Source organism: Catharus ustulatus, chromosome 11 (assembly GCF_009819885.2).
Source record: "Catharus ustulatus isolate bCatUst1 chromosome 11, bCatUst1.pri.v2, whole genome shotgun sequence".
Classification (NCBI taxonomy): Eukaryota; Metazoa; Chordata; class Aves; order Passeriformes; family Turdidae; genus Catharus; species Catharus ustulatus.
Window position 1 is genome coordinate 8288372 of NC_046231.1, and position 144179 is coordinate 8432550.

The 144179-nt window shown below is 40.0% G+C and overlaps 3 protein-coding genes across 5 annotated transcripts; 1 reads left to right on the forward strand and 2 right to left on the reverse strand.

The window, feature by feature from the left end:
- Positions 1-10222: 10222 nt before the first annotated feature.
- Positions 10223-47676, forward strand: LONP2 (lon peptidase 2, peroxisomal). Its single transcript, XM_033069693.1, has 15 exons — positions 10223-10515; positions 11311-11545; positions 12218-12349; positions 13656-13778; positions 14600-14760; positions 14963-15057; positions 16354-16612; positions 21455-21596; positions 27307-27457; positions 27998-28124; positions 29159-29292; positions 37998-38140; positions 42975-43182; positions 44343-44533; positions 46200-47676. The coding sequence occupies exons 1-15, from the start codon at positions 10283-10285 to the stop codon at positions 46419-46421; spliced, it is 2556 nt and encodes an 851-aa protein (XP_032925584.1). The 5' UTR covers positions 10223-10282; the 3' UTR covers positions 46422-47676.
- A 919-nt stretch (positions 47677-48595) lies between these two features.
- SIAH1 (siah E3 ubiquitin protein ligase 1) lies at positions 48596-69286 on the reverse strand. 3 transcript variants are annotated; one of them, XM_033069900.2, is made up of 2 exons: positions 69160-69286; positions 48596-52249 (listed from the first exon to the last, which is right to left on the reverse strand). In XM_033069900.2, exon 2 carries the CDS (start codon positions 52245-52247, stop codon positions 51399-51401), a length of 849 nt encoding a protein of 282 aa, XP_032925791.1. In that variant the 5' UTR covers positions 52248-52249; positions 69160-69286; the 3' UTR covers positions 48596-51398. The 3 variants fall into 3 exon arrangements, with proteins under 3 accessions (XP_032925791.1, XP_032925790.1, XP_032925792.1); XM_033069899.2 differs by lacking the exon at positions 69160-69286 and adding an exon at positions 55215-55381; XM_033069901.2 differs by lacking the exon at positions 69160-69286 and adding an exon at positions 52746-52839.
- Positions 69287-116369: 47083 nt separating this feature from the next.
- On the reverse strand, positions 116370-133548 carry N4BP1 (NEDD4 binding protein 1). Its single transcript, XM_033069779.2, has 7 exons — positions 133227-133548; positions 129148-130895; positions 125500-125630; positions 125048-125144; positions 123672-123779; positions 122110-122217; positions 116370-120066 (listed from the first exon to the last, which is right to left on the reverse strand). The coding sequence occupies exons 1-7, from the start codon at positions 133467-133469 to the stop codon at positions 119736-119738; spliced, it is 2766 nt and encodes a 921-aa protein (XP_032925670.1). The 5' UTR covers positions 133470-133548; the 3' UTR covers positions 116370-119735.
- Positions 133549-144179: the final 10631 nt, after the last annotated feature.

Here is a 144179-nt window from a genome sequence, read left to right on the forward strand (position 1 = left end):
CTGCAGGATAAATCTGGTTTCCCTGGACATCTTTCCTGCCTACTGTGTCTTTTGTGCAGATTTTACTGCTTGCGATGTTTTCCTCTACACTATTTGTGCAGTTGTACCATAAATCTCTGTATGCCCATTTTGCAGTACATGTATACCTATATAGATACATATAGCTGTGTTACATAAATGGTTGCTTGCTTGGTATTGTTATTCCTATTATTATTGTGTTACAAGATCTTTATTCACTCCCCGTGGTTAGGTTGTTTTAGTTTTCTGAGGTCTAAGTTGAAGACAAACTAGTATTATTTATACTTTAGTCTGGTTTTGTTCTAGGGACTCTTCAAGCCTCTGCCTGAAGTGTGAAACTTCTGAAAAGTCTGCTTTTTGTTTCTTCCAGTTAATATTTTGTTACTTGATACTTACTGTATTAAAAAAAAAAAAAAAGTTACACCCTTTTTTTGTCTTGTTGCTCAGTTAGGATGTCCTTATTTCCTGTCTCTCTTACCTATCTGTGTTTTTTGCTCTACCCTCACTATGCCTAAAAACATCCCTTCAGTGTTCTGGATTGTGTAGATTCTAACTGGAATCAGTGAGATTTTTTTTCCCAGTAGTGATTTGGAATTAAGCCCCAGTCTTTTTATTTCACTTATATTACCTCATTTGTTTAGGCAACCTGTAATTAGGGTCAGCTTGTGCCAAAGCTGTATTTAACAGTTAAACTGTGCATGCACACGGTATGTAGGTGTGTCTATATGTATAAAAACAGGGAGTTCATGATCTAGATGTACACACACCTATATTTACAAACACTGCAGAAATCCCACTGGTTCCTAGTGCTTCCTTGTCACTATAATTCAGTTGCATCAAGTGCCATATCCTTTTCCTTCACAGTTTTAGATCACCTGCATATTTGATCAAGGCACAATACAGATCTTTCCAGTCTTCATAAATATTAATTATATTAATTAAATATTAAATCAAATAGTAAATCATAATTAAAATTAAAATATTAAATATTTATTGAGTGATATCTAGTGCTGGTGTCTGAGAGCACATATCCAGACATTTCATCCTAGTTAATGTTGTGCCATATATAATTCTTATGGTAATGGTCCAGAAGCCAATTATGTTTTTCACACTGCTATATTCATGTTCAAGTCACATCATTCTTTCTCCTTGAAAGAGATTTGTTGAGCTATATTGAAACCACTGATAACATTTCTGCAGCAAATTTCTGGTTTGGAGTATGAAAATTATAGCACAAGACCTGAGAATTATTCTGCTCAAAGCTCCCCAATTCAAAGGATGCCAGCCCTGGAACTTGGGTCATTGAGTAGTTTAGAACATAGTTAAGGAATGTTATACTTTAAACCTAATCATCACTGGGAAGGGAAAAAAACCCCACATGATTATACTTATTACTCTTGGAATTTTATTGCAAAATTGACATTCATTTACATTAGAACATGTAAATTATGGTAGGATCGGAAAAAGTCAGGTTATTAATGCCTGTACTGTTTGCTTTTTCTCTATTTATGCTGTTTATTTTGAAGTGTTATAATTTTCACATATTTGACTGTTTTTCAAATATTCCACCAACCTGTCAGATTATTTTCACTAAATTGCCATTCTGAAGTACAGTAATTTCACGACTATAACGCGCACCCTTTTGACTAAAATTTTCCCCCGAACCCAGAAGTGTGCCTTATAGTCCAGTGCGCCTTATATGATGGACAAAGTTGCGACATTTGCCAACCCAGAAGTGTGAGCCGCAATGGGGGAGTGGTGCCGCGGGAGCGCCGAGTCGCGAGGGGAGGCATCACTGGCCAGCCCCCCGCCGCGTGGGCTGGGTGTCACTGGCCGGCCCCTGGCCAGCAGGAGCCGCACAGGGAGAGAGGGAGCAGGCAGCACTGCACCGCCCTGAGCCGCGGACGGTCCCAAGCCGTGGCGGCCCCGAGCCGCCCTGATCCGCAGCAACCCTGAGCTGTGAGCTGTGACTGCCCCGAACCGCGGCCGCCCCGAGCCCTCCCTCACCAGCCGAGGGCGGACGGGAGTGCTGGGCCCCGCACACAGGAAGGGTGCTTGTGGCTGCGTTTAAAGGCTACACCAATCTGTGAAAAATGTTAGCAAATTGAGCACCTGCCAGTAAACTCCACAATCACGGGATTCCGTAACTAATTCGTTACTTTGTTGCGCGCGGCATGGATCTTCGTGGTAAAAAAAAAGTGCGCCTTATAGTCCGGTACGCCTTATGGTCGTGAAATTACTGTATTGAGAACTCACCCAGTTCTAGCATTAGAATCCTAGTGTTTGACAATAAATCCTGCCTCTTTTTCTTCCAAGTTTTAAGTGATAAAGTGCTCCTGAAACCTAGAAATGCAGCATGTCTGAAAGCATTTCTTTATCATGGAATAGATCAGACATCAAAGGCACATTTGAACAAAGCTCTGGGTGCAACAGGTAGAATAGTGAGTATGCAATAAATAAATATGAGGGTTTCTTTGGTGAAGAAGGTCTGAGACTTTCTAATATCAAAAGATATTTGTATTATTCTATCCTGGGCCCTCAATTTCCCAAATAAAATATTTCCTAGAAGAAATAAAAAAAGTCTACCTTTTTTTCCCCTTTTTTTTTCTTTTTCTTTTTTCTTTTTTTTTTTTTTTTTTCCTACTGGTGTTCATAGGAACCTGGTTTCATTAGTTTTTATTTCTGGTCTCATTTTTATTCCCATGTGAAGATTCTATTCCATTTGAAATTGTGGAGGCTGAGATTATAATCATCAGCCTAGTACAGCTACTTATTTGAAATAGCTGATCAAACAAAAAATGAGGTAAGGAAGAATCAAAACATACAAATTCTGTTAATTTTAAAATTACACATTTCTAATGTATCTGCTTTCACCACATTTTGTCAGATAATTTTATATAGCCTAATATTTCCTGAAAAGGTTGCTGACTGTTTCTTCTGTTCTTCCTAAATGTAGCAATTTAGAATTAAAAATAATTATCCCCTTAAATTATGTCAAGTATTTGCTTTTCAATGATTGTGCTGTAAATGGTTTTGAACCCTTGTGGGATTAAATGAGAAAGAAAGATGGTGAAATACACTGCACATAATACATGTGCCACCTACTGTTGGACATTTTGATTCTTATTACAACTGTATTTATTAATCTAGTATAGGTATTATTTATAAATATTTATGCTGAAACAGATGAGGCTAAAGAGAATACTCCCTGCATTTGCAGTAAAACTGTCAAGCTTTTCATCCATTTCTATGTGGAAACTACTTTTTAAAAAATTCAAATATAAATTCTAAACAATTTGTAAAAAAACAAAACCCAACCAACAAACAAGAGGCTGGTAGCAAAAAAAGATTTAAATCTGTGTGTAAATTTAAAAAAGCTAACCAGAAGTCCATTATTAGACATTTTTATTTAGCGACAGAGCCTTGATTATCAGTGGCAGCTGCAGAGCAGTGCTGGGTGAGAGTTCTCAGTGCTCTGCCTCTTGCAGCAGTGGCACAGATTCCTGTGGAATGTGCATGGCACAGCCATTGCATCTGCCCTGGACTGAATGAACGGGTGAGAACAAAGCCACTGCTGCCATTAACATCTGCATGCCAGAATCGAACCTACTGGGCTTTCTTGAGTGCAATTGGCAGAAAATGTCCATTTTTCTCCTCTCTTCCTAAACAGCTTATAAAGAACCACGAGAATGCCAGCATTTCTATTTCTCCTCTTCTGCATTTCCATAATTCAGGGAAAAATTCCTTATGTGGAAGGGAACCTGCTTGACATGTTCTCACTCCATCAATATTAATGTTTTCAGAGGTGACTAGATAAATCAACAGAGATTGTTTGTCTCTCTGGCAAAAGAGGCCATAAAAGTAAATGACTGTGAGGAGAACAAAGTAGAGTAAAATGTCAAGATTTATTCAGAGGTGTGGGGAGGTTGTTTTTTCATCTCCTAATTTGTAGTCCATTTTGACATGCACTCAGGATTGTGTTTTCTTCTTCCTGTCCTGGAGAAATAATCCCAAAATGAGTGATTGAATTAGAGCCAAGTAATTTTGGTAAAGTCTTGCTGTCTCGGATGGCACCAGAGAAACTGCTAATTAAATGGAAGAGTCTTTACTGTGGCCAACTCTGAAGTGTGCTGTACCCTTCATGCTTCATCATGAACCTACAATATCTGTCCAGCTTAAGAAAATTATGCACATCACAGTGATTTAGTAAATCTCGTATTTGTAAATCACAAAACATTCTCAGCTATTATATATGTTTAAATGTCTTAGAATCCTGTCTTTCTTTTCTCTGTATTTTTATTTACGGCAGTTTTGGCAAGACTCCCAGGATTTTGTGGAACTGCTGAGGTTTTTTAGTTTTTATAATACGTACTGAAAATAAGTTTGTACATATGAAAGTTTTATGAAGAACATGAGAGAGGCAATAGGTAAAACCAAATGTACCTATATCTGCCCTGTTTTGTATTTTCTCTATCATCATCTACAAGAGGGCCAACAGGGGAAAAGTGTAGAACTGTTGCACTTAGCTAATAGAATAATTTCTATGAAAAATAAAGTGGGTTTAACTTAATTTATGTACATTAGAGGAATCAGCATGAAGTAGCAGTGTTGTTGCCAGGTACACAATATGTTTGTGCTGTGGAGATTTCAGAATTTCAGACAATGAGGTCAGTGGCTACCTGACCTGAATTTCCACAACTATATTAGAGAGGAAATTGGTTCTAGTATATAATTTCCTGGAACATCCTCAGGGAGTACATAGTTATGATTACTCAGTGGCTTTAAATCAATGCAGTGGCTGGAACAATATTTATAATATTTGACAGCTTAAAAATATTTTCAAAGATGAAATGATGGGTAGCATTTTGGCTAATGACTCCTTTCAGTTTGTATCATGGCCAAAACTGGCACTGAAGGGTTGGGTGTCTGTGTAGCACAACCCCTGCCAAATGGCAGAGTGCAGGTACAACTCCAAAGAATGAGAAGGATTATTTTGCTAATTCAGAGATACGTAATTGCTTCTATTAACTTTAATTTTTAAGGGTTTCACCTCTGAACAACTGAATAATGTTGATAAAATTCGGTTGAATAACTGAAAGCAGAGTAGGTCATGGTTCATGTACAGAATCATTTAAAAGGGATCAGGTAGGAAAACATTCTTGAATTGATTGACCTACAGTGTGCAGTTAATATCCTCTCAAACTGTTGGAAACACAGAATAGTAACTAAATTCAGACCAGGCAGTCTATCCAGTTGCTAAGGAGAAAAAGCAAAACTGTTCATTCCTAAACTTTACTGTGCTTATGTCTATGGAATAATTCTAGGCCCTGTCCCACAGTCTGTGCAGACTTCCTGTGAGGTCAAGCCCTAAAATTACTTCAGAATATTTGCATGCATTTTTTAGGTGGCAGTCAGCAAATTTCATTTGAACAATGGGAAAGAAAATGCTCCCTTGGGTAAGAGGGACATAAAAATGTGATTCTGCAGCTCCTTCAAACTGCTGCTTCACTAAAATATTGACTACAAATATGACTGAGTTTGACTTGGGAGAGTATTTATTTCAATAAGGCAAAAACCTCCACTGTTTCCACATTTCTCTTCTTTCGTGGAAAATTTTTTCCTCCTTTAAAAAAAAGGAGGGTTAGGCTTACAAAAGCCTACCAAATATATCTGATCCTCAAATGCAGCCTTTTCAGCTCTTTCATTCAGTTGCATTATAATAAGGAAAAACACTTTTATCTCTTACTTGCAGCTCTCTAAAAAGGCTGATTTGGCAGTATGCAGATTAAAGAAAAAAAATATTTTCCAGGTAGTATGGTATTGTGTGCAGCAAAACCAAGTGTGAGTGAAATTCAATTTCTTCAGCTGCATCCTCATCAGCACAGCTCTACTGATGGCAGTTCTTTAATTTCCCATGGATATTTTCTGTCCTTTAAAAGCTCCTCTGAATCCTTATTTTTTGTGGTATGGGTATATCCGGCATGAAAATCATGCCTAGTTAGGTAAGGCAGGCAAGAACTCTCTCTGCCCTATGCTATTCTAGCTCAAATTTCAAATTTTGAATTTCTTTTCCTGTGTACCTCCCCCTGTCCCCTTTCTTGGAGTTCACTCATACTTTTGAATAAAAGATTAAGCCTTTAAGTTCAGCTGCTCTGGTGAGGTCTGTTAGCACTTACTCCTAAAACACATTTTACAGTTGCCATAAAGAATCCTACACAGAGCTTCAGAAATGTCTGAAAGGTCTCTCACTCTGTTAGTCAGTAATGTGCTGCCAGCAACTCCTGGTGTGTATTCCATGTGCTGTTCTTACATAACCAACTGGGAGCTTTTAAATCAATCAGGATCTGAAAAAACCAAATTCTTTTGTGTGAAGGAAGAATGATTGAGGATACCAATGACAGCAAAGACTACATTAAAAAAACAGATTTTTAAATTTCCACTTCAACCTTACACTGAGTAGAAAGATTGGACATTAAAATATATGCACTTTAAAGTGCAGTTCAGTTATATTATTACATCCTTTCAATAGCGTTACATAAAACTCCTTCCTAAATTATGGTATTTTAAAGATTTTTGAAGTATTTGTGATGCAGGCCAAGATGGTAGGAAGCATCTGGGTTGGAGGAAATATTATTGAGGAAAATAATCTAATGAACAGACAAGTTATTAAGTCCATCTGTGCACAGACTATACATCCATATAATTTCTCACCTCAGAAGACACAAAATGTATGTTTTGTCATAACATGCACTGCATAATCCTGACAGTTAATTCTTCATATAGTACCAGGTTTGTATATTCCTTATTGGATGTGTCGTATTACCTGATGTATAGAAACAGACCTCGAGTCAATTCAAAGCATCTTTTCACAGCATCTTTAAGAAAAAGTGTCCTGTTGGATTTGCAGTCAGATTATGTAATGGTTAAGAGAGGTTCTTAAGGTTACAAACAGTAGAGAGGGAATTTGAAAAGAAAATGGGAAAACTTTTTTCTCTTTGATCTATAGACATAGCGGTGGAGATTGGAGAGAAATAGTTCCTAAAGAACTATCACTGCATCAAACAATCTAAGTACAAAACAAAGCAGTATGAGAAAGGGAAAGTCTGATGACAGACTGAGAATGTTGTTTTATAAAATAGCTGCAGAAGGCTTAAGAGCTTTAAAGAGTGCCAATGAGGGGGCAGAAGAGAAGCATGTGCACATCTTAGGAGAAAATTACTGAGCTTTAATCTCAAACATAATAATCTCCAGTCTTCATTGTGAGGTAGCTTGGTCTTGGTTTTTGGAAATACTGAGCTCTGTCATGTTTGTGTAAACAGAAGAAATAGTGCAGAGGTGGGGGTAAAGGAAAAAGTTATATGAATTTTACAGGCATCAAATATAGATACCTGTGAATTGCAGTCCTTTAGATCGTGAGAAGATCATTATTGCAAAATATCTCCCAAGGAGCTCAGGAAGAGCATGACTATCCTGTCAGACTCTGAATCACTTGAAATTAATACCACTACTATTTACATGCTTAGCTGGGACCTAAAACAGTGACCAGCTGTTCTATCAATGAAAATTCTGTGGGGTCCGGTTGTTGTGTCAGTCCAGCTTCAGAGAGAGGAAGCAGGGGCTCTGCAGGTCACAGATTTATGAACTGGGGAGCATAGGGGCACTACACCATCTGGTAGAGTGGTGCCTGTCTTTACCCCCTTGCACTCCCATCTCCTTCAGCCAGGCTTGTGCTGCACCCAGACCAAAGCAGGACCACCTGAGCTCTGTGAAGTGGGGCTGTAGCCAAACAAATGTCACACTCGATTTCACAGGAAGGGAATATTGAATGGAAACACAAAGAGGGTATTGCCCCCTTTATATGACACTTGCAAAACAAGTACTGGAGTTATAGGCTACCCACATTTTAAGGAAAATGAGACTTGATTTAAAAAACGAGAAAGAGAAGCTCAAAGTTAAACCATGACTCAATCATGGACCACTGGTCATGGTCATTGAGGAATGATTTTTATTGTAGTAGGTAACTCTTCAATCTGTTGGACACAACAGAAGCCAGTCTCTGGAAGCTGAGAGTGCAAGTAAAATTTGCAAGGTGCAAATTTTAACCAGGTAATCAACTACTGAACAGCACACCCATAGAGGTGGTAGATGCTCTCTTGCAGTCACTTATAACCAAGGCTGAATGCCTTTGAGGTACAGTGTAAGTCAAAAACTATAGACTTGATGTGGAAGTTGCTGGTGAGAGTTAGAGGAGGTCAGACCATGTGGCAATTGCCCCTTTTAATCTTAAATTTCCCAAGCTGGAGGCACATCTTAATACTTACTGCTACACTACTTCTCCAGGTGTCAAGAAATGTTCAGCTAATCCAGAAAAAACATTCTGAAAGGCTGTTGCTCTAATGTGGTCTGTTTGTATTTAAGCAAAATACAATTTGGGGGATCCAGTACTATCTAGACATCATAATCAGGATGTGACCCTGTAGTGTTGCTTAGTACACAGTAAAACACAGCCCTGGGTATTAAGGAGAAACGGAAAGGAATTTTAAAGGAATTATAATAACTGAGATTTTTTTATGCAGCTCTAGGATTAAGAAACTATTGTTAGCGACCACAGACATCAGTCATCTCTGAAGGAAGTAAAAAATGGTAGTCCACAGAATAAGCATGGTGCTATTTCTAGATTCTTTTTAATCAAAATACTCAAACTGAAAAAATTACTCAATAAATGTGATGAGCAAATATTTAACCTTTCGGTTTAGTTTGTGTTCACATTCCAAACATTTGTAAGTGTTGAACATATGTTTACAGAGTAATTATATTTAACATCGGGAAAGTCACAAAACACTTTCCACATGTGTTATGTGCCCTTTTATATTAATGTTTTCTAAATGTCATGTTGAATAGTATATTAAATTCCAGTTTCTTTCTAAGGCACCTGAAGTGGTAGCTTTAAGAAGATATTTTTCTCAGCTGTAATAACTTGCATTCAAATATATTGTTGGTGTTTCCATATATCCTATTACCTTGCATTTTCCAGCAAATCAACTGATGATTAATCAAGGCTTTTATTGCAGGTATCCCTTTGCATTTCAAAATTGTCAGTTTGTTGCTGCTGGGATTTCCCCTCTGTACAGGATTACCTTTGTTCAACAGGATCATGCAAGTCAGTGATTAACAAGAGATTGGCTAACGTAGTTCACTGCATTATGCAATTTTGATATTGCACCTCATTTCACCAATGGGGAAAAAAATTAAAAAGGAAAATTTCTAAGCCCCACTTTTTCGTCTGAACTCTCCATGGGGCCTCAGTGCTTGGAGCACTTTCACCTGGGCAGGCTGTCTTGGCTCGCCATCCTAGTGAGCTGTGCCCTGGCTGGTGCCTCCAGGGCTAGGGAAGTGGAATTCCCAGGCAGCCAGGCTGGGAGCGGGGAGCACCAGCTGGGCTTGGCTCGTCGCTGCCGCAGGGAGATGTCGGCTCCTGCACCTCCTCCCTCCGCTTCGGGGCTCCCAGGAGCACGTGGAAGGACACCTGCCCTCCCCTGCTCCCTCAGGAGGAACAACTGCTTCCCATGGAGGGAGGCAGAGCCCTGGAATCCCTCCAAAGGGTGCGGGGTGTCCCTCTCTGGACACCTTTCAGACGCAGCTGGGCGCGTTCCCGTGCCCCCTGCGCCAGGTGACCGTGCCTTGGCCCGGGCTGGGGCTGGGACTGGCTGCTGAGAGCTCCTTCCAGCCCCAGCCACTCTGGGACTCTGGAACAGGATGCCGAGCCTTTCCTGCACGGATGCAAGAGAGCAGAGTTGTGAAAAAACCAATAAAAAAAAGGGATTTCACCTCGTAACCGTCCCATTTAACAGAGCATTTGTTACACGCTCCCTGGGCAATGTCGGAGCCCTCAGCGCTGGTTCACAGCGCACGGCCCGCACTCATTGCCAGTGCCAGCCTGACACCTGCCGGCGGCCAGCGGCCTCGGGGGGACTGGCGGGGAGCCGGCTCGGCTCGCTGTTTGCAAGGAGACCGGGCCCGAGAGGCCCCGGGAGCCACAGTGGGAGCGACGGGAGCGGCGGGGCAGATTCGGGGGCGATCGGGGCCGGGGCCGGGCCGGGGGCAGCGCGCCCGCCGCCGCCAGGGGGCGCCGCCGGGGGGGCGCGCGCGCTCGGTCCCTCCCGGCGCCCGTAGGGGGCGGGGCCGCCGCGCGTGAGGGGCCGGGCTGGCATGGCGGCGGGGCCGGCCTGAGGGGCGCGGGGCAGGGCGAGGGTCACGGGCAGCCATGGCGGCGGGCAGCGCTATCCAGATCCCCACCCGGCTGCCGCTGCTGCTCACACACGAGAGCGTGCTGCTGCCCGGCTCCACCATGCGCACCAGCGTGGACTCGCCGCGCAACATGCAGCTCGTGCGCAGCCGGCTGCTGAAGGGCACCTCGCTGCGGAGCACCATCATCGGTGTCATCCCCAACACCAGCGACCCCACCTCCGACTGCGATGACCTGCCCAACCTGCACAGGTGCGGCTCGGCCCGGCTCTCCCTGCCACCCTCGCGGCCTGCGGGCCCCCCGGAGCCCGGCCGGCTCCCGGTCCGGGCTGGCCGCGGGCTCACCCCGAGAAGCGTGGGCACACCGCCGGCACGGAGAGGTGCCGGGGACAGGCTGGCCCCAGGGGAAGTTGGAAAAAAGGCTGAGGTGGACGAGCGAAATAAGACGAAAGAACGCAGCTCTAGGGCTGTCGCAGCTGTTAACCATAGCATTTTTCACCTAATAGGTAACACGGATATTGACTTAGTTCACGTAAAATGAAAACAAATTGTTTTTCTGTCTGATGAAACTAACAGGATGTAACCCTTACTCTCCGAACTTTATCATATCAGTGGATGTTGCAAGAAAATAACTTCTGTTGTACATCTGCTTAAATAGGTATGGTCATCTAAAACATTGATTGAGTAAAAGGCCGGCAGTTTCAGTGAAGAACTGTCATTTTTGAACATTCCCATTTCCCAGTGCACATTGCTTAGGAAATGTCAGTGTGCCTGTCCACAGCCAGATCCATTATTATGAAGAAATTACATATGTTTCTAAATTGCATGACTGTATTACAGTACCTTACTTAGTTAACTCATTTGTGTTCAGGTTTTAGGGTTTGGTTTTGTAGTCTGTATTACAAAGAGAATTGGATAGTTTGGTTTAAATTCATGATAGGAACTATGACCCAGCAGGGTCTTGCAACCTATAACTCCTCTGATAAGGAGCACACAAAATGTTCTGTGGAAGGTGACAGGTAATACAAGGATTTGATCTGTTTTTAGGATTGGCACTGCTGCCTTGGCAGTTCAGGTGGTTGGTAGCAACTGGCCCAAGCCCCATTACACGTTGCTGGTGACAGGCCTCTGCCGATTCCAGATCCTGCAGCTGCTGAAGGAGAAGCCCTATCCTGTTGCTGAAGTACAGCAGTTAGATCGACTTGAGCAGTTCACCAATGGCCATAAATCTGAGGAGGAGCTTGGAGAACTGTCAGAACAATTCTACAAGTATGCAGTACAGGTAATTTGTTTTATTCTTGTGTGTCACATAACCTGTAGGTACATTTAGGCTCTTTATTTTTTTCTGTGTGCCTTTCTGTTTCTTCAGATCCTGTATTTTTTAGCTACTAATAGAGTTTTAGTATTTCTGCTGCTAAATAAATGTTACTGTTACAGCTTGAGATTTTTATGCCAGGTATCGGGGTATCTACACAACTCACTGCAGTTGAGTCTCATGCAACTACTTGTGTTGGTGCCATGATAAGTTGGTGTTTCATATATAGCAATGCTATAAGTAAATTCTAGTAAAAGATTTGTTTAATTTTTCTAGAATTTTACAGCTATATAAGAAAATATAAACAATAGAAGTATAATGAATTGGAATTTAAAGGATGTATTGAAAAAGAGTCATGGGGAAGTTTTTAATCTGGGTATGTGGGGGAAATAGGAGATGTGTGTATTGAAAAAATGGTGCAAACATTGATGATACTTTTGAACTTCTCAAACAAGCAGAAAGCTCAAAGTCTTGGTGCTCTATGCTGATGAGTGCCTCATCTGTGAACTTCAGTAGCTTATTTCAGTAACTTTTTGTCAAACTGCCAAGAAATGCTTCACACTGTTTAGGTCAGAGAGCCACTGAGATAATTCCAAAAGAAACCCAGTGGCCATTAATGTTGTTGCTTGTATGTTGTAGCTGGTTGAGATGCTGGATATGTCAGTGCCTGCAGTGGCAAAGCTTCGGCGTCTCCTGGACAATCTGCCCAGAGAAGCTCTGCCAGATATCCTGACCTCTATCATCCGAACAACCAACCAAGAGAAGCTGCAGGTACTGTGTTCTTCAGCAGTTTTAGTGGTATTTGCTATTGCTGTCTTTTTAAAGTCAGTCACTTTTAGATAATTTTGGAATTGTTTGCACTGTGACTGTACAGTGGTAACATGGTGCCAACAGGGATTTGTGTTACGGCTGAGCATGAATGTTTGCAAAATGGTTTGATGGTGTTGTTTGAAGTGTTTATATATGCATATGGCAGAACTTGCCTAAGGTAAATAGGTGTAGTTGGGAAATCTTGGAAATGTTTTATTTTATAAAACAATAGGTAAAGCATGGACTTTCTGTAGTAAAGATGATAAATCTTTCTTCAGATTGTGTTGAGACTTTGCTTACTTATCCCAGCTGACTGATCATTATACATATATTAATGCTGATAACTTGAAACTAAAATATTAAAAATATTAGAATTAAATATGTTTTCAAACACCTTGAAGTCTGGGTTTCTTTAAACACTGAGACAGTGGTTAAATTTATATCATATGGCAAAGTAAATCTATGCAAAAATCATGGCTTGGTGCTTATTTGTCTGATTTCTATATTTGCTTGCTGTGTTTTGGAAGTTTTTACTTTTCTTCTCTAACTGCTTATGCTGCCTGTGGAATTGAAAGTGTGTTAGGTTCTTTCAAAGCAGCAGAAGTAGGAATTAATGCAGTAATTTGAAGGGAGGATGTGTGCTATAGCTGAATATCCTGCTGGAGGAAGGTATGTTAGTTATTAGTGTGTTATTTTATTATTTGAAGTTCTAAAAAAAAAAAAAGAGCAGCTAGTGGAAGCTGTGGGAGTACAGAGGAGCAGAATTCTACCCATTTCCACGTATTAATTTAATATGAAAATGGAATTGAGTGCAAAATATTAATAAGACAAAATAAAAAAATCTCTGAACAAAAACCCTAAGGCACAAGGTGACTTTTTTTCCCCCCCTAGGTTACCCAAGGAGATGATGGTGTAACTTTCTTAACAGGGGCATCTTTTTCCTGAGGCCCAGTAATTGAAAAATAGAACATGGATAGATGTTTGCCACGGAAAATGCAACTAAAATATTAAGATGCTTTAAAACTAGATAGGATAAGAGAATTTTTTCTAGTTCAAAGTGGTTTGTAGCTCAGGCATCAAGACCCTAGAGGCTAGATTTTGTGTACTGTACTGTGCTTGCTTTTCTTGCTCCCTGTTTTCCTGAATCCATCTATTCTATACCTCTGGTCAAAAAGCAATAGCAGAACCTCCATGTTCCCTTCCCCCAGAGTGAGGATTCATCGGTGAACTTGTTGCTTATAACTTGCTTACAACTTCTTGCTCTTAGATTTTAGATGCTGTTAGGCTGGAAGAACGGTTCAAGATGACCATACCACTGCTTGTTAGACAGATTGAAGGCCTGAAGCTTCTTCAGAAAACAAGAAAGTCCAAACAGGATGATGATAAAAGGGTATGGACCTTAAATTTGGAATACTTAAACATTCTCAATAAGTACTAAGATGCACTTCTTAAATAGGCTAATGAATGCATTATATTAATCTGTGCATTTTTAATGTATAACCATAGTGTGTGATCATAGTTTGGAGCTGCAGAGAGCACCCAGCTGGCAACTTTGGTTGTGTAGATGCTCAAAAGGCAAAATACTTGTCTAAAACTGCCTAGGCTTTATTTATTTTTTTTTTTAATTTAATTTTTATTTTAAACTGAGCACTTTCTAACATTAAGTGAATACTCAGATTCCCCTGAAGGGTCAGTTCATGTGCATGGTATGCACACAGTGAGCTCTGACCTGTACAGTGAAAGGTCTGTGTTTTACAGATGAGTGGCAGCTTTTGAACTGAAGAATGGGTGTTGTAAAATGGAACTTGTTCACTTTTGCTACATCTAACTGCACTTACATAGTTTAGTAACTGGGAAGTCATTGAGAAATTAAGCAAGATAAGAGAGATTTACTCATTTTGTAAAGATTACGTTTATTCTGCTTAATAAGATTGGCTGCAGTGCTTGAATGCCACAAATAGCTCTTTCCAGTTTTGTTCTTGTGTTGTTTGCTAGTTTAGAATATATTATGAACTCACTTAGGAAATACGTAAAGAGCTGTAACTTTTTGAAGTAGCACCAATAACAGTTTTTGAAGTTAATTTCTGGGGTTCTGAATTCTTCTGTGCACTTTACCTGTTTTTGCCATGATTTTAATTCAAAGTCAAAGTACACAGCCTAATTAAAAACCAAGATCTGGTGCAGTTCTGTGCCTCTGTTTCCATTGCACAGGTTGTAGCTATTCGTCCTAACAGAAGAATCAGTCATGGAAGCATTACAGAAGATGAGGAGGAGGAAGAAGATCATGATGATGTTGTTATGCTAGAAAAAAAGATTAGAACGTCTAGTATGTCAGAACAAGCTCTTAAAGTTTGTCTTAAAGAAATAAAAAGGTAAGAGGCTTTTAAATGGTGGCTGTTTTAAAATTTAAAGCAAATCTTGCAAATCTTTTCCTGTTTGATATATGTTAATGTTGGTTGTGTTTTTGAAATTATTTTATACCTCAGGCAGCAATCACTGCCTTCTGGTGCAGTAGAGGCTTCCTTTGCATTTAATTTCTGGTTGGCCTTTTGAATTCTGTACTTAAATTTCCAGATTAAAGAAGATGCCTCAGTCAATGCCAGAATATGCTTTGACAAGAAATTACTTGGAACTGATGGTAGAATTGCCATGGAACAAGAGTACAAAAGGTAAACCCTTCTCTTAATGGTGATTCTTTTGCACAAACATTTTAGGACAAGTAACTATCATGTAAACACTGAATTAGTTCTGTTTTGTAAAAACATTGTTGATAAGTTACTGTAAGCCAGGTAAACCATTAGACTTCAATGTGAGCTGTACACTGAATAGCCTGTGTAGCTCAGTTGTGTATCTAAGAATGTGGGCTTGAAAAGTATTAAGAATAGTTTCATTTAAGAAATGAAGGTGTTACTAATTGCAATTTGTGCCAGTATGTTTAAAAATAATAAAGAAATGAACATCTGATTGTTTTTTATATGTCAGACAAAAAAACTCTTTTGGAGATTTCTGTAATATTGGTCTTTCTGGAGAAGATTCTGGTTTGTCTTAAGCAAGTATGGTAAGAAACAAAAGGTTAAAAAAGCACAATTGTAATTCATTTTAATAATTACAACTTGGGGTGCAGTAGAAAATCTGAGTCTGTGTTTGCTTTGTACCACAGTTTTTGGAGTTGTGAGTAGAGGGGTGATACTGTTAATCTTGCACACAGTGTGCAAAATGGAGAGTGAGGGAAGAGTAGGAAACCAAACACGACCAACAGACATCTCTTACTGACCAGCACAAGTAGATTAAGTGGGCAAAATGACTTTGCACAAGGTGGACTTAGCACACCTGCATGTCCATCTCTACCCTTCTGCTGGTATTTGTAGTGATGAATTGTTGCTGGTTTGAAATAGAGCCTTGGCTGTTTACAGATCTTCTCATCAATATTTTCTTTAATCATTAAATTTTAAAAAGATCTGCCTAAATGTACTTTGCAGTATTATTCAAAGAATCTCCAAATGAGTAAAATGTTTGTTGACAATCATGTCCTAGCAGAATGTTTTTTTGGTGGAAGTTGCTCTTTGATCTTCTAAGATTATGCTGTGTCATGTGAAGTTTATGTTTTTACTTGAAGCAAAATTTGTGAGTGTGACCTGTGTGATTGCTGTTTTGAACTCTCTAGCTACAGTGAATAAAAACACACATGAATATAGAAATAGAAAATCATGATTATTATTTTAGCCTTGGATGTTATTATCAGTAGTGTGTCATTTTCAGTACTATAATCTATCTTAGCTCTGATTTCCTTATTAAAGAAGGAAATTAAAAAAGAACTTTAATACCTGTGTTTTAGAAAAGCATTGTCTGAAATACCTGTGTGAGTTGGGGGATTGCCCTGATGAAGGTATCTGTATGTACTGTAGGATGAATTGTTTCCATTCTTAAGGTAAATGTGCTGATCTCTGTGCTCTTGTCGATGCCAGATCGCCTGGAAATCCGTGCAGCTCGGATTGTTTTGGATAATGACCACTATGCCATGGAGAAGTTGAAGAAAAGAGTTTTGGAGTACTTGGCTGTGCGACAGCTTAAGAACAACCTCAAGGGACCCATTCTTTGTTTTGTGGGGCCCCCAGGAGTTGGTAAAACCAGTGTTGGAAGATCAATTGCAAAGACTTTGGGTCGAGAATTCCACAGAATTGCTTTAGGAGGAGTCTGTGATCAGTCTGATATTCGAGGCCACAGGTAATTACTTCTTCTTTTCCTAATTGTAGTTTTTTCACTGCAGAATGTATTGATTATTTTCACTGTACAGCAGTGAAAATTTTCACAGAGATTTTGCTTCTATGAAACAATGGTATGTATTTATTGATTTTCCTTGGTATTCAGTATCATCCTTGGGAAAGGATGTTTAGTGTTGTGGTACAACCTTTATTCTTTCCTTCTGCTGCTTCCCTTTATTGTCATAAGGAATTGATTTCATCTTCAGTTATTCTAGCACTTTGAAGTAAAATTCTTCAGAAAGTTCAATGCAAACTCTTGATTTTTCTACTTTTTAAGAGGGATGTAAAGGTTTAATTATCCAGTATAACCTATGGTAGCAATACATTCCTTCATAACCATGTTTGCTGCTAAAAGATGAGGAGAAACTTGGAGTGATGCATGAAAGTTGCTAGAGCATAGCAGTGGATTTGTTTGTGCACTGTTTTCCTGATTCAGAAGGAGATTTATGCAAGAACACCTAAGCTGGTAGGTTTCAAAGGAAATTTTTTTTTTATGACATTCCTTAGGATTGTTCTTGATGTTGGGCTCTTTATGTATCCACTACTTAGTCTTTTAAATTTCCAGTGGTCTATCCCTCAGTCCTTGCAACTGGAAGCATAATGAATGGGCAGTAGAGATGGGTAACTGCCAAGCATCACTGCAGCATTTTTGTTTCCATTACACATATTTTATGCTTATTGCGTGCAGTGTAGGAAATCTGGACTAATGAATTTTAGTCAGGTTTTCTTTTAAGTCACATTATTGAATAAAATTTCTCCTTACAACAGTAGGTGAATACTGTGAATTATTTTTTTTATGCCATCTAGCAGTTAATTTTGCCCAATGGCTATGCAGTTAGTCTCAGTGGAGTACACCTAAAATAGAATGTCCTAAAAGCAACTTAAAATGTGACTCAACAACGTGTGCTGTTCAAAGTGAAGCCACTAGAGGCTGTGGAATACTCGCATTATGGAAAGCAACTTTTCCAGAGCAGAGCAGGACAAAGTCCTTTGTAACAGGGAAACCACATCTTGAACTTGACTTTATAAACAAAAGTCAAAGTTCCTATCTTGAGCTTAGACCTATAGAGTAAAGGCAAGGAGAGTCATGTGTCAGAGCCTCTAAAAAGCTTTTTATTTCAGGTGTTTGTGGCTGTCACACATTTTTGAGAGCATTATTATTAATTCATGTTTGAGGCTAACCATTATAAATTTCATATTAAAAGTGTATGAAATTAGCCGATGGGAAATATTTGCGAAGAGATTTTATTTTTCACCAGCAAAGGAAAATGTTATCTAGAATTAGCAAGAATATTTTGTGGTTACTGTTCAGCAGGCATGTGTATAGTTTAAAAGTGAATCTTAGAGCAGTTGGTACCAGGAGTCCTTCGTAGCCAATTGCTTTTTCCAGTTTTTTGTAGCTAAAATCAAACCCACCTGTTACATACTGGATTTTAAATTCTGCTTTGTTTTCCTCCTTTTCAGAATAAGATTTAATCAGATTGGAACTACAGCTTTTCTGTAGAGCTCTGTAATGTCCTTTTGTGTGAATAAATCCTTCCAAGTTATTCCCAGCCCGGTGAATCCATGTTGTGCATCTGGTGGCAGTCAGAGGGTGGAGACCTAGAAGTGGAAGAGACACAGAGTGTTATTTTCTGAGTTTTGCTCTCGAGCAGGCTGATTTTCTGATAGTACACTTTAGAAGACATTGTTTTTCTCCTATAAGCTCCTTATTAGGCTTTGGGGCTTAAGTTAAGGATTCCATTAACATTGCAGGAGAACAGTACTGTATGTACCTACTGATGTACTGACCATATAAAAAAATGTACCAAGTGTACCAGAACATTCAAAAGGAACTGTTACAGCTTGGCTTGCAGGCAAACAATGCCTGAAATAGCATTCACTTGGGCCACTTTGTGAAAGGTGCAGCCTGGGAGATTGAGCAGAGCTCTTAGCAGCAGTGTGGGGCATGGTGTTTCAGTAACTGTGCTGTCCCACCTGATGTGTAAATGTGGCAATTGGAGCTGCCCAAGTTTGCCCATTTCACTGGGGATCATGTGCCTGCACCTGGAGCTTGGGAATCCTTCACTGTGAAGGATTCAAAGTGAAGAGTGAGGAGTAGTGAGTATTGTTCTGCATTCCCAAAACGAAATCGTCCTCTTGGTACAAAGCCAGAACTCCTTGATCAGACATCCTTCAGCTGTTGTCTGCATTTACCACTCATCTATACCATATGTTAAAGTATGCTTGTTTACATTTGCTGTTTACTTGTATTAAAAAAAAAGAAAAAAACCCCTCAAACCACTCTGAAGGATGGCTTAGAACTTTTTTCCAAGAAGCTCATTGCTTTTAAAATCTCCTCGGTATTGATATTTTGTATCACACATGAGATGTATGGTCTTCTCCATTTTGTGTTTTTCTATTTCTGAAAAGGAAAGATGTAGTTGTGCCATTTATTTATAGTGGTGCTGGTGAGGTAAGTGTGAAGCTCTTCTTTCTCACCTTCATGTGAAGCACTCCTTCCTGTATTACCACTGCTTAGCAGTTTGAAAAGCTGGGACAGTTCACTTCTGGCTTAGGCCTTTGCTGAAGGCTTGTTGGGGTGCACCATTTGAGGAGAGGTGGGATTCCTCACCAGGACAGCTGTGCTGGCAGAAATGTAGGATATGGTTTTACCTCCTTTCAACCCTAGCAAAAATAATGAAATCAACATCACATTCAGTGATAATGTTCCTAAACAGTAACATTTGTTTTCACATCTTACAAGGCAAAGGTTAGCAGCCAGACAGATAAATGGCCTTATCTGTTTTTAATTTTAATATATTCTGGCTGGTTTTATATGTAAATACCTGCAGGGCCTGTCTTACCAGGGATTCTTTTGTTGAGATGTGTTCTCTAATAACTTTGGAGATCTCAAGTATTTGATTATTAGTATAATAAAATAGGTATTGGTCCATCAATAATAAATGAAGAGGTACTACAGATTTAGACTCTTGCATCTATTTGCCTTAATTTGGTTTATAAACCAGTCTCTTTCTTAAAACTGAATGAAACATGGATAGCTCAAATCTTTATAGGATTCAAAAGAACCAAGTGAAACTGTGTATCTGGAAACACAAATATGCATTAAAAAAGTGTAATGTTTTTAAGTATGCACTTGAGAATAAAGTAGCAAGCAAGAACAAAGAATGTTTGATGTTTACCTAATTATGTTACCCAATTGCTAGCATAAACAAAATACTGAAACAGTTGGGCTGCGTTGTCTCTGAAGCATATAAAATTATTCTCTAGTGCTGTGAGCACCTTGCAGTAAAAGCAACCCAGAGAAGAGTAAAATCACCACCACCAAACAAAACACAAAACCACAAAAAGACCCAAACCCATAACTGAAAAAACCCAAATCCCCCCAAAAACAAAGAAATGCCCGATTACTTCACTGATAAATTTGTTTACACTGGTGATTCACTTCTGTGAACTCCAGCTCTGATTCAGTCTCCTCATTTTCTGATTGCATTTTATAGAATGCTTTCCCTGTCTTGGCAAGGCTGTGGGTGTGCAGATGGAGGAGGAGGAGGCAGGCTGGCTGTGTAATAGCTCCCCATGCAGAGTCCTGATCTGTAATGAATGTTCCACAGCACAGCCCTCCGTGAGAGCAAGCCGCTCCCTTGCTGCAGATTAACACTACACAAAAGCACTGAAGTGAGGAGCTGTTGCCTGCTGGCTGCCTCAGGAAGGTGGTAACAGGCAAACTGAATTTCTCTTGCATTGCTGGCTGTTTTGAAGATCTTAAAACCTTTTATTTTTCTCAGATCTACAATTAAACACCTTCACTGCAATTTGTTTCCTCAGTGGTTAAATGTTACATGAACTGATACCATTGCTGAGTGGTTTGGGTTCTGCTTTTGTTGTTTTTGAGGGTTTTTTTATATATTTAAAGTAATCTCTAGTACTATTTGAAATTAGTCCTGTGGTATTTTTGGTTTCATCTTTGTAAATGTCATCCTGTTTATTTTGGATGGCAGAGCAGGCCTGTTCTACTTGTCTACTTTGTGAGGGTCATGAGCTAGATACTGTAATTCAGCACTTAATGTATCTCTTTTTTCTTACAATTTCATGCTCTTAATTATATGGTGTCTTGAGTATTTATGGCACAAGCAGGAAAGAGTGTGATAAATGCAACGAACAAGGGTTATATACATCTGTAAAATGTAGTTGTGCTCTGTGTGTGTTGTGGAAAAAAGATTTTCCTGATTTGCTGAATAAATTCAAGCTCATCATTTTTTGTTTCATTGCAGTGTTCAGCTTTTCATTTTATATTGAAATGACAGTAAACAGTTATTTTTGGTTGGTGTTTGTTAAAGCATGCTGTCATGGGGCATTGACAGTTCAGCATAATTGGAATTTTGCTCTCTTTTGTAACATGCTGTGTGAACTATGTTGTGATGACAAAATCCCAGCATTGTAATTATGAAAATGTTTTTATTAATGAGGTTCCCAAATCTGCTTCTGCTTGTTCTTGCAATACAAGGGTGCTGGTACTGGAAGATGTCCACAAACTGTAGAGTTTGGATACGTGTTAATGTAAATTATTATCTTTGCAGACCAGCTAGATCACCATGGATATCAAATTTTCATCTGCTGCTATAATTGCATGTATTACCTCAGTTGTATATTCCATGTTTTTATCAAGTATTCCACAAATTTTATTTGTTGCAGTGGTCCTTGTTCTTCTATTTTGCCTGGAGTTTCATTTGTGACATTTTTGATGTTGCTGGTCCTGCTCATTGTGTCACCAGGCTGTTTCCCCATCCCCATTCCTTTCCAGGCGCACCTATGTGGGCAGCATGCCTGGCAGGATCATCAACGGGCTGAAGACTGTGGGGGTGAACAATCCTGTTTTCCTCTTGGATGAGGTGGATAAACTGGCAAAGAGCTTGCAGGGGGATCCTGCAGCAGCCTTGCTTGAGGTAAGAGGTGTTAAACTGCAGACATTGTTTCATTTGGATTTTAAAAGTATTAAACTTGACTTGGAAGATTCACTGGACAAAAGAAGGTCTGACAATGCCGGCTCTGTTATTCAAATATTGCTGAGCTCTGATATGGGTGGGTTTCTGTCAGTTCCTTGGGCACAGTAATGCAGATGCTGTTACATAGTGGCTGAGTACCATACAAACCTCAGTGAGCTGTACTTGAACACAAGGATAGATTTTGGAGTATTTTCTGTATTTAAATAGTGTTCAAGCCCTAAACATCACTTACTTGGGGGACTTCAAGACATTGATTTTTAATGATCAGATATTGTTAGCTAAGGAACAACTGTAGAGGATCTAGATAGTAACTACTTCTTCAAGTTTTCCTTTTCTTTCTTGGAACAACTTTAATATATTTTTGAAGCTCTTTATGGCACCAGCTTGTATTGGAGTTAAGTGCATAATATGGACTAGCTGCATGTTCTTTTAGGAGCATTTCTTTAATTAGTGCTGTAATTAACTTTCTGAACTTAGATTTTTCATGTAAGTCACAGATTCCCACTCCTTGACTGATTATGGTGTGATGAGTGTTAGCTTTCCGTGAGAGTCAGGTTTTCCATGAGTACATTTTTTCTGAACTTCTGGCACTCAGACTGATGTGAATTAATCTAATTTTGAGGCACATATTACAGTTACTTTATCACAAAGGTTTTAGAGTTGTCGAAGTTGATTTGCTTAAAGAACACAACATTCTGGAGATACAGTTGAGGACTTTGGTGAATGAGATACTATTGGAATATTTTGTAAATCCCATCAAGTGTTGAGATGTTAATTAGGTTAGTTGGGCTTTCAGGAGGCCAAAACTGGAGTGGTCATGAAGAAAATGAATTGAGACCTTGCAAGCTTTGTGTAGCAGACAGCAGTAAGGAGTTTTCAGAATCTTCTTCCTAATTTCAATTTTCTGGAGTGTGACATGATATCCTAGTCCTTCTTCCACTGATTTGTGCATATTCTGTGCATTTATTCTAGCAATTTGCTGGAGAGAGGAAGCAGCATGTCCTCAGGTGTGGGGAAGAGACAAAGCGTTGCCCTTCCCTGGGCAGAAGGCTGTGTCCATCTTCCTGTGCCAGCACGGATGGCAAAGGGGAGAATGAGGGAGGGGGTGGGAAAGGGGAGAATGAGGGAGGTGTTGGCATAGCAGGGCTGGGCCAGGCTGAAGTGTTGAGGCTACCAGGGCAGGTGCAGCACTAATGCACGTGGTGGTTTTTGTATTGTGCCTGCTTAGAGATTCCTTGTACTGCTGTAGCTTTACACTCTGCCTTCTCTTTTGTGTTCTCTCTGGCCCTAGGGACTGCCATGCTCCCACTGTTGCAGCTGTACTGCTTCTGGCATGGTTCTGTACCTGTTCCAGTCAAAAGGAGAGGCATTACTAAAAAATACCCTCATTTTTTGAGCTAGCCTGGCTCACTTTCACAGAAGTGACTTAAGGGCATCATACTAGAAGCATCTTAGTTGTCAGACCTGAAGTGTGGTAGCTTTGGTAGGTGGGGATGAGAGTGGTTCTGATAGTATTTGCCTACAGAGTCATTCTAATGACTCTCTTGACTGACAGTGCTTAATGCAGTGATTTAAATATGAAAAATGCTACTTAAATTAAGGTGTCATGAGCTCATCTGGATGCTGTATGACATTCTGCAAATGAAGTGTCAATTGACTTTCTACGGAAGAACATCATTATTTTCTTCCTGCTAGATAGTGGAAAATTACTGTTTTGACAAGGCCAACAAGTTCTTTGAAAATCAGTGTATGAACAGGCTGTGGTTTGAGAGCTGTGTTTTGATCTTTGCATGTTAACATGATCTTGTAGTGATTTAAATGTGCTAGAAAATAGCATGGCTTAACTTCTTTAGCTTTTAAAAATGACAGTTAGGGTCCTTTACCTCTGCATATCTCAAGTGTGCAGCACACTTTTCTGTGGTGCATGAAGGGCCTCAAAGTGCAAAGAGAACAAGCAGGGGGATGTAATAAATACATTATTCCTTGTACTATTCCTCTGGGGGATTTGCTGAAAATGTAATACTCTCTGTTTTTGAGTTTGCTGATACCTCTCCTGTCATTAGTATTTTAGATACTTGAGTTAAGCTGTCCTATTTCTAGTCAGTACATTGAAAAAATACCTGCAAATTTTTGTATTTAGCTGGCTGTTTGCTATGCAGACACAATGATTTGAGATTTTTTGGGAAGAGTGTTCCAATCAGGAATCTAAGTCTGTATATTAGTATTGGTAATTTTATTCAACCTTTCCTGGCTTTTATAATTTTTATTCATTCCCTGTCCTGCAGTAGAGAACAATTGTATTTTTCTATTGTGTCATTTATGAGGACAAATAAATTTAATTAATGCTATTTAATTAGTTATGTTTAAATTCTGGGTACTTCATTGCTGCTTTGAGATATTTCTGTTTTCTATCTTTTAAAACCACGTTCTTGGTGATACTCAGCTCTGCTCCTGCCATGAATTTTTCCAGCTGAGGCTCATAAGGTTCACTTCCCACTGCCTGCCTGGGCTGCAGGGTTTATGTAAGCCCTGCTAATTGCCCATTAGTTGCATCTGGAGAAGTAATTGCTCTATTAACCATGGCTGGGCTGCTCCCCTGCGAGATCTCTATATCCCTCTACTGCTGGCTAAACATCCTGAAGCAGGTGCTTTACCTCTTCTAATGGACAGCTCATGGCTGGACATAATTAGCTTCATTTTCATCTGCTGCTCGTGGTTTACATGGTTGGAGAGTCCATCTGGAGTGAGCAAAGGTGGCTTTTATGCTGGAGAGCAAACAATAGTCACTGGTCACCTGACTGCTACTTTTGCTGTTCACACTGCTGCTTGTCTGATAAGTGCCATCATTAAGTATGAAAGGCACATCCTTTATTCCTTAATGTGTAGGTGTGTTAAATTCTTGCTGTCCACAACAGGGCATATTCAGGAAGAAAATTGCCATCCCTGTAATCTTGGGAGCAAAGCTTGGTGCTTTCTAATTGCTGGATATGTGTTTAGATCTAATGCTTGTGCAGAGCTGTTGCTTCAGCAAGACAGAATGTCTTCCTATTTCCAGTTACTGTTCACTAACAAAGGAATATTTTAGTCTAAATTTAGATGACCTCTGTTAAAAACAGAAGAAAGCAGAAATGGATCCAAGTGCCTGATAGTGATTATTTGTATGCAGGGAAATTAGACCAGGAGCATAGCCAGGCAATTAACTGTTCATGGAATTTATTCTGGATTTTGTGGTAATAAAAAGCTGTTACAGAGAAGCCTTTGTATGCATGAGAACTATCTCTCATAAATTAGCCAAGTTACTTTGTGCACTGAATGTTCTTTTTGTACTTCATATTTCTGTATTAGTTGAATATCTTGGAAAACTTTTGAACTTGAACTTCAGTACAGATACCTAACTGAAAAACAGTTCTATTTGCTTTGGAAAATCTGTTTGAAATACATAGACAGGACATTGGTTTGTATCTTACTCTAAAAACAGTTACCATGACAAAGAATTATGAGTCCAGAGGATCTCCAGCCCTTGTAAAAAAATCTCAAATAATTCACATTTTCAGATATAATCCAAATTGGTTTGGATTACAGTTTCCCTTATCTTTATTGGATAGTATTTTTTGCATGTGAGTATAGCATCAATATTTTGTGTATCTTTGTAAATAACATTCTAATCACCAGCTTGGCACTTAGCAGGGTTCATAAGGATTTGTAGTTGCAGACTAGAAGGAGAAAGAAACATGCGTGTAAATAAATGTGTCCAAATGCCCCTTTGGTCTGTTAGAATACATTGTTTTTCAGCAGCTTTGAAACTATTTGCAAATACTTCAGCCAATAGACTGGAATTCTGTGGAAATACTGTTATCAGTATAAAAAAAAGAGGGTAAGTTGAATTAGGATTAGCTGTTTAAAACACTTGAGAAAAAAATTGCAAGAGTAAAACTTTGAGTGGGAGGCTAATATTTGGTATAGAGCTGCTTGTTTTGAAGAGAAGTTTGTAGCTGCTGTGCTTTCATTCCCTGCCTGGTGCCGTGTTTAGGGCTGCACTGTGGGGCTGGCTGAGGTGAGGCACATCTCTGAATTATGCATCAGTGGACTTGGCTTGTCAGGATACTTCAAGGCCTTTGCCTTCATTGGTAAAGAAGGGAGTAAATGCTAGCAGCTGCTTGCTGAAGAGGGTAAGAAAAGCTTTTGAATAGCTTAGAGCCAGTGCACAATGGCATTCATTGAGTTCCAGCCCTAGCTTCAGAATTGAAGCATATGCTTCAGTATGTTTTAAGATTTCACTAATAAGGGGAATGTGTAACTGCTCTGAAATCTGTGCAGCACTTCAAAATAAAATCTGAATTTTTTCTGTTTTTTAGGAAAGTCAGCTGTGTTTCTGGCATTCTGTAATAAAAGGATTTTTCTAGTTTGTTCTGATTGTAATTTTTTTTCAAAAGATATTTTTCACTTTTCAAAACCTGGGGAGAATTTAAGAGTAATGAAAATTCAGAATTGTTTCTTTTAGAACTATCGAAGAAGTCCTCAAATTCAGTTTTTGTTTTTTAATTATCAACACTGTTCTTGGCTATAATTCAGGTTGTGTGCATTCATTTGGGTGTAGGCAGATAAATTATTTTGACAGCAGTGTGCTGTTTCTCAGGAGATGCATGGGTCCCATTATTTGTGACATGAGAATTATTTGTGTTGGTGTAGCATTGATCATTCATCATTTGGGAAGGAAGAGTGAGGCTGTACTTCAAGGGGATGTGAAGCAAAGGTAGTTCACAGGTGATAGAGAAGCCAGGAGTTCATTGCTGTGTACAGTGAACTTCCCATTTGTGGCACTGTTAAAAAATCTACAGGACAGTATCTCAGTATCCTCGTGTCCCACGTATGTATTTAATATTTATCACCTAATCTTAGCCCTAGTTGTACTTGTTCAGTAAATCTTTGAGGTTGGTCAGACTGTGTAGTTTTTGTTCTGCAGTGCTTATTCAATTTTGTCTCTGTTGTTTTGGGACAAAAAAAATTATTGTGTTGGGCAGGCCAGGGCTTGCAAGAGTCAAACCTTACCTGGGATGTCATGGGCAATAAGAATTGTTATTTTAGTAATAAAGGCTGGACAAAGCAGAATGAGTGGGGCAGGTGGCAGATAAGGCTGGGATTGTGTTCTTCCCCTTGGTGTCTCACAAGAGAGCTCTCATGGGCTGGTGTGAGAGTAAGAAGTAAGCTTAGAGTACAAAGTAAGCTTAGAGTAAGAAGGGCTGCCAGCAACAGGTGAGGATTGGAGTCAGGGGTTACTTGGGAGAATTCTCCTTGTTCCATGGGACCACATGGGCTGCTGTTCCAAAGTTGCTCTGTGTCCTTGAAGGGCCACTCTACCTTGGGTGAAAGGTTATGGAGATGCAGCTTAGAGGAAGTGCTTGCTGGCTGGAGAGATGCTGCAGCACCTCTAGAAAAGGGCAGGAACAACTCACGGGGAAGCGACTTTTTGAACTGTGCATGTGGTGTGACAGAATAATCCAGGCAAGGCTGGGTTTTGGTGATATTCATAATGTATTTTACTACTGTAAAGTCAGATTTGACAGATCCAAATGGAATGTAATAAAAATGTGCCTATTTTATTTATTTCTGATTGAATAATTGTGTCGCTTTTGTGTTCACTCTTGTTAAGGTCTTGGATCCAGAACAAAATCACAGTTTCACCGATCACTATCTAAACGTAGCCTTTGACCTGTCCCAAGTGCTTTTCATAGCTACAGCCAACACTACAGCTACAATCCCACCTGCCCTGCTGGACAGAATGGAGGTTATCCAGGTGCCAGGTAACACTGCAGTGCCTTCATTACATGGCTATTGCAGGTCCCTAAACAAGTTTGGGGTGTTTTTGCAGAAATGAAAGGCAGCTCATTAAGGAAAGCCTGCCAGGAATCTGGAGTGCATAGCCAGAGTTCTTAGAAGGGACAAGGCAGGATGCCTCTGCTGTGGCCTCTGTCAGGAGAATAGCATTTAGCATTGCACTCAGGAAATTCAGTTCCAGGTCTGTGGTGATACATGGATTCATTCTGTAATGTTATTTTCCTTCACTGATTTGTTTGTATTCTAATGGTCAGTTGGGTGATGCATCTTTTTAAAATTCTGATGGAGAAAGGGGTCTTTGAAACACTAAAATTCTGGTTTTGTTCACATGAAGTTACGAATAGCCACAAAGGATCATAACTAAACAACCTTGTCAGTTATAGCTTGGGGAGGTTTTTTGTTAAATTCAATCAGGTAGAATTGTAAAAGATAAGAAACTTGATTATATTCTAGTGTCTAAGCAAGAAGATCGTTAATAAATGCATACTTTTTTTTTTTTTTGGAAGGATACACACAAGAAGAAAAAATTGAAATTGCACATAGACACTTGATTCCTAAACAGCTTGATCTACATGGTCTGACTCCACAGCAAATACAGATTCCCCAAGTAACCACTTTAGGCATAATTACCAGGTAAATTTGTTCACTGCTTTCAGTTTAAATACCTTATTTTATAAATCAGTTTATAAAGTGGTAATACAAATATATCTTAATGTGTATTGTCCTTAATAGCTTCAGCAGTTGGTAGTTTAAGGAATTGCTCTTTCCCTAGCTCTTGTCTTCTCTAGAGAACATGCTTTCTGTAGAGTTCCTTGCTCTTGATCTCCAGGTGTGGCTCACAATCAGTTGTGCTGAAACAATTGCCAAAGCCCTGTGGATGAACAGGAGCATCTGAGGTTGGTGTGGCTGCAGTGTGTGAAGCCATGGCCTTGGCAGCAGACAATATGTAGTGTAAAGAACCAAGTTATATTTCTATCATTTTCATACAAAAAATGAAAATTACCCTTCTTTTTTTTTTTGTGACTTGATGGGTACATTTGTCTAGATTTGGAATGTGGTTTTAAAAACTAAAATACGTAGTTTTAAATAGCTTCTAATCATTAGAACTTGGGTTTTTGTTAGACATGACAGCAAATGTATTGATCAGAACATCTGTTGAACTTGAAACTAGATAATTTCCTATGGAAAAAGTGTGTTTGGATTCAATGAATTGAGGTGTTTTCTGACCAGTGTTTTGGCTGTTTTGGGTAGTGTTACTGCCTGGTGCTTCTCTTTAGTTCATAGACTAAAACAAAATATTCCTTTACAACCAGTTCCTCAACTTCCAGTGAGCTATATATTTTAAGTTTTAAAATATTTTTTCCTTTTAATTTTTATACATCCAAAAAGATCTTGTTGCTCTTGGACATTGCTTTGCATTTCATGAAGGTTTGACACCAGGTGTTAGTCGTGTCTTCCCACTCAGTAATTTGTCTACAATTTTTTCAGCAACCACAATTATTTTGATCAAAACAAATTATTTTTTCCCTGTGTATTAGAGTAGTCCAAGGTTTTGGTACCTTTCCCATCCCATTTTGTGTGGCTGTGTGTTTAGTCAGGAGTGTGTTTCCACTGAACAGAACTCTGTGTTGCAAAGCACAGCCCAGCACAGCTGTTGTCTCTCACAGGTACACGAGGGAGGCAGGAGTGCGGGCCCTGGATCGGAAGCTGGGAGCCATTTGCAGAGCAGTGGCTGTGAAAGTGGCAGAAGGGCAGCACAAAGAAGCAAAGCCAGACCGTGCTGAGGTGGGGGAAGGAGAAGGTGTGTATCTTGGACATGTTTTGTTAAAAAGGGAACTTCTAGTGTGGTCACTAGGAAGCTAATTTAGCAAACTTTCCTGATATTTTATTGTTCTTTAAGGACTCTGTTTTCAAAGGCATGACAGATAATGTGACATTATTATGATGTACAGTTTTGGTGCTGAATTATGACTTAGGACATAAGTTGAGTAGTTTCAGCCTGCTGAGTTGGTAATTACAGAATCACTGGGTTGGAAGAAACCTCCAAGATCGTAGAGTCCAACCGATGCCCTAACAGCTCAACTAAACCATGGCACTGAGTGCCACATCCAGTCTTTTTCAAATCACGTCCAGGGATGTGTTTTAATCTACCACCTCCCTGGACAGCCAATTCCAGTACTTTATCACTCTTTCCATAAAAAAACTTTTTCCTAATATCCAACCTATATTTCCCTTGATGCAGCTTAAGACTGTGTCCCCTTGTTATGTCAGTGCTGCCTGGAGAAAGAGACCAACCCCACCTGGCTACAAAAACCTTTCAGGGAGCTGTAGAGTTGAGAAGGTCACCCTGAGTCTCCTTTTCTCCAGGCTGAACACTCCCAGCTCCCCCAGCTGTTCCTCCCAGGGTTTGTGTTCCAAGCCCCTCACCAACCAGGAGCTGAGAAGTTCAGTGCATCTGTTTCATCTCTTAGGGATGCAGTTATGATTTGTGTATGTCTTCCTAAGTTTTTTGATGCAAATCTTTCACTTCTTTTATTAAAACACTAAGCATGACTGTAGTTCCTACTAGCTGAGAACTCAATCTGGTTATTTTATTGTACACTAAAAAATCTGTCTTCCTGAAAGGCTCTGAAATTAGAATTGTTTTTATGTGCCATTTAAGACCATGCTTATTCGAAGTCTCTTGGAACTTTGGTAACTTCTCAGCCTTGGTTAGTCTGGTCTTGTGTCCATGTGTACAGTGTTTTGTCATTCCCAGTCATCAAACAGAGTGAAAGAAATCTAAACACAAAACTCTCAAACAGCAAAAACACCCGGGGTACTGCTTCACTGGTAAAGGTAGGTCTCTTTCTAAGTCTGGGAATAGGAGAGGGAAGGATGAAGTCAGGCCCATGATCCAGTTCATGTGCAGCACATAACAGGTGACTGCTCCATTTTTCATCCCCCCATGAGTGTTCTTTTTAACAAAAACGAACATCCGTACTGTGTTTGGTGAAAGATGTGATGGGGGTGTAGATGACTGTGCTTTTGTTCCAGCCAGATGCTGATGGAGGATGTTGCTGTACACAGCAATTTCCTGTTGGAGCTCTGCAGTGCACATTGCAGCACTAGATGTCTGCAGGAGCCCTCAGTGTCAGGTAATTGGGAATGTAAAAGGACAAACTCCAAACCTCAGGTTGAACTTCTAAAATGTGGATAGTCCTTAGTCTAATAAAATCTGTCCAGCACGTTGTGTGTTCCCTAAGTTTGTTTTTTGAAGACTGAAATGAGTTCAGGTTACAAGAAATTCTGCCAGTCTGGCAGAGAACAACTGGGTGTCAGAGGATCCTGGAAACTGAAAACTGCAGAATGGCTGCTTGCTTTTGCTCCAGGATACTCACAGACTTAAAACACCAAACAAGGCCTTGTTGGTTTGATGTTCTGAAATATTCCACAACATGGTTGTGGAAAAAACCTTTAGCTTCTAGCATCTGTACAGCTGGAATAGGTCTGGTCTGGGTTGGAGGGGGACAGATGAGGAGACTTGTTATCTGTCACTTTAAAACTAGGCAGCAAACAAGTCTGAGCAGTGTCTGCCCCTTTCAGAGAGTAAATCCCAGGGGAGGAAATATAAGGGATATTTTTACAAGCAGTGGTAATAATTAGAAGGGTGTTTGAAGAAGAGTTTTACCCAGTAAAAACTTACATAATCTGTCTCAGAGAATCTGTTTTTTGACAGTCTTGCAGCTTTACCTTGCCTTTTTTTCCTAGCTCAGTCTTTCCCCTCTGAAAATTAATCTTTTATCTTGTTGAGTTTTCTAAGATCATCTTAATGAAAACTGTAATATCAGAAGGTTGAATTAGGCAGTGTTTGCTTAAGCAGGGTCAGCATGGTTTTCTCTGAATGTTTGGTTTAAAGGCAGTGAGCTCTCACAGTAGCAGTGACTGAATGTATGAATGATCCTGCAATTTAAATGATCCCATCTTCATTAAAAGGCAGAGATTTAAAGACATATTTACCAGGGCTTTCCTTTTATATTATGTGTGTGTTTTTTACTTTCTGTGCTCTGATGGACTTTGTGAAGTCAAACCCTGATGTGTTGATGCTTCTGTGCTGTCTTCATGAACGTGATTGCTGAGCCTTTGGGCTGTGCTGGCCCAGCTCACCCACACTAGCAGTAGCAGGTGTCCTGGCTACTGCATTTTTTGGATGGTAATTTTGACAAGTCATGTTTTCAAAGTAGGTATCTGTGTCTAAAATGTGTTTCAGAGGTTGAATGCAATTGCTGAATAAAAAGATGTCATTCTGCTCTTCAAGCATTCTGGTAAAATAGATGAGAGAGGTAGGTTCAGAGCACAGCTCATGGTAGTCTAAGAAGAAGCACTTTATTATTAAGGCAGGTAACAAAAAGGAGCTGTGTTAGACATCTCAATCCAGTGAGAGAGTTATTTACCATGTTAAAATTAGAGCTGTGCTTGCAACTGAGGTATTTACACTGTTAAAATTATACACTGTTAAAATTAGTTCTGGACTTACAACTTACCAAAGCTAAGTGAAAATAGCAGCCCAAGTGCTTCAAAAGGGGTCAAAATGGTTTTTGGTTGGCCCAGTTTGGAGTTAAGAAAGAAATGAGCTGTGAAGAGTTACCTTTGTACTTCTGAAGTGAAAACTGTCCATAAGAAAAAGCTGTGTTAATAAAAGGGAGGGACAGGTATCTCTGCAGTGAAACTTTGCTGTTAGAGAAACTTGTGCAGAATGGTACTGTCTGCAAAGTGGGTTCTATTTTGTACTGACACTGTGCTTACACCCTGGTGTGTTTTTACAGTGTGTCATTTGCTGGGGGTGTATGAGAGTAGGAGCCTGTTAAAAAATATTTTTATTTTCGTTCTGTCTGTTGGAAACAACTAAGTGTTCAAAACAAAACTTGTAAATATCTCCAAATACTTGCAATTTGATGCAAATAATGGGATTTGTAGCCTAAATTGATTTTTGGCATTTTTTTCTTCTGTTGGTTTAGTGGACATTTGTACAGTTGTGCATCATGGTGGTGAATTCTTATTTCATATAATGAATGACTCTGGAAGATTAATTAATCGAGTTTTTATCCCTTAATAGTTTATTTAGAATTATTTATTGAATTTTTTTCATTATCGTTATAAAATATGTAGAAATCAGTTTTGCTTCCCACATTTATGTGTTGCTGATGTGAGACTGAGACTCTCTGCAGTTAGTGCTTTGTTATGCCTTGAGTTGTGACTGGGAGAGGGCAGAATGCAGGCTTGCCTTGCTTGCTAAAACATAATTTATACCTGATCCAGAACCCAGCCAAATCCTGCCCTGGTGCCAGTTGAGTTTATTCAGCTGAGTGCCTCTGGCTGGTGGTTGTAGTAAGAGTTAAGGACTAGGTGGTAGAATCACAGACTTTGCACCATTACATTGATTAAATCCGATTTTTAACTTTAGGGAGAGCACCTATTTTCAAGGCTTTGTGAAGATGAGGCTTTTGCCACTGTTTGGCAGTGGCTCTGGGAAGGGAGGCTACTGCCCTCGCAGAGCTGGAGGCTGTGTCTCAGGCTGGGCTCAGCACTTCCCAGAAATGCACCTCTGAAATGCACAGGCAGCTTTTAGTGCCTCCTTGCTCCTCTGACTCCTGGGCTTTCTGGAGAAGTTGGTGAGTGCAGGAGTGTTGATTTGTGGAACTTCAGCATTTTTCAGAGCTCTCTGGGGAGTCAGCCCTGTGTACAGCAGTGCTAGCTGATATTTCACTGAAACACTATCTAAGATTTATGAGACACTCCTCGAGTCTTTTGACACTACAAGAAATTCTAGAAGTCACAAAAGTCTGTGAAACTATCCTTCCTATTTTAGTGCAACTGCCTTGAGAATACAATGCAGCAACTGTGCACTAAAGCATCACACCATGATACAGCAGTTGAAACCCAGAACGAAAAACAATTTGTCTAATTCAGACCCCAAGGGAGATTTAGGACAGGTAATATTTCATAACTAAAAGTGATGAAATTGTATTTATGTTCAAACCAAGGCTTAGAACATACTTAAGTATTTCCATAACCCATCAATACAGAGCAGGTTGTTCTACTCCTTGTGGATGAAACACATGGTTTTAAATTAAATGCAAGTTTGACCAAAGTGGTCAGTGTGAACTGACACATGACATCTGCTGAGCATCAGTCCTAAGGTGGTGTGACTGCAGATACTGAGCTCAGCTCTGCTGACTTTAAAGAGCTTCCCAGCTCTGCAGGCTGCAGTGTGGGCCTTTTTCTGAAATTTCTGAAAATTGCTTGGAATGACTTTGTAGGAGAAGGCATCAATGTTTGGAGAAGTTTGGCTTGAATGCAAATTAATTTTTAAGGTGTTATTTTTTCCATGTTAATTTATCAAAATATTCCAGCATAAGCACTTCACATTTTCTGATGCTATGGGGAGACATGCACATAGCATTAAATTTAAGCACATAAGCAAGTGTAAACAGGATAGGGTCCCAGGAAATTGTTCCCTTCCTAAAGAAATGCTTCCTGAAAGTGTGGTGCATGAGATTTAAGTGGAATGTTGCTTTTAGGGTTTGCAGTTTCATGTTATGGCTGGCTTTGAATATGAACAGGAAAAGCATTCCCCTCCTTTTCTACCTAAATGCAGTTTTGGATTTGTTTTAGTTTGGAGGGGCTAAAAGAATTGTGTCTGTTGTGTACTGTAGCATCTGCTGCTAAGGCAGATGAGAAGGAAAGAAAGCAAGAATGTTACTTTGCCTTTAATTGCCCACAGACTTGAAACCTTGTCTGTCATGTGGATGCTCTTTTTTATCTCTCTTTGTAGCAGTTCAGCAAATCAGAATGTGTTATGTTAAAAACTGCTCTAAAATGTTAGGCTTCTATTTTTCTGTCTTGGTCAGTAAGTATGATTAGAAGTCTTTGGGTTTAAGACTTGTATTGCTAGTGCTTAATTTAAATCTGTTTTATGAGGAGGTAAGAAATTGCAACATGTTGAGGAAGTTTTAGACTTCTGTATTCTCTCATTTCCATTGCATTTGTAGCAGTCTTATTGTTTTAAATCTTTGTGCCATTAAATGTCCATTAAGATTAAAGCTTTAATTATATTTAATAATTCATTGTCAGTATGTTTTCTTAGGAGTCCATTTTCTTACAAATCCATTTTTACATGTGAGACTTTGTTTTATTTTGGGAACTTGCAAAGAGAGATTCCTGAAGAACATTGTGATCTTTGAATAGCTGCAGATTCTACTTGGAAAATTTTACAAACAGAATCCTTTTTTTCAGTTGGTTGTTTTTTGAACTTATTTTTGGTTACTTGGGGAGGGCTATGTGTTGTTGCTTATTTTTAGTATTACAATTTTTAAATGTTAAAACAACTCAATACCATGCTGCTTTTGTGTAAGCAGACATGTCATAGCAGAGCAGCAGGTGGTTCCTCTGGTGCAGTTTGGAACTCTGCTAAGGGAACTTTTTGACCTTGTAGTTTATTTTGCCAGTTTATCTCAAACTTTAAGATGATTAAGCTGCTGTCCAGAATGGGAAGTTCTGGTTCTGGAAACTTGAATTTAAGTGTCTTGTTTTTAGATAACTATGTCATTTAGCTTGTACTATGGTTTATGGCTGTTAGTCTGGGGTGGGTAGGGAACACACATTTGTCATTGTTAGTGGAAACCTTAATTACTTCTGTCTTTATAGATTCCTCATAGTCAGCACTTGTTTAAAGATGATAAACGAAGATGGCTTTTTCCTTCGAAGAAAAAGAGTTTTTAATTACATTTTGGGGTATCACTTTATGCTTTTATAGAAAATTAGATAATGCCAGAATTTAGGTTAACATTTTAAAAAAAGTCTGGGGTTTGTTGTTACAGATGATGAAATGGGATCTACTCATTAGATCAGATAAACTCAAAGAAAAAGCTTTCTGATTCTTTTAATGGGGCAGGTGGCCTCAGATTCCCTGATTTGTTTTTGAGGAGTTTTTCTCTTCAGCTGTATACAGAGCTAAGTGAAAGAAATACTTTTGTGTTTGTTAGGCAGTAAAATCTTGGTATAGAACAAAAGCAGCTGGTTTTAAATTCAATTTTGTTTTGAAATACGAATTACATCTCAGATTATCAAATAGTGTTGAAATTGCAGTCTGAATTGCAAGAATAGCGTTCAGGGTCAAGTTTCCTAGACTTGCCAGTGTTTATGTCTTTAAATTTATTATGTACAAAAATAGTATAACAAAAGCAGAGAGACATGCTGGAACAACAGGACGTATCTAAGGCAGTGTTTGCAGTGAAGGAATGGAATTTAGCCATGGAGCAGCAGGTTGTACAATGGGAAATTTAGTGGCTGTTGGATAAGAGCTGTTAGATTGGAGTCCTGAGTTGCTGTTGTGGTATTAATAGTGATGTAAAATGTTTTCCTTGATACTCTATTAAGGCTTTAGTGAGATGTCACAAAATTATCACAGTCACAAAATTATGTGTAAAGAGGCCTTTATGTATCAGGATTAATAACAGGATAGTTTGTATCTTGTTGAGGGAGACATCAACCTTATTTATCCATTCTGAGAATTGCTTTTGCACCACTGACCACCTCTTCACATTATAGTAAATAGATGAGATCAGTGGTTTGTGTTTCTCTGTACTTGTTTGAACTCTCGGATCTTCAGTTACTGTGCATGCATTGATCTGCAGAGGAAGAACCAGAATGCTCCTTTTCAAACTAAAATTAGGAAGAATTCAAAGAAAGTAAACAACCCATATTTGGGTCCAAAATATGGTGCAGGAGTCTTGAAGCTCACTGTGCATTGCTGTGTGACAAAGTTATGATGTGTTAGGCTGGGGTTTGGGGTGGAAAGAAAAGTCTTCGCTCTGTGTGTGCAGCAGGGCAGGGAGGCACTGCCCTGGGAGTGCCACAGAGCCTTAGGGACAGCTGGATTGTCCAAGCACTCTTCATTTCTGATAGATGTTTCACTAAAACACTGTATAGGCTGATAAGCCTCTTGCATCTGGATCAGATTCTGTGCGGAAATGATTCCTTGTTTGCATTGTCCCTCTGCTCCCAGTCCCTTGGTAACTGTGTCAGTCCCTTCCCCAGACCTGCGAGTTCATGCAGCAGCTCCTCTGCAGGCTGGGGGTGAGACTGACATTGGCGTGGTTCCCATTGCAGTTCACTTTGTGTAGAAAGAGAAAACAGAAATTTGAAGGCAGTTCTGCTAAGGAAGCCCTTGTGCAGGTAAGAAATCCACTCATGCTGTGAGTGAAGGAAGGGAAAAGCCCCTTTCTGAACCCATAACTATTACTTTAATTGTGTGGTCCCTCCTAGGTGACAATTGAGTATATTGCATTCAAAAGTGTCAGGCTGCTGGGAATTTATAGCCCTTCCTGAAGAGTATATGATGCCTGTAGGTGTTTCTGAAAATGTCTGGTAATTGGACCTTGGAGGAATTTTTTGCTGCTGCTGGTTATTGAGCATGACACCTTTGCAGTATCTCCTTCAACAAAGAAAAGAAGAACAGAGCTCTCTGTGTGTGTAGTATTTCAAGACAAAAGCCACAGGTTATTACACTGAAATTGTTTGAGGTTTTTCCACTGAACAAGACCTGTAGGTGTTTTTATCTGAGCTGGCTGTTGAACAGACAGGAGATGTCAGTTTTGTGGGTGAAGCAGCCTGAGCAGATGGAAGGTGTCCCTGTGTGTGCTGGGGAGTTGGGCTGATGATCTTTAGGGGTCCCTTCCAAACCAAATCCTTCTATGATTGAGCAAAGCCATGAAAGTCATAGGAGACAGAAATCAGCATGAAAAGTGTCACATCAGAGTTTGTGCTGCAAGGGCTGCACTGGAGGTGCTGTGTGCTGGAGCACAGTTGTAAACACACATGAGAAGAGCAGGAGTCCCTGCACTGTCAGATTGCCCTGATTGTTCAGCTGCACCTTCTCTGTTGTACCACACTGCACCTGATTCCTCCTGCAGGAATAAACCCCTCCCTGGGAGGGTGGGGGGGCCCTGGCCTTGGTTCCCAGAGAGGCTCTGGCTGCCCCATCCCTTGAAAGTGTCCAAGGCCAAGTTGGACAGGGCCTGGAGCACCCTGGGATAGTGGAAGGTGTCCCTGCAAGGCCTTAAAGCAAGATCAGCTTTAAGGTCCTTTACAGCCCAGAGCATTCTGATTCTGTGAGATACTGCTTTTCTGCACAAATCTAGTGAAAAGTGCAAAGTCTTAAATGAGCTAATGTGTTTTGCTGTTTGAATTAGTTTTAAATGCACTTAAACTGATGACTTGCATCTCTGTCAGTGCTCTAGATTTAATTTTATCTTTGAACAGTTAGAACATATTTAGGCTTAATAATTAAATTTCACACCATATTATCTTTAATTTGACAAGATTTTTGTGAATGATTTGAACACATTTTTCTGAACTTACTGAGCATTTTGTTGCATGTTTTATTTTTCTCTGTCATGATTTTTAAAAAATTCCTCTGTCTAGGAAAGACCATTACAAGTCCTAGATTAGATTCTCTTCCCTTAGATTGCAAAGAACACGTCGCAGAAGATGCCAAACCAGAATCCATCAGTGACACAGCTGACCTGGCTCTGCCACCTGAAATGCCGATTTTAATTGATTTCCATGCTCTGAAAGATATCCTGGGCCCCCCGCTGTATGACATGGAGGTAACATTCATTTGTTTCTGTTTGATACTGTTTCTGGCTGACATGGTTATTGCTATTGACTGAGTCTCTACAATGTTAACAACTTCAAAATATGTCAGTAACAGACTGTGTTTCTTTAGGTTCCACAAAGTGTGTTTGCACCTAAAGTTTTTCTTTTCATTCAGAGTATGTAAATAACACAATGCCCTGACTTTTCTGTTAGCAAAGGTTCCTGCAGCAGTGCTGAAGAACGTGGTGGTGTTTTTTCAGTGTGAAACAATTTTGCTTTTGTTTGGGGGATGTTTGGTGGTCGTGGGAAGGAAGCCAAAAGTAGAACCCAGGAATACTGTCTCTGCAGCAGCTGTGCTAGGGACTGTCCCTCATACCTCCTTAAAGCCAGGCAGCATTTTTGGGTATTAAAACTACTTCAGTTTGTACCAGAAGTTCTCAGACATTCTTTAGGTTAATGTGACTCTTAGCTATTAAAATGTTTTATGATCAGTCAGGCACCTCCAGCTCTGCTCCTCAGTGGGCATATTTCAGATTTTTTGCTTTCTCCCATTGGTATTTTGCTCTGGTCTATGGAAATGCCATCAGTTAAAGTAGTTTGTTAGTTTGGGATTCTCATTTCACCAGTGACAGTGCAGTTGTTCTCTGTTTCTGGGAACTTTCCTCTTACAATTCTTTTCTCCTAAATCAGAGGACCACACTTCCAGTGGGATTTGAAGAACAAAAAGGGGACAAAATGATTGGGATAGGAGGAAAAAATGAATGATTGTTAAGGAGTGAATCAGTTTTTACACCTGAGGCTTTTGGATGTGAAGATTTTATCATGGAAGAGATTCTTAAAGAAGAGACAGAAATGAGGAAACAAACTGAAAGGAGACAGTGCCATTGATTGTGACAGAGGATGATGATGGGAACAGTGGGAGAATGGGAGGCAAGGAAGATAAATGACCAACAGGCCTGGTGACTCTGGGCTGGGTGCATTCACATGGGCTCTTTGGTGATTTATTGTTTTACTTTCAGAAATTAGAAGAATTTGCTCTTTAGGCAAATGACTAAATTGTCAGCAACTTATATTGGTTCTTTTCAGCTCTCAGAAATCTCTTGTCCCAACAGGAAGATCACACAAATGTAAAACTTCAGTTCCAATATGGAACTTTTCTTAGCTGTTCTGCCTGGTGTAAATTTTGTTTCTGGAGTGGATTGTTCATTTAAATTTGGTAGTGTGGGTGTGTTGGAAAATAATTTCTGCTATTTTGTCTTTTTCCTGTAGGATTAAGTAATGCAAGTAAAATTTTTAAAGTGTGGTTTTTAATTTCAAGTGTTCAAATACAGGAATGCTAGATGGGGATTTTCTTTTGTGGGGTTTTTGTTTATTTGTTGTGGGGTTCACAATAGATGCCAGAAATTTGCAGATAAGCATTTCATGGATCTGCTGGCCTGTGTAAACTGAAATGAGACAGACTGAAGCTTGTGACTTCTTTATCAAAAAATTTCCTAACATTTCTGTATTTAGAAGGCAGATTTAGTGCATAAATAGAGGTAGACGTGAATCCACACAGATCAGTTCCCAAGCAGCCCAGGATTCTTTTCATGTACTATTTGCTGTAATTATCGAGTGAATATTTTTCAGTACACACTTTGGTTTTTTCCATGTAAATTGCTCAGATAACAACATAACTCCTATTTTAAGGAATTTTCCCAACTAGTGTATTATCCCTTAGAATTTTCTCAAGTGCCCCCAAGGTTCTTTCAGGGAGCAAAGTTTCTGCTCTGGCGAGTAGCTGAGCATGGCTGCTGTGGGTTCTGCTCTGTAGTCACAGGCTGGGTCTCCTCTCTGGGTCTGAGAGCTCCACCCTGGGCCTGCCTTCTGCCATTTATCAGCAGCTGAAACAAAGACACGATGGAGGCAGCACCTGCATGAGGCTGAGCAAATGGAACTGAAAACATGACATGGCTTAATTGATCTGTTGTCCTTCAGGGAATTCCTGACACAGGGATTCATCTCTCACCTTTCCAGGGCATTGCTTGGCTATTGTCTGCACAGCTCTCCCAGCAGGAAGAAGTGACAGAATATTCAGCTCCTACTTGCTGGATTAATTCATTTATCACAAATAAATAATCTTGTGTCTCCTACAGAACAAATGTTGGAATGAATCACATAGTGAGGCTTTGAAAGAATAATCTTGACAATTTAAAGTGAAGAAGATTTAATGAAATATTTCAGCACAGCACACTTCAGGGGGAAAGGGTTTGTAACATATCCAGTGGGTTTATAACTAGATATTTGTATTTTTGGCTTGGATTTTAGTTTGTGTTTTGGGGGATTTTTTAGCTTTTTTTTTCTTTCAACCCTTAATTCTGCTTGAGTAACAAAATATTATTGGTGCCACAGGAAGGCCCATCAGGACTGGTTTATATCCTCATAACTTGAGTGAAGTTGAAGGGACAGAAGCTGTAGGTCAGGGAAATGGCCTGGCCTAGCCTAGGAGGTGAAAATGAAGATGCCATAAAAGAATGGCTCTGTTTCATGGGACATGCACAATTCTAATGAGGGAAAAAATTAGGGTATCTTTCAGAAGCAAAACCTGTCCAAAGCACAGGTTTAGATTGGCATTTTTATCTTAGAACTATCAGTCTTGTGGTGATATTTCTGGGAAATCCTTCTGCCTCAGAGGGAAACCACTGTAATGTGCTTTGCCAGCAGTGATTTGCCAGGGAATGAATCAGAAGAGTAGAAAAAAGTTGGTACAGTCAGGCAGGGAAAACCTGTGGAAGGAAAACAACCATGCTAAAGGCCAGCAAGGGACTGAACTGGTTCTCATCTTCTCATTGTGAAGCAGGGACTTACCACCTTCTTGTCCATTACACTGACTTGGTGCAGCTCCAGAACTGCAGATGATAACCTGAAATACTCTGAAATAAATGACTGTGCTGAATGTTAAGACTTCAATTTTGCAGTGTCCAGGCAGCTAAAATGCATGTGACAGTAAGTTCATGTACTCAGGATACAGCTAAATCACAGCTGGGTTGGTCTCATCTGCAAACATTTTCAAGGCATCACATGTAGGTCAGTGACATCTTCATCATCTGACAGACATCACCAGCCATCAGCTGATTCAAATGGTCATTTTTAATTGAAGTTGTTTAGAAAGTGTGAAAAAGGATTTATTCTAATTGAAATTAATCTGACTTTTGATGAGAAGAAATTATTCAGAGGTTCTAGGAGTGATTCAGTCTCGTGGAGCTCCCTGTAACACTTTGTGGGTGTCTCACATAGTCCAGTGTGCTTTCCTCTGAGTGTTGGGGGTTCTGTGGCTCTGACTGTGTTTGGGAGTTTCCAGGGGGCTTTTCTGCAGCCAGATCTCCAAGCTGCCAGGGCATTTGCCACATGTGCCTGTCAGCAGGCTCAGTAAAGCTCAGCTGAGGAGGCTGCAGCAGGGGTGGTCCAGTGTCTCTCCAGGACAGCAGGAGAGGCTGCTTGGCTTTGGAGGCACCAGGTAACGCAAGGAACAGTGGTCCAAAGGTGATCAACACCGACTACACAGCCAGTTTCTCTTACCAGATCTCAACTGACTTGTGAAAGTAGGAGGAGGTACCTGCCTAGTCTGAGGATAGAGGAGGGAGCCTATGCTAAGGGATGAGTCTTTAGAACCGTTTGGGTTTTGATTTGCTGTCCCGTTTGCTGTATTCTGCCCCTGAATTCTCAAACAGTCTCTAAACTGTTTTCAATTGATCCGGAGTCCAGTCTGAAAAAACTGAAACAAAACTCCCAAATCAACAGCCCTTGCTAATGGCTGCTTTGGGCTGGGAGAGGGTGTGAACACTTAATTTTGTTCATTACACCTGTAATGTTTGAAACCGTGATGGTTTGCCAAAATAGCGTTGTCTCCAGTGCAAAGAGGAATGTTTGAGTGTTGTTGGATTTCAGTGTGACCAGGATGAACCGACTTTAACCTGAGTTACTAAAATAATCAGAGTAAATCACTGTAACTAATAACACACAGGGAGTGGATAGAGAGACTGATGTAAACAAAATTAAAATGCTTGGTGAGGTACTTTGATACCATAAAAGTGAAACACACTGTTCTGTACAATTTTCTTAAATGCTAGAAAAAGAAAGAGCCTTCTTAGCTAAATCCTGCTGATGACAGCAAATGGCAGGAGACTGATAAGGGAGAGCCCCAGGAGAACCAGAAGGGGCTCTGTGCCTGCCTTGGCTTTGGCTGCCAGTGTAGCTGCTGATTGCTTGGCTGCTTGTGACTCCTAAAGGGACTCTGTCAGGTGTTCCCTCTGCCTGGCCTGGGAACATATTCACATTTTTGCTGTTCCAGAGTGTTTGTAAATGTCTGCAGGGAACAACCCTGCAGGGGGGGCTTGGCTGGCCACAGCTCAGGCAGTGCCACCACCTTTAAAAAGGCTTTTAGGGAATACCAGGGAGCAAAACTGGCTTTGTCACAGGAGTAACAGTCAGGGCAAACACACTCCAGCAGATGGGTTGTCACATAAACATTCAGTCAAGATTGACTCAGTACTTGAGGTGCTTTGAGGAGAAAGATTTTTATGGTGTTTTAGGGGGCAGGGAAAGTTTCAAGAAGGACACGCCCAGATGTTTGCCGTGGCCTTAAACTAAGCTGCCATACACAGCTCATGTTGTATAACTAGTGTTTACACATATCCAGAACTACTGCTGTATTAAATAATAAATTAAAATATAAGAGATCAGACATTTGGCTTAACTTCTGTGTTTTGATGGGTACAGTTGTTTCAAAGCTAACTATTTAATTAGTTTTGCAAAATTTTTTTTTTAATGGCTGTTTCTTAAACCGCTTCCCGTGTTTCCCTTCAGGTGTCTGAGCGCCTGAACCAGCCCGGGGTGGCCATAGGGCTGGCCTGGACACCCCTGGGAGGGGAGATCATGTTTGTGGAAGCGAGCCAGATGGACGGGGAGGGCCAGCTCACACTGACGGGACAGCTGGGGGACGTCATGAAGGAGTCGGCTCACCTGGCCATCAGCTGGCTGCGCAGCAACGCCAAGAGATACCAGCTCACCAACGGTGCGCCTGCGGGGGCACTGCGGGGACACTGCGGGGACACTGCGGGGACACTGTGGGGGCAGCTGTGGGGACACTGCGGGGACACTGCTGAGACACTGCAGGGACACTGTGGGACACTGCGGGGCAGCTGCAGCCCCACAGCTGCTGCACTGCTGAGTAACCCTGGCAGTTACTCACTGTGGACATGTAACACACAAAGGTTTCAGCCGTCAGTGCTGCCCTGGAGATGAGGTCAGCACCAGAGTGCCTCTGTGCAGTTCTTTCCCAGCTGCTGCCAAGCCGAGGTGGCTGTGGCCTGGCAGAGCAGGAGCTGACTCCCTGCCCTAGCCTGGAAGGCTGTGGGCAGCCTCTGTGCCAAGGTACCTCTCCTTGGTTGTGGCAGACACTGCCTCTGACTCATTTTTACACTCAAGCTTTCCAGCAGTGTTTTCATGATGGAGACATAGAGAAGTCTGTAGTTTTTCTCTGTTAAAAGGTTTCTGTAGTCTAAGTATGTTGAGGACACTAGATTTGTATGGCAGTTGTGGAACTGCAGTGCAGTAGAGCTCTGGACAAGAACATTTTAACTATTTTTTTTCTCTGAACCTCCCATGACTTGTGGAAATGTGTTTTCTAGATTGGTCATCTGCTTATCAGGCGAATAATCAACCAGTATCTTTGCTAATAGTGGAAGTCTAGATAGGTTAAAAACAAAAATTGAATTCATGTATGAAATGCTGCAGGCATTACCTGTGCATGTTTGCTCTGGTTTACACTCCATTACAGGTGAAAGGCCATAAAAAGAGTTTCTGTTTACTATAATTGTGAATTTCTGTGGAGTGTTCTCTGAACATTGATGTTGTTGATGGTTTGGGGCATAAAAATTCTATGTAGAATTTCTTTGGTTTCCACATTAATCCCTACTTTCAGTTTCCCAATGCATGCAAATGCCAAGCTTATTGGTTATCATGTTACAGTTTTTTCTAGAAATTTGGATAGGAAAGCTCATTGGGATTTCTCTTTGTTGTTTTTTCCTAGGGCCTCTGCAATGTGTTGTTTTTTCAGCCTACTGTTAATAAATAGTGCCAAGGCTTTTAGTTCTTGGTGGGCTTTTAGAATAAAGACCAGGAAAAAAATGGGTTTAGATTTTTAACATTCAAACCATTCTTTTTTTCCTTAAGCTTCTGGAAGTTTTGATCTCCTTGACAACACTGACATCCATCTGCACTTCCCAGCTGGAGCTGTCACAAAAGATGGACCATCTGCTGGTGTTACCATAGTAACCTGCCTTGCTTCACTCTTCAGTGGGCGGCTGGTGTGCTCAGATGTAGCCATGACAGGAGAAATTACACTAAGAGGCCTTGTTCTTCCAGTAAGCATCATTGGAGAAAAGAGCTAAGTTGTATTAATTCTCCCTGTTCTGGATATAAAATCTGTTTATAGCCACTTAGAAAAGAGTGGATCCAGAGCCTTGCTGGATCATTCCTTAGCAGCAATGCAGTCTCTGCTGGTGCATTGGAAGAGGCCAATGAAGGCCAGGCTGCTGCAGGAATGCCCCACTCCTGTGCTTTGCCTTTCAACTAAAGCCAGCCTTGATGTGGCTTTTTGGGAAAATACCTTAAAATGTCTACTTGGAAAGGAAACCTCAAAGTCTTAAAATGCAAGATGGCTCTAAAGTCTGCACTGTGGTTTCTAAATGTGCTTCCTCAGACTGTTGATACAGAACTGCTTCTGGTGTCTGTAAAGTTGTGTCTTAAAACTCTCACAGTAACTGCACCCAGGTTACTCCTGAATCCATGGATCTACTTTTAGATTTCTCTTCAGTGTTGGTCCTTGTATGGAGCTCAGTCAAATGGGGTTTCCATAAAGCTTTGTCAAAACTTGAAGGCAAAGAAGGTGTTCAAACAACAGTTACCATCTCATACCAAATGATGGACAGGAGGATGAAGCTGGAAATAGGGACAGAATTTTGTTTCCTGCAGAGGAGACAGAACCAGAGCTGCCATGGTAGGCTCTGACAGGCCAGGCCATTGTCCAGGGTTCTGGAGCAGCCTGCAGTGACTGGTGGGAGCCAGCTTAGCCCTGCAGCCATCCTGTCCTGACTGCCAGGCAGTGACCAGGCTGTGCCTGCTGCTAAAGCTGTGTGCAGAGATAAGGTCCCTGTAAATATTAAACCACGTTTTCCTCCTTCCCCAGGGCATCCGGAATCTTGCTGTTCTCAGTGCCTGAATTCCCAGGGCTGTGCCAGGGGCTGCCCTGGCTGCTGAGTGTGCAGCACTGCCAGACCCCTGGATCACCATCAGGATCATGGGTCACTCCTGCCCTGTGTCACAGCAGCTCGGGCTTTGCCCTTTGTACTGTAATACAGGTCCTTTCTCTTCTCTAGAGCATTGTAAAATTACAAGTTTCTGCTCTAAGAAGGTCTTTAGGAATAGAAAGGAGTTTGGGGGAAGCTACAACTGTAAGAAAAATTAATTTAACCACCCCCTCCCCCCTTAACATCTCATTAGCAACTCAACCAGGAGGCTCAGTGGAGCAGTGCCTCTCCACTCCTGGAACGCAGCTTTGCTTAGCTGTGCATATTTTGTTGTACAGCTCAAGTTATTTTTCATGGGACATTGCTTCCTTAGGACCCTTTTCCCCCTAAATCTAATACTGCCTTTATCTGAGAAATCTTGTGGTCCAGGGCAGGTGCAGGATTTCAGTACATGATATTAAAAAAATGGAGTGAAGGCCACTTTTGTTAAAGAAATTCCTGAAAAGCAATGACATTTCTTCTGTTGATTCTCTTGTACCTGCACTCCTAAATCTGTTTTTCTCTCTGTAGCTGTTACAGAAAGAATACTGTAGCATATTAACATATTTCCCTCATTAAGCACATGATGAGCTACAACTCTGACTGCATTTTTAATTTCTTTCCTAAATGACTGAGGGAGGCAGAACCTTTCATCAAAATTTAACTCCTGATGTGATGTTACAATAATTACTTTATTAGATCAGTTCATTGTTTTTATACATGTTTTTCTTCTCCTTCTCAGGTTGGGGGAATCAAAGACAAAGTGCTGGCAGCACACCGAGCTGGACTGAAGAGAATTATCATTCCTCAAAGAAATGAGAAAGACCTGGAGGAGATTGCAGCGCACGTGCGGCAGGACCTGACCTTTGTGCTGGCCGGGTGCCTGGACGAGGTGCTGAACGCGGCCTTCGACGGCGGCTTTGCAGTCAAGGCCAGGCTCGAGCACCTGAATAGCAAACTTTAGGCAGACAGGCTGAGGCTACTCCTCTCTCCAGTTCCACAGTTCTTGATCTCTTTCAGCTACATTTAGGTATCAGGTACAACTATGAGCTAAAGGGGATTGTTTGAAGGGGTGTGTCAGTGCCATCAAAAGGAAGATGCTGCTGCCGCAGTTACCAGCCTGGAACTGCACTTTACAGGCATTTGCTGCTTTTTATCAGCAAAGAATCTTGAATCTCATTTCATGAGCTTGAGAAAGAATTCCTTAGCCTGTCTGGCACCTATGTATGTACATGGCAGCAGCTGGTTACATCTTTAAATAGGGAATAGTGTGCAGTAGGAGAGGCTCATAGCTGGGGTTGTTACAAAAAGCAAACTGATTTAGTGCAAGTTTACTTACTTACAAAATACATGTAATAATAATAAATAATAATGTGCTAAGGAGCAGCGGCATTGGGGGGAAAATAAGGTTTTTGAAATTAAAAAAAATATGCTTAAGGCATCTGAAGAGAAGCACTATGGCCTAATTAATTGCAGTTAGGAAGTTCTTTCAGCACTTGGTTCTAGTTTGTAGCAAGGCCACTGCAGACATCATTTTTCAAACACAGGAAGCAATGCCAGAAGTGAAACGTAGGAATTGTTGTGTAGGAAGGGAGAGAACACATCCGTTCCCATCTGCCCAGCTGTCCCTGCAGCAGCAGGGGGTGGAGTGTGTGAGGCCTTAATGAAAAAACCCAGTAATGGTTTGAGGGACAGAGTTCCTTCACACCCACCTGGTTCTGGGAATGCCTATGCTTGGAGGGTCACCTGAGGAAATTAAATTCATTTGAACAATGCCAAGGAAATTCTGAATCATTATTCATGTGAACAATGTAAGGGTTAAGAAGTCTGGCAGCTTCCCTGTCCTTTGTCTCTTATCTCCCCTTGAACCTCACTGAGAACTGCACTTCAGTGTGTGATCCTGGCCTTTGGCATTGTTTATTCCAGGGTCAGCCCCACAACCAAATCCTGGATGTTGTTACATCCTTCTCTTGTTCGCTGGTTCTGAAGCAAACCGCAAAGTGCTTATGAAACACAAACTGTACCAGTGACAACTGCCTGTTCTAGAAGCTGCCTAAAAATCAAAAGTAAGAGTTTGCTTTGCTTTCATTTTCATAGATAACAAAGCTGATTTACCTGGAACATAACAGCACTGGTAGTAATCAATTCAGTGGGAATTTCAACATCTATTTTACAAAAGATTTTACAACTTTGACAAAAGACTTAATCTAATAAAATGACTAAAAAATAAAACCTGCTTCGGTGTCAATGTTTCAAAAGCTCTACTCTTAGTCACTCACAAGCCAAGTTCTGAGACTACAGACAACAGCCCCAGTCTCAGAACGTGTTCTGCCTCAAGAGAAACGTGCAGGGAAGAAGTGCAAAGAAACTTCCCTCTGGGTAAAACCCCAGCCTGGTACCTGTGCTGCTGTTTTGCTTTTGATCAAACCAGGAGGTAAAAATCCTTTACCAAGGAGTCCTGCACTGCTCTGCATTGTGAGAGCATTGACATGCTCAGAATTCCAGCACAGTCTGTTTCCAGATGGACAAAACAAATCTGCTTTGTAAAAAAAAAAATAAGGACTAGTAAAATAAAGTTTCCAGCATGGCAAAACAGGGAGGTTCCCAGAAAAGTTTAAGGATGACTTTGTCTGACACATCATTTTACTTCCTAAGCCCCACAGACTGCACCTGAAGGTGAGGGGTTTAATGCCAGGCATGTAGTACCAGCTTTTCCTGTCCCTGCTGCCAGAGCTGAGGAGGTTCTGTTACTGTGCTGAGATTTTTTTAAACAAACATAAGCATTATCCAGTATAGCAGACACTACAACCACATTTTGGTGCCTTTTGTTTTGCTTTCACTGAGCACAATAATCCCGAGCAGCAGCGAGCCAGAGCAGGGCAGAACTTGTGAAGGGATGTCAATACCCTGGGGAACATCTGCTCAGGAGCAGTTAGATGGACCAGAGATTAAACTTGTGCCCCTCACAAAAATAACCCAAAACAGCTGAAGCTTATCAAAAGTAAAAGCAGTGGTAGCTCCTCTCATCTATCCACACTGTGAACTGCTACAGATAATAACTATCCCACTAGAACAATTCCTGCTTTAATCACAGCAGCTTGGAAAATATTCTGGATAAAACAACAGAACAGGCAGCAATACAAAACCATTCACCTGCTTTAATTTTAAAGCACTACTGCAAACAAGAACTAGCAGGAACTGTCACAACAGAATAAAAATATTTACATCCACATTTGTCAAACATTTTAAGGCTTTTTTTTAAAGGGCAATGAAAAACCACGGAGGTAGTGCTAGCAGACAAATGCAAGATCTACTGCGTTTCACCTTTTAGAGACCGATTCAAATAATCCTTCCCAGTACAGCAAAGTAAAACAGCACTTTCTAAAATAAATAGCTAGTGTTAAGACAATGCCAGGCTTTAATACACCATTTATTTTAGATAAGGTAAAAACTGTACAGATTTCTAGTATGGTTTCTTTTTTCATATATAACAGTGTAGTTGACTTAGCAGATCCTCACACTCTTTAGGCTTTTAATACTTTTGAGGATCTGGGCCTAAGGGTAATTTCGTAATTCCATCTGATGATGGACAGTAAAGGTTTTATACAATTATTTAACACCAAATGGAGCAATACTAATTTACATTACAGTAAGTCAGCATACAGTAGTTATGCTACAGCTCTTGTCCTCTGTGAAACATGAACCAACCTGTCTGAGCACAGCAGGCAGCTTCTAAAGCTCACTGCAAAGGCCATTCCTGAAGGCCCCTTCCAGAGCACAGCCCTGACCTCCAGCCCACTGTACCTAAATCAGATCACTGCAGCTCAGCACAAGGGTTCAGGGGTGACAGTGCTCCTGGGGACACAGCCCCAGCTGAACCCTCCCAGACACAGCAGCAGTGACCAGCCCTGCACAGCCCTGGCCTCTCAGGGCCGGGTCAGAGGAGCCACACAGGTTCCCTTAGCACAACCAGAGATGGAATGGCTCAGCCCAGCCAGGCAGGCACCAGGGAGCAAGGGATGTGTGTGCTCCTCTAAAAAGAGCATTTAGCAACTTTCTGTTAAAGACAAACTGGAGGTAAGTGTAGACAAGCTTAACTAGGTGAGAATAATTACTGAATTTGGAGAACTGCAAACGGTTGTATATTCAAAAGGAAAAAAATGCTAGATTGCAGGAGTTTTGGAAGCATTTATCTACGGTCACAAGGTACCAGTACATCTTTTAAATTACATCTGTGCACAGTTCAAACAGTCTTAAGTATTCAATTTTCAGAGTGAAACTTTTACTACATGAAGCCAACTATTTCTGTAGTATTTTATTAATCCAACCCAATGGATTTTATGTTCCTTACCTGCAGAACTACTTACCTCATCATGCATCAAAAATAGTAAGAACAAGAGTTGTCTTAAGAGATCAACTTCTGGTAAGAAAGTTAAGCCAGTGCACAGTAAATAAACGGTATTTTAATGTGTTACAAAAGTAGTCAATAGCCAGAGCAGCTCCCGACACGCCCGCTACCACTCGCATTGACAAAGATTTTCTCCTGCTCGAGGTGGAAGCGCTGCTCCCCTGCTCATGTCTGTGTCTGTTTTGTAACACAAATCCCGTTTACATTCGTGGTTCAGGTTAGCACATACAGGCAGTCTGCAATAAAGCCCAGTATCCTTCCAAAGCCTTTAGGGCTGGTCAGTCACACCTGGAAGAGATTTATCTGCACTGTCATGTGGATCATGTCACCAAAATGAGATACAAAATTCAGTTTCAGACAGTTGCTTTAGTAACAACCTAAAGACATGAAGACAAGAAACTGAGCAAGAGCATCAATGTGTCAAACTTTGAGCTAAAGCAAAAAGCAGAAGTTGGCTGTGTTTTTTCCATTTGCCAGGTAATCTTTTAATGACAAATATAAAAAGACTGAAAACATCTCACTCCGACTGCCTTTTTTTTTTTTAAACAAATGGTCTGCTTTTATAATTACAAATATTGTGTAATACAATACTTTCTTTGTACTGCAAACCAACAAATACAAGGATGCAATCAATTTTCTAAGCATCTCTAAATTTGAAATGTGAATTACTATTTTTTTTTTAATTTGGAAAGTTCTTAATAATTGTTCATTTTCGTTAGAAGGTAACTCAAAGTACAACAACATCTAGATCTGTTTTTAAAGGAGCTGTCTTTCCTGACACATCTTTGAACATAAGCACTCCTTTCGAGTTCAGTACATTCACAAATAGCTCAATTAAGAACAGCATCACCAATGAATTGACTACTGGAAAGAGACAAAATTTACCAAACATACAGAAATATAAGTTTTACCATCGCAATTATGCATATCAAAAGATGACACCTGTAATTAATTTTAAAAAGATACAAAAAAGAGAAAAACCTGAATTACAGAAAAGAAAGTCATATTTATTTAATGAAAAACTAGAAGTTAATAAAAATTAGCAAATACACAAAAAATATACACAAACAGCAGCAATACTATGTAGTGACTTACAAAGAGGGGTGGGGAGGAGGGGAAGCAGCGGCCAGAGACCAGACCGCTCAACATGGCTTGTCAGTCAAAGGGGGAGGAAAAAAACACAAACAAAAACACGAAACAGTATCCTTTTCAACAGTACAATCAATCTACAAACAAGTTTTTAGAATTATTTTACAACATTTCCTGTAGAATCAATTCTTAATACAAAAGATGCCCATTTTGGGTGTATATATATTTTCAGTGGTTTACTGTTGACTTATTTTAAATATATTAGTTACTACATGCAACTGCTTCCTGTAATTTAACAGCCTTTCCTTTTATTTACCTTCATTTATGTCTACCCTCCATCTACCAAATAATTTGTCTGACAGTCAAAGATGGTTACCCTATTTCTGCTAAATTAAATGCAATGGTTTTATTTAAACACTGGCCTGAAGAGGTTTGATTGCCGTTTCAACACATGGATATAGTTACGTTGATGCCTAAATTGCCATTTTCTGCGAAGAGCTGTGCAATGCTGGTGTCAAAGACTAGACAGTCACTATTCATAATGGCTGTTGCAATTCCCTCATGAATGGATCGAGGAGTTGCTTCCCAAGTCAATCGCCGCCTATGCCCGTTTAGCTCGAGTCGATAAGCAAAGTTTTCTGCTTGCTTGCGTGTTCCTATCAGCTGTACAATTGCAAAGAACTGCTGGTGACCATCATATTTTTCCTGTTTCTCCAACACTAGCATGAAATGAAAGCCAAAACAAGACTGCATCATAACCCAGTCAACAGCACCAGGAAGATTAATGTCCGTGGCCAGGAACACTATATCTTCTCCCTGCAGCGTTGTAATTGACTTATGCTGATGCATCAGGTGCGGCATTACAGCATCCAGAGAGCCTTGCCATTTACATGAAGCACCAGGACAGGGACAGGAGTAAGGCCTAAACTCACACAGCTCCTCATGGTCTGCTTTTTCTGTGTGTGGCAAAGTTATCTCGCAGCCGGAAGAGGCGTATTTACACGGGAATAGTACGGAATTGGCAACTTTCTCCATAGCCAGGTTACGGATGGAGCCCAGCGGGCCTCGGCAAGTGGGGCAGCACGTGAGTTTGGGGCGACAGTTGCTACAGACCAGATGGCCACTCTGACACTGCAGGATGGGTGGCAGCACATAGTCAAAGCACACGGGACACTCGAAGAGACTGGCCAAGTCATTGTTGGAAGCTGTGGTGCCCGTCAGCGCGGGCACCCTCTGCGATGGCGTGCACTTGGAGGTACCTGTGGGTAGTGCTGTGGCAGTCTGACGGCTCATTTCTGCAACACAACAGAGAACAGACAGTTCACATCTAACCACACTTCACTGCTCTGCATACAGCATTTCTTGACTCACAAAAAAGTTTCAAGAGACCCTCCCCATGTAACACAAACTGTATACATGCTATGTGTAGATCAGCTGTACACATACAGTACAGACTTGCATGACATGGAAACTGAACAAGTGAAGAAGTTCTGCTCACTGTTCTGAAGTGGCATTTAGCTACTGCAAACTGCAAGGCAGAGGAGGAATAAAGACATACTAAAAATAAGAAGTTTGTTATTGTTGGTTTGTTTTCTTAATATTGCTCTTGTTTTTTAATAGACCACTTGTGTGTATCAATTCTGTGTATGGAACAATTCTAAGCTGCGGTGTATGAGAAACAAAGCATTTTAATGAAAAAACTATCTTCTGGACATGACTTTCTCAGTAATCATATTTACAGTGCAATTTAAAAAAAAAAAAGTTGAAAACACAGCTCAGACAATTACTAGCCTGTTTTTTTCCCAGGATAGGACAGTGACTCTTCATTTTCATTACTCTGCTACTGAGGCCCATGGCTTGTAAAGTACTGCTTCAGCTTCCTTAACTAAACCATTTGTGAGGATACCAGACAAAAAAAAAAAAAAGCAAAGCGATTACTTTCTTTAGTTTCCCAAATAAGACCAAAAATTCAAACTTCACTTGTTAAATTTGAGAATTCATTTTACCATGTAAATACTCAGACATTTGCAGTCCCTTGGAAATGGGACTGCATTGATGAAGGCTCTATTCAGTGGAGCTCCCCCTGAAATTCTGTCCTCTCCAACGTCCTCAGACAAAGGTGACAGCTGTCCGGCCAAACAGCTTGCTCAACCATTCCACAGATGTGGAACGAGTACCAACCATATTTCTTAACATGTTATGCTTTCCTGTACTCCTAACTCTCCTCTCCTCCTTGTGGAAAAGGAATTACTACACTATCTGAAAAAATAAATACAGTTTTGAAGAAATAAACCATACCTTTGTAGGTAAAGGGCAGTTAAATAAAATGCTATCCAAAATTGGCTTCTGTTACACAGTACAATTCTCAGCCACCCTAAGTGCCTCTCTGCGAGTACAACCAGCTCTGGATCTGTCACGTACATATAAAGCTCTCAAAATAAACCTCATCTTTAATCTCCTTGCTATTTGACATGGGAATATTAGGCAATAGGCAAGCTTCCCATATTTAGCATCATTTCACCCACAAACTTACTCATACTTGGACCAGACAGCTCAGAGCAGCATACTGTGCATGCTTTTGCAAGACATGCACTGTTCAGGGCACAACGCAGAGGAACTGAGAGATTCCAACTTGCAAAATGACTTAGTCCTTGACATTCAAAAAGTAATGTGAGACAAACAAGTCCAAATTCCTCTACAGAAGGACTTCTCCCCAGAGCTAGAGCAGTATGAGTGTCTAAGATTTGATACTCAGTCACTGATTTTATGAGTCTCACAAACCCATTGGCAGCATCTTCTCAACCCACCAAACTCTTTTCCTCCATCTCAGGCTTGGTGGTCTAGAAATACCCAATTCCCATGCTTGAGAAAAACACCCATGCAGCAGTTTTCAGTGCTGGGCCTTAAGTGATACTACAGAGATATGACAAGAATGTTTGTGTCTTTTGGCTGTATCTTCCCACTGTGAGGCATTCCAGCTTAGATGAGAAGTTTAGGATGTCTGTGACAAATCAAGCATGTGTCCTGGGGAAGTGATGCTGCACCAGCGAGGGAACTGGAGCAGCAAGGCCTCTGCCAGCTGCACTGCTCTGTGTCCCCAGCAGCTGCAGGTGGGGGGCACCCTGCAGTTCTGTGCTCCAGAACAAACCGGGACACAGGAGAACCAACGCTGATCACACTGTTCACTCGGGAAGAGCTTGGAAATAACAAGCATATTCCTATGTATAATTCTGGAAGTGTTTCCCTTCAAACACTGCAAACACATGCATTTCAGAAAAGTCTATGTGTGCTTCCTTTTGCCTGACCCAGCACGTCCTGATCCAGGCATCCCCCGTAACCTGCAGATAACGCTGGTGAAAACCACTGCGTCAGACCAGTTCCCTGGGCAGCCTGACGAGCTGGGTGAGCTCTGTTGCCTTTAATTACACCTCGCTGAGCCATGCAACAGTTAAATGAAGCAACCTACAAACTTTGTGAAAGACCTTGTGCACAGACGCACTTCCCACTTGAGCTTTCTAAGGTACAGAAGCACTGGAGAACAGAACTGCGTTACCAGTGCTCCTGTGTCAGCAGGGAATGGAAACGAGCAAGAATCTCTGAACCAGACCACTGAGATTAGCATGAAGGAAAGACACTGGATAAGGATATAAACTGCAATTTACCAAGCCTAAACGTGCCCAAAGCCTACATTTTCTTCACTCTTGTTAACACAAAGGTGAATAATACATCTTTTATGGCTACCTCAAAGTTACAAGTTAATCACAAACAGAAGTTTTAACAGCGGAAATCCAACTATGAAAAACATACAATTACAAACCAAGGAAAAACAACTACAGAACTAAAGTTTCATGTTTCAAACCTCTTACTAGAGGTAAAAACACCTATATAAAATATTTGCTATTTCATTATCTTTGTTTGCACACACTAGGAACAAGTTTCTAAGCAACAGCAACAAACTGAGGAACACTAAGTTGTCATTTTCAAGAGTATTAGGTCCTTTAACTCCAATTATCAAAAAGACTGAAAAGATCGAAAACATTTGCCCAACAGTAAGAGTGAAGAGGGGAAAACGCATCTTAAGATTTCCTAGTTCTAAATCAAGAAAAGCTGTTCCTGGTAACACCAGGACGCACCGACCTGTTGCTAAAAGCATTCTCGACACTGTTCTGCGAAAGGTGACGTGCCCAGGCTACCGACACCTCCCGCGGGACACAAGCCCAGTTTTAAATACTGCGCATAAGGCAATTTAAACGGCGCTACCTTTCCCCTTGCAGGTCTTACTCCCCGGCAAGCACGCAGACCAGACGCCCTTCCAGGAATACGGCCCGCTGGAGGCAGATCTGCCCGTCATGGGGCGCGGAGGAGCTCATGGCGTGTCCGCGCAGCACAGACGGGCTCGGGGCGCGGGTCGGGCAGTGACCGCGCCGAAAGCCCCCGGCGGGCCCCGCGCCGTGCCCGGATGTCACCGCCCCGGGCGGGGCCCACCGCCCCCATGTGCGGCCGCGCTCCGGCCCCGCGCCCCAAAATGGTTCCCCGAGCTTCCCCCGGCACTGCCGGCCCTTCCCGCGGAACCGGGATCCGGCCCCGCCCCACCACGGGACCGCGAGCCGGCCCCGCCCGCCCCGCGCGTCCCCGGGGCCGCTCCGCGCACGCAGCTCCCCCGCATGCCCGCGGGCCGCACGAGCAGCCGGCCGTGCCTCACACGTGCGCGCCGAGAAAGCCCTCCGCCTCCCCGAAAGAGCTGCTTTGAAAGCGCTATAGCCTCCATTCCAAACTCTTACAAGACAGGAAATCACTTCCTCCTACCTATTTCAAGGATATTCCTCAGATGAGCATTTTTCACTGTGGATCTGTATAGTCCTATTCAACAGGAATTTTCTCTATTTGTATAACTATTATTCGATTAAGCAAAAGCATAATCTCAAGGAAATGACAACAGAACTAGAACAATGTGGCATATTTGATTATCTACTCGGACTATTAAAAAACTAGGAAAGTTAAAAGGATAAAGCAGTTGGAAACCAAGTCAATAAGCTTGCATTATGTACACATTTTGCTCAGAAAAGCTCAGACATTACGCAACGCTGCTGTAATGATGGTAAGATCACGGTAGTACAAGTTTCAGGGCAGGCAAGAGAACGCACTGAGATAAACCGTTGTGCTCACATAAAAAGTGAAGGCTGCAATATCTGAGTAAAGGAAATTATCTTTAAAAATGCTTTCCTACTATTTGAAATCTACATCCTTTTCAAGAAGACGTGTATCAGCACTGTAGTAGCTGCAAATAATGCCCGATTGCTATAAAACACCCCTGCTCACTCGATGCAAGGCTTCCTTCAGTCTCACCCACAAACGTGCAACATACAGCATCCCACCAGGTAAGAGCCAAGAAAGTTTACAAGCAGAACAGAAAAGCAGCACAGAAAACTGCACAGAAAGCAGAAGAAAAACTGCACAGAAACAGCTTTTGAGATACTAAGAACGTGCTGTGAAGTGCGTGGAACATGCCCTAGGCTCCCCTCGTGTGACACCTCTAGGTGTCCCCAGGGCACACCCACGGCCCCCTGGCCAGGGTACAGCCGCCGCTGCCGTGCGCTCTGTTCGGTTCAGGAGGCTGCACAGCGCCTCGGGGACAAAGCCTTTGGGACCCGCACACAGAACCCAAACACTGTGGGAATGGAAGACACAACCACTGGTTCAAAAGCTCTGCTGAGGTGCAGGCACACAAGTTGAAGAAGTTGAAAAAGATGGTGTGCTTCATGTGCCAGGGAATTAACAACGGTAAACAGGACTGGACTGATGCTCATAAAGCTTCTCACCTTACCAAGGTGTTAGCTCCAGACACATTCTAGAAATCACATTTGTGCTTCACTGGAATACAGGGCATCTTTGACAAATTCAGTTTAGCATCATCCCCTACTCTCCAAACAGCACATCTGCTCTCATATCCTCACTCATATCAAACAGATTACACTTGAGTTTAGCATTTTAGTTTGCTTTGGAAAGGGTAACTGAATACTGGTTTGTGGGGAAAAAAGCCACACAAAAGTTCTGTATAGTCATCTTAATAGTTGGAAGGGAAAAAGTTTCATATAGGCATGATAAAAGGACAGAAAATAATTTATCACAATTGTCTGTACGTGATGCAATAAAGTATTTTTTTCTATAACATTTCAAAACTAACTGAGTTCAGGGACTTTGATTCAAAATGCATTCAATGCATTACACCCACCAACAAAGTAATAGAAAATCTTTTAACTTTTTCAACTGTACAATCATATTTGAGAATGAGATTCTTTTACACAGAATACTGTTAGAGAGCACTGGAAATGAGAACAGGATGAAGTTATGAAAAATACTGACAAGTTACTTTTTTCAATGTCAAACCCAAAAGTTAAATGAAAGAAAATACTCATTAAACAAAATATATCAGAGAAAAGCTTGCTAATATTTTTGAAGAAACTAGTATTTTTTATTTTATTTAAAAGACATTTTAGGGCCCAAGGTTTTTCCTTTTGCAGTCTATCAGTTTCTCTCTCCCAGCTCTTGGGAGATGGTTGGGATCAAATGCAGGCCTGGACAGATGTGCACTCCTGCTCAGACACAGCCTCTGGACCTGCTGGCCTATTTCAAACTTTTAGAAGACAGTTCATGACATAAATTATTAATCAACTATATAATACAATTTAGTCTCTATACACTCTGGTTTTGATTAATGAATTAGGATTTTTTTCAACCCTTCCAGACACTGTTTTCTTTGGTGCCCTTACCTATGCTATTTGTTATTTCAGACACCTCAGGGCTTCTCTTTTCCTGCCTAACAAGCAAAAGCCAGAACAATCCAATGTAACAGAATACTACAAAATGAGACCAATATAAACACACAAAACTGAGTCAAGACTCTTGATGATTTCCTTTGCCAAAATATCATCTATTCAGTTCATCTCTTTTTCACACACAGTTAGAGCATTTCCTGCTATCTTGCAGTGACCCACTCAGGTAGCTTTTTTCTTGCACCACACAAGACATTCCCTACCAACCCCATTTTCCCAGGAAGCCACCAGGAAGGGAAATCCCAATATATTTATATAATCATGGAATTATCTTTGTGGTCACCACTGCAGTGAGCCCCCCCAGCCCCCAGTGCTCCGTGTTTCTGATGTGTCCCACATGATCCCCATGGTCATCCCATCCAGACCTTCTCTGAGTTCAGCACAAGCTGTGTGGCAGATGCAGACACAAACAGCCACGGAAACACTGACAGCATTGTTACACCCACCAAATTAGAGTGATTTATTTCTAACTCAATGCAAAAACTTGATTTTGCTCAGTGCTGTTTGACTTCTGCCTCATCATTGTCACTTGCTATTTCTCCTGTGGAGATATGCTGGAAATACTCAGCATCAGCCCAGGAGAGGTTTTTCCCCAGCTGTTGAAGATTTTCTTTCCAACAGCTTTATAAGGTAAGATTAGGAAGGAACAGTATCCTGTAGAAGTCATACAATGACCACATCAAAATCACATTAGTAACCAACTACTATGACTGAAGTGTTCAATTTTAAATGCAACAGAGAACTTCATCAATTCCAACAAGAGAATAACCTGTTCTCCAGTCAAACACAGCTCCAATATTCACCTTTGCAAGAATACAGGAGCCATGCTGCTATGGTACTCCAGCACTGTGAAGGAAGACAAGCTGAAGAACCAAAGCTCTGAAAAAAAGAACCCTGATAAACCCCCAAACCTCATTCTGAAGGAAAACTAAAAATGTCTGATCAACAGCCAAAACCTGAATTTCGATCACTCACTCTGTACTCTATAGGTGGAGAACATGCCAGCTTTCACACCTTTTATGTAAAATTAATTTAAAATAGCAGGTTTCCTTGTAAATTCACAAATCATAAAGTAAAACAGGATGTTTATCTCTCCTGTTTTTTGAGTTTGGAAGGAAAGGAAGGAGGACAGAAAGCAAAAGCTGCAGGAATTATCAAAGAAATTCCTGAAAATTTAAGCTATATTAAAACCAACTAATCAAATGCCACTGTGAAAAAAGAAAATGAAGTGATACCTTAAATAAAGTGGTATGAGCAACAAAATAAAAATTATTGATATTTGGTAATCTAATGCAATAAAAGGGAGTTAAGCCACAAACTAGCTAGTGAAACTATATTCAGCTAAACAAAAATACAGGGAAAAACCATTCTTTAAATACAAATAAAAAACAAACACTTGCATTAAAAAGATCATGGACACTCCCACATTGGACTTGACCATATTTTTCCTTTTTAAAAACAAGCAAGCAATTTGTCTTGCTGAGACACTGCCAAATCCCACCTAGCAGAGAGGTGTGAGGATGGTGATAGAGAAGCACTGCTGCAGGCTGTACCTGTACACTCCTGCACTGCGCCTGGTGGTGCTGTCTGACAAGAGCCTTCTCTTCCCTCCTTCCCCAGCTCTGTTTTCCCCAGTGCCAGGATCAGCAGGCAGTCAATGGCCAGAGCCCTCCTTGCCACAGGACACCCAGAGCTGCCCCCATACAGACCCTACAGCAGCATAAGCCATGGGAGAGACCCAGCCTGGCACCTGTGCCCCAGGAGCCTTGAGGAACCCAAGGGAGCGTGCCTGTCTGCAGCCTGCTGGGCTCTGTGCACTGGTCTTAAAATTAAGATGGCAGAAACCACAGAATCTAAGAAAATAAAGAAAACCTCATATGAAAATACAGATAACTATGCAAACTAAGTAACAAATATTTTTATTTTATTTTTAGTAGTATCTAGTTTCTGTTCACCATGCACAGAGTGCACTGAATTGAGTTGCATCAGAATCATCCTTCCACAATTCAGCCCAGTAATATCTATAAACAACACAGGGAGACAGCTACATTTTTAAAAGTTTAGACATACAATGCTGCAATAAAAAGTAAGGCAGGCATACAGAAAGATCAGTTAGAGTGAACTAGCAAGAGTAGCACAAAAGAGAAAAGCAAAGTATTTTTCATGCTCTAATACATACTGCCATTAAGAAGTCTCTAAACAGGAAGCACTCAGTTGTTCTACAAGGCATCATAGATGGGCTCTGTACACAGTTACACTCTATTAGAATTTTTTAAAAAAGGGAAAAAGAGAAAAAATAACCAACCCCTCTGTAAACATTAACAGCAAATCCTACCACGTGTGACAATTTGGGGACTGTGTTTCTTTCCTCAGTCTGATTTTGCAAACCCTATACTCTTCAGTGCATGCTGTAATTGCCACTCAATATTGCATCACCATTCCTGTGTCTGTGGCAGACACAGGAAGGAGGGTGTGGCATGGAAGCACCTACCTTAATTCAGTAAGGCTCAGCTAAAAGAAGTACCTGTACTTTGATGTGTCTTCACTTACCAAGTGTTTCTGTGATAACTATTCCAATTCAAATTCAAGACCTATTTTATGCTCAGTATTTTCCCTGCATAACTTAACAGTAGAAGGGAGCACACCATCAAAATAACCAGAGCTAATCAAGGAGACCTACAAATACATACTGCCCTACGGGAGACTGACACAGAAAATCCCTCTGCAGGAAGTCAGTACAGGATGATGTCCATTGACTGCTTTTATAAAGATGTCTCCATCTTCTTCATTGCTTAGGTTTGTACATACTTCAATTTTAAATAATATTTTTTTCTTGGGATCCTTCACTTGTTCTGTATTCCTGTATGCAGTGCTGATGACAGTGGAGCCTGTGTAAATATGGCAATCTAAACTCAGGAGGGCAGATATGTAGGGGAGGGCTTGGAGAATCAAGATATTTATTCCAGAGTACAGACCTTGGTGTCACAAGGTATATCAGGTATGGATCCTACATAAATACATCCAGCATCACAGAACATACTCCAGTGGCACTGGAAGCCTAATACCTCAGAAATTATTAATTTTCCAGAACCTGTAGTACTGTGTAGTTTACACAGAATCTCTAATCAATCTGAGAGTTTTTACAAATCTGTTTTTTTTTAAATTAATTTAGTCTTCAAAAGCAAGAACTTTTACAAGAATGTCTGATAATGTATTTATCACAGACACACACCACAAAGAGAATAAAACACACAACATCTAAAAGTAAAGAATCGAGTCTGTATTCTTACAATGTACATTTTTGAATTTTGAAAATAAAATTTTCCTACTCTGAATACATACAATTCAAAAGGAAAACCGTGGCAATCTAAGGTGAGTCACAGCTTTTTGCATTCTGTTGATACACTGCAGGTAGAAAACAGAAATCACTGAACTTAGACTCTAAGCAATGCAAGACCTTAGTAAAAGAAGTACAACGTTACAGTGGGATTTTTGCATTTCTGATGGTTCTACACTTTTCAGTACTTCAATTCTTTAAACTCCCATTTTCTGCATGCCTTGTTTCTGGAACCTATTCTTTGAAACCCATGTACTTCCAGTAGAACCAATTCTGTTTTATTACAGTGACTTTTCCCCCCTTGTCACTCCTGAATCAACTGTTTCTTGTAATACTGTTGTATAAAAATTCAATTGCCACAATCATTAATATTTTTTAAATCATTATTAAATGCTAATCAAATTCTCAAACTCTGCTACTGACAACTCTGCAGCCAAGCCTGGTTACACTGCTGCAGAGAGCAACAGCTGTACAGTTTCTCAGTAAATGCTCAGGTTTAAAATGCAGCTTTCACTCACAAATAAGAGCAGTCTCCAGTGTCCAACCTGAGCACAGACCAGAGCTGGGTGGGGCTGCTGACGTCACAGCCCACCATGTTGCCTGAAAAGACTGAGCATTCCTCGAAACCTTCAAAAAAAACAACCAAAACCCAGCAACAGTGGTGCAGAGCACAAGTCTGTGGCAGGGGAGATCTAGTTCCTGTTTTGTCACGAGCTTCTGAGTCACCACAGGCAAATACTTCCCTGCCTTTTGCAGGTTTTAAACTACCACAAGTAGCTGTGAGTCTCACCATTAATGAAAAGGGAATGAAATGACTTGATAAGGATACCAAGTTAACCCTGTTCGACCCTATTCAAATTTACTTCAGGTTAGTAATAACTGAATATCATTACACACTAAAAGACACTGTTAAATTATTTAACATCTCCGTTTTTATAGTCTGCAATCATCAGACTTCAATCACTGTTTACTTTCGAACTCCTGCTCACATATGGATAACTGCCCTCTACTCATTCCAGTATTTTGTACATCAAAGAGACAAATTATGAAGACATTGGCAACACCCTTCTCACTGGTTCTGTTGTATCTAATCTGAAGGCCCTCCTGATTTTAGGATAAATAAAGTAACCTTTCTTTGGAGGGATCCTTGCATTATTGAAAAAAATTCTCTCAGTGTTTTTTGTGAAGCTCCAAGTGTCCAGATTTTCAAGTAAGTTATTTAAATTCAGCAGAAGAGATGCTCTTGAGCAAGAGAATTACATGTTCTTTTATTGCCATTAAATTCTAATCAGGTACATCTCAAATGCCAAGTAAAATTTACACACTATTTCACTTATTTGTATTGCTTGGGAATTGCTTCATGGCATACAAAATTAAAATTCTGTCATAATCACTCTGAAGTCAGGTCTGAGTCTGCATCAGAAATTAAAACACAAGATACTATAAATGGTTAGGAAATGACAGGAGTAGACATTTTTCTGCTACTTCATGTTCTCTTTATCTGCACTTCTAAATTCAAGACCTGTCACTGTCTTTCTCTGCAAAATATTGTCCTCTCTTATGTATTCAAAATCAAAACTTGAGTCTGTTGCAGTGCTGACTCTTGAACATCAGCTCTTAGCTGTGAATCACTGTCTAAAGCACAGCTGTAAAATTCAGTACTTTTTAGCCCTTTTCTTTTACAAAAGTATTACAAAAAGAGAATAGGCTGGAGGATCAAGCATTCAAAAAATGGGAAATAAAAAATTTAAAGTTTCATAGGCAACCTTAAGTCTACTTGCTCACATGCACGTTAAAGAACAGCTTTCAATGAAATCCTCTTTTTCCCTACACTCAACTCCATTAGTAGATGAGCCTCTGTACATCCAAGGAAGAATTATGACTGTACAAGGTACAACAACTTTTGCTTAAACAGAACACCTGATTTTAAAAAACTGTTTAGGTCAGCAGCTGGTTTTAATATGAACAAAAGTGCTCTTAAAATTACTGCTTTACAGGTGCTGTTTTGGAAGAATGTCCATCTCAGCTTCTATTATGGAATGCATATTTTTTATCTGTAAAATTAGACTTGACCCAGCAAAAAGCCACACTAAAATTTCATAGTACACCATCAACATCTGCCAGCCAAATGATTCCCCAGTCACACCTGTGCAACCAGTCTTCAAATTACATCCTTAGTGCACTTGTGCAATCACACAGATATCGGCCAGAAGAGATGAACCCCATACAAATTAACTCTCAACTGTGTTGATGCCGTCATGCACAAAAAGGGGCAAAATTCCTGTGAATGAAAGTAGTAGTGTGACTCTAAAGACTTTTATATACATGTGCATACATATTTCAAAATAAACAGTCATTCAGAAAACAAAATACTAGTCGAGCATTTTCACAAGTTTTACAAGATGACAATTGTACATGCACCATGTGAGACAGAAAGGAACAAGACTTAAGGTTCAAATATAGGCGCTTGGTCAGTTTTAAACAGAAGTTTCTCTTGTAGGCTTAAAGTGGGGCCATAGAAGTATCAGCACAAAAATACATATCAAAGCATGTTTACCACATGATTTCCAAAAGAACACTAGGTAATTTAAAAAGATTTATATATTAAACGTAGCAGACCCATGTTGGTTTAAAAAAATAATAAAGACAGAAGGTAATGAGGTTTCAAAAAAAAAAAAATCGAGCCATTTTTACAGAAACGAGTCACAGTCACTACCTTTCAAAGTAGCAACATGCCATGTTTTAAAGGTTCTTAAATATTTTAATAGCACTTCTAAGAAAACTGCACAGTTACAATATTTCCTAAGAGCTTTCACACAGCACTACAAGAAAATGATTTATCTATAGCACAAAGAATGACCCACCAGATACAGGCCCCATGACACCAGGCACACACACAGAGGATGCTGGAGTGTAATTCCAGCATTTCCACAACAAAAAAAACCAGGCTGCCACCAACCAGAGTGATTCTGCTGCCTGCTTTTTACCCACTGGTTTTCCTTCTCTCTTTAAGGTAATGTATTCAACAAGACCATTCTTACACAAGTACCTGAGCACTTCCCCTGGCACCCCAGGAAGCACCAAACCCAAGTGGCAATGGAGGCCCAGCCATCCTTTCCTAGCTGAGCCTGCCCTGGCAGGGGCCCGCAGTGACAGAGGGTGGCAGCTCCTGCAGCAGGGCTGAACTCCCGGAGCCATGGTGCTGCCTGCCCTGGGAAGGGCACCAGGGAACACCTACCCTTCCTCACAGGCAGGGAGTTTTCAGCTGAACTTGGGACTGAAACTGCTCCCTTTCACATTCCCATCAGTGGCAGCTACACTGCAAGTTAATGCTGCCAGCCCAGCAGAAACTGTACCTTGCATGTGCCACAGCTTGCGTGGTGCTACATTTTCTATTATTTCTCCTTTCTTAACACTGATGTGTTAACAACATTTAACCACATATTCTAGGAAAAACACTGACTTTTGAAAAAAATCATAAGAAAAAAAACTTTTAAAGCCCACTTCAAACTAATACCTACATTGCATTTCAGCATGAAGCAACTTGTACCGAGATTTACAAAACAGAAACCTTGTATTGCAGTTGTCATCCCCTTGTAAAATATATGAGACATATAACTTTCCCTCATGAAAGATCTGCAACATGGAGGAAACAAAAACAACAAAGATAAGCCTTTTAACACCTGTAAATTTCTAAGCTAGATGCCAATTCTAAAAATTTTTATGCAATTAATTTTCAAGCTTTCCTTCCTGCAGTTTAACACCAAATTGCTTTAAAATAGTCCTACTCCAGTTAAAACCTTTGCACAATCCATACATTAGCAAAGCTTAAAGAACAAGTTTCCTTCAACATACTTCATCTGAACATGTATTTGGAAGTAACTCTTGAAAGTGTGGCATTTTAAATGCTCCTCCTCGACAGTATTTAAAAAAAAAAACCCTGAAAAGTGACTGTAGTCTTTCTTCAAAGACTAAATTACTTTTTGCTCTGTTCAGTACTATGTGCAAGAATTCTACAAAAGAAGCTTAAAATATTTAAAGGTGTCACGCCACTGTGCTGATTTTGCTTTGGTAGAGTTGAGTTTCTTTGCAGTGGCTGGGACAGGGCTGTGTTTTGGGTTTGTGCTGGAAGCAGTGCTGATAAACACAGATGGTTTTGCTATTGCTGAGCAGCGCTTGCACAGTCAAGGCCTTTGCTGCTTCTCACACAGTCAGCAGTGGGAGGCTGGGGGTGCACAACACCCTGGGAGGGGACAGAGCCAGGACAGGTGACCCCAGCTGAGCAGAGGGATATTCCAGACCATCTGCCATCATGCTCAGCACATAAAGCTGGGGGGAAGAAGAGGAAGGGGGGACGTTTGGAGTGATGGCATTTGTGTCCCCAAGTAACCACCAAGCACAATGGAGCCCTGCTTTGCTGAACACCTGCCTTGCTCATGGGAAGTGGTGAAAAAATTCCTTGACTTGCTTTGCTTGTGTATGCAGCTCTTCCTTTACCTATTACACTGTCTTTACCTCAATCCAAGAGGGTTTTTTTGCTTTTACTCATGCAATTCTCTCCTTGATTCCACAGGTGAGGAAGTGAGAGAGTCTGTGTGGTACTGAGCTGCCAGCTGGGGTTAAACCACCCCAGCCACACAAACCACACTTCAAAGAACTTCTCTTTCACTTTAAGGAGTGGATGAGTAGTTTTTTAAGCAGCCACAGTTATCACTACACTCTCCTTGTTTTTCTTCATGTCCAGCAAGGTCATCAATTGCTACAAGAAGAGATAAAAATGTGTTTCTGGATAAGGCAGACCAAAAGGGAAAAGGTCAGCAACTGTCTATAGAGCAATTTACTGCTCTTCTTATATCAGCTGCCCTGGAATATATTAATGGTAATTTTATAATTAATTTTTCCAGGTGCAAGAGGACAAATACAGATTTTATCATTTAGGTAACATTTTACCTGCTCCCTGAAAACACAGCCAACCTCACTTTTCATATTCAGCTTCTATAAAGGAAAACAAGTTAAAATCAGAAGTGGACCATTTGGTTAGCTGTAATTATCTAGCACTTTATCTGATTAAAGTACAGTGGAATTAGTAACCAAATCTCTCATTATTCCTAGGATAACACAAAGAATCATCATTTTATACAGTCACTCAAACATGCATATATTTATGATAGCTGTCCTGGCCAATACAGAAGCATGGTATGCAATCTGGATCAGAATTTGAATCTCTCTCTCTAGTGGCACAAAACTTAAAGACTATTAAATGTGGCATTAATGCTGCCTTTTGTCTCCCTTTACTCCATTGTAAAGTTAACAGCTGAACATACCCTGGCATATCAAACAACCCCAGGTCACTGACTTAGGAAAGATTTTCCTTACAATGCATTTAAGTGCTAACAGCAAAATCTCAGGTAACCTGAAATAACAAGTCATGGTAACAACACAATTCTTATGTGTATCTCCCAATTTCTAGCCCACAATGTGATACTGTACACAGAAAACACACATCAAAATTACATTTTTATCATGACATTGAACATTTAGGAAAGGAACAGTGCATACACTTTGAAAAAGAGTAACCTGCTTACAACAAATTTTTCCTTACTAATGAAACATTCTTATTAATGAAAAAAATTTATTAAGGCAACAACTTGTCTCTGTTGTGTATTTTGTCAAAGTAAAAAAAAAAAACAAAACAAAAAAACCAACCAAAAATCTCCTACTATTTTTTCAATTACAACTAATTCTCGCTTTTAAAAATGCTGATTTCCCTTCAAAAACCAAAGTAACAGAAAAGCAAAAAATCCAGTAAAAATAATCTGCATCTACAATGTTCATGACATTTAAGACTGTAAACTCTGGAGCTGAGATCCTGAGCTTCAGCCACCACGTGATGGCTGAGATGAACTAGAGCCTGCCAGCATCCTCACTTCAGTGCTGCTGCTTTCTGCAGCAGGTAGCACCAACAGCACTGAGCAGGAATTCAGGTAACCACAGGCAGCAGCTGCAAGCACACTGCACTCTGCCTTTCTGCAGACTGGCTACATGCACTACAACTGCACAACTGAGTTCTTTATATGTGTCAATAATTTCAAATAATATTCATTTACCTTGACTATTCTGTTTCAGTTTAGCTCCTGAAAACAAGACAATCATGAAAGCAAAAAAGACAGTAATAATCCATTTGGCAAAAGTCAGTCCAGCTTTTAAAGCTGACAGTTACAAGACTAAAAGCATTACTACAGACGAAAAGTAAAGCAAAGCAATTTAAAATTAAGAACATCATGTTTCTAATAGTAGTTGTATGCACAGTCTCCCAGAATATTTCATCTGAAGACCACAGTTCATAAAACTGTCCTACTTGATTTCTTTGAATTTTCAGACCCAAGAGTTGCTTCTCACATGAACATGCTTATGCTCCCCTTTTCCACATTAGAAGCAGGTGTCTCACATTTGACCAGGATTTCTTTCTCAATTCACACTAAGCAAAGAGCAGCAACTCTACTCAAACCTAACTAGGAAAAGTACTCAGGTTATTTAAAGTATTTACCTTCCTTACTTCACACCTATTTAACTGAGCCACTGAATTTCTGAGCTAACTCCTCTACTATAGTCTAATTGGACTATGGCATTAAAACCTTATCAACAGAAATGGCACATTAACAGTTAAGCTACTTCACCTGGGCATGCACTTTCAGGTCAAAAAATGTCCATCATTTCATCAGTTTCAGAATTCTTGGGTGATGACAGATTTCTAAAATTGTATCACTGATGGATAAGTCTTATTCTTGTGCTTTTGTGAAAAGGACAAAGGCTATTTAAGAACATTAGTTTCCACTGAAATAAATATAATTTCTAGCACTCGATTTTTACTTTAGATATACTCCTCAAGGGTATTTTCTGCAACGAATTAATAGTCCAGAGATCCAAGCTTTACCCTAAAAACCTCTGTATTAGTGTATCTGTATTCCAATAACTCAATCTTCTTGCAGACCAGCTTGATTAAATCAGGATTGAGAAGAGTACCTTCCATTTTCCCTCCCCCTCTGGAATGCACCGTGCTAGTCTGAGTTGAGAAGGGAGTTAAACAGACAAGTGAAACTGTGGAATATCCCGTGTCCTTTATGACCTAGTACAATTAGTTATGAGCTTCCTAACAGACACTCATGTGCCACGTTAAACAAATTAAATCACGTTATCTATTTATTTAGACTATAGGTAGCCTGCTCATTACAGAGACAAGGCAATATTCACCCAGACTGGTTGAAAAGGAGGGCACAAGGAGAATACTGGAGAAATACTGCATTAATATAAGCACAAAACCAAAGTGCCACCAGCTCACCACCAGAAAAGAAACTTAGTTCTTCTCCTGAAGAAATACTTAAGATGCATTGCCTTTCACTACAAACGCTGTTGTCTCCTGTCCTTTTAAAACCGTGAAGAAGGGGAAGCACGAAGGTCCCCGGCCTTTTAATCTTTAAGGGGAAGCCGTAGGATAGGCAAAAATCTCCCTCCCTCTCTGCTCTCCCCGGATTAGGTACGAGCCAGCAGCCCACCCAGTAGTATCATCGAGGGGTCCTCAGCGGCCCATTTACCCCGGCAGCCCGTGCCTGCAGCGGCCGAGCCCGCCGGGAGCTCGCAGAGGCCAGGCCGCCTCCCCGGGCCGCGCCGAGCCCGCGGCGCTCCCCGAGCACAAAGCGCGGCGGGGCCGAGGCCGAGCCCACAAAGGGGCAGCCCCGGGCCGGGCGGCGCAGGCCCGGGCCGGGCCGCCGCCGCCTCCGCCTGCACACAATGGCCCGGCGGAAGGGCTCGGGGCCGCCGCTCCCGCAGGCCCCGCCGCGCCCCGCTCCCCCGAGCCGCGGCCGCCACACAACACCGCCCGCCCGGGCCGCGCTTAGGCCGCGCCGGGGCCTTGTCCCGAGGCCGCCCCGCGACCGCGCCGGGGCCTCCAGCGGGCGGCGGCGGGGCCCCGGCGGGGGCTGAGGGCCGCGCCGGGCGAGCCGCTCCCGCCGCCCCTCGCGCTCCCCACGGCGCTCACCTGTGGGCGCCGGGCAGGGCGGGACCCGCTGAGGCGGCCTTGGCTCCCCCGATGGCGGCTCCGTGTGGTCCGACTGCGCTGCGCCGCTCCGGCCGAGACGCTCCGTGCGCGGCCCGAGCCCACCGCGCGCTCCCCGCCTCCCTCCCTCAGCTCGCTCCCTCGCTCCCTGCGCCGCGGGCACGCGCCGGCTGCGCCCGAGCGATCCTGCTGCCGCCTCCGCGCGCGCGCGCTCCACGGGCGCGCTCCCGCCAGCGCCCCCCTTCCCGCGCACGCGCACCGCGCCGCCCCGCGCGCGGCCGGGAACAAAGGGCGCGCTGCGCTCCGCGCTGCCCCGCAGCGCTCCCGTGCGCGCCCGGCGCTGCCCCGGCTCTCACCTGGGTCCCCCGCGGGCCCCTCTCAGCCCGCGAGCCCCGCGCGCTGCCGCGGCCCCGCCGTGCCCGGGCGGCGGGAGCGCCCCTGCCCGGCAGCGAGGATCGGGCACCGCGGCATCCGCAGGCTCCGCGCCGCCGGCGCCACGCGGGGACTGTCACAAGGGCTCGGGATTGTGCTGTGAAAAATGAATGAGCCCGCAAAGGGGCCTCGCGCAGAGAGGCCGGGAACGTCCAGCACGGGGGCATTCTGGTGGTTTTAATGCGCTGCCAAAAAACCCCTCCTCCAGTCTCTGTTCAAAGACTTCGCATAATTCAGGTTAGGTCCCCATGCAGCAATGCCCTAAATACAAATCTAACTTTCAACACATAAACTGGATGAAATAAATGTAATTACCATTGTGCTTACATATGCTTTGTTGGATTAGGACCACGCTCATCTACTGAAGCTATTCAGAGGTTTGCCAGCGGAGAGACACTGTTTATTTTGTTTTCAGTAAAATATTTAAAAATATGTATTTGCTATCTTATTTCCATTTTTTGAATGACTGAAGCATTTTCTTGGCCAGTTTAATTGATTATCCAGATGGTTCTCAATATCGTCCTCATTCCTTTTGATGACCAGTAAAGCACTTCTTTTTGTATTACATTCCTATGTTGAATCTGCCAAGTCTCCCATTCAGAGAATTTTGTGAGTAATTTTAAGGCAGATTCTCTGTAGTGATGCAGTGCAATATGTACCAAATGCACTCTTTAAGAATCCTCCCAACTACAGATAATACCAATTATTTATTGTCAAATGGATGGCCAAGTATAGCAGTTTAACTTCTTTGCACATAATTTCTCCCTGCACACCTTGTAGCGATGCAGTGGTTATTAAGCCTTTTGCTTCAAGTATTCATGAGGGGTGATACACATGGCAATGACTGCCAACTCATAGTTGGGCTGACTTATTGAATACTTAAAGAGATATGATTAAGTAAAATATTATTTTTGTCCTGGATGGAAAGGACACAATCCTGAGGCAACATATTTTCAGTATTAAAGTTTTTTCCCACCTTCAATTTTAGCACAGAGTAGGGCTAATAATTTGATGTATTTTTAAACATATGGAGGTCTATTCACCAGTGGAAGCTTCAGAAAAAGGTACCATGGAGAACAAGGGAAAAAGCAGCTATAATAGCACAGTTCGTATTTTTAGAGATGGGAACCAGGATGCTTATCAGTTCCGGTAATCTGTGTGGTTTTGTACAAAGTATCTCTGTGGTTAACACTTTGATCTTTGAAATACACTTTTGCTAAAAAAAGACAAGTTGGCAGTCTCACAGTCCTGTATCAGATCGATGCATTGCTGGTTGACTACTATTAAACAGCATACAAACAGACACTTGCTTTTCCCTGAGTAAAACTAGTTTCTTGAGCAGTGAAGGTAATTAAATCCCTTTTCTAAAGGGATTTTCGTCTCTGACCTTGCCACAGGAACCTCCCAATTCATTCCCACATTCCTGCTGCCCCCTGCAATACCTCCAGCTCGCCCACCTGCCTCAGCCCCAGTGGCAGCACAGCTCACTCTGCCTGTGACTGCAGGTGCTCCAGAAGGAACACCCGATGCAGCTGCTGTGCTTATACCACTGCTCCCTCACCCAGCTCACAGCTTCCAGCTCTTCCAGCACACCAGTCATCAGCAGCACCACCACTTATCTCAGTTTTCCTCCACTATGCATCATCACGTTTTGCAAGGAAGTTCCAGGAACTTCAGAGTCTTTGAGACTCATTCCTCCCTCAAACTGGGGCATCGTTAGCCCACAGGGTCATGAGTTAGTAGTGAGGGATGGCTGGAACAGACCCCATGGCAAGGTGGCACAGGCTTCATCACTGTAGGAAATGAGGGCTAAAAGGCTCCAAGATGCATCATTGACTCCATGTTCCTGCTGCAAGGCAGCAGCTATGCCTTTGTTGTTCCTACCAGGTGTTTGTTAAGCTCATAAAAGTCCTCGCACAGCAGAAAAGTTTAAACTTCTGATGTTTGCCTGTCCTTACCATTACATTGGTTCTCCCATTATATATAGATATATAACCTAAATCTCCCATTATAATTTCAGCTCGTTCTTGAAACACTTCTGTGAACACTGAAACACTTTTTTAAACTTTCCTGTTTTTGAATACTTTCCTCTTCAGTCTATTACATCAATTAATTTCCATCTATAGATCACCACTGCAAGGCCTCTGATCATTCTTGGTTTTGGTCTCTGCATACTCTGTAACTGCTCCTTTCATTATTTTTGACCATAGTTCTGGCAACTGGGCACAGCACTCCATCTGAGGCCCTTCTAAATGCTCAGTAATAAAGGCTGATTATGGGGAAGCCATTAAATTAGCAGTATCTGTTAATATAATAATTTCAATCTGAAGTCAGTGGTTTTAACATCAAGTTTTACTAATTTATTGACATTACTTTTGTGTGCATTGTTTACTAGAAGTGTACCTACTGTCAGTGTGGAAGTAGATAATGCTACTGTCCTTGAAGTTATAGGGGTATGTGGTCCCATAGTGGAATGGCCTTACTGTGTCTCCTTATTTGACAATAATGTCTGTCTGTCTTAATTTCATTTTATGTAATGAAATACTATTTCTCTCCTTTAAATTTTAAACTGTATCCTCATTCTTAAAAGCCCTATTGTTTCACATCTGTTTAGTAAAAGGGATAAACTGGTTCACACTACTTATGTAAGCTACTGTAGCATTTTACTAACCTCATACATTATTATAGGATACAATAATTTTTATGTGAAAAGTCATTGGTGATTATTTTATGTTTCTGTAAACCCCATTTTTGTTTTCCAAATGAAGAAAGTATGAGCAACACATAGCAGCTTTCTCTTGAGATGAAACATGATTATCAGAGGATAAATTGGCTACTCAAATTTGGTAACTGGATTTGATTTTTTAGGCAGAAACACTGCTTGTGATCAGAGTAACACTCAGTCCTGGGAGCTAAAGGCCTACGCCCTAAGCAAAGCACCCAAACAAACTCATTTCTAAGCTTGTCTGTAACGATACTGAAGCGAGGAAAAATACACATGCTGAAGTGATTTTTGTACTTACAGCTTTTCAAAGTCTCTAAAAGTAATGAATTCATTTTTACCCAGTGTCCTATTCTAACTACTTTTATATTATATGTCAAAATAAGAACACTGGAGCCATTAAGAAAACTGAGTACAGAATGTCCAACAAAACACACTTATTTTGGAGACTTGCCTAATAGAAGTACCTGAAGGTAACAGTACACTAATTAAAAATTAGTGATTACACATATTTCAAAAGGACATCTAAGATCTCTACTGATCTCTTCATTCTGCAGTGGGATGAGTTTGGGAGTGTTCATTTATATTCTTCACTGCCCTGGCTGCTAAACATCAATATTCCCAAACAGTTTATTTAGGGACCTTCTGGCAGCAAGAAAGTGAAAGAACAAACTTGCATAAGAAAGCATGGCTACTTGAAACAGTTAATTTAAAAGATACTTATTTTTACAGAGAAACATCGATAGCTGTTTCATATGTGTGCTTGAACTGCACATTTTGCATTGTAATAAAATGCTGAGCTAACAACTCCACAAAAAAGCAGTTTGGGATACATTGAATACTGTCTCATATAAACTATTGAAGTAAACCTAGTTTGGAAGAAAGTAATGAACATCTCTGAAACATGTGTGATACCCCACTCTTGACCTGCACAGCCTTGGGCATGTACAGGATTGGTGTCACTATTATTTTTATTGATAGATACTTCACGTGACAAAAGTCTTGGGGATTTTTTTCCTGCAAGGCTGACTTTAACACCTGCAGTATTCAAGCAATTCCCTCAAATTTAGTTTCCCCTAAAATAAGGGGACAAACAAAACTTTGAGAAGTAAGACCTAAAGTTTCAGAAGGCAAATAGAATCACAATCTTGGTATTTTAAATAATAAATGTTTCATTTGGAAGCTCATATTATGTTAGACTTGTTGGATTTGATGGTCCTGATGTATCAGCTGAGGTCATTGAGCTCCACAGAAATATTTCTGACCAGCTTATTTCTAGGCAATTATTACCTTCCAGTTTTAGGAGGGAAGCAAGTGACTGTGTGCCAGTATGGGTGACACAATTAATCTAAATAATATTTTAAAATAAGCTCTGATTTTCAAGGCAGCAGGAAAGCCACTCTTAGCCACAGAAAGAGCCAGCCCTCCTGAGGATCAGTAAGGATCCAACGAGAGGCTGAGTACCATCAAGTTGTTTTGCAAAAATCTATAACTAGTCATTAGACAAAATAAAATTCCAATCAGCCCTGACCTATTTCAGATTCCAGATAACTAAATTTAAAAGCCTTTAAAACCAATTAAAATCTCCTGAATAATCCAGGTCTTACTATGTAAGTACATAGTCTTCATTTAAATTCTTCTGAGTGAAAAATGGGATGTGTAATTATATAGCACTAAATGGCATTGGAGAAATTCTATGGTCACGTGATACTGTGTAGAAATTACTTCATAACTACATGTCAATTCATTAGGCCAACTATAGAATAAAAAAATCTATTTTAAAATAGTGAGAAACATGTGTAATAACTTTTCCACTTTTGAAATTTCCATGTCTGTAAGACTGAACAAGGGTTTTTTGAGGATTTTCTTTTGGTAAGCTTCTTAGGAGGTTATGTCTGGATGGAAGAAATTAGTCTTGCACCATGCCATGAAGAACAACAATACTAGCCAGTCATATGTAATTAGAAACAATAGAAAGTAATAAGTCATCCATTAAACAGGTTTTTTTTTGGTGGATAATTTTTGGTTGTTGTTTTGTTTAAAATCTGGGACTATTACCAGATGTGAATTACTCTGACAGATGATCTCTATATGCAAATAATCAGGTGCCAGCTAAAGCCTAAACATTATGTAAAAAGTCCTGTACCAAACTCAATACAGCTTTAGTTTAATACAGAAACAAACAGCAAACAAAAAGTGTATGTAAACACCTGTAGCTGGCACAAATAAGTTAATTTGCTGAGGTATAGTACCATACCAAGCACATTAAAGGTAGTTTTTCTCTAAATGGTTAAATGCTGTTTCATTATACTCTTACTCATTGTTCAGGCTAAGAGCCAGCATTTTGAGCCTTCCTAAAATGAGAGACCTTTATAGGATTTAGGTATGTCTTTGTCGTAAGCCTATTTATGAAATATGCCATGAACATCCAGGAGAGAAAAAGAAAGTGGCATCACTTTCCTTGCTTACAAATCCCATTTTTGCTTTTGTGGAATACCTCTGGCAGAGGCTGATGGCTTCTCTTAAAGTTTTCTGATGAGAAAACACACACTAATCCCCATTTCTGTACTTGCAAGCAGTCTCCCAAGGCACATGATTAACACCTTGCTCAGGTCCTGCCACGTCTACCAGCTCCTACTGGTTCCAGCTCTCTCAGTACACATAAATGTTTCATTGTTCTCCTGTTCAGACTTCACTTATTGACTGTACTCAGGCCCGTGACTGAGCACAGGCACAAACATTTGCCAGAAAAGGAGCATTTTGAGAACACCTCCAAAGAAAATGGTCATGCTTCCACTCTTTTTTCCTCTTTTCTTCCTCTATCCATACAAACAGGGACAAAAAGTCTCCTGGTTTTCATTTTCTGCATGAATCAGTAAGAATGGGAGCACCACCATGGGGAAGCCTGGACAAAGAAGAAAGGTTTGTATTCAGCTTTCATTGATGGGTGACTGGAGAGTTCTGAATTTTCCTGTTAGTAATTTTTCAGCAGAGTTCTTATGGTCACCAAAGCACAAATACAGCAAGATCATACATTACAGTAAGGGTCAACTTTATACCCATTCTTATTTCTGTTTAAAATATTTTTTAAAACATTATCAATGTCAATGAAGGCTTATCACCAGAAATACATCAGCAAATCATGTATTGTGTAAATATAACACCTTACATTAGGTCTTTTGGGAATAATGCAAAGTAAGGATATTTATTGTCAGGTATCCTTTGTCATTCAGCATTCCTGTTAATTTTACTGGGAGATAGTCCAAGCAGACACCACAGAGTGTAGTGAGTATTATAAAATTGGAGTGGGTGAAGCACTGACAAAGCTTTTGGCCTCAAAGAAATCTGATTACATGCATTATCCCTGACACTTCTGATTTACCAGAGAAGGGGGAAAATTACAAGAGATAACATTCTGTTTTTCACACCTGAGAACAGAGAAAGCTCGAGGCATTATAATGTTCTTTGATATAAATGCCTAATTCATATTGCACACATCTTTTTTCCTTCCTACTGTCATATCATTTACCATTGTGGCACCTCTGTTTCCAGCCTCCCCATAGACTGCTGATGCTGCACATGAAAGATTTTGAGACACAGGCTTCTTTTTATTCAACAAGGCTGTTTTAACAGTGTTGTAAGAAAAAGGGAAAAATAATTAAAACAGTCTGGTTTGCAACAACACAAAAAATGTAATGTGACAAGAAAAGGTTCACCAACCTAATTAGAATGGTGACACTAACCATCAATAATGTCACCATAGTCTTCCCTACTGAAAATGTTGGGGGTTTAATTCCTGTTGTTGCTTGTTGGCTTGGGTTTTGGGGATGGGTTTTTTTCTCTCAGTTGTATGGAGAGGACAGCTCCCTGGCTAAGGTGAAAGGCTTTTGTAAAGTTACTATACTTGATTCATTAAAGATTAGGTATTTACACCAAAGTAAGCCCAAAATTGAATGTAAAATCTCTTAGGTAGTTTTAAATAAATCCATACTTCTTTTGATTATTTTGCACATTTGCTTAAAATTAAAAGCTCTTGGGAAGATCACACATTTGCAGAGCTGCCAGAGAGAAAATTTATAGCTTGTCAGCTGCATAAAGATATCATCTTCCAAAGTATTTTTGGGTGACATGGTAACAACATTCAATAAGATATTAAACAGAAATCCTTTGCAAGCTGTGCCTGTGTTCACTGTGATACTGCTAAAAAGTTTATTTCTCTCTAAATGGAAGAAAGCAAGTACATCATTTGAACATCTGCACAGTGAAACACATCCTTTTTCATAATTATGGTGCAAATTCTGTCCTGGCTGGCCCAGCAGGGATAAGGAGAAGCACTGCACAGTGCATTTGTTACCACAGGGATTCTGCAGACAGGATTGGATTCCAGCAGGCACACCCCAGGGAGGCACTTGAAGACATGATAAAATACTACAGCCCTGTCTGCCTGCTTAGCCTTATATACAGCACCTGGGAAACCTGCACTAACACCATCTTCTTAATCTGAATAATATGCCACTGAAACTGTATCATATCAAGCAGAGATCTGCAGTCTCAATCTTCTTATTTCTAAATTTATTATTGTAACATATGCTTCCTTAAAAATTCTGAAAAGAGTGCTAGTTCAAAAATCCCTGTTTTGTTTAGAAGAGCTGAAACTCCGGGACATGGGAATTTCTTGCTGCAGAGCTATTCTTGCTGTTGACCATCCTACACATTTAGAAAGTTTGGATGGGTGGTATGGAAATGTACTGCCATAAAATAAATGGCAATAAAATAAATTCTCTCTGTATGTATCCTAAATGACATTATTCAGGGACAAATCTCAATCAAAGTGACTCCAATAGTTTGAACAAGCATGTCCCTTCAGTCATTGCTTTACAGACAATAATTTTCACAATCAATAAATTTCATCCACGAGCTTCCAATAAATGATCCTTAGAAGAGTATTACAATGGGAAGGTCTGGAATGTGACCTATCCTGGTAACTAACCACAGCAGAATCTTCTCCAGCTGCACATCAAAGCATCTATAAAACTGCTTTTAGCAAGGAATTAGAGTTCATTCAGAAAATCCAACTATTTTTTCCCGATCAGATTTCTCATCACTGTTGACAGTAGAGTTCCTACATTGCTGCATCCAAAGTTTTGGGGTTTTGTTGTGGAGGTTTTTTTGAGGCAGAGAGAAATTTCAGCATATTCCTGGAAAACAGGAATGAACTTCTTGATTCCAACTACTAAATCTACCACCTCTCCTCCTTTCTGATTTCATTTTGACAATTTAGTATCCCTTTACAATGGCTGCTCTCTCTGCAATTGTTTTATTCTGTTATGCAGGTTCAAATTTTTGAATTGGGCATTGTGTTTTTCACAGTTGCAAATCTTCCTTTTCCTTTTCTCTTGTGAATTCCATTATGAAACTACTTTAAGCCTTGTCCATTTCAAGTTTTTCCTCCTTTTTAAACTGGTGTTTACTATAAGCTCGCAGTTTTATTGTCACCTTCCTGATTGCTGTCTACCAATTAGACATTGAAAAGCAAAAGGGTATCTGGAATTTCCATCAAGGAGAAGGTACCCCCTGGGAATGAAAAACAACCCCTGGCTGCTGCATCTGCTGAATTCTAATGGAAATGAATTTAATCTAGTTAGAGGATAGACATTGGGGCTTATTAGTGCCAGAGGCCTTCTGAACTGTGTACATGCTTATCATAAATCCTCACAAACTATTTTAAATTTCATTTATCTTTGTAGCTTTTTAGTTCTGTAACTTTGTTATAACACGGTGTTTAGTGAAACCAAAACAAAACCCTTCTTTACTATGCAAAACCTTTTCCAACATGGTTTTATACAGCACAAACTAAAACCAACACAAATAGGAACAGGGTGGTGGGGAGGTACCTGTTTATGTCAGTACCACTAAATACATGGTCCCAGCAGCCTGGTGTGTGTCAAGCCCATAACCTTATTTAAAATACTATTCCCAAAGCCCACTTACCCCAAAGAGGACAGTGACAGGACTGTATCCTAGGAAGGAGATAAATCTCTGCACATTATTAATACAAATTAAGCAGGAAGGTTATCAATTACATCTCTTGTGGTGATGGAGGAAAAAACAACCGATTCTTGGTCTCAGACCCCTTTCTAAGCCATTCCCAGTTTTTCATGTTTTTACCTTGAGTTTTGAACTGCCGTTGCAGTGAGATCAAGATGTAAAGATGTGATCTGACTTAATACAGTTGAAACACTAAACAACTAATTTCAGCCAGTAGCCAAAGAAATGCTGGTTTCTCTGCTTTTTAAATTAGTTCCTGTATGATGGGGTTTTTTGGTTCACCAGCAGAGACTAGCTTAGACCAGGTGGTGTAATACACATTATTACTCATACAGATATGTTACAAAGCTAATCTAAAACGAAAAATCATTTGCTGTTTTGGAGATCTGACAGATGCTATCTCCTACATCAAAAGGATTATGTTATCTACAACATAAACTATGAGTAATGTATGCATTACACTATTTAAGCAGTCTAAAAAACCAAGTTTCATCTAGACAAGCACAACCTGGGAATCTCTGATACATCTCCTATTGCGCATATTTAATAAAACATTACCAATCTTTCATATTCTAGGGTACCCCAAATTCAGATAATTAACAAGAAAAGCAAAATAGGACGTGAAATCCTATGTTTCTATTTCCATCAGCAGATTCTGTGTTGGCCTGGGAGAAGTTGGAATAGCCACTGCACTTCCCAATTGCAATTTTTGTCTTCATCTATGCATTAAAAAAAAGACTGATATGCTTGATTTGCACTCCTTGCAATACGTACAAAAGGACTATGAAAAATCCAACTCCTCATGACCATAATTCATGGAGTAACCCTTTTTAACAACCAGGACATTAGAATGCTGATGGACACTTACTCTTCTGATATCATAGAAGTTACTTACAAGCAAATCCCCTAAGATGTACATACTAAGCCCACACAGCCCTCAATTTTTGTGATGGAAGACTGAATTTAATTCTTTCTACTATATCAACTGCAACTGGACACTTCTTTAAATTACAAGATACAAAAATGTATTAGGTAAAAATATGCAATTGGATTTTCAGATGTCTTTAATCATAGATCTCTTTACATAGCCATAACAGTATCAAGTCCCGTTTTGCACCAGCCTAAATTAGATAAGGTTTTTTAATGTGTTTATTTATTTTGTTTGGGTTTTTACTTTGTATTTTAAATGGACCATGCCTATGAATCCTAATCACAAGCCAGGGCTTCAGTGTGCCAGTTGTTCAATAAATATAAAGGTAGGAGGACACTCTGACCTACACATACATTTGTATAAGATGGGAGAGTGAAAAGAAAATACAGACAAAAGAAAGTGGCAAGACCACAAAAGCAAGCAATATAGGAAATAGCACATCTTATGTGACATCCTGATATTTATCTTTTGTTTTGTAGATATGACCAAAAAAAAAAAAAAAAAGAGGAACAAAATGTTTGCTGCATTTGATTGAAAACAACAGATTTGCAGGTTTGCAAAAATTCTCATTCGAAGCATGAGCAGAGGCATAAGGAAAACATGAACATTTTAATTAAGGAACTAAAAAGGCATCAATCCTATTGTGTTGAGGTTATTGGACAAAGTATTTAACTATTCAGGACCATTGAGACATTAACAGAGGGGCTGTGAATGGATCTGAGAAGGAGCATGGTTTGTTTGTTTGGTGCAATATGCAGAACAGAAGCAGATGATCTCAGAAAGGGCTCATGCTCTCTAAGTCACTGTCTAGGAAGAAAACCCCAATTTTAGCAAGATAGGCATCAGCAGAGGGAAGCATCAGAATGTTCATACATGTTCATTTACTATGAAGCAGAGATACAGAATCTTAGAAATACAGTTGTTTTTTTTCTTTTTCTTCCTTACCTACTGTATTTCTTGAGAAGTCCTGAATTATAGTACTAAGAATCAATCCTCAGTGTGACTTTGAAAAACATTTCACATTTGACAGCTATGAGTTCAAACAGAAGAATCCCCTGGCGTCACCACTGGCTTACACACAGATTCACTTATACACTCTCCATTTTTCATGAGGTGCCCACATCAGCCATATAAAGTCTCTTACAGAGAAACCTAACTGGTGTTTTTTACTAAGATAAGGCTTCTGTTTCCTCTGGGTTCTACCATTTCCTCTTTATTACTTTCTCTCCAGAGGCACAGAAGAATATCTGCTGCCTTTGTTATATTCCTCTGCTGAAAAGGAGTCATTTTCATGCTTGGTGTCTGAGACCTTCCTTAAGAAAGACCCATTTTAGCACTCTGTCTGGTTTGGGAAAAGATTAGGATCTTTCTTCTGGTGTACCTCTGGCCTCATGAAGAAACTGTGAGGCCTTGCCCATTTCCTGAATGTCTTAGCCCAAGTTTCACCTTCCAAAGAAGACCCTCCTATGCCTCATGCTTCTGTATAAACAGAGTTACATTCATGAAGAATGTATGAAACTTATAAAAGCTTATAAAACTTATAACAGGCCCCAAATTCCCATGCTCTTAGAATTATGTGAGAGGCAGGAAAGATTTGTACCCTGTTTGTGCTGTGGGAGCACAGCCCTTCACTGTCTACATACTGGATGAGCAGGAAGATTTGGGGACAGCATGCAGAGCTGAGCTATAACCAGCTGGATCTCTCAGGCTAATTCATACAATGCATCTAAAATTAATAGTTTTGTCCCTCTCATACTGCATTGGTAGAGAAAAAGCTGCATGGATATTCTGCATTCTATTTACAATTTCGTGGAGGGAGTGGAAACTGCTGCCGTATTTCTTTTGCACATATCTGACAGCATTCTGAAATAGAATTGCTGAAAAATCTCCCATAGTTTTCAATAGATGAGGGCTGAAAGTTTCAAGCTATTTTACAATTTTCCTCAGTTTTGGGCACTGACCCTGTTTGTCCTCCATCAACACAGGTACAATATGCCAGGCATCAGATCTTCAAGGAACTCCCCTGGTACTTGTTGACAGTCCTCGGGAAAAATTGCATTGTATTATATTCCTCCAGAAACATGGGTGAGGTGACTGCTTCAAACCTTATCCATTTTCAGGAGAATTTCTAACAAAGCCTGTGTTAGTGTCTCCATAGCTTCAGTGATTTGAGCCTAACAGGCAGAGTAATTGCTCAAGCTTTTGAATTTCTCAGCTAGAAAGAGATTGCTACCTGTAATTTAATTGATTAGCACATACATTTAATTCTCTACAGGAATGAAGTAAAGGATAAGAAAGGGAATAATATAATTTAAAGCTATGCATTTAAGTGGCTATGAATTAACTTGCTCAGTTACTGCATAATCCATCATATTTGCCTTTTCTTTCCCTCAGCATTTTACTGAAGAGCCTGACAAAATAGAAGGGAAACAAAGAGAACATGTGAAGAAATAGAAAGGACCATTAATGTGTATATCTGGATATCACAGCAGGAGTTGAAATTCATCGTCAACATCCAGGTATTCACTTCACCTGACTAACCTTAATATGGCAAGTTCCAGTTTGGAGAATTGGGTATGAGAATCTACATGGTCAGAAGGGACTTTCTAAACTGAAGTAAGACATGGTACAGGACAGCGTAGAGAGAGTGCCTGGTCTAAGGCCTCTGTTCAAGGCAATGCAAATCTGCATTAGGTTCATCTCTTGAGGACCACAGAGCAGTGAAACTATCTCTTGCCTAGGGCATAACTTAAATGGGAAAGGAACACCCTTAAAAACACAATTGAAGAACTTACAAATTATTAAATAACAAGGTTTTGGACTTCATATAACCTGAATGTGGTCTCCTTTGCAGTGACCACAATCTAATTTCATCCACAGTAAGAGCTGAAATAATTTCATTATTAGAGACATAAAATATACTGCACATCTGCAAATTAATCATGGGAGATGGAGGGAATGTTTTTATATAGCTCACACAGGAAGGTGAGATTATGGTAAATGTAATCACTTCCCACTCTAGTGAATAGATTCTCCATTTTAACAGATCCAGACCTTTCTGGTTCCATTGTGGAACACAATACAAATGAGTAACTTCTTGGGTAGCAGCTCAGTGATGTTTCGAAGAACATGTCTGTCATACCAACAAATTCATCCCACACACGATGACCATAACATAAATCTTTAAATGTAAGTCAAAGTTTTCCCATACAGGAACAAAAGGTATCCTCTCTAAAGCCTTCAAGGGAGCTTGGGAGCACATCTATCCTGACAAAGACTTTGTGAGTGTTATATTCCTTGCTATCCTCTTTATTTAACTCTCTGTATTGATTTTTTTATATTCAACATTCTTCTTTCTCTCTCAGTAGTCAAGTGATATGTGAACATCTCATATCCTGTAATTAATATATTGCCCTATACTAGAAATTTATATGATTGCCAATGCTTATATTACAATTCAGAGTACCCAAATTGCCTACAAGTGAACTTGCTCTGCCCATCTCTCATCAAAATCTCTGAATCACTTCTCATAGTTCTGATTTTCCATCTCCTGTATTTTTCCATCATTCTTCTCTCAAGGGACAGGGGGTGTCAGGGGTTCAAACTGTAAGCCAGGATAGATTCAAGTCTGTCATGCAGGAACACCTAATCTCACAGCATCGTTCAAAGCAGAAATATTCAGCTGTGTTATGGTACAGATAACCTTTCCCATTGTTTCCCACAGAAAGTACAAGGGTTTGTTTAACCCAAATATAACAATATCAAAAGCATATTTCTACATTTTACATGTCAAACTGAAGAATATCAAAATAATAACCATAAAAATGTTTAAGATAAAAGGTAATTTAATTTTAAAATGTATTTTGTGTACTTTGACATGATCTGGGAAACTAACTACAATAAAATAACTAAATAGGTTTATTTACACAGTTATATGCTGCCAGCAAGTGTTGGACATGAAGGCCAGAAGTCAAGTTCCAATCTTCTGAGTCAAATCCACAATGGAAAACAATGTCACCACTTTACATTTTCTGGAAACATTGCCTGTCATTTTTGCAACCCATTTGTCAGCACTCCATCAAGCTCCTACCATGCCATAATGAACTGCTAGCTGCCTCAGATTATTCACTATTATTTATGTAAGATCTTGCACTATTTGGCTAGGTGTTTTTGAAGCTTCATTAGCAAAGATGACATCATTAGTGATGATTTAGTCCTGGCAAGGTTAGGTCATTAAGAAAGGCTGAGCTGTTACACTATATTGTAATTTGCAAGTTATATTAGCTATACTTCTATGCTTAGTACATCTAAGATTGGATATTTCAGTGGTATGACAATGATTACCAACAAACATGCACTCTATGCACACTGAAACCAAACAAGTCCAGCCTCTGGAATGGATTGGAATTTAAGCAGTTGTGCCATCTGATCACTTACTGTCACAAATACAATAAGAAAACATCCTACCCTCACTGCTTTGCTAGAAACTGGACAGTGGTGAGAAAGCTGACAATTTAAGCAACAGATGAAAGAGGGCAGGATCTCCTCAAACTGATTTAAACTGTAAAGAGAAGCAGAGTAAATATCAGATCCTAATCTAGGTTATTATGCCATCAAGATGTTGTATTGTGAATCAGGATTTAAGAAAAGCAATATTTATCAATCTGGATATTAAATGCTTTCTAGCCAATATGAAGACAATATAAACTAAAAGTTAGTGATGTGATTGAACATGTTAACATAAAATGCTTCATAAATAAATGTATTCAATATATTCTGCTCATATCACCAACTGTAGACAGCTGTATAATGTGATACACACAGGATAAAAATGAGAATGATGAGAATGCTCGCTATCTTTAACACACTGTACTTCTACAAGCCACTGCAGAGGAAGCTTAAAGCTTAGAATTTACTTAGATTTATTTTTCAGAGATTTTAGGACTTCCAGATGTTGCCAGAGCACCTTTAATTTTTCTTGAAATATATATACTGACTGTGCTTCAATTGCTGTGTTGTTTTCCACCATTCTTCCTCTGCTGGCCTTACACTCCCCTCAGAGAACCTGATCTTAGCATGCTGCAGCCGTTAAACTGATCTTGACCCATGCCAGGGGCCAGAAAAACTGAATACACAGCCTACTTTAATTTCTTTATACTCAGCTTGTGTAAAAGGTCAGTATGCAGAGTAGGGGTGGGTCAAAGCCCACTGACACGGACAGAAATGTTGTGCAGGTGCACAGGGATGGAAGTTTGCACAGGAAGTTGCAATTCCAGCTTATGTATCAGGGAAAGGTCACTCACAGCAGAAGTCTCTCCCCTTGGTTTGGTTGACCCTAAAGAATAGACTAGTTAAAAGATGGTGGAACCACACCTACTTTCTTCCTCTACTTTGCTTTCAACAGCAACATAGCGTAGGAAGAGAGAGAATCTGGGCATTAGGATCACTTGTGTGTCAGCATGGCCACACCCCCAAGCTGCATCCTACTTCAAGCTAAATTGTCCCAAATCACAGCAAAAGCTCTGTCCATCCCACTTACCATCTTGTCTGAGTAGATCATACTCTGTACATTTTACCTTCAGAACTTTAAAATTGTTTATTTCAGCCATATTCCTTCTCCTCAGCATTTGTTCCAGAATATCAGTATAGTCTGCTTCAAAGAAGGGGGAATTATATGATGCCTAATAAATGGCATATAACATTAGGGTTCTTCCCAATACATCCTTTCTCAGGAACTGATAGATCTCCCTTTATTTCTCATTTTGCAGAACTGCAGAATGTGTCCTCCTCTCTCTAGCATTCACATTTATTAATATTTCCTTTTGAACTCACATACTCAGGGGGAAGTTTCCCAAAGGAAGGCCTTCCAAATAGAGTTCCACATCAACTTACGACCCTGAAGCAAACTAGTTGACATACCAGTATCTTCCAAGGGTGACATATCTATTCCCCTGATATATGAGCACCTTGAACTCAATGTCATGTAGTCCAAATTGCAGAAGTAACTAGATCATGATGCAATTCTGCTGATTTGCTGGGATTGCATAGAGGGGTATTTGGTTTATGGAACTCAGTGATGTGTTCATCTCTATTTTGAAATTGTGCTGAAGAAAGACAAACCCCCCAAGACTGCCTGATTAGTTCCCAGTCTTTTTTCCTCACTGCCAGTACACTGAGACATGTTAGTTTTAAAACCAAAAATCTGCAGCATGCCAAGTAGATGCTACCTCTTCAAAGGGATATGCTTCTTGTACTCTCATTTTTAATACTACTGCCATCTCCTAAATCCTGATTTACTCAGAAATGATGACCCTTTCCTCCTCCTCCTGTTTCTATCCCATACTGACTTCCTAAGTTTCACAGGTAAGGATAGAGAAAAACTACCACACAGATGTTAGAATCTAGCCTTTTATATATACAGCACTTGTGGATAACATGAATATTCAGTCATATCGTCTCCTAAGGTAGCACACTGGAAGTTCCACCAAGGCCATGGAACATGTAGGAAAACAGTATTTGTCCCATAGCAGAAATGTCCCCACTATGCATAATCAATCATTCTTACAAGAGCCACTCAGTTTTCTTCAAATAAACTTTAGTAGGATTTTCTGATTCTCTAGAAGTCTTACTGTACAAAACTTTGCCTACTGCCAAGTTCTAGAAAAGGTGAAGAAAATTCTTGTACTAGAGAAGAATTAAAAGGAGTGCTTTATAGGAAGGAAGTAGGAGCCATTAATCTTTCATTTCAGAAAGCAAAAGCTATAATGGTATAGACTCTTGCAAAATCTTTTCCCCTCTAGCATGAATTGAAAACATAATGCAGTCAGTGGGGAAGTACCATCAGTACCCCAGCTTTGCTTCTCACAGCAGTAGAGGAAATAACTGATTTTGACTGGTGAGTGGATAAAACTAGGAGCACAGGGATCAGAATGTAGAATTTAATTTCCTTTGTATTCACTTTCTTTTTTGAATTAAGTCTCTGCTGCAGACACAGTTTAAAACAGTGTTGAGATTAAATTTAGCAAAAGAAGTGTATATGTGCATATTTATACGTCTAAGCAATTTTTATGGGGTAATATAAAACAGCTGAAAGTAGGAATTTCTGTGTGAGGCACACATTCCTATCATTGGTGGTTAAAAACTCAAATCTCATTGGGGCTTTCCTCTGCTGAATTCAAAACACTGTCGCTGATGACCCCACTATTCCTCACCATGGACCAAAAGTCACACACAAATAGGGTTTTAACACGCTCTGCTGGCCAGGTCAAACCCTTTGCAAAGGCATTATGGTATTAGCCTGTCAATTGTTCCTGTATTATTTGTCCAATTTCTGTTAATTCTGCATGAGTACAGAGAAAGGAGAGGACAAGAAAGTGTGGCCAGAGCTGGTCCATTTTCACAGCAACTCTAAAAATATTTAAGCTTTTATATGAAAGACATGCTTTCTTATTCTTGTGACAAAACCAACACCAAATGCTTTGCTCAGTCATAGCAAGAAAACAGCTTGGGTCCAATCCCCTTTTCAAAGCAGGTGCAATTAGAACTGGGCTTTATCCTGCCCAGTTCTCCAAGAACAAATATCCCATGACTTTTCTGGTCATTTGTTCCAGTGTTTGAGCATTCTCACAATGAAAACATTTCCTGTGTAACTGAAATGCACTGTGATCCAGTTTACATGCTTTGTCTCTCATCCTATAGCTCTGCATGCCTGGGAAGAGTCACCCTCTGCACTTTTCCTATTAAACAGCTGAAGAGAACAATAAGGTCTCTGCTTCACTGTCTCTCCTCTAGTCTCAACCAAATTTTCTGAGCCTCTCCTTGTGTACCATGTACTTCAATCCCCTGGTTGTCTTAGTGGTCTTTTTCTGAATTAACTCCAGTATGAAAATGCCTTTCTGGTGCTAAAGAGCCATTAAGTTAGACCAGGCAGTTGCATCTCAGTTAAACAGCTGTAGAGATTTGAAACTCTTTCAAAAGTAGCCATAAAATATTTTACAAGTGGATCGTAAACTGTCATACTTTTGCATTTCATCTGCTCCATATTGCACAAAGCTTCTACACACTACAATATACATTATTTAATATATATCAATACCAGAAGCTGTCAAACTTCTGTTTTCCAAAGTTTTTCTGCTGGAATTAGGAACTGAAAACTAGGACACTTCCTGCGTAAGCTTTACCTTCACTCACAGCACAAAGAAATATTAACAAGGACATTGGGACTTTGAAAAGTGTCACAGCTTCGCTGTCCTAGATTTGAAAAGGAAATAGCAATGCAGTGTCTGCTACATCGAGACTGGCTCCTGGGAGCCAGAGGGAAAGCAGATGAAAAGCAACTTTTTTTTTTTTTTTAATGACAGCACAGGTTTCTAAATTTAAACCTCCAAACAGAGAGATCTTGCAAAGATCTTAAAGTGATACCTTAACCCACTTTTAGATCCATGATTTTTTTCAAAGTGCTACTCATTTATAGAAAAATAACAGCATAGGGATTACATCACCTCAAAAATACATAAGAGGATAGAGGATAATTGAGGATTCTGTGCTTCAAAAAGAAAGTTGGGGCGAAGATCAGCCGTCTCTGGGTTAATATTGACAAAAGACAAACGAACCAAACTTTCTCCTGCTCCCAGTAAACCTGGCAAAGCACAGTTCCAAAGAGACATGTGCCAACAGAGGGGAGAGGCTGCACCAGCCTCACGTGAGCAAGTGGCTGGAGCAAACATTGCTCCATCCCAAGAAAACACTGCACAGATCCCTGTGTAATCCTGCACCTGCATCTGTCTGAGACGAACAGAATGCCTGACATTTTCTCCAGTTGATTTCCTACAGCACTCGGAGTATCTCCATAGCTCCAGCAGCCAGTCAGGTCAAACACAATAAATAAATCAGGAGCCTGCTAAAATGTGCACTCAGGCAGAAATAGAGCTTTCAAACAGTTTTGTGGGTTTCTTTGTTTAGGGTTCTTTTTTATACCAGTGGACACCTGGAGGTAAAATGGGGACTGAAGACCTCTCCCAAATCCCTTATCAAATTGATGACTAGATTACTCAGATATATTAGCCTGCATTGTACAAAAGCCACAAAGTCTTTGACCTCATTTAAGCTGCTGAAAAAACAGAGACACAGAAATGGCAGTGAAAAACATTTAAAATTAGACACTGAGCTATTCAGACATCATGTGCTAAATACTGTTTTATTCACTGTCAGGGAGGGAGTGCTGCAAACAGGAAGTTCCATAAGACCTGAAAATGGCAGTGTAGTGAGAAGGAAGTGAGAACTAATCCAGTGAGCTCCTCAGTCTGTCAGTGGGCAACAAAATTCTTTATGTTTGATTTTTGCAAGGTTCTGTACAGAGTTTAAGATCACATATAAGATTCCCAGCCCCTGGCAGAGCACCAAGGCTACAAGTTTACAGTGACAAGACTCACAGAACTGCAGCAAACTCCTTGTATGAAAAGTTACAGCTTGGTAGAAGGAACTGACCTTTGTTGAAAGTCAAAGCAGTGTAAACAGAAGTGTTGTCTTTCCATAACAAGTACTTGCATGACTCGGGCAATCCCCTGAACTGAGGAATTCAAGTACCTTTACAAAATACAGGGAAGCAAGACTATAGCTGGAAATGACTTGACTTGCAAAGAATCTCTGACCATTTGCTCGTTTTCCATTTGACCTTAAGAAAACAGCAGAAAGGGTGTAATTTCCACCATTTTGTGCAGTGGTTCAAGAACAACCAGCTCCCCTGACTTTCTTTGTCACCAATAATGTTGTAGAGTTTTCTGCCATGGTATTGCCAGCCAGCAGTCACATTCAAATCTCACTATTATAGCTGTTGGTGTTGTTTCCTTTAATTTTTTTTTAGTCTTGCTTGCATTCTTATTTTCTACCCTTAACTTTTGGGGAATAAAATGTTAGTGGCATATGTAATACTACAGAATTCTGCTATGGATGCTGATCAGTATGATTGGTGGAACTTCTGCGCCATATAATGGGAAAATCAGTGAAAAAATGGTTACACTTCTTTGGAAACAGCCCATTATACCTCTGAATAACCTGAAAAAGGCTTAGAAATAAAAATACTGAAATGAATTCATAGGAGGAAATGGGCAGGGAAGAATCTGTTCCTTTTCAATACAACATTTAGGAAGAGACAAAATAAATACAGCACAATCTCAGTCATTTAGATGCCAAGAAAAAGGACCAACTGTGTTTAAAATAAGTGATTTATTATGGTTTATATAGTCCATGCATGCACCCACATCTCCCCCAAGGATCTGGATAGCAAAGTTTCATGGACCTTCACCTACTACAAACTGGGAAGGAGGCCAAGAACAACCTTTCCACTTGCTTTGATGGCTGTGTTTTCTATCAAGCCATGGAAAATTGCAGAGGGACGGTCAAAAAGTGAATGTATTTCTATGCTTCAAAAATCTGGACTGATCATTTTTGTAATCAAAATCTCAAGGAAAACCCCTCACAAGATCCACAGCAAGGGATATTCAGACAGTTGAGGCACATGGAGTGGGTATTGTATGCATGTTCTGCACATCTGTATTGCTATACCATAGATTTTTTAAAGATATTATAAAACCCCCAATATGGAGCCCTTTGCATTGATATTTACTGTTTGATTTCTGAGCATTTTTATATTTTCTTTCTTGCCAGTTAGCAAATATTCTACAATTTCCCCTAATGTTGGAATTTTGAAGTGGAAGTCAGACAGCACATCTGAGCAAATATGTCGGTGGTTGGCCTGATCCATCAGCTGGTCTGAAAGATCCCTCTGGCCCTCTGAGACAGGGTCTCAGGACCACACCTATGGCATTTAGTATTTAGAAAGATTGTGAAACATATACTGCTTCAAATTATTTTAAAAAATTATTTTGATCTGGCAGAGAACATTTAGAGTATCTGTGCCTTCTGAATGGGAAGCCAGAGTAGAAGAGAAAAATCTTGAATCATCACAATGACAATGGACATTTATATTTTGACAACTGATTAATGTCAAAAACGGAGTTCCAAAACCCAGGGCAAGTAGGTGAGAGCCTGCAAGATTTGTGCCCCAAGCCGAAGGAGCTGCACAGTAGGAACTGCACACCTTACAAGGACGTAACAGTACTTAATCACACTTGAGGTAACACCTTCCACAAGTGGAAAATTTACTGAGTTAGGCTTTATAACCTGTAAGATATTGGCATTTGGTAATTTTACAAATTGAAAGGCAATTATTTGATTTCCTTAACACCAAGTACTGCAAAATTGCAAGGAATCAGGATAGAAAATGTATGCTGAAAGCCAGAGAAGGTGAATGCAGGCTGGAGTGCAAGTGCTCAGTTTGAGCTCTCTCCACCCACCTCCTTGCTGCCCCAAAGGCTTTTATTATACATGGGAACAGCCTACCATGTTGTTTATAAATTGCCAAATAAAAATGACTCGACCATGAAATTTAAATTCCATCAAGAACCCATCACTTTGAAGTTACAGCTGTATCTCAGGAGTTAAATTTGTTCACTAACTAATCAACAATATTGATGTCCTTCATGGTTACTGTTGTTCATAGACAAAACCATAAATATTGTGATTATCAAGGGATATTTTCCTTCATGGATTCATGACAGTGTTGATGTTTGATATAGTATTTGGTACCTCAAAAGGAGATTCTGGGTACTTTCTTGGCTTGGTCATAAACGTCCAAATTCATTTACTCTTGAAGAAAATAAATCAGACATTTGTGAAAGGGTAGAAAAGCAACTTAACATATTTCTGTTATGATATCAAATGGCAAAACCCAAAAGTCAATTCATAGTGAAAGCTTCCACTACTCTGAATTAGAAATTATTTTACTGCCATATATTTGCAAAGTGATTCCTGAAAAGGTTTTGTACATCTCTCTTGTAAACCCTATGATTATCACACTGCAGCAGCATTCTGCACATGAACTTGAATTTAATTTTCAATTTTTTCTTATGATTCTTAGTATTAAAGGGCACTTACTGGGTCTCAATTAGTTGGATTGATGGTAATTTTTATCTCATAAGAGTAATGCAAACGAAGTATTCAAACCTCCAGACACCTATTGCAGTGCATTGGAGAGAGGCCAGCTTTCACTCACAATGTTCTTTGACTAAATTGAATCCATATGTTTACATGGAATAAAATATTACAAATGTCTCCCAGGGGCAGCCAATCATTATTGAGTGCTTTAATAACCTAAACCTAAAATTCTTTAAGGTGACAACTAACCTTTAGCCAGAAAGATACTTTTGTTTATTTTACTTCTTTTTTTAATAATGTAGGGTGTATTATCCTAATTTAATTCCAACTTGTCATCAACAAAATACTTATCTGGGATAATTCTGAAAAAACTGTACAACAAACCATTTGTGAAAGAAGTAATAACTTAGTTCTAAACATATGGTTCCAATTTTGTTTTTCCTTTTCCCCCATAAATGTAACTTAGTTGTTGTAGTTTTATTTTTGCAATACATAAATCTGATATCTTTGAGAGAGAGATCTAGACATAAAAGAAAAGCTACATTTACATTTTAAAGCTTCAGTTGCCCACCATTTTGTCTCCATAACAATATAGCCCTATTCAACAGGGTACCAGCTCTTGAAGTTTAAATTCATAGAGCGGTTACTATTTAACAGGAAATTCCTGGAAAGACATTTCATCTTCACATTTCTTGGGAAAATCACTTGACGCTGTCTAAACAAAGAGAGTTTATTTATGTCTGCAGCTTGTACACATACAAATCTAAGTTTTAGATTTCATAGAAATCAGTGTGAAGTTGACCTGTGAGAACTCAACAACAGGTCAAGAAACTATATTAATTTTCAATATATTCAAGCATACAGCAAAGTAGTGGGAGATTCCCGCCTGGATTTCAGCTTCCTTCTAGATTTACTCTATTAGGAAATTGAAACATGCAGAAAGTAAACTTACTGTCCATTTTAGTACTAGAAAGTATTTTGGTGATTAAAAATATATATTAAATATTTATAATTTTTTATTTCTATTTCTTAAATGCACTTACCAACTTGTATCTGCCTGGTTCTTGTCCTTGAAGGCTGAGAATACCCATTACTCTCCTATATAGAAGTCTTATCCTGAAGTGCCACTGGGTATTTAGTGAGGAAAACTCCTTCATTTCCAAGATTCCATGCACAAATTTTTTTCTTCCTCAAAACTTCTCTCTGACAAAACTCATCTCCCTTCTCTGATTCAGTCATTGCAACCATTTTGCATGCAGTGAATCTCCTGCCTCCTGATTTACCATACATATTTACCACATAAAAATGGTAAAAGGTGACTTTATCATAGAGTAGAAGCATGTCCCAGAGACTTCAAGAGAAAGTAGTTTTGTAACCACGAAAACTGTGTATGTTACATGTCTGTTAAAATGCAATATATAGATAGAAATCCGAAAATCTATGTAAGGCACAGATGTTTCTGGAGCATCTTTATCTGTCTGCAAATGCTGTGAGGAGTTAGTACTAAGTTCAAAGAATGCTCAGCAATATGAGATAGACTGGAGAGTTTTACTATCCTGTTTGATACTTCCCTAAAACAAGAGATGGAAATATCTGGGACTTGTTAAAGGCTTTCAGCGCATTTGCCATGTGAAGAGACAATGGAACATGCAAAAATGCATCAGCTAAGGATCTTAAGTACTACCCACAGGGAAATACTTGTGGGACTAACTCACCAGACATGCAAAAACCAAGCCAACACAAACACAGATGGTGAAGCCCTTTTCAGACCCTATCTGGTGTCAAAGGCAGGAGAAGGTATCAAATTAATTTTGCAGCCTAAAAGTACGTGAGGAATCCAAATTCCTCGATCTCCTTTGCAGCAGCACTTAAGCTAAAACAGGCAATGATGAAAGAGGGAGAGTTTCTAGTCTTGCTTTTGGGTTTGCTACCAAGGAGTTCCTTCACAACTCTCTCAGGGTAAGAGGCTGACAAGACACACATGGCTGCTCCCTTCTCTTCTACTTGAATTTCGTATCGGTTACTGAAACGAGATACTGAGCATGTCAGTACAAAAATGTCCAGTGTTGTACTAACACATGGAAGAGATGTCACAGAGAGGATTCTTCCCTCCTATACGCTCATGGGTGGTGTTGCTCAAAATATTCCACCTTTATTCTGTTTGGAGAACAAGATTTAGGCCCACACTTTATTTTTAAGCCAGACTTGTGCCAGTCACTGGCTGACAGAAAAGCAGCAGCTTCCAGGAAGGAATTCTGACACTACAGAGAGAACTGCAGTACACAAATCTATAAAAACTGGATTATAGTTCACTCCTTCCAGGCCCCCTCCTCCCTTGAGGACCCTAGCCCATTAGTTTAAGGGGGTTATGCACTCAGGTTCCCAATGTATTTCCATGGAAGCTTCTAGTTATTTTTAACCTGTTGCAAAACTGTAGTCGGAGATAGATAATATCACCCCTTTTAAATTGTAGCTATTGCTTGCTTCCAAATTATCAAATCTGATTTCAAAAGCCATATCTTTTAAATAAAGTAACAGCATCTGTCCTATCATTTTTTCCCCCAATACCTTTCACATTGTAATGCAATCAAAGGAAGGGTGCTTAAAGCAAAAAGTATCCATGCCAAACCTCGGTGTTTAAATAATTTTCATTCATATTTAGTCCCAGAGAATAATTTATAGCGTCTTAGAAATGTTTCAATTTGGAACTTAGATAATGGACTGAGTTGCAAAGGAACAGGGTACTGACTATACTTAAGGTCTGCAAGTGCTACAGAATAAAAGTAACAGGATTGTAGCACTCACATACCCATACTTTCACACATGAATAATTTTTACAGCTACTCACAACAGAACTGAAAATATAAAAAATACTTTTTTACTGAAACAGTAAAAAAGGGAAAAGCAAACAATTTCTGACTTTGCTAGTAATGACACCCATCTATATGACAGACAAAAAGTAGCTGGAATTAAAGTATTCACCTATGATCTGACATCTGTACTTTCGCTGAGTCACATCATATAACATTTATATCATCTGTTGACTCTGGATTTGTCTGTATTTATGTAGGTGCTTTAGTAGGAAAAAGAGGTTAATCTTTTAGACCAAAATATCCTGACCATTAATTCTTGGTACCTTTAATCCTGAGGGAGACAAGAGAAAAGAGCTTATTTTAGCTTTTCAGTTTAGATAAGCACTTGTAGCCTGTAAACAAAACAAAACCAGTAAATGACCCAGTAATTTTGAATTAATCTTTAAGGAACAGAAATTAAACAAAATTCCTGACTACTTCACAGGTTCTTATCTGTCCAAGTAGAAAAAAATGGAATCGCCAGCTATCCCTTCGCTCTGGGCTCAGGCCACAACAATTAACCAGCAAGGATCATCAAGGGCCAGCCCCTGAATCCGTAGGCTGGTCTGCCTTAGTTTGCTTGGACAGACCTAAAACCAGTCTATTTTCTTTCTCTCTGTAGACTATATTTTGTTTTACATATTTTCAGACATTTTCAGTCCACTCAGACATCCTCCTCCTGCCATGGAAATTTACTTCACAAAAAAAAGCAACATGGTAGCCTCCTACTTAGATTGTTCTTGAAAACACGCTTGTAGCTGTAAACTTCTACATTCCTTTTAGCTGGAGCTCTATTGTTATGCCCAGTACTTCTTGGAGAGCATATTTTCCAGCTGTCACTAAGGAAAAATATCTGGACGTTAGACCATCTAGAAGTGTTTTCATTACCACAGAGAAACTAGGGGCAGAAAGCAAAGAATTTATGTTAAAAAAAAAATTTGGGCACACACTTTCACGATAATTAAATATGAAAATGGTGATACCACCAGAAAATCAGTTCTACCACTAGGACCCTTAGGCTTAGATAAAAATTAAGAATATCAGATTGATTTGGCTGTAAAACCCAAAGTTCTGATTTCCAGAATGGTTTGCAATCTTTGCTGGATCAGGTCCTGAAACAACCAAACAGCTGTGATTTTCTTAGGACCTCTGAGCATATTTTCTCTGTTTCATCTACCATGACAGTGTCAGAATATTCTCAGTGTTAGAATTAGTAAAGTCCAAAACATATTCCATAAAAATCTTTACCAAGTGTCTGTCTTGATAAACCAAACGTTTGAGACACCTTTACTTTAAAAATACTATTTTTTCTCCTTCAAAATAATTGTTTGGTGCTCTCTGAGTTTTCTTGGGCTGAAGCTGGTATCCAGATGTAATTCCAACAGTAAGAGGAGTTTTTCCATTAAGATAATTTGCAGAAATTCCCAAAGATGTTCAGTGCCTGGGTTTAATCAGCCCTGGAAGCATGTTTTTTCTAAGCCAAAACCACTTAAATGAAAAAAACTTTATCCAGGACTTTGTGATCTACATTGTCCCATGGTAGCACAGCTGTTGTCTTAGCATTTGAGAGATTGAAATTCCATCCTCAGTGTAGCTGTGGTTTGATCTATTAACTACTGTGCCTTGTCACCAAATGAATGAAAAAACCTTGGAAGACAAGATGTTATGTAAATTTAATCCATGTAACAGCAACACTATTTAGCTAAGCATTACCACTGGAGAAAGCCATATTTCACTAAGTGTGGCTTCCACAATATATGGAGTTCTAAACTTGGCTCAGAAACAATCTGAAAAGTCCCATCAGTTACATAAGACACGATAAAGAACAATTCAAGCACAGGACTGATGACAGAAGACACATCCAGAGAATATGTTTAGTGTGTACAGTCCTCTTGAGAAGGAAATCATGCTGGTGAATAACAGCCACACAAGAGGCATACTTCCTGTTGGTAAAGAGCAGAGCTGCCACCAGAGAGGAATCAATGTCACAACCAGTTTGAACTTAAAATAACAAAGTGTGTTAAAAAGAAGAGGAAACAAGTTCAGATGCAAACACCCTACACAATGAGTGCTTCACGGCCTGAACAAAGAACGTCGCTGTAGGGTCCCTGCAAGTCTCTAATCAAATCCCTGGAATGTTTCTGCAGAGTTCTTTCTCCCAGACGGTCCTGCCTGGCCTGGCAGGCAGTAGCTGCTCAGTGACAGCAGTGATAAGGCTCAGACACTGTGCTAAGATAACTGGGCAGCTAAGGGAGCAAGTCACCCGTTGGGAATTCCCTGAGGATTTCTGTGAGCCAGTTCCGTGTCAGATACTATCAGTGCACAAAAATGACCAGCACACCCTCTTGCAGATGTGCTGGGATGAGCACAGAGCCTTTCTGGGAGACACAGGAGATGGAACTCCTCCTGGGGCCCCCCAAAAAGAAGGTACATAGGTACAGAAAAAGCATTATTTTCAGAATGTGCATCTTTATTCATGGTCCTTTATATAAAGCCTAATGAACAGAAGCAGAGACTCAATCAGTGTGAGAGAGGCTCAAGAAAAACATACACACCACATCCTCTCCATTCAGAGAGGAAGCAAAAAATCCCCCTAAACTTGGGGCAATAAATAGCACCCTATTTCCCTAACCTAACTACTTGAAATGGCTATAAAAATTTTCTGTGCATAATTTTTAGTGAAGAAAGACCTCAGACTTTCCTCAGAACCTCCTCTTCTGCCTGTTACCACTTCTCACAGCATTAATTTTGTGTTAGCTCACAGGCTCCTTTAAGGCATGGTCTGTCCCTATCACACACTCGCTGTGGATTAAAGCTGGCACACTCCTGAAACACCCCAAAATCTCATCCCCATAGTGATCACATAAGGATTTCCTACTCATGGACAGACTGTTTATAAATATAAACTTTATCCAACCATCTGAGAGTCAAATTCGAGTCAAACATATATGAGAGTCAAAGAATTTGAGAATCAAATTCAAATGGATATTGGTTTTTACAGAACTTCAGAGACAGAATTATGCAGTTTTAAAGTTTCACTCAAATGAAGTAGTGATTACTCAAATGAGGAAATAGTGTAAATGCATATGGAGTGAAAACTAATACCTAACACCAAGATTATGTGGCAGAAGGAAAAACTCCAGAACTTTCATCTATCAAAATAAAGATGTTTAGCAATAGCATAATTATCATCTTGCATTTGCTACTACCACATCATTAATATGTTGTATTTTGAATTTCAAAACTTGGAGCTAAACTTAAGGTACTTCATCAGTAAAACCAAGACTGAATTTACCCAAGTGAAAGTAAGTTTTAGAATTTAACCCATGAAGAATAACTTGTTTGGTAGCATATGAGAAAAAAATTCTGAGTATATTTAATACATCTTGCAAAAAGATTCTTTCAAAGGCTTCCTAACTGAACTTGCTTTGGTTTACACGGGTTTGCTTTGTTTTTTTTTTTTAATAGCATGCAAACATTTGAAAGCCAATAGGAACAAGGTGTCTCTGTACATTTTACTTCACAATTAACAATACTTATTGAAAAGACAGGTTTTTTTTCTGATTTAGAAGTAGGGCCTTTTAAAATAGTACTCTTACAAAAGCTAAACCAAAACATAACTTGATTTCTTGTTCAACCACTTTCAGAAAGCCTGCAGAGCCAACATCGAAAAGGTTCTAAATCTTAAGAGAAGGTGTTTTTAATCCTTTTAATGAGGCAGCAGTAATTGCCTTCGGGGTTCTCTTCAAATCAGCAATATGCTGCCACGCTTGCTGCTCTGCTGGGAAGCTGTGAAGTGTATCCCTCCTTCTCCCAGGGCTTTAATTATTGCTTCCTTCAGTGGCCACAGCCCGTTCTGATTTTCATTAGAGGGCTTTGCAGGGCGGGATCCTCTTCCACACACAGAGCCATGTGCAGCTGAAATGCTGCTGTGTTAGAAGAGGTCTTGGGAGCCTTCAATGGGCACTGTGCAAGATAGTGACTACTACTGCCCATGAAAGCTTAAACCATCACCTGCAAATTCAGCAACATTTTTACACACCCAAAGCTAAACAATGAATAGCTATCCAGAGAACACAAATATATTCAGAGCTTGTAAATCCATGCTAAAAGTGTAAATTCCCTGATGTCTTCTCTGCCCTGGCTCCAACAAGCACAGAATTAGAAAGATAGGAGGTCAGTTTTGAGTGAGTCAACACTTGCTGTAGCTTTTTCTCACTCAAAACGAGGCCATCTACTTGCTCTGGATGAGAATTTTTACATAAGCCCGTTCTTGTGCAACTTATTCTAGACACTTCTGTTAACTCCTAAACATTTCTAAACAGTAAGAACTGCGTCCTAAACCCTCTTCCAAAATAAAGCAGACCAGTTTGAACCCCTGTGCTGACAATGCTGTGCATAGTGTCAGCTAGATCTAACTTTCCTAGAACAGAGAGATCTTTGAAATCACTTTTGGCATTTGTCTCAGAAATAAGAATATTTGCATGAACAGTCGTTTTGGAGCTGCCACTACAGTGTGTTAACTGGAGAAACTACTCTTACCATATCCAACTCTGCAACCCTACACACTGACCTTTCCAGCAAAGAAATAATACTGAAAGTATAACACCAGACTGAGCTGGCCAAGAATTGCACAGAAGCGTATTCAGGAACTCAGCTTTTGTCATCTCTGACAACTAAGTACTGTGCAAGTTAGCTGAGCAGATTCAAAACCTGATGTACTTGTGCAGTCCAGCTGTCTCAGGGAGCTTTCTGCTTCCTCAGGCTAGGAATGTGACTAAACAAAACTACAGAGCTGGTATGCTCCCACATCATCATTTAAAAACAAGCTTATAACTGACTTTTGGTAAACTCATTTTCAAAACTTTTTTGTTGATTGGTATGTATTAATCCCTTAGATAACTACTATTCTGAGATTATAACCATTTACATAATTATTCATAATTAGCAGGGCTATCTGCATACTAGTTGTTATCTAGGACTTTCTGTTGATTACATGTATGCTACAAAGTGGATCTCAAAAATAGAAGCTTCCATTTAATCTCTTCTGCATTACACAGAAATATTTGGCACTTGTTCATAATACATTAGCTTCTAAGTAACATAATAATAGAGCTAGCTGTCTGACTCAGGGCTATTTCTGAAGCTGCTAATTTGATTTTTTTCCAATAAACAGCAAACTTTTCCCATTATGTTGCTTTTCTGCTTGCAATGAATAATCCTGGGTTGCTACATAACTAGATAACCTGATGAGACAAATTTTGTTTGTTTCATATAACCTTCATTCAAAGCATCCACTACATATGATGACAAATGTAAAGTGATTTTTTAATAAACATAGTTTATACTTCTGATTGATTTATACAGCAGCAATACATCTTAGGTAGCAAAGGAGGAGATGTGTATGCTCAGGGGGCTGCACTAACATAAATCTGCAGACAGGGCATGCTGACAGATGGGCAGCTGAACACTCAGGGACATGATGTGAGCTCATTGTATGCCTGTAGCTGTTCTAGATTAATATTACTCTTACAGATACATTTACTGAGTCTACATAGAGAGTTTTACCCCAGAGATAAGGAAAAAATAAATCCAGTCATTAATATTGGTGTCCATAAAAAATGCTAGTATAGCATATAAATATTCTAGTATCAGTAACATATTTCTAGTTTCTAGTTTAATTCACAACTGTAAGACTAATTCACAGCTGTAATTCTAGAGCTGCACACATTCTGTTCCCCTCTGGCCTTGCTCCTGAGCTCACTGGAACAGTTTCAAGGAGAGACGAGCAGAAATTTTTTCATTTTGTGCAAAAGAGCCAGACAAACAGACCTGCAGGCTTTTAAAGGAGTAAAGCTGAAAGTTCTCTTGTTCATTAAGTCTTTTCCATGGAAACGTATTTGACATTTCACAATTTCAGGTATAGGTTTTGGTTTCATGATCGGTTTCAAGCCTTTCCAGACTATTTCAGAACATGAAAGGCTGAATTTAAAAAAAAAATCAACTTAAAAATTGAATTCATATAACTTGTTTTTACTGTAAGAACTCGACCAACAATCTTACACAATTTAGTGAATGTGTTGCTGTTCAATAGTCTTGACCCCACATTTCTCTCAGTTAAAAATCTGAAATTAATGTGATTTTGCCAGTGAGAATGCAACTTTACCTCCCATCCCCACCCCTGAACTGTCAAAGATCAAATAACTCCAGAGTCAGAAGCTCATTAAATAACACAGATTGCATAAATAGAATGTTCAATTGGTTCCAGTTTCTCAGAGATGAAACTCTAGGGCTTCTTAGTGGAGGGCGGCCAGACTGTGTGAAGGGACTCATATTTTGCTTTTTAGGTAGCCCCAAATTATAAATGTGCAGATTTAACGTATGAATAACCTCTAAACATACTTCCTGATTTAAATGCAGCTGATATTACAAATGCATTTCAATAATAAAATCAAAAGTAATCTGAGAATTTACTTCCATTTTCCCATGCCACATCTCAGAGTTTTTTTCGCTACAACTAAACTGACTTTTCAAAATACGAATCTGAACAATTCCTGCTGGAAGTTTAGTGTTATTTTTGTCAGCCCCTTAGGGAGTGGAAAGAAGTGGACACCGAAAGATAGTTTTCCTGCCACTCACATCCAAACTGAACATGCTTAGTGAATCCAAGAGACGTAAATTAAAATATTCTGGTACTGTGATTGATCCAATAATCATCTCCTTGGGTGTCAGAGAGTTGATTACCACCTCACTGGGGGCAATCCAGATATTGAGATAGGAAATTCATTTGTGTAATGAAAGAGCAGAATAATGGTGACAATGGTAGTGCAGCAGAAGAACAATGGAGAGTTGAGAAACAATTTTCCTACAGTGAACACTTTCCAGTAAAAACCCTTCCCCTGCTAATATTGCTGGCAGAGTCCAGTTCCTGAGGACAGTGGGTTAAAAATGCACAAATATATGACAACTCCTATTTGTGCAATGGTTATAAAGCCTTCAGTTCTGCTGTCTATACTGCTCCTCTGGTGAATAAGGACTTCAGCAAACAGATTTAGAATTCTTAGTAATTTCGTCCAAAAATTTAAACTAGTAATATTTAAATAAACTTTCTTAGTTTCATCTTTCATATCTGCTTTCATGGAAGGAAAGCAAGTAATGACTGCTACAGACATCTTAATAACAGATTTCATGTGATGTCACACAAGTCATTCTGATTGCTGTTGTCTGAAATAGCAGTACCACATCTTCATCCCCAAAGTTATTTTCAGAAAGACCAGTCATCTGCAATTACAGCTGACAATGATGTGAGATGCATATGTAACTTCAGCTTATTCCAAACCACCAGCTCATAACTGATGAGTACCCAGAGAATCTCCATGTTTGTAATGAGCTGAGGATATTTTTTTTGCTGGATATGAGGATTCGGTGGGGCAGTTCAGTGACAGGAGAAAAGGAATATTACCCACTTACAATTCCCAAAGATTTCATTTACACATTTTTTTCCTACACTTTTGCTTTTTTATTTTTTGCCTAGAAACGGCAAGATAAAGTAGTAATACAAATATTTATGTCAGTTTTTGCTGCATGGGTCCTCATACTAACTTATAAAGTTGCCCAGACAGGTCATGAAGCAGGGGAGGACCTGAGTCACAACACATAAATACCACCCCATCAGCTGCCCTGGAATTCCCACCAGGCTGACAGCGAGATCCACACATTTCTGTGAGGACAGAAACACACACACAACAATCAAGCATCTGGAGATGGGCAGTGTATGTTATGAAGGGAGGAGAAGAATAATAGATGGAAGTTTCTTGTTAGAGCAAGAAGAATGTGTGCCCCTAGGCTGCAATAAAGAACACGACATCCCAATTCCCATTGTCCTTAAGTAACCACTGCAGCCATCTCCTCAGACAGCATCTTTGTGGCATTAATGTCATGCTATGCAGGCCCTCCTCTCCCAACTACACAGGCAAAACCTTCTAGCTGCAGGTTTGGTCACCTATGATTTCAAATATAGGTCATGTAAGAAAAATGAAGCTCTTAGAAACCAGCCTATTTGTGTTAAGGCCTCCAAAAAACGCTTAGTTGGCATAATTCAATTCCTTCAGTGTTGTATCAACAAGAATTCTGCTAATAAAATACAAAGTAGCCTTCACGCTATGAAAGAAAAAGGAACTTATAAATGATTCATTATTTTTTAAAAGCGCCTATATACAAAGAGATCAAGTCAAAAGAATCTCTTGCAGAATGGGTTTTTTTTAAGAGTCAGGGTACCATTATTTCAGTAATTGTGTAGAAATGTGGAAGCAGTTTTTTGTTGTAGAAAATGTCTTATGAAAAAGGTCCTTTCAGGCTGGGAAGGGAGTGCTGGATTATAAACCATGTTATGCAAGCCTGCTGCTCCAGAAGCCAAAACCCTGCCCCATCAATTGCATAACCAGCTCCAAGGGAGATCTTTACGGAGGAGCCTCGATGGAAATTCAGCAAGTTACCAGCCTTCCACAGGCAGTAAACAAGGCATTTACTGTCTCTTGGCATTTACTGGAGCCAATTGTGCACAATTTGATTTTTTTTCCCCCTTCTCATTTCACAGCGTAAACAAAGAAACAACTTACAAAAAACCTGACACTGGGCAGACTGTCTCCTGTTGACACCATTCTGATCTGGGAATCATATTGCCCCTTTGAAATGCTGAACAAGCCTGTAGGCTGCTGGTACAATTCTGAAAGGAAGTGGGAGAGGCAAAAGCAAAACAAGATGCTCTGCAATGGAATGCACTAAAGAAAACCAAATATTTCAACCAATATTTAAATTCCTCAAATGTGGGACAAAGCCTACTGATCTCACTCTTAACAGCTGAAGTCACTAGAAAAAAATTAGGGCTGATCTGTACAGACATGAAAAAGAGTCGTGTTCCCCTAGGGATCAAAAGACACCTTACATTTATTTACCATGTTCCTGCTGTACTGTACTGTATTGTGTTCTCTCTAGATTGCAGTTCAGTCCTGTTACAGGGCATGTCAAACTTTTGCCCGGTTTTACACAGAGTAATAGAGCTGAAAGAACAACTTCCATTTCCCATGTAAACCTGCTTTCTCTTGAGTATTAGTATTGTTCTTCCTCATTTGTCAGTGCTGCACTCCCAGAGCCTTCTGCACATGTATTGTTCTCATCTTTACTGGTCTGTGCACTTATTTAACATGCAGGATGCTGCACTGTTGCTTTTCCTTATAGTAGAAGGCAAAAGGACAAAGAAAGATCCAAAGTCTAAGTCTTGAGAACCCATTGGGCAAGTTTGGTCAGGGGATTACATTTTTGAGAGCCAAAAACATGCAAAGGACACATGAATATTGTGGTTTCTGAGCACTTCCCCCTCTTCCTTATTTCTTTTTCATTTGTCCTTTCAGTATCATTTGGCTTGGAAAGGATGACTGGAGGTTTCACTCAGACCTCAAGCTGAGGTTATTTTTTTAAAAAAACAGTTTTGTCAATAATTTTCCTGCAAATCGTTCAGCAGAGCTGAAACACCTCAAAAAAGTCCTGAGCTACAATTCCTTTATAAAAAGACTAAAGCAAAAATCATACCAATGTCTGAAGAAAGCAGCTGCAGTAATCCAAAAGAAAATTTACTCACCATTTTCACACCATTATGTGTCATATTTGACATGTGTCACATTTAAGCCACCACTTAAAAGACCCTAACCAAGTACTTCCAAGTCTCTGTAAGTAATTAACAGCAAAAAGCAAAGCAATGTTGCAGTTTGCAATATAGAACCCAGCAATAAAAGACCTGTGCAAGACCTGTGCACTAACAGGAAAAACAAACAAAAAAAAGGCCTTTATGTTTTTGGTTTCTTGGATTCCTTAGATTTATAACATTAAAATTGATGAAGTCCGCAATCAGCACAAATCCCCCTTTCTCCCTTCAATGAGATTGCACAGCAAAAATGATTGAGCAACCTATCCTAGATATCTTTAAGATTCCTCCAATTATCCTGGTCACAGCTCAATGTGGAATTTATTATAAACAATTAGATAACCAAATGCAAAGATAGAAATGATGACATTAATTATGAATTAAAGAAGTAATATTACATGTGATACACACGGCACAAGCCAACTTCAAGAACTTGTCATTTCTGAATATCTACAATGCAAACCCAGCTCTGGGTAAGTAACTTTTTCTCCTTCACAATTAATTTTTGAATTAAATAAATAATCATTAGTCAGAGAATCATGATCTTGCCTTGGGCACACAGAGAATTCCCTTTACTTTGCAATTTTATTAATTGACGACTCTCATTTCTTCCCAGTTGCTTAAAACCCAGCTGCTTTGCTTTGAGATGTTAGAATTCCCCCTGAAAGACCATTTGGACCATATATGTTCCTATAGTGTTCTAAAAGTCTCTTCAAACACTGGTAAAGTAATGCATGATGGAGCTCAGCAAAATAAGACCTTTTCAGCCATCACCTTGACCCTCACATTGTTTTCTAATTAGTGCCTGTCTGAACCTGTGCCAAACAACACACCCTTAGCTAAGCATCCGTTAAAACAGTAAATTACTCAGGTTGTGCAATCCCTTTTAACTCTGTCAAACCAAATAAATATTGCCTGGACATTATGGAGACACTTCGGGAAACCAAACTGAAATGTGCTCATAATATATAACCTGAGCTGTTTTCAATTAATAATAAAAACTTCTGGCAGAAGGGTAGTGCTCCAAAAGCACTTGTTTTCCTTTGACATCAATGGGAAGGAGCCAGTTAGGCACTTCTGAAAATTCCATTAGGTATATATCTGAATATTCAGTTACCAGAAATATATTTATAGCCAGAATTTTCAATGAGCTAGAGTGGTCTGGATGAATTTCATATTTACAATCCATTGTGGTAACTAATGCTGTGGATTGGACTTTTAAGAAGAGACACACATCTTCTGAAGCAAAGGATACCCAGATGTATTTTCTGCATGACTTTATAAAAGTCAATAGAGATTGTCCTAGTATAACATGTGAATTACTCATGTTTTTGATAAAAAGGGTTGTATTCCCAGGAAACAAAGAGACATTAGGGCAGGTGTATACAGAAACAGGACAGCCAGGCTACATCAGACATAAGGAACCTGTGGATCTTATTTTTATTCTGCAATATGACTTTCAATCTAATTATCCCCACAAGCTCAACTACATAGGCTGAGTTTATTTTCCACCCAGGCATTTACAGTGAAACAAAAGAAGTTACAGCTGCATCTACTTACAGACAGGATTTGCTTAATGGTTACAGTCCAGGTCAACTCCCCAAGGTTTAGTTATTTATTATTGAATAGATACTAATAAATTATTGCAAATACAGGTTGTTTTAAGCTTAAGTGTGTTTTTAATGAACTCTGGCAGTGATTAAAGAGCAATTTAAATTAGGTAGATTAATCATAGTTATAAACTCTTAGGAGCAGATAGCAGGTAGAATTTGTGAGAGAACATTGTGTGCTTGTCACCAGCTACTGCTTATTTTGTTGCAAGTGCTGCTAGTCTTCACACCCTGCCAGTGTCAGTTTTCCATTCAGTTATAAAGATTAGACCACAACAAATAAGTTTGTGTAATTCATAGGGGGCAATATCAGTGGTTAAGGCAACTGTATTTTACTCTGCATGTACAAGAGCATTTCATTTATTATATATACAAATATATATGAGATATATATATGTGAGATATATGTACATAAAATATTCCTTTTGGAATAGGGACAATACTATTAAATACTAATAAAAGGACTAAAAGCAGGCTGACAATAGATTTTAAACGTAAGTCCCAACACCTGCAGGTTACCAGGTGATCCCTTCTTGGATCGTGCCGTTTATACTCATGCAGGCGATCTAAAGAGTTGTGCAAAATCTTTACTGTCAATAACTTCACGGAATGGCAAGTTCCAAAAATGATGTTAAACACTTGATTTGATGGTCATATTGAATATTCATAACACTGTCTGCACTATAAGATATGCAGAAAGGAAGAAGGAAACACACAAAAATGTTTGGTTAAGACGGAAGCCATCCTGAAAAGCAGCAAGTCACAGGAAGACCTGAGGGTCATTGCGACGAACACAGCTCAGCTCTTTGTGCAGCTTTGTAATACAAAGGGTCTGCAATACCCACATCAGTTATTGTATTACTTCAGCAGTTCTTTACAATGGATTTTTGCATATTTGTAAACAACACTATCAAGTAGAAACAACACTCAACATCTGCAAATATTTGGAAAGACAGCTTCTCTTCAACTATAAAAATATTTTGGAAAGCTTATAGCACAACAGTGAAACAGCAGGAGGAGGGTTAACAAACCTCAGTTTTGTGAAACAAAATTTTGATAGGTGACAATTTCTAAGCATAGGTATTTACATATTAGCAAAAATGCTTTTCAGTTCTGCTGAAAACCAGAAATGGATGCAAGAAAAAGTCAGTATTTCCTACCAGTGGGGTTACACTGTTTTTCATAAATGTTTTTATCAGCATGAGTGGCAGAAGGATCCCTCAACCACTTACTCATCATTAGATGGGTCATCATGGCATCCTCTCTCCTAATTCTCTATCTGCAGCATAATCTCCCAGGATGCAAAAAGCTGAAGCCTAGGACAACCATCCAAATTATTAGGTGAACTACAATTGCCTGTCATCTACATATCAGGCTATGTAATCTACAGGCTGCTTGACTATAAACTCTATGAAAGTGCAATATATTTCTTTTTATTAACTATACAACAGCATGAGACTAATTATGAACATGGCAGAATGCTCATGTCTTCTGCAGGAACAGGCACAGAGATTCCTTGAAAAGCAAACATTAAGTATTTAAAAATGTATTACTGATTTAGTACATACAATGAAGAAGCCAGAGATAAAAGTAAATCAGAAATTTGCTTTGGATTCAATAATAACGATTAAGTTGTTATATCAAGACATTATTTTGCCTCAGGATCTATGTGAAATGATAGCACTTCTACACACAATAGCAATATATACCCTAAAGCAACTTAAACATATGGACCCAATGCATATATAAATACTGCATCCTTTGCTTCCCCATATTCATTAAGAATGTAACAGTATGTCCTTGACTTTGCCAGGAAAATCTGCATTTAGTGGCAAAGAATACATATTGAAAAAGGTCTAATAAATGAACACAAATATCTCTACCAGGTTCAAACAGAATTCACCAAGAAGCTGTGAAATTAATTATTTGCAGTTTTTCTTTCACTTGCAGTTTCAAAGCTGTAAAATTCAAGCCCGTTCATGTTTTCAAGTGGGTTCATTTTAATTTCTTAACATGATCTACATAGAAAGGCTAGTGTGATCAAGATTATTCTGTTAAATTTAATGTTTTGCATAATGAAATGCATGGCATACCATTTCCCATAAATCTCAAATGCAGAGAACTATAGATAAAATAGGTTAAGATATGTTGACATCACCTGCACAATAAGGATCTTTCCAAGGTATATTCACCTTAAATTCTCTTTGTTTTGACCAACAGTAGCACATTCAAACACAATTTTTTAATAAAGCAACTCATTATATTATTAAACTGCCAGACCAGACTTTCAGCAGATGGAGTTAATTAACAAATGTAGTGCACTTCAACAGGCAAAGAACATCTAAAAAAGTCAGAGTTAAAAGCAAAATGGAAATACATGGAACATTGATCAATTCCATACCATTTGCTAATTGTGTTAGTGTTAAGAGATCTTGTCTTCCCCAGATTTACCTTGATGACTAAACAAGCGTGTAATCTGTGAAATTTATACTCACTGTGCTAAGAAGCCCCAGTGGCTTTCTGCTGGAAACCTTTTCATGGGCTATTTCCTGTTGACTTGTTCTGCGCTTAGGTATCGAGCTAGTTTTCCTTGGCAGATTTTCTGCTGCCAAAAGACTGGAATGTTGAGGCTCATACACTGACACACAGGTTTTCTATGTGTGTGAGCTCCCTGTTTTACACGTCCTGGCTGTTACGAAAATGCCAAATGAAATTGAAATGTGGCAGAGGAAGATTATTTCCTTCCCACAAAATATATGAGAGATGTTTTGTGTCTGCTACTCTGTGTACCAACACAGACAAACAATAGCAAAGATGATCCTACCAAAACCTGCTGTGGTTTAATTGTTCCTGCACAGAAACGTTACACTTCTCAACCTAAGTTTTGCTCCACTAACTTTAACTTTCTTAATGAGTTTCAGAAAGCATTTCTGCAATCATATCCAAACATGCACTTCCATAGACTAAAATCATAACGAGAAAGCTCTTCAGTATTTTTAAATTTTTTTATAAGCTTAGCTTTAAAAATTTCAGCTTGACCCCCCTGGCAAATTTGCAGCTTGGTTGGTGTGTCTAAACTGGGCGAAACCAGTAAGAGACTTGAATGCATCCAGACAGGCTGGTGGCTTGAGTTGGCACAAAACTTCTGAAATTCAACAAAGACAAGATCAGGGTCCTACATTTGGGATGGAACAACCCTGTGGAAGAACACAAAGTGAGGAGTGTCTGGCTGTGAGTAGCTGTGCTGGGAAGGAGCTGGTTTCTGGTTTCCAGCAAGCCAAACATAAACCCACAGTGTGCTCCAGCAGCTGGGATGGCCCCTGCACCCCGAGCTGTGCTGGCAGGAACAGGCAGCAGATCCAGGGAAGGGACTGTCCTCCAACACCCCAGAAACAGGCTGCAGATCCAGGGAAGGGACTGTCCTCCAACACCCCAGAAACAGGCTGCAGATCCAGGGAAGGGACTGTCCTCCAACACCCCAGAAACAGGCTGCAGATCCAGGGAAGGGACTGTCCCTCCAACACCCCAGAAACAGGCTGCAGATCCAGGGAAGGGACTGTCCTCCAACACCCCAGAAACAGGCTGCAGATCCAAGGAAGGGATTGTCCTCCCTGGATCTGGCACTTGTTAAAGCCAGAGCAAAGAGCCCTGACACTGCTGGGAGCATCAAGGCCTTTGTGAGGACTGGGCACCATTTCCCCAGCACCCATAGGGAGCTGATCAAGGAGACAGGAGCAGGCTCCTCTCAGCAAGGTGTGGTCAAAGGATGAGAGATAAAAGACAAATTGAATCAAGAGAGAGGCAGATTGATTTGAGGACAGAAGTCTTTGGGTCATGAGCCTACGTAAGATTGGAACAAGGGGCCTCATCTCAGTTCTTGGAAGTTTTAAAGACCCAGCATAGTAAGGCTCTGAGCAAGCTGATCTTGTAGCTGACCCTGCTTTCAGTAAGAGCCTGGACTAGGTAATGTCCTGAGGTCCTTTCTGACTCAAATTGATCTGGGATTATAATGGACAAATAAAAGAAATATAATATCTTTTATTAAACATGCTTAGAATTTACAAAAGCATTCACTGCAGAGCATGTAAGGAACACAAGTACGGATAATGCCAAAGAAAATTTAAAAAAAGGTCCCCACTGATTTTCAGAATTTTCATATCAAAATTCTCATATCTACACATGAGGAATTCCTTTTCTTCTATATCTCTTATCAAAAGGGTGTTCTGGAAAATTATCTTGGGGTCTGCCACACAAGCTTGGAGCCTTACTTTTTGCTTCAATAACAGTAGACTTTGACAGTTACTGTGTTTATGGGGAATCTTGAATCCTAACTTGAATATATTCAGCTATAAAATCTACCAATACTGAAGGATCTCTAAGGCCACACTGAATTTTGTTTACATAGATACATCACTAATCAGGGACTCTGTATAAGCATTTGAAGCTAAGAGATGCAAGTTACTGTAGATGGGGACAAAAAAATATCCAAGTAATTTGTTTTTATGCTTAGAACTTTACCACCACTGAAAAACCATGGATCTTCAGATGGCTGCCTTGATTCTACAAATGAAATTCTATTCTATTTTCCAATTCAAAACCTTAGGTTTGCCATTGAGTAGGCAAACAATGGGCCAAACAGAACTAATGTACAGAATCACCACAAACATCATCAGCCTCTCCAATAATACATTTAGTGGAAAAAGTTCAGCCATGGAGACCATTTTCTCCAAACTTTAAAAAACCAAACAAGCATGTAATTCTGTTAAGGTCAGCTGAATAACATCTGTGGAACTGGAAAGATGGTGTGTGATATTCAAGAATAATTTTAGAGTATTTAATAGACATTGTTAATGAAATTCATAAGTCTATAAGCTTCCTAAATAGCAATTTCACTGTCATATGGATTATTTCCAAAGACAGTCTTTGTGCCAAGATTTTTCTTTAATTCCTGAGCTATTTTTTGAGGGAAAACAGTTCCAGTAAATAGATTACAATGGGAACTGAGCATCCTGGCTCAAATAATGAAATCTGATACTGCCTCCTCAGGTAATGTGCAGTTTTCCCCAGTGAACACTTCAGTTTACCCCGAGGACAAACCATCTGGGGAGGTTCTGGGGCACTACAATGAATTATTTCTTCCAGACCATATGCTCCTTGCAAGACCATATGCCCTTTATGACAGTCCCAGATTAACCCAGTTTGTACGAACTCAGACCCCACACATGGCACTTTTGTAGGCAATAGGAATAACTAAGAGTCCCCTTGTCTCTCAAAGAACCTGCCCCATGATAACAAATAAACCCCCCAAAAATACCCAAACCTATCCCTTCCAAAATGCATCTGCCACCAAAAAATAAGACATGCCCACCCAAAAAGGAAGGTCACACAAATTTTTTTTTAAAATATAACATACTTTTGTTGCAAAGAGAAAGGAAGAGATTTGCATTTTTTTTTTTTTTTTGGTCCAGGTGAAGAAAAGTCAAGAATGGATTTGCTAGAAGGATTTGCATTATTAAAATAGTAAAAACATAACTCCCCATAATAGGACATTTACAAATTAAACCCAAATTGTAGAGCAGTTATGATGCCTCTAGGATTCAGCGAAACATGCCTGTCTGTAAGTCTTTTCATCTTCCAATCCAAAAGCAATTTTGTTCCATGAATTAAATAAGTGGTATGTTCAATATTCCATTTGTGAGTGCATTGGCTGTTGCAAATTAATTAAATGCCTCACTAACTTCACACATCCAAGCATTTCTGCATGGCTGCTCATATTAAACAATTCACAAGAAAGAGAAAATACCACAAAACACTTCTGTAATCAGATATGGCATTGTACTATAAATTATTCTTGTGTTGTAGAATCTGTGCTAATAAATACAGAGGCAGCTGGTAGAGAAGCCCTTATGGCTAAATGGACCATCATCTCTTTATCACTGGTTAAGCAGAGGGGAATTCCTAAGGAGACAAACACTTGTAAGAAGCTTACCTCCCAACTGCCAGGCCAGGCAGATTAACAGCATTGTCAGTCACACCAAATCACCATGGCTGTTCCCTCACTTTTATGCAAGTATTCTGTTGCTTGCTGGTTTTGTATTTTAAACCCACAATAGCTTATTCTAATGGAAGGAGTTCCCATCCATGGCACAGGGCTGGAAGTGGATGATTTTTGTGGCCCTTCCAACACTAACCATTCTATGATATATTAATAAACAAACAAGCAAACCCCAAAACACAACAACAACAAAACCCCCCAAACCAGAAACTCAAAAAAATAATGACAAAAAGCCCCACTAAAACACCTGCTTGTGTACCAGTGCTTCAAGTAAGTGGCATAAAGATTTATGTGAAAACTTTTGTATTGAACAGCAGCTGCACAAGCTATGGTGGAGGATGAACTATGAGCCTGGAAACCACCAGACAAGGAAAAACTCATGAGGGAGAGTGAGACAGAGCCTTTGGACAAGCTCCCTTTCAGGCCAAGAGGATTCTGAGTTCTCATTAATGTGAGATCAAAGCATCAATACATTTAATGTGCCAAAGACATTCAGAATGGCTCTGGCATACTTCAGATGGAAATGTTCTTTCTGCTCTGGAAAAGTAACATCCTGTGCCAGGTTTGGACAAAACCAGACACTTTGATGCACACTGAAGTTCCTATGAAAGCATTTCAAGGTTGGTCTCTGCAACAAGATCCTGAACTAACTGCCTTTAATGCCAGCAAGTGGCAACTACTGGTCCTGATTCTCAGTATCTCAGAACTAACAAATTTCTCAGGTGCTCATTTGTTTAAGCACCACACACAGGATGGACACTCTAAACACAATATCTGCCTGCACCAACAATTGTAATGAAACCAATTCAGCCTTTCCCTCACACTCCAAATGTCCAACTGCTCATTCCCATGCAGCTGCTTCATGTTTATACCTCTAGCTTTGAGCCTCTCTCCTGAGACCATTTCCATCTTCATGCAACTAATGATCAGAAGTTGAGCCACATTCAGCTTATCAAGTCCACAGATTAAGTCCAGTTTCACTGGAGTTTTTCCCCCTCTCAGAGTTTCATGAATCTTGCAACAAACTGTAGCCACTTTTGGGCATGGGAAAAAATACATTTACCTCCCACTTCAGATCTACATCTAATTTCCTTTCTGGGGGTATTACATTATAGTTATATTCCATGAAGACAAAATATTGGCTTTTCAAATATATAAGTGCTTAGGTGCTAAAATCACACTTTACCTGAAGCACTGTGGTCCTTCAGAAGTATTTATGTACCTATGCATTTCTGAAAATGCCAGAGTTCCTTCCTGTATCTTTAGGCCCCTAAGTGCCATGAGCTCTGAGTACCTTCTTAAACTAAACCTGCCCTGTTAAAACATGAAAACCTCCCAAAATATGACTCTTTTACTGTGGATTTGTAGATCATGTGGCATAGAAGAACCTTAATTCAGAAAGCTCTGTCAGGTGTTTCCATAATACCAGTTAGCCATCATTCCAGTATATATTCTGTTCACCTGGGAGCTAAATCACCTTGTCTGCAGAGCCTTGCTTTGGGAGTCCAGGGGGACTGAGGTATCACAGATGTCTTCAATACAGTGTTTGCTGAGACCTTCAGGGAGCAACCTGGTTGAAAGGGAACACAGAGAAGGCTGCAAGCCACCACAGTGTGTGCCCTAAACACACCCACCCACCCACCCACACACATATACACCTTACTTCTTCCAAGATACATGTAACAGAAAATGTGCACCTATTTCCAAGACTCTTCAGTAGCCTAGAGTATCAAATCACTTAGTAGAACACAGAACTCTCAGAAAGGCTCTTAATTCAGATCAAATGTTAGAAAGTGTAACATTTTATGCCTGTTGAACTTGTATTTTACAGTAGGATATGACTCAATACACAGCCCTTTCCACAATTACAGTCTGCACAGAGTGAGACAGTAACACGGCCTGTGGTATTTTAATAAGTTGTTATAACTCACTGAGTATTTTCTGAAATAGAAACACAGTTTTCAAGTAGACTGTCAGATTTTTACTTGTGGTATAGAACTTGCTCCCTATACCCACTGTGTTTCAGAGGCTCTGAATGTTGCTGATCATATTCCCCCACCCTTCTGCACACTGATATCTGATCAGCCCTCCTGCATTCACTAACTATGAGATAGTCTGAAACAAGATTCTAATGGACAGGTTTTGTGCTTGTTTTACCCAGCAAGAAATTGGAAAGCAATGTTCATAGCTTCAATTTTTCATAGCTAGGAAAAACCCTACTTTCAAAGCTGGGTGTAGGACTATTGACTTGATTGTGTCACAACAGCACACAGCCTCTGTTTGATACCAAACAAGGCTCCTCCTTGCCCACCGGTATGCCTTCTTTAGTTTAGCTGAATTCATCTTGCCTGTGCTTCTGTATGTTTACAGCATTAGGAGATAGCATGCTAATGAAACTTTTACAAAGTACACCTACCCCTTATTTTGTAGGAGGAAGAGAATATGTGCATGCAGCACTAGTATTTAATCCATAACCAGCACAGCTGAACAGCAGTCCTAGTAACAAGAAGGTGTCACACACACCTTGGATGGGGAAAAAAACCCAGACTATTTCTGTCTCTGCCCCTGCAGCACTGACTAAACACTGAGGACTCCCATTAAATCCTTTTCGCTATGCATCACTCACCATTGGTGCATTGTGAGACAAATAAAAGACAAGAGCCCATCAGTGAGGAAAGAAAGAAAGAAAGGGTTATAATATCTTTTACAGAAACATTATAAACTTATTTAAGCTGCTTTATTATTTGTATATAATTAAATATTATATTAAAAGAAATCATAACCTCCCTTCCCAAATAGCTCCTCAAGCAGCAATTACATTCACCTCCTACCAGAAACATTTGAATAATGTCCCTGAAAGGCCCTGAGACTAAATCCACCAGATGGGATAGATGAGATATCCTGGGCTTTTGCATGAATTATTTCAATCCATCATCATTTGGAAGACTCATATCTGCTGTAATATTGGAAAGCTTAATTTGATTTCCATTTACAAAGTAGGGCTTTGATGGATGCTGTAAAACAAAGGATAACAATCTAGCTACTATATCTTTATCTTCTCTGCATTTTTGTTGACAGTAGAGAACTGAGGGCTCAGACTCATGACCTACAAGAGTTTAAACCACTGTACCAGCTGTGACAACAGAGAAACCAGCACACAGCGTCCAGCAAGGGCAGCTGCACTGAATCCCCTGCAATCACCCCCACTACCATTTTAGGCCACAACAACATCTACTGCTTATGAATCAGAGCCCTGATTTTAGTAAAAATTAATTAATTGAATGGTTTTATACAAAAATAATCATGTGCACACACTGAGTTGATAGAGATTCTGCAAATTAATTTCATGATCACCCTAGCCTTGTCTTACACTGTTTAATTTCTAGTGCTATCTTCTTATTCATTTACTCAAAAGTCTCTTTTTAGCTCAAGTCTGGAAGGGAAACAAGTTTGGATACTGGGAAACTGTGTGTTGATGTTATATGTTTCACAATAAGTTGTATGCAGCCCAGGAAATTTCTCTTTAGATTAGGTGTGAGCAGCTGATAGGCACACAGGCCAAGAGAATAAAAATTTGGTTAAAAATTAAAATATGACAAGTTCTGTTTTCCTAACGTAGAAAATCCTTGGACAGCTGCAACTGTGACAGAAAACATTAATTTATTCCCAATGAATGCCAGATATTACTATTTTAATGCCCCTTCACTTCAGAATGTCAAGAATGCCCTTATCCATATTCTTGGTGTTCTGCCAGTAGATCTGGCAAAAAGACTCTGATGTGCCTCTTTGAATTCAAAGCCCTCTGCTGTGATGATCTCCCACACGAAGTATTTATAAACCACAATGTACCTCCTGCTTCTCACAGAAAATATTCCCAGACATTCCTGCTCTGCCTTTTCGATATTCCCACCTTCCTTCTCTGCTCAGCACAGGCTGAGCTGGCTGTGTTTGGGTTCAGGGATCTCCTCACAGAGGAGTCACAGCGAGCGCTGTCACGGCCCGGGGGCACGGCGGGCCCTGCTTGCCAGCGCCGCCCTCACGGCAGGCTCCGGCAGGCCTGCTCTGATTTTTAACGCAATACGTCCAAATCTCGGATTTTTTTTTTTTTTTTTTTTTAGAATATAATCTCTCACGCTCCGGTATATCAACTCCTGGCAATCAGAATCGTTCAAACAGCAGAGTTCTGGCCGGCAGTTCCCGATTTCAAGGAACTCCCAACGAAGGTAAATACACTGCCAGCAATCCCATGTGCTTATCGAGCTCTCAGCAGAGCAGAGCAGGGTCCCGGAGCCGAGCAGCGATCGGAGGCTCGCACACCCGGTACCGACACGGGCAGAACCCCGGTACGGACACGGACAGAACCGCGGTACGGACACGGACAGAACCGCGGTACCGACACGGACACAACCGCGGTACCGACACGGACAGAACCCCGGTACCGACACGGGCAGAACCGGTGCCGACACGGACAGAACCGGTACAGACACGGACAGAAGCCCGGTACGGACACGGACACAACCGCGGTACCGACACGGACAGAACCGCGGTACCGACACGAACAGAAGCCCGGGGCCGCCCCTCAGCAGGGCCCTCCCTCCATGCCCGGGCGGGGCTGCGCGGGGCACGGGCCGGCAGCGCCCCCTGCCGTCACCGTGGCCGCAGCGCACCCCCGGAACAGCAGCGGCAGCGCCCCCTGCCGTCACCGCGGCCACAGCGCACCCCCGGAACAGCAGCGGCAGCGCCCGGCGCGCTTGCACCTTCACCGCTCTTACTGAGCAGCGTGTGCGTGTTTCTGCACTAAACACACGCATCTCAGCCTCTTATTTTTGATGAATACACTCTTAGCACTTTGCTCAGCAAAGTTTTATCTTAAAATGAACAATAGTAAGGCTCAATACTTTGAATATCGTATGCTCATTCAACAACCGGGGAGAAAAATCATACTTGACTTTGGATTTGAATGACAATTATTTCCTATACTTAGTGAAAAATGATAATGAAATAAAACTTAATTGATATATTTCAGCAGAATTCTGAAGTATCACTCCTAAAACAAGTAAGAAAACTCAAGTGGAGACTGAAAAGGAACCACAATGCATTCAAACCCAGTTTCTTCTTTAAAAATTGAATTAGCCATATAAAATTATATAATGCAATCTGACAAAACCTAGTGAGCCACAAGGCAGTTGCAAAAACTTGGAATTGTCATACATACCTCAGTAGAGTTTGAACAGTACAATGGAACCACATTCTAAACACAAATACATGCAATGCACAGTAAAAAAAATACAAATCTAAAATCCATCTGCCTTTTAAAAGTCATTGTCTACACTATCTACTTGAGCACTGCACTATTTCCACTATATGCACAGAGTTAAATACCAACATATACAAAACTGGTTGATTTATGTACAAAATTGAGCAAAACAGTAGCAGTCAGGAAGACTAGGAATAGTCTGAACACTGTGAGTTACACTGTTGTAAGGCACTTGGGTTTCCATTCTGTGATGAAAAAGAGAAACTGAACACATCAGAGAACACCTACTTACATAACCAGACTCCTCCAAATACCAGACAGCAGATTAGGTCTCAGAATCTGCAAAGTCATTATTATTCTAAACTGTATTTATGAAAACAAAAGGTCTTATACATGAATTATAGCAGAGCTACAACCTTTCCAATAAACCAGAGCCATCCAGAACATAAACCAGGCCCAGTTCTAAACAGAGCATTTGGTACAGTTACACAAAATTCTAGCAAGAAAGGCATTCATATCAAACACAGCCTGGAAGCTTGAAAAACAGAAGGAATTCTGCCAGTATTAGAAAGACACTGTGTGAGTCACTGTTTGTCACGGAACTTTCACAGGCACTCTCTCTCTGGTTCAGAAATGCTCTTCCAGAGCACGAGCTACCCTAATATGGCACTAAAACAGGAAGGAAAACAGCAGCACCAGCACCGACTACCGGGACTCCTCTGAGCTTTGCTTGTTTACAACTGCAATAAAATTGTTTACATTACACACTCTTAAAATGTAAGAGAAAACACTCCCTTTAGCAGCAAACTGTTGTATTTGTCACAGAAATGCTGCACTTGGCCTCACACCAGGAATCAGTCTCAGGACTTTACCCCTTTAAAGGGAGGGAGAGGGAAATGCTGAATCACTCACACAAAAGGGAAAGTCCCTGTTATTTTCCACTCAAAACACTGCTGCTAGTCGTGTTTTTGCAGCAACCAAAGGTTGAATAGCACAAGGTATGCTTCAGAAACAGACTTTGGAGAAAGAAATAGAGAAAGAAGAAAGAAAGAATTCCAATCTCTTTGCTCTTGTGACAGGACTTGAGGTTTGAAGCTGATTTGAGGGGAATTTAGGTTAGATCAGGAAAAAGTTCTTCACCCAGAGGGTGTTTGGGCACCAAGCCTCCCCAGGGAAGTGGGCACAGCTCCAAGCCTGACAGAACTCACAAAGTGTCTCAACAATGCTCTCAGGCACAGGGTGGGATTGTTGAATTATCCTGTGTAGGGCCACGAGTTGGATTGGGTGATCCTTGTGGGTTCCTTCCAACTCAGCTTATTCTGTGACTCTATGAAATAAAGATTACATTATATTTATATTCCCACACCAGCACCTAAAAAGTGAGAACACATGCAACCAGGGATATATGTAATGAAAAGAAGACAAGTTCTTCGAGGAGCATGTTCACACATGTACACAGACCCCCAGGCAGTGAGAGGAAGCTGGTGATTTATTCTCTTACTATTTATTAAAATGACACCAACTGCACTCAGTGATAACAGGCTTTAGGAACCTGCCTAAGTTTTTATGGGGTTAGAACTTGGAGATTACATAACTCTTTATAGGTAGGAACGACTTGGCAAACAGGCTGATCAGAAAGAATCTGCCCACCTGAATAGCAAATCTCCCCATCATAGGGAACAAAGAATGATTAAAATTTGTCTGTTTAGATGTAAAAACATTAAAGGCCTTTCTTCATCCTCACCTTTATTTTTGAGAAGCTGTAACTACTGTTACTAAAACTTTTTTTGTTCTTGCTGCAATTCTGTTTCAGGTTGCTCATGTTAAGGGAAGAGCAAAGACTGCCTTCTGTTTTTGGCTTCATAAACCATGAAAGAGCCATGCAAAAAGACAGTCTTTCAAAAGCCCCAGTTCCTCAAGCATATTTCAGCTCTTTTGCATATAAACACAGTGATTTCAGACCCCCATGAAACTGGAGAAAAAACCACTAATACTTTAAGGCAAGGCTCAGCATATCAGAAGTTGAACGGGGGTTCTGGAGCCCACATTTTCTTTACAGTCCAATTTCATTTTACTCATGTGTACACTTGGTACCAGAGCCTGGTTAAAAGGAAGGAGTAACAGACTTGTGTGTGTACAGATATACTGACAGTCTTAACTTTGCTCTGCTTTTGAAAGTGGTCCTATTGGTCAGCTTTTATAAATGATCTTCCTTTTTTCCCCCCCCTTACTTTTGGGATAGATCCCAGAACAGAGCTAAAGGGGGGAGCTGACTGCAGCTATAGCTCTGCACAAAAACGTCATTTCTATACAGACAGCATCACATTCTGTTAGCACCAGACCATTCACACTAAGAACAGGCAAGGCAAAGACAAACAGGTGTCAGTAGAATTATTAAAGATAATTAAAATTATCTGAAAGAATACTGATAGTCAACATAATTCCCAATTTAAAAACCAGTGTAGGTTTCAGACCTTTTAAAGCATTCAAAACACCTTCTCCCGATGAGAGCTGTGAATTTATACTTTCTTTTCTAATTACCCCGCACAGCATTTCCAGTCTGAAAGCACAAATGGATTTTCTTGGCTTTTCACTTCCTTCCCGGGGATCCTCACGGTCCCACGGCCGCCACCTGCTGGCAGCTGCTCCCACAGGCGGGTCTCCAACTGATGGGAATTCTGCCTTCCAGGAAAAGGGCTTTGTAAAAAGTACTAACACACTGCTCAAAAAGGAGTACTGCCACTGCTTTAATAAGCAATTCAAGTGAAGCAGATGTTTTTTTCATAGAAAATATTACTACAAATCTGTAGTAGCAGCAACAGAACATACACAAAAATATCTTTGTTTATACAAATAAAGTTAGGTTTTTAATATTCACAAAGTAACATAAAAGAGTGACATTCTTCTTCACATTGGTAATTGTTAGTCAGAGCAGGTGTGATATAAAAGCTGTGTGTTCAGTCAAGCACCATGGCAGACAGTGCATTGAGATCTCTCATGAATGGATGATTAGCTAGTATTTGATCAATCTTCTGCCTTTGATCATGGCCAGGAAAAATTTTGATCAAGGCTTCTCTTAGCTGGACTGTTTCTGAGGCAGATCTCTGTGGTGGAATTGCTGGACAAGGTTCTGTGTTTTCTTGCCATGGAAGCCACGGGGATGAACGATCATCGTGCACTCTGCCTCCAGGCTGTCGACTGGTACTGCTCACTTTGGGGAGGAAATAAGGTGTCTCAGAAGAATACTGTCCACTGCTCTGTAAAGCCTCCTGTTTTGACCAAGAATCTCTATAAAACAAAACAAAAAATTTTAATTAAGCTAAAGGAGATGTTAGCTGTAGCTTTCTGCACATGAGAGAGAAGAGAGAATGTGTGTAACTTAAACTTCCCTGCTGCTCAGTCAGTTACTGACTGGAATCAAATGACAAGCATTCTTACAAAGCGAAACAAAACAGGAGGTGTAACAGTTCTCAATCTGAATCTGGCACAACTAACTTTAATAACGCCCAGGAATAGCCTCAATATGCTGTGAGTTCTTTACTTGGATTACAGCAACAGTCAAAGGCTGTTTTATGAAGGTATAGATAAAAAGATACATTGAACACATGCACACTGACGTGGAACATGTGAAAATGCTGACAGACCAAAGAAGCTTCCAAGATTGCTTCATGAGACTATTCCTCATGTACTTTTGCTCTTGACTGAGCTGTGTTCTTATTTAGATAAGGGCCTTGTTTCCCTTGCATGGTATCCTTAACAGGGCAATAAAGTTGTTTTAGCAATTTCGGCACTTAAAATACTCCTTAATTACTGAGATTTCATTTCAGTCTTTTAATGTTTTGCTAGTCTACACACTGCTAGCATTACAAAACTTAAAGTTCAGTCTACCTCAGATGCTAGCAAATATCAGAGAAATATGAAGTGGAACTCATGTTACAGTCTAGTTTCCTACCACCACGGGAAACAGTATCTAAATTACAGAGCTCTATTTTAAAAGCATTTGGTTATGAGACCTCCCGTTACTCAGCATGGAAATGTTTTCTAATTGCTGAAGATCCTTCCAGTTTCTGATCTTTTTCCTGGTGCCATTTATACTTTCTGTATCATTTAACTCATGTAGAAAAGTCACAGGGAGGGAACAAAATTAACTCTTTGCACTAGCAACTTTTCTCTGTTCTTCCTGCTCCCATCCAGTTCCAAGTTTACAGATAAAAAACCAAGCTCTTCTGTGGTCTTCTCAAAAGATTCTTGCCATTTCTACAATCATCACTTACCTACCTCAGAACACTCTGTTTTCATTTTATTTCTCTCAGACAAAGGCAGGCAAAACACAGTCATCTCAAAGGTTTTTTACAAGAGCTTGAATGCTTAGCATTTCCTTCCGGAGTCCTAGCACTGCACTTGCTTTTTGAATGTCAACACACTTATTTTCAAATCAGCTTGTAATCTACAGTATAAAAATGTTCCACTTTCCTCAAATGTTTACAATAGATGAGATTCTTGCTTATTCTTTGTATTAATCCTTAAGCATGGTTTGCCTTGTCTATTGCAAATTTTTAAGTTACCTCACTTGTTTTTAAAAGCCCTCTCAAAACTCCTCAGAATTACTAGGGTTTCTAATTCCTAAAACGGTGAAAGAACAACATATTATTATCATGTGCAAAAGAGCAACCTAATTCTCAAATCTTGGTAGTTCATGCAAAGCAAATTCATAGTCTGAATATGTGCACATTTAAAAATACACTTATCTTAAATGAACGATATATGTTCATTAATATTTACAATTATTACTCAAAACCAAACAGATTTAATAAGAATGGTTTTGACAACAGTAAAGTACCCTCAACCACGAGGTGAAGTGTCTCCCCAGTGACAGAAAAACCCTAGGGAAGTGTGTTTGTAGCACCTATTGTCTCACTATGAAGAAGCGACCAACCAAGGTGTCTTAGATAACATCAGTGTAATTAACACATACTCACATCTCAGCACCTCTGGGTGCTGCTAACACACCCGTGCATGAAAGACACCACAGTCAAATCTCAGAAGAAGCTTTTGTCATACTTACCTTAGTTCCCAGAGAGATCTTGATTAGAGACAAATGTCACCAGCACTTTCTGAACCAACTGAAGTAACAGGAAAAACGTGGGGTTTTTTTTGGTTGTTTTTTTTTTTTTTTTTTTTTTTTTTTTTTTTTTTTTTTTTTGTTAAACTGCTACATGCTACAGTGTTCCTGCTTAACTTTTCGGTGCTTTACAGGTGTGTTTTCAGGAGCACAGTTTATTTCAAATGTGAAATAACTGTGTCAAACAAAAGTGAAAACAGTGTTTATACCTAGAATAGCCTTCACTTCGAAGGAAGTCATCTAATCTGGGTCCATTTCTTCCCAAAGGATCATCAGGAACCATAAATATGTCACCAACAAAAGTGTACTGGAGCAACCTGCAAGAGAGTTCTTTTAAATAACAAGGTATTACACCCTTGTTGTCCTTCACCTTTGTAACACAGGACGAATCTCCTTAGAGTAGACACCACATTAGGAGTCCCTGAAGATTAATTAGCAAACCTAAGACACAACCAGCATTCCCTGTCAAAAAAATTTCATGGGAGCTGTGAACTCTCCCTATTACACTGCAGAATACAGAGCTTTGTTTTAATGACAGAAAACTTGCAAGGCCATGGAGGAATTTTCTAGGTGATTAGAGATTTTTTGGTTGGTCTAACTCCCCTTCATGCAAGGATCTTCAGTCATGTAGCTGAAATGCCTGCATTAGCAGAAAGCCACACAAGTAGCAAATACAGCATTAAATGTTTGCAGTTAAGACACAAAGCTTTTTTTTTTTTTGGAATCACTTTGAGACAGGTAGAAATCTGGATTGAAAAAAACCCTGTTCAACTGAAATTTGTCTGCAAGGAGAAGATTAGGTACAGTGGGATTTCCCCAGAAGTAAAACTAAAAGCAGATGTTAACATAAGCTCTTAAAAAACCACAGACTCGAGGTACTATGCCAAATATTCTTGCTAAAGTTCTGTGGGAGAACAGAACCTGACTTGGGTAGAATTCACTCAAGAAAGGATTTTAATGCCTACATGATTAGCCAGCATCAACTCCATAGTCTCGGAGCTATATTGTGAGAACCCGGGGCAAATTTTTAGTTACTTATTTAATTACAGCTGTACTGACCCAGTCACTGTAACAGATGTACCCTCAGAAGGAATTAGTGGAAGATTTCAGTAACTTCACACCTTAGCAGTAAAATAACCTGATTTAAGCAAAACAGAAAAAGTCCCAAACACCCAAACCCAACAAACTAACAAAGAAACAAGAAGAAACGAGCAGAAACAAAGTCCACAAGATGAAGCAGGGACATTTGATAACTAAGTGAACTCATGGAAACCCAAAGAAAACAATGGCAGGGAAATGGTTACATGGATATGCTACAAGTGTACATTTTGTTTAGCTGTGCCAATCTGTCCCACTTGAGTAAAGAGTGATTGATTCTGAACAATTAAAGGTGACACTGTACATCCTCATCAGCTATTATGTCTCTGTGAAAAGAATGAGCTTTCAGGCAAGAGAGGCTGTGAAAGTGGACTGCTCAAACAAGATCCAACACTGACCTTCAGAAGTGACACGTGCTGTTACACCAGGCCCCTGCTTATGTGAGCAATTAGTAAACATACATGACAGAATAGATAAGTGACAGGGACATTAGACTACTCAACACATGACTGTAAGGCCATGAATCACCATAGTGAATCACAGTACTTTATTTGGACCTATCAGAATTGCATGACTGATTAATTAAAGACAGCAAAATCTCACTTGTAGGTAGAGTGCTCACAACCGCAAGGACAGACATCCTTTTAAGATTTCACAGAAATTCAATAATTACCTTTTTTGAATAATTTCTCTCCAGGCAAATGATTCGGTCACAAATTCTCTGAAGTTATCATTAGTCACAATAACACCTCCAGTTTTAGCAGCAAGGTGTAATAAAAATCTGTAAAATTAATTTCAAAGATCACTAAGACTGTTTTGCTGAAAACAATCCAAAGATCCAGAAAACAAAACACTTCTTCATCCAAAAGTAATCTATTTGCATGAAAATCTTGATTACCAGGAAATTACTGTTTTTATCCACCTTAAACTTACAATGTTTTGGGTAGCATGCACTTATTTAGTACAGCAGAATCTTTATGGAAGATTTTCTTCCCCATTAAAAAACCCAAACAAACAAACCCACACAAGCAAAAGCCCCCAAACCCCATGATTTAAATATTTGCACAGGTAAACGGCTTGCATTATGGAACAATACAGTATTTATTACACAATCCAACACAAACTCATTTCCATACACTTTTTTGCTTAGCATTAATGTCTGTTCTGCAAGTCAGTGTTCTGCATGTTAGTTGTTTGCTCTGTCAACACATCTTAGAAACCTTTCTATTAAATAAATTATGATAAAACATAACTACTGATTTATTAAGAAAAAAACCATGTTTGCTTTCTTTTATAAAGTCTCTGAAAATACATTTTTTGACATTTGAAATTATTTCAGCCACAAGATAATGGATGTGTCTTTTTAAAGAAAAGTGCCTGCTTTTAACAAAAGTGAAAATATGTTATTACAACACTTACTTCCACAGTACTCTCAACTGCACTGCCAGAGCATTTCTTCTGAAAGGCTAGGTGTATATAAAACATTGTGAAGTATTAGGAAACTCCCACAATGCAGACTCCTAAAGTTTACTGTGCCTTGTTCCCTGACAGACGATCCCCACATTTTGAAGTTCATCTCTGGTGGTCAAATTAACTTGGAAGTTCACTGGCTTACACATTGTTACAAACACACAGCTGCAAATATACAGCAAGGTCCGTGTGCCAACATGGAATCAATAAGAAAACAGAGCTAAATAGTATCTGCTCAGCAGTTGACTTGTGCCCCAAACATAAAAGGCAATTCAGGGATAGAGTGATGACCAGGAAAGCATAAAAACATTACTGCAAGATTAATTCTACAGACTGCCCTTTTTTTTTTTTCTAATTGCCATGAAAATCTGTAGTTCTCCATGACTTTCTAAATACCCAGTAGTGTTTCCTACAACAGTGAAATAATGTAACAGATGTAGAATTCAGTCTTAAGTTGGATGCATAGCTCTGTCTAGAGAGGTTGCAGAACTACCTCATAAACCTGCTCATGAAATATTAAGCTTTTACAACCATTAGTCATATGTTTAAAAAGACTGTAAAACTATGTATATTCTGTACCTGTCATCATGAGAAGCAATTCTTGCTCCTAAAACCATCCTTGCAGGGGTTAAAGACAATATTCCAACATCCTCGAGCTGTGTTAAGAAATTCTGCTCTGTTAAAACATGATTTGACAATTAGTCTGAGATATAAATAGCAGGGAGAAGATAAGCTACAGAAATGACATTGATAGCTGAAGAATTGCTCATACTATAAAAATGGAGAAGAAGAGATCAAAACTAGAAATTAAAGAGCAAACAAAAACCAACCCAAAAAGGCCTGTTAGCCTAAACAACACTTCAGGGTCTCTCATACTGTGTATGGAAACCAAATTATTCTTGCTGAGCAGACAGACTGCTCCTGCTCAACATTTGATGAAACATTCCTTCTCCATTTATTCTTCTCAGAAGTACCCAAAGAAATGATTATAGTCTGGTTTAATTAAGGAAACACTAGGAAATGTCCCTCACCTGTAATGGAAGGGTCACGTCTCGTTCTCCACTGTGGAACAAACACAGTAATATTTCTGTGGCCACGTTTCCAAAAGTAGTCAACAGCTATGGCAATTCCTCGACAGGAGAAGAATTTCCTTAGACCATGACTGAAGGTGAAGCAAAAAGAAGGGAGATTAAATTCACTAGGGTTTTATTACCCGAAAAACAAAGAAAATGGAACAAAACCTTGCAAAGCGAAGCTGAAAGTCCCACACAGAGCCTCAGATAAAGAAAAGGCAGATGGATGCCATAGATAAGCATCTTCTAAATGGAAAGAGCTCTTCAGCAGAGAGCAGATACATCACTTCACAACTTTATAGCTCAGCCTCTTTCAGTTTCCTGAGCACAACAAAAATGGTAATCAGAAGCAGGTTTAGCTTTAAAAAAGAGGCCCATAGTGATGGTTTCTGAACTTCACTGAGTATGGATTAAAACTATAATAATCCAGTATTGTAGTAGTTCCAAATACAGTCCTACTACAAAATAGAACACCTCTGAATTTGGAGAGGAATTCTTTATGCAGAAAAGCAGAAAAATGAATAAGCCATATCTGAAATATAAAATGTAAAAAAAATCCAACTTACTAACAGAATTTCTAGAGGAAAAAAAATACTAATCCGCACTTGCTCTTAATAAAATTAAGCATTCTTGGTGTCAAGAACAGTCAAAAAAAGTAAGGCAATTTCCACAGAAAAGTTACTCTTTGTAAACTTTCTGGGACAAACTTTCTATGCAGTCATCATCCTACTGATTTAAGTCAGGCATCCTATTCATTAAATTGGAAAACTCTGTTAATTATTTTCAATTAATTAATGATTCCTAACTGGACTTCAAGAAATGTAGTGGTCCTGATAGTCACGTCAAAATTTATGCCTTCTCTGATAATTCATCCTCCTGTTTTAGAGCTCCAAACTGGCTGAACTACACAGTGTACTATTTTTTAAAGTGTTTTGAAGCTTATAAAAGCAGCTCCTGATTTGTCCTGACCGATCACAAAATCCTGCTCTGCCACAACTTAAAAAACCATGCAAATAGAAGCAACTTTATCAAATAACATGTAGAATTAATGTAAGCTATAATATGAAAAAATATGTCACCACTAAACTAAATTAAATATGAAATGCTTTAACTGAGTTAAACACCTGAAAGGACAGCAAATCATCACAGCAAGATGGTAGCTTCAAGATATCCATCTCAAAGACTGCATCTCTTCTCTAAATACCACTGCAAATGCTGGTTTTGCCTGTCCCAGTTCTTTAAAATCCTGTGAAGACCCCACAAAGGAATTTCCTAAATTAAAAAAAACCTGATGATCATAAGCAGCACAAAGCAGCAAAGAGCATGCTGCCTTCTGGGACATGTAACATTTTCCCTTTGGTTTGTAACTTCAGTAGATACTGTCTCAAATGAGCTGTTTGGCTGCTTAAAGAACACTGCCAAAGGTATTGCCAAAGGCAGGGTTTGATACGAATTTGTGAAAATATGGCTTCACAGAGTTTGGTGGCAACATTTACTCTTGTGAACTTGTGAAGAGTAAGTTCCTTATTTACTGTACAAGTTAAGGTACACAAAGATCAAATTAGAATCAGTTTGGACTGATTTACACAGAAGCCAGGAATGCAGAAGGAAGTGAGGGTGCAAAGCATATGGATGCAAAGATAATGGCGCAAAAGGGTTTAGCAGCACTTAATCGTTGAGAAATTCAACATTTACAAAGCAATTCCATAGGGCTCACAATAGCTGTAACAAGACTTAACTGTAGATTTGAGGCAGTAACATCATACCATGATTAATTCACACACACAGAGTTACACAATGTGAACACCTAATTCTCTATCCCAAAAAGTACTCATCAAAGAATTCCAGTGTCAGTGAAATGCTCACACCAAGTCCCTTTGCATTTCCCAACAGGCAAGGGTCACAGCTCAGTAAGTGTGGAGCGGTGTGTGGGAGCTTTGTCACCAGGAACAGTCCTGTGAGTACCACAAAGGTGAGAATTTGTGAGCTCTGAGCAGTGTCTCACTTCAGGGAGGTGCTGGCACAGCTGCTGAGCCCTAGAAGAGCTCAAAGGGCCCCCCTTAGGACCCTGGCTATAGGGCCACAGGATGACTGACTTTGGCCAGCAGGAAGTTTCCCCCCGGCCACACCCCAACTTGATAACTCCTGGGCTTTCTTCCCCAATGTGTAGGAACAATGGTGGCCCTCCATTAGGGCTATGATTCAGGTAAATAGTTTACCAAGGCTTCAAAGGATAATATTGCTTACCCTTTGTTTCCCACCTTGTTTGGGCACCTGATGTTTCTGATTGGATGCCTCATCAGAAGTACATATTATTTACAAACTATTCTAGGAAGATATAATTCCATTCCATTAATTCTTTCATTCTGAGTTTCTTCCATTTTAATAAAATTTAAATTACCCAACAACTGGATATTGCAGTCTGCCTTCAAAAGGTCTGTTTTCTGCATACAAAACCACATAATTTTAAAAAATACTTGTTAGCAGCTAGGGTAAACTCTGGGCATTTGATCATTCTACAAGCACCCTGAGATAATCTGATAACAGATCAAGATGCTGCACATGCCAAAAGAAAAAATTCTGCAGCCTTTGCAGTTTTCTAGACTTACAACATGAGGCGAGCAACAATTCAGAAACCCATGTAGCATTAGTCTAAGCACATGGGTGATGAATTAACACCCACACCCCCATCAAAAAAGGGGTCAAAAGAACCCTGAACCAGCACAGGCGTTGAAGCAGTTCTCAAGGCATTGAGAAAACTGAGAACAATTCAAAGCAATTCTGTGAACAACTCTTCACTTTAGGAAATGCAAGAAACTAATGAGGCTTTATTTAGCCAGAGGGAAGCTGCAGAATACCTACATGATCAAACCAACAGGCCCCCAAGCATTGATTATTTAGAGGGACATTCAAATATCTTGATGGTTCTGCTATTTTGAGGCAGCTCTGTCCTTCACATTTCATAATCAGTTTTCATTTGGTTGGGTAGAAACCAGGTGTTATATAATCTTTTTGGGGACTGTATGTCAATAGCATCCAGCTACTATGCCCTACTCCAATGTGGGGTGTGTGCAGCCCAGCTGCTGTGCAGAGCAATTCACTGGGGTGCATGAAGGAAATATTGGAACCTCAGTAGTGCACATTTATAGCTGGTAAATATACGTTTATACAGTTGCAAAAAATAACAGGATCCAAGCACTAATATGCAATGCTGCTAGAGGAGAAATACGTCACTACTGGATGAGAACCTCTGCTTTAAAACTACACGACATTAAGGGCACAAAAAATCCCCCAAACCCAAACCACTTAAGTTGACAGTAATTTAACCTTGCTGATAGGCACTGGCAAAGAAAATTAAACTTCATGCATAACATTGATCGCAACAGAGCCAAGTTTGTCCTGAGATTACTTCTGACTGAAGTGTTCCATTGGGCTGAACACTGGTGCTTCAAATCAGGTTACTCTGAAATGGCACAACTGTGTGACCATGCACACCAGAAACCTAGCTAACAAAATCTTAACACGTGCCACTGCAATCTCTTAGCCCCAATTTAATCTGAAAGTTCACTGAACTGTTAATAAATAGCTGAACAGAACAATACTTACGAAATTGCAACATTGCTTCCATCAATAATTATATGTTTTAAATATGGTTTTCCAGGTTCATTTATTAACTCCAGTTTGTATGGCTTCTTCAGAGAGTCCAAAAATCTTTGAACTCCAGTAACTGAATGATCTGGATGCGGTCCCACTGTGTCTCTACCTGGATTTGAAGGGTGTTTTTGTGAAGACAGTAACCAGTCTGGGACAGGATTGTCACAATGTGAGGTTTGGGAAAGGTGTTGGTGGAGGGGCCTCGCTTGAGAAGAGCTGCAGTTTCTCAGCTGCTCCTCAGAACCAGGGTGGTTGTTCTGCACAGTTGAAGGCCCTGCAGATTTTTGCTGAAATGCAGTTTTAGTCTCATTTGAGATATGTTGCACATCTGAGCTCCCTCTGGCTACAAAGCCAACATCTTTTAGAGGTCCAGCTTGCACAGTCCTGAAAGTTACTCCACCATCAGTTTCTATACTGCTTGACTTTGAGTTGTGGTTCTTACCAGGGCCATAAACATCACTCAGAACTAAATTTTTGCTGGGAGGTGAAGAAGATTTGTACACCAACCTATGTATTTTATCTTCTTCACCAACTTGCACGTCTGGAGCACCTCTTACTTTGTGATACTCATTCTTTGTCTCCTTTGAAGTAAGACTGGATTTAAGTGGACTTTTATTCCCAGAAATACCCTTGTCTTCTAGCTTTTCTGAATTATTTATATTATTTTGTAAAGGAAGAATGACAGTTCTAGGCTTTTGAGATGACTCTTCATGTTCTTTTTTAAACTTTAAATTTTCCTTTTCAATTTCTTCTAGCAATATTAATGGTTCCACAGATTGTCCCAGGGTACCAATAACTTTTTCTACAATATTTTGGGAATATCCCATTGTTCTGAAAAAGTTCACAAGAATCTTATATTCCATTTCCTCAGTGAGAGCATCACCTTCTTTAAGGCAGCAAGTAGGACCATCTGATTCACTGTAGCTATCCAAAACTAGATCAACAACTGCATCAGAGTCCGAAGCATTCTTGCGTAAAGCAGATTTCACTTGCTGATCATTTTCCAAAGAGAAATGTTTTTTAGGGAGCCTTTCCTCCTCATCAGAAGACCTCCTTTTACATGAGTGTCTCTCTTTAAAGGTCACTGCCTCTTTCAGAGGGTCCTTTATGGGAACAAACCTTCTTTCAGGAGCATCAGAAAACACAGTGTCCATTTGCTTTGTAAGCTCAGTTACAGGTGTGCCAGCATTTCTTCTTGCTTCCTCCCCATCTGCTCTTTCATCTTTGTTTGCAGCAACGACTTTGGAGGTGTTGTTCTGTCCAGGGTGCTGTGGGCTTTCAGAGCCTGTGAGATCTATGATATCAATCCTCCCTCCAGAAACATCAGTTTGGGTGAGAGATAGGAGTTCTCTTTTTAGTGCACTGGGCAAAATCAGTAAATCCATTGTATACTTATCTGCATGTGCTTCCACAAATTGTCTGAACTGCTTTTTAATCTCTGACTCATTGTCACTTAATAAGCTTTCATTATTCTCAAAAAGCTTTACAAACTGCTGCACATGACTTTGAGCCATAACAACAGCTTCTGCACCCCCCTTAATACTGAGCAATCCCATTTCCAGCACTGTTACATCAGCACAGGTATCCTGAATAAGACTGTTGAGAAACAGGTTCTGTGCACCAGCAAAGATGCAGTGCATATCCTTTGGGTAGTACTCTTTTTCTTCCAGCTCAGGTTCACACAGTCCCTTGACGTACTCCTAAGAGGAGAAAGAACAGAGTGAATAGTTGCAAAAACCTGATAACTAAGTAAACACTGCCAGTAAACAGGACAACAGAAAAAACCCCACCAATATCTAAAATGATGCTTAAATAGATCTCATAGAAAGCTCTCTTTGATATTTTCTTGTTCTTACTTGATAGTAACAGGTAACTTAATTCGTAAAGCAAACAATTTAAAAGACTGTCAGAACAGATTTATTTTATTCATCCCCATTCTTTGGTCAAAGAGAACTCCTCATGAACAAATGCCTTTCACTAGAGGTCTACATAGTCCATAAACCTGAACTTCTAAAAAGTTTCCAAGTACATTTACTAAGGCTTATCATGCCAGCAGCCATCCTATATTTTTGTTACTGACTTAGAAAACTCCAGGCTCCAGATACTTCCGTGTTGCTCAAGTTCAGGTTTTTCAAAGACTTAAAAAAATAATTTAAAATCCCAAAGCTATTTCTGCCACCTGAAATCTACTACAGGTAAATTCACTATACTGCCTTGTTTTAAATGTGTCAGGAGTCCAAAATTCTGTCAATACAGTATACTATTTATTCTTTCAAATAGCATTACTTTTCCCAAAACACCTCTTTCTGTGCTTAAAATTCTTTAATATAATGACACCAGCTTCTAAAATGCAGTCATTGTACTTGCAGCATCCCAAGAATACCATGTTTTATAATCTATATTTACTCTCAAACATAAATTCTTTTAAATGGAACTAAGAACCAACACCAGGTAATGATTAACGTAACACCATTTCCTATCACCTCGAGTTACATCATCACGTACCGAGGCAGGCTGCCTCAGGAGTATCAGCACAAACTGCTTCCGCAGCAAAACCCACAGGCTGCTCTCCACGCCTTACTCATCACATGACTGCTTTTGCACAGCAACAAGATAACAACAACTGGTGAAAAGGATACTCTAAATCGAGGAACTTTTTTTTTTTTTACTAAGCAGCATGTGACTCAGGAATTAAAATACAAATTGCTATCACCAAACCTTTCAACAGAAGATCAGCAATTGTTTGTACTTTCTAGTCAATAATTCCTCCCGATAATACTGCTCTACCTATAAGAGAAATCAACTTTCTTATACCCATTAAAGTATTAAGAGTAGAAAACATTTTTTTATCTTGTTCGGAAAAGCAGCAATTAAAAAACTGAAATCTTGTGCTTTAATTTCCTGTGCTTTAATTTCCTGTAAAATAAGGAAGTTACACTGCAGATGCCTGGAGGAATAGATACCTGTAACAGTTTCTGGATTCTCTGAGCCCAGGCAAACTGGTTTAGAGTAAATTTCAGAGTCAAATAATTCAAACCCCTATATAGTCATAGTATTTTCCTTACAACTACCTCATTGTAAGGAAGTGCATTGCATGTTGAAGAACACGTGCATGACACACGGTTAAGGAATCAAGCTTTTGAAAGCGGGCTGCCAAGTCTGAAATCAGTCACCAAACACATGCTCCGGATCCCCACTAACATCCAAGCGTAGTTAAACAGACCGACCAACGCCCCTATATCGAGATTTTGGGTTTGAAAGGGACCTTCAGGCTAGCTACTCCTCACACCAAAATCCTCATCACATGATTCAAGCAGCTGTACTTGCCAGGTTCATTATGAGTAATACCAATTTCAGCATTACTGCTGAGAAACTCCCCCCGAAAGGTTATTCAAGATATTTAACATGTGTGAAGACACTTCACACAACCAGTGCCCCCTCTGAGACAACCTTCATAGACGGTTCTCTTAGAGCTGGCTTAAAAATAGAACTCTCTCTTCAGGCTAGTGAAGCTGTTCCGGTCTGACAACTTTTACATGAAGGAAATATTAGCTCCGTTAAGCTTTGGTAAGAGCTTTGCTAAATTTCCCTAAATGCCACGGAATAAGCGAAGTCTGTAAGGCAAAACATGGCAACGCCCAAACAACCCCGAGGAATTTCTTGACTTCGAGAGGAAGAAGGAAAGCGAAACATTTTAACCTCGCTTTAAAATAAAACTCGGCCCACCCTCACCCTCAGCTGCGGGCTGGACTATTTCATAACGCGGTGCCCATGAACTTTACACTTTCCAGCTGAGTTGTTTTGCTTTATTCCCTACGCTTATGTCAACACGGCTGGAGACTCCCTGGCACCGGGCACACACCCACCTGCCAAAGCAGCGCCGTTTCTGTTTCCTCCTGGGGCTCTCTGCTTTCCCCACCCTTTGTTCCTCCAACCCGCGGCCCCAGCCGTGCCGGTCCGGCGGGGCCCCTCGGCACGCAAACCCCGCTGCCCGCAGCCTCAGCGTCCCCCGGCCCGCTCCCGGCCCGTACCTTGGCGCTGCTCACGGCCTTGGAGCAGCCCTGCAGCTGCACCCAGATCCTGGCACTGGCGTTGCACGGCTGCAGCGCGGGCCGCCAGTCCCCCTGCGCCCCCAGCAAAGCCAGCCGCACCTCGAACAAGCCCTCGATGCGGCCCCGGCTGCGCTCCAGGAGGCGGCTCTTCTCGGCGGGGACGGTGAACTCATCCACCCTGGCCCCCGGCGCGGAGCCGTGCGGTGTCCGGTTGGCCGCCATCAGCGCGGGGCGCGCAATCGCATCGCGCCGGGAACAGCGACACCGGGAAACGCCGCACCGACCGCCCGCGTCATCGGCCCGCGACGACGCCGGGCAGCGCCCGCCCGCAGCCGCGCCGCCATGGTTAGCACCGGCGGCCTCGCCCCGCCCCGTCCCCGGCTCGGCCTCGCCCCGCCCCCGGCCTCGCCCCGCCCCGTCCCCGGCTCGGCCTCGCCCCGCCCCCGTCCGGCCCGGCCTCGCCCCGCCCCATCCCCGCCTCGGCCTCGCCCCGCCCCCGGCCTCGCCCCGCCCCGTCCCCGGCTCGGCCTCGCCCCGCCCCCGGCCTCGCCCCGCCCCCGGCCCGGCTCGGCTTCGCCCCGCCCCATCCCCGCCTCGGCCTCGCCCCACCCCCGGCCCGGCCTCGCCCCGCCCCCGGCAGCGCCCCGCCCCTCCACCTGCTGTGCGGGCGGGGCCGCCCGCCCCCTGAGGGCCAGGGCGGGGACAGCGCGGGGCAGCCGTGCCGGCCCTGCTCGAGCGGGAGCGTCCCGGAGCGCGCGGCACAGCACTACGGCCGGGCCGGCCTGGACCATCTCCGCACTGCACACCCTTTCTGTTCCAGTGCGCAGCCCCTGCACAGGAAAGAAATTCTTCCTCATATTCAGGTGGAACTTCCTAGGCATCACTTCCATCACCGAGCAGAGCCCGGTCCATCCTCTTGGCACCCCCTCTTTAGATATTTATACAGTCGTCTCCTCCCGAGGCTGAACAGGCCCAGCTCCCTCAGCCTTTCCTCCAAAGAGAGATGCCCCAGTCCCTTGATCAGCTTTGTCACCCTGCGCAGGCCCCGCTCCAACCTGCACTGCCCACCAGCTCCCCGTCTGTGGTGCTGAGGAGCCCGGAACTGCACGGAGCCCTCCAGGCGCGGCCTCTCTGTCCCTCATCCCGGCCTCTCTGTCCCTCCATTCCGGCCACTCTGTCCCTCCATCCCGGCCTCTCTGTCCCCTCCATCCCGGCCTCTCTGTCCCCTCCATTCCGGCCTCTCTGTCCCTCCAACCCGGCCACTCTGTCCCCTCCATCCCGGCCTCTCTGTCCCTCCAACCCGGCCACTCTGTCCCCTCCATCCCGGCCGCTCTGTCCCCTCCTCCCGGTCGTTCCCCGGCGCTCGGCTCCTCTCATCCCCGTCTGTGTGTCCCGGGATCTCTCCCCAGCCCTTACCGCCCTTATTTCCCGGCACAGCCCCACGGAGGGGCCGCTCCCCGCCCCGCGCCCCAGCCGGAGGCTCCCCCTGCCAGACGGGGAAACCTTGGTGTAACACTCTTGGCACAGCCAGCTCTGGTATGGTCTGCTTGGATTCCATTTAAGAAGAAATCCAAGCTTATGCCTTCTGATGGCGGGGGGCAGAAGTGTAGCTCCCATCCCCAAATATTTACCTCTGATAGCTGGAAAAATATAGAGGGCACATTTCTACTTAGCGTCCCTCCCACCCCCAAACTGTTAGAGAGACGTGAAGGATAAGATCAGCTCTTAAAAATTATCTCTGGGACTACTGTTGACTTCTGAGTGCCTGGAGCTGACAATACCAACCAGCTGTTGTACGAAGGAGTAAATGTCTCCTTTCATACCATCCCAAACAAAGGTTAATACCTTCCAAGTTCCCCGTGGAACTATTTGATTCCAGCTCGTTTGGGCCATCTCTTTAGCATTACTGTGAAGTTAGATTTTAGCAGCTGTCCATCAAATACAGAATCCAAAGGGAGGACAAATATTTTATTGTTGTGCATTTAAATGTACATATTTTGTTTTAATCTACTTGTATGTTAAACCAGGAGTCTTAATACACAAATATAAAACATTATTTTTATAAAGCCGCTTGTATCCCTATTAGAACCTAAGAACCTGCAGTTCTTAGCCCATAGGAAAATCTCACTAAAAGCTTACATCCAGGTTTTGCTATACACACTTTCCAATCTGACTTGGAAGTCATTTTTTTTAGCCAAATAAAATATTTGTCTGTGACAGTGGTAAAATGGAAAAAAAATACATCTGTGTACTTGCTGCATTTACATACAAACACCCATTCTGCGCAGGACAGGGTTTTGACAGAGAATGTCATATTTAAGAAAGATGCTTCCCTGAAGTACCTTCCTAAAGACATTTTTTTCCCCATTTTTTTGTTTAGACATTTGCATTTTGCTTTCCCGTTGAACTGTAGTATAAGGGTTAGACGTAGGAGTGTAATTTAACATTTAGGGAAGTAATTTCTGAGGTGATTGGTGCCATCCACTGTTAAAAGGCAGATACTGCAGCCAATGTTGCCTTTAGCTGTTATCACTTAAAAACGATATTGTAAGCAAGGAACTTTATAATAAAAATGAAATTACCAGCATTTTGTGACACAAAATATCATTCAAAAGTGGAAAGAAAATTGATTTCTACCACATCAACACAGAGTTTTGGAATATCTCATATAAAAGAAGGCTTATGACTTCTAAATTATGTGGCTACTGCTTGATGCTGTGACATTTTCTTGATTGTTTTGCAATGTTGCATGTTATAAAACATGGTTTCACTGCTGAATGTATTGCAGGTGTATAATTCTAGATATAATCTTGATAAATCTGTATTCAAATGCGTTATAGCGGTCTGAGGCTGCTCTCAGAGGTCACTGTGAGTGTGAGCAGTTGTGGTTCTGTGACCCAGCCTGCTGAGATTAGGTAGGACCTGACATTGTAACATTCACAGCAAACTAAAGCCCTTTTGAAGTGGAAAAAAGGATACTATTGAGAAGGTTTACTAATGATTATATATGATTATATATATGAGGGACAATTATTAAAACAAGTTGGCATTTTCTCCCCGCATTGTTTTTTTTTTTTTTTTGGAACCACAGTCTCAACTTAATCTTCCTCATACTTAGGAGAAATTTCAAGCCTCTTGCCATAAGCACATATGCAGGTGTACACACCCCTAATATGAACTAAGTTGAGAGCACTGGAAATTCTCTGACATATTACAATAGGCTGCTTACAAAATGGATTTGTCAGTGAAAGAATCATTTTGTTTTCCTCCTATGGGAGGAATTTATTTTGCAGTAAAATATCCAAAGTGACAGGTTCTGTTTTGTTGGAGGGGAAATTTCACTTTCCTGGACCTTTGGTTGTATCTTGTAAGTTTATTTTAGAGAGAAAAAAGTGCAATATTTTGCTGGCAGCAGTTGAAGGAATTTGACACACCCAATGCCTGGTCTTGCTTTTCAGCTTGGGACACCTGTGGGGTATATTAGAGATTTTCCAAAGAAATTGAGTTGATGCCAAGTTCATTATTTGTATTACTGTTGGGGAAATACTGTAATGTAATGTGTAAATAGGTGTGGGGGTTTTTTTTCCCATGTTTTGCAAGAGGCTGCTTCAGCTGTCTCGTGCAACTTCTTGCTCTTTTTTAGAATTTCTGCAATTGAAAATTGTTTGTGTGAACGAAATTATGAAACACAATCTTCCTGACTAGTTTGAGCTTGGGCTGCATACTTGTAACAAGAGCTGTACTGGTTGAAAAACGAGGAAACCAAATTTCCAAATTGTCTTTCAGACCTGTGCTGGGTAAATGAGCTATGGAGTCTATGAATGCACTTTACAGATGGTACTCTGATCCTCGGTATTATGCTGGGGTTGTTTGCATAAATTTAAATATTTGATTGTTTGCAGGATGTGGATTTAAAATACTGGAGTATAGGAGGTATCTCGCATGAATATGAATAGCAAAAACTTTAATTTACAGTCATAACACAAATAGTAGCATATTCTAAGAGTGATACCTCAAATAAATTCTATAAATTTTACAAGGAAGTACATAGAAATAATATGACAAGAGCCCTCAAGTTTTGTATGCAATATAGTCCTAAAACTTAAGGCAACCCCAAATTCTCATTAGGAAATTTTGGTATGTTTTTTAACTAACATTTTTGTTGTTTTTGTTGTTTACAGAGCTACAGAGAAAAAAGCCAAAAATTGTTTGAAATTGAGATAATTTTTTACATCTTGTTCAAGTCCCGAGTTGTGGTGGGACAGACATCTACATGTGCTTGAAGCCTTATTCATTGAGAAGGTGATTAAGAAGGTTTCCCTTTTGGAGAATTTGGTGCAATGCTGCATTCTTAATGAACCTATAGATCATCAAGTTTAGTATCAAGAGGCAAACTTCTTGAAAATTATCCAAGGTATAGGTTCTGTAATTAGTAGTTTCTGTAACCAAAACTTATTCTATCCCTTAAGTTTAGAATTAATTCCTTCTCTTAAATTCCAATTTCCTTTCAAAATAACCTGTTGTAAACAATTGAGTCTTTATAAAAGGAATAAAAGACAAAAGTACATACTGCAATTGCACATGCATCAATTGTTGAGAGTGGGTAGTATTTTTTTCAGGTAATGGACTCTGCATTTGATTTTTTTGAGGCTTTTTGAGTGTGTTGGCTCAAGTTTCTTAATTAGTTACAAAAAGCTGCAGGTGTATTGGCAAAGACTATTATTTAGCCTGGGAAATTTTCCAGGAAACAGTTTTGTGGGGCTTTTAAAAAATGTAAATATTTAGCTATATTATTACCAGTAATTTTAAAGGTTTCACACAGTGTGACAGTGTGTATTTAAACATTGCAGCTTCACTTGGATATCTGACAAAACAAATGATAACCTAAGAGTACAGTCTTTATTATGAGAGGGGATTGAACACCACTGAATTACTTGCAGAAATGACAAGTGGTATCTGAAGGGGTGTCAGCACCATGCAGCTGGCTCTGAGTAATGCAGAAATCCTGCAAAAAGTGAGCCATGCTCAAGTGCCACTCTAAGTTGGTTTAAAATAGAGTACTTTATCAAAGTTTCTGCAACTACAAAAATTAAAGCACTGTTCTTGCTAATCTTGCTAAAATCTAGGGATTTCATAAAGCTTTTTCAAATAATTTTTATAGATTATCCAAAGTGTGACTCTTGAGTGTCATTAAGGTTTTATTACTCTTGCAGCCAAGTGTTTTTAAAAAAAATTCATAAACATTTTTGCTACTACTCTGACTATTGAAATTTAATAATTAACAAAAATTTATTTATTTATTTATTTATTTATTTATTTATTTATTTATTTATTTATTTATTCATTTATTAAAGCACTAGGTATGGTTAATTGCTGAGCAATGTCCTTTGGATGTGCTGTACCTGTTAGGTAGCTGACTGCTAACAGAATAATAGGACCTTGCAGCTGAATTCTGTCTGTTCTGGGAGGTTCGGTTCAGTTTCAGAGTGGGTGGGAGGTTGCACCAGGAATAGAAGGGGGTGCAGTGAGCTGTGAAGACGTGCTTTCTAAAGCTTCTGAAAGATGCAGCCTGTAGTAAACCTTACTGTGAGTGATTTGTTTTTTGTTTTTCTCTTTATATTTGCAAAGCAGGATGAGATAGGTGTAGAAACTTCTATGCGTGAATGATGTCAGTTTGCAGATAACTTGCACAAAATCTGACTATTACAAGGCTAATACCAAGATAAATGGATAGTCATCTGAAAGTATGGTCCTGTTGACTTCAGTTTGACTGCTGAGCAGACTAAATGCTGATTTACTTCAGTAAGGTTTTCCAGAATCTAGTATTATTTTAATGTATGAAACAGTATGGTAATACTTGGTTTGTATTTTCTGATATAGAACAATATTTTTTCTTCAATTACAGATGAGAATTCCCTCCAAATACACCAAGTTTTTAAAATTTCTGTGTATGGAGAGTACATATGTACTTTCTTTACATACAGTGATTTCTACACTGTCAAAGTGTGTGAAGATGCTTCTGATATATTTGCACTGTAACTGATCCTCTCTTGAGAGGTATATGAAAACACTTCAGTCAAAAATTGGACTCACAGACTTTCTGTGAGGATAAGGCTTAATATAATTCTACTAAAACCAGTGAAATTATTAATCATCTGATGTAAATTAGAATATTTCAAATAATTTCAATAAAATTTTAGTTACAACAACTGGGCACGCTAGGCTTGTTTAATTGTGGTAAAAAAAGCAAATTAAGCTGATTTTCTTTACATAGAGCACAATAATGCATTTACATTTGATTCCAGTGTATTTTATTGCATGTCTCAGAGCAAAGGCAGTTCAGTTAAATATCAGTGGAGGGCTTTTTCTAGACAGAGACCTCTGGAAATTGCTTCAACCCTTTCACATATAGAAAGCATATTTAGAGAAATGGGATGCCTCCATTTATGTGCTTGGTTTCACAGTGGTAGAAAAACAGTAAAATGTTTTCAGGATGATACCATCTCATTTCAGCTTATTCCACTACAAGTAATGGTATTTTATTGGAGAGTTCTGCATCAATATCTAGGAAAAATAAGTTGGAGGTAATTTGGTTTATATGACTGATAAAATTTTTCAAACTTCTGTCAGTCATGTTATCCAATTTTTCATACTACTGTTCTGTCAGTCTGCAGCCTTCTCCAGACTAGTAAAATCCTTAAACCTCACACTTCCATCATACATGGAGAAATATGTACACACCAGGACTATCCCCAATGGTATTTGAGCTGTAATTTAGCACAGTTAAATGCAATTTTGCCTTGGGAATAAGATGCAATTATTAGAATTTCCTCCCTGGACAGTGCCTACTCTTGACTGGTTTAAAATCAGCTCCTTTGACCCTAGAACATTATATATTTATTTAAATCTTCTTCTAAGTCCAGTTAATCCATGGAGATTTATATTAGGTGAGTATTAGAAGAGCATAGCTGTGCTGTGAACTTGCGCCAGCGTTACTCAGGCAGTACTGTGAGGGCCAAACTTCCTGCTAGAAACCATCAACAGTAAAAAGAAAAATAAAAATCTGGGATGGAACCTGATTTCTGAACTTATTTGAAGATATACTCTTGGGAAAACGTGATACATATATTTATGACATACAATCTTACAAGCCTGAATAAAATTTATATTTTGCTAAACCTAATCACTGAACCTGTCTTGAGACCAGTTCATTTTGATGTAAACTATTAGTAAACTATCATGTACATTTTTTCCTCTTATTGATTAGTTGTAAAATTACTGTAAATGGGTAGAAATTGTTCTAACCAAATGTTTCCCAATATACAGGTGCTGCAATTTCAATTTTGTATGCTCTGACAATGAACGCAAAAAATTTTCATTTCTCACACTCTACTGCAGAAACATCCTCATAAGAATCAGGTAACAGTATTCTTCTTATATCAGTATTTCATTGTGCTTTGAGCTGAAAATGACCAATGCAAGGTCACAGTAGTATTGTCTAAATAAATCACACATGGTAATATTTGTGATAAAAGACAGTAATAAAAAGTATACCTTTTCGTGTCAGCTCATTAACTTTGCTTACTGATTTAATTTTGGTTATTTTTGTGGCATAAGACCTTGTGAACTGCAGCCATTTCACACTGCAAGCCTGGAACAAAGGTAGGTGATAGAAGTTTTAAGATTTGATGTGTTTAAGAACAGTCACAAGGATGCTGAAGGTCAGATCAAAGGCAACATTGTACCCAATAATATTTATGTAGTTTACTTTGAAATAAAGAAACTCAGCGTGTCCAGTATCTTTAAGAGTTTGGAGGTTATTTTTCACTTACACTGGTGGAAATCAACACTTAACAGTATTGATATCATTGGGTCTACTGTGGCTTAAATCAGAACAAATGAGACGCTGGTAAAAACTCTTCAGTATTTGATCTTCCTTTTCCTGAAAAGTATTTCAAACAATAACCTTGTTGCTTTACCTGCCCATCAAGAAATCCATTACAACAGTGTCTGTGATACCAGAACCATAAAACTGGGGTAGGAATTGTGCTGTGGTCTTCCACAACTCCAAGGCATGGAATGGGCTTTGTTAGCTTTTAATGCATTGTGTCAAATTGCCACCAGACATCAAACACCATCCTATCAACTTTGCTGTTTGAAAAATATCACTGCTACATAAAAGTTATTTGAAGTTTGATGTAATCAGAAATGCATGAAGACAAAAAATTTGAATTGAATCTTCATGCTTGCTTCACCAAAATGTTTAATTCCCAAGAAACTTAGATTCTATATTCTCTCTAGCTGTTTATGTTCCTGAGAGTTTCCTCTAAAAGGAAAGGCCCTTCATATATTTTAATTAAAGTCCAAAGAAGAAATAAATTATCCTTGGCATATGTCATGCTAATGAGACCTAGTTAGTTTGAAAATACATGTTCATTGGTTTTACATGATAATTCCCTTTGAACCAAAATATTGTGTTTATACAGAAACATTTTCTGGGAGCAGTAGGGGGCATCATTTCCCTTTTGTAATTCTTCAGAGACATTAACCTCGTGCATTATGTGTGCAAACGGAATTTTTGTTTTGTTTATGGCATTAATCCTGGGGTTAAGGTTGGCCTATGGTGAGCAATAATAAGTTTAACCTTTGACTTTGTGCAATAAGATGTAATTTATTATTTTTAGACTCTTCGTAAGCGCCACTGCCCTCACTTCTGCTTAAAATAAATTGAGACAAGTGAGCATTTGATATCAGTGATCTTTGCATGCAAGACATAAATCTAATTTACTTATTGTCTGAGCTTAATTCTTTAGCCTCTGATTATGTTTTTTAAACCGTGCAAACATTTTTTGTTTGTTTGATTTATTAGTCGATTTTTGTAGTTCATAAAATCTTTGGTCCTTTACATGGATTTCAAACTAGTAAACATAAATCCCGGAATGTCTAAATGCATAGAAACTTTATGAAATGTGGAAACAAAGCAAGCAAGCTATTCATATGCATAATATTTATTTGCAAAGTAAATGAGATCAGGAAAGCATTTAAAATTTAATTTTCAAAGGCAATTTAAAGATGATTAAACATCTAGCAGCATGTAAATAAATTGTTTCTGTGGCCATTGCCTTGACTTATGATGTATATGTTATTTATAATTTTTTAAATTGTAAGTGTAAGATTTTAAATGTTTTTATTTTCTTTGAAAAACACTGCTCTTAAATTTGCATTGAATGCCTGAATTGCCTTTTGGTTTGTAAGTGAAGAACAAATTTATAGCAAGTTTACTACTTTCCATACTTTTCAAGCCAGAAAAAAACCCCACAACTTTTTAATTGTGTACTGTGAGTACCTCCTCTTTTTGTCCATATAGAGAAGGTGGTGACTCATCAAGTATTTTTGGGTAGGCTGTGAGGTATATGCTGATTTCATGAATGATTAGGTTTAGGATTATTCAGGTGGAATGATTCAGGCTTATGGTAAGACCAGAACATTGAATCTCTCCCCCATCTCAGGCTTTATATTTTGATATTGGGACCTGAGTTTATTGTAGAAATAATAATATAAAATATTTTTCAGTATATATGAAGCATGTGCAAGTTAAGGGGCAAAAAACTTGAATAGAAATAAAACTCATATAATGCTATTTTGGAAGAGTACTGATGTTTGGTAGGATTCTAAGATAGGTTTTTCAGTCTGGATTTAATATTTTTGACTGAAAAAAGGAAGTTAAACCACATAGATGAAGAAGCTCAAACCATTTATTTACTCTTTCCATGAAAGCTTATATAGAAAATATGTGTGTAATTGCATCATTTGCATGGTAGGATTGCCCATCATCACTTTATTTGGTCTTCATAGCACCAAGGGTTAGTTTAATGTAGTAGTTTCAATCCTGCTCCTAAATTTAAATGTTTTACTAGTGTCTGTAATATGTGCTGGTATTTGAATTTTCTCCAGTTTGTTTGATATAAGTTGTCTTTTGGCTAAGATTGCTCACAATAAAAGAAAACTCAGTGGATGAGCTCAGCTCCTGCTGGCTTGTTACAGGTAAGAGATGTGCAGAATCTTATGAATCCAACAGCAGCAGCTGTATCTCATGACACAGTAGACAGTGATGGATTGTCAGGGTAATTAGACTCCTTACAATCGTAGAAGAGTAATTTTTATAATCTTCCTGCAGCTTGACTTTCACGGATATACTTTGTAATTTCCCTTAAGTTTTAATTGTTTTAGATAATGAACATGTAATGGTAAGAATTGAGACACCATCATTTATGCTAGTTTCATACACTGCAGCTGTGTTGTGTAGAATGTGTTTAAATGTGAGTTGAGGAAGAAGAAATTATTCTAGTGATACAGAAAAAGGAAAGAAGAAAGGAAGTGCTTTTTTTCCCCCAAATGTCACACATATGGCATTAAAAAAAGGCAATTTATTTTTTAATAGCTGGCCTGTTGTATCTGAGAGCACAAAAGCTGAAGGGTGTGTTCCTTGTGGGTGAACCAATAAAATGTATTGCACTAAGCTGTTATTCATACCATAACACACCATATCGAATATTTACAATAGATACCAAATTATAAGACTGCTAGTCCTCCTCACAGGATTAGAGCATCAAGGAACGGTAACTTCCACTTGTAGCAAAAGTGTGTTTTTCAGCTAGTGATAATAAAGTGTCACTTTGGATGTTGGTCAGTTGTTAAAGAGGATCTCTTTTTGTGCAGCAACTATTCCCCCCCAGAATTTGGAATATCTGATGTTGCTATCAGAACTATTGTGTTTGGAAATTCATATCTGGAAGTTGAAAATCTCCAATGAAGAACACAAAATGCAAGGATGCTATGTGTCACTTAAATGTGTTAGCCTGCCCCTGGAAGTGGTACAGATAAGAGGTATATACTTCAAAATGTCATAGTCCCAAACTTGCAGCCATCCTC

Excerpts from the sequence above, each read along its gene's own strand:
- LONP2 (XM_033069693.1), top strand. The coding sequence starts at position 10,283 with ATGGCGGCGGGCAGCGCTATCCAGATCCCCACCCGGCTGCCGCTGCTG. Across the intron at positions 28,125-29,158 it reads ACTTTAGGCATAATTACCAG|GTACACGAGGGAGGCAGGAG; the intron begins GTAAATTTGTTC and ends TGTCTCTCACAG. Across the intron at positions 38,141-42,974 it reads CCCCGCTGTATGACATGGAG|GTGTCTGAGCGCCTGAACCA; the intron begins GTAACATTCATT and ends GTTTCCCTTCAG.
- SIAH1 (XM_033069899.2), bottom strand. The coding sequence starts at position 55,305 with ATGACGGGCAGATCTGCCTCCAGCGGGCCGTATTCCTGGAAGGGCGTC. Across the intron at positions 52,250-55,214 it reads TAAGACCTGCAAGGGGAAAG|AAATGAGCCGTCAGACTGCC; the intron begins GTAGCGCCGTTT and ends GTTGTGTTGCAG.
- N4BP1 (XM_033069779.2), bottom strand. The coding sequence starts at position 133,469 with ATGGCGGCCAACCGGACACCGCACGGCTCCGCGCCGGGGGCCAGGGTG. Across the intron at positions 130,896-133,226 it reads AGGCCGTGAGCAGCGCCAAG|GAGTACGTCAAGGGACTGTG; the intron begins GTACGGGCCGGG and ends TTCTCCTCTTAG. Across the intron at positions 123,780-125,047 it reads ATTGCTTCTCATGATGACAG|ATTTTTATTACACCTTGCTG; the intron begins GTACAGAATATA and ends TTAATTTTACAG.